General features: G+C 43.4%; 1 protein-coding gene across 2 annotated transcripts; it reads right to left on the bottom strand.

Moving 5' to 3' along the window:
* Positions 1 to 36,072: 36,072 nt before the first annotated feature.
* On the bottom strand, positions 36,073 to 111,297 carry LOC134352785 (carbohydrate sulfotransferase 9-like). Of its 2 annotated transcripts, XM_063060255.1 has the most exons (5): positions 111,096 to 111,297; positions 102,355 to 102,428; positions 90,272 to 90,459; positions 40,218 to 40,249; positions 36,073 to 39,254 (listed from the first exon to the last, which is right to left on the bottom strand). In XM_063060255.1, the coding sequence occupies exons 3-5, from the start codon at positions 90,414 to 90,416 to the stop codon at positions 38,184 to 38,186; spliced, it is 1,248 nt and encodes a 415-aa protein (XP_062916325.1). In that variant the 5' UTR covers positions 90,417 to 90,459; positions 102,355 to 102,428; positions 111,096 to 111,297; the 3' UTR covers positions 36,073 to 38,183. The 2 variants fall into 2 exon arrangements, with proteins under 2 accessions (XP_062916325.1, XP_062916315.1); XM_063060245.1 differs by lacking the exon at positions 102,355 to 102,428.
* Between the last annotated feature and the right edge of the window lie 14,374 nt (positions 111,298 to 125,671).

The following is a 125,671-nucleotide window of genomic DNA, read 5'->3' as shown; positions in this document are numbered from 1 at the left end:
CTATCAGGGAGCAGGTTACATAGCATCCACATCAGGATCACCAAACTCAAAAACAGTTATATTCCCCAAACTTCAAGGGTGATCAGCACCTCCAACTCCACCCACTAACTCACCCTTCCACGACATCCCCCCCAACCACTACTACTTTATCATTTCCTGTCAGTCACCTTATATACAAATACTCCTGTGCCGAACATCACTTCATGAACATACAATCAGCCCGTGTATATAAGCTATCTGATGTATCCTATTTCTTGTGTATTTTTAAATCTTGTGGGTTTTTAATCTTATTGTGCTTTTTAGTGCTGCATTGGATCCAGATTAACAATTATTTCTTTCTCCTTTACACTTGTGTACTGCAAATGACACTAAACAATCTTGAGTCTGAAGAGGTTCTTAGGCAGGTGAACGTGTGGAGAATGAAGCGATATGGACCGTGTGTAGGCAGACGGGATTGGTTTAATTAGGTATCATTAGCTTGACTTGTTTGTCACAATGTTGTAAGTTTAAGGGCTTGTTCCTGTGTATACTATGCTGGTTGAACTCAGCAAGTCAGGCAGCATCTGTGGAGATAGAGGGATAGTCAATGTTTCAGGTCGAAACCCATTATCAGGTCTGTCATTTTGGTTCAGTGGGTTTTTTTCTGTACCTGTAGGGTGGTGAGCATTCTGACTGGTTTCATCACTGTTTGGTAGGGAGGCTCCAGTTCACAGGAGGCTGCTGAAGGTTGTAGTCTCAGTCAGCTCCATCATGGGCATGACCCTCATCACCATTGAGGGCATCTTCAAGAGGCGGTGCCTCAAAAAGGTGACGTCCATCATTAAGGACGTTTGCTATCCTCTTCCCAATACTACCACTGAGGGGGTGGTACAGGAGCTGGAAGATCCACACTCAGTAAATCTGGAACAGCTTTCTCCTTCCACCATGAGATTTCTGAACAGTCCTGAATCCATCAATAGTATCTTGTTATTCCTTTTTTTAAGCACTATTTATTTAGAGTCGTAGAACACCACAGCACAGCCTCTTCAGCCATCTAGTACATGCAAAACCATTAATCTGCTTTGTCACATCAACGCACCCTAGACCATAGCCCCCATACCACTCCCATCCATGTACCTATTCAAATTTCTCTTAAATATTGAGATTGAACCCATATCCATCACTTGCACTGGCAGATCATTCCACCCTCTGAGTGAAGATCCCCCTCATGTAGCCCTGAAGCATTCTACCTTTCATCCTTAACCCATGACCTCTAGTTGTAGTCCCACCCAACCTCAGTGGGAAAAGCCTGCTTGCATTTACTCTATCATTCCTCTCATAATTTTGTGCGCCTCCATCAAATCTCCCCTCAATCTTCCATGTTCTAGGGAATAAAGTCTTAACCTAGTCAATCTTTTCTTATAACTCAGGACCTCTAGTCTAAGCAATAACCTTGTAAATTTTCTATGTACTCTTTCAACCTTGTTTATATTTTTAACTGTAGGTAGGTGGCCAAAACTGCATACAGTACTCCAAACTAGACTTCACCAATGTCTTATACAATTTCAACATATCGTCCCAACTCCTATACTCAATACATTGATAATGAAAGTGAATGTGATCTAACTGTGTCGTCACTTCCTAAGATTTATGTATCCGCATTCCCAGATAATACAGATGTAATACCGCACTTGTCAGTGCCACATGCTCACCGTGTAAGACCCACCCTAGCTGCTTCCTACCGAAGTGCATTGCAACACCTCACACTTGTCTGCACTAGATTCCATCTGCCATTTTTCAGCCCATTTTTCCAGCTGGTCCAGATTTCACTGCAAGCTCTGATAGTTTTCCTCATTGTCATCCACAAACTTGCTGATCCAGTTTACCACGTTATCATCCAGATCATTGATATAGATGACAAATAACAATGGACCCAGCACCGATCCCTGTGGCACACCGCTAGTCACAGGCCTCCAGTCAGAGGGGCAACCTTCTACTATCGGTCTCTGGCTTCTCCCACAAAGGCAATGTCTAATCCAATTTACTACCTCATCTTTAATGCCAAGCGACTGAACATTCCTGAATAACCTCCCATGAGGCACCTTGTAAAAATCCATATTGAGAACTTCCACTGCTTTGCCTTCATCAACTTTCCTGGCAACTTCATCAAATAACTCTATAAGATTGGTTAGACATGACCTACCACACACAAACCCATATTGACTATCCCTAATCAGTACCTGTCTATTCAAATACTCATATATCCGGTCCTTTAGAATACTTTCCAATAACTTTCTCACTATTGATGTTAGACTCACTGGCCTATAATTTCCTGGCTTATTATTAGAGCTTTTCTTAAACAACAGAACAATATTAGCTATCCTCTGATCCTCCAGCACCTCACCAATAGTTAAGGATGATTTAAATATCTCTGCTAGGACCCCTACAGCTTCTGCAGTAGCCTCCCACAGGGTCCAAGGGAACACCTTGTCAGGCACTGGGGATTTATCCATCCTAATTTGCTTTAAGACAGCAAACACCTCCTCCTCTGAAATCTGCATAGGGCTCATGACTGTTTTGCCTCACTTTTATGGAGTCTGTGACCATATCCTGAATAAATACAGACACAAAAAAATCCATTTAAGATCTCCCCCACCTCTTTTGGCTCCAGTTCCAACTCCTACTCCTTAAGACATTCTGTTAAAAGCTGCAGCAGGATGCTTTTCATGCAAGTGTAGTCGTCAGGGACATTGGAAGTCTCTCTGCCTTCCCACATCCCACTAGAGGAGCATTTCCTATCCTGCCTGGCATCTCCACTGCTCTACAGGTGCAATAAGAAAGAAGGAAAGAATAAATAACAAAAAAAAACTGCCTAAGGCCTACACCTTTCCTCAACCACCACTCAAACACTGGACCACACACATTATGGCCGCTCTGCTTAAACCTAATTTAGAAAATAGACAACAGACAACAGACAATAGGTGCAGGAGTAAGCCGTTCGGCCCTTCGAACCAGTACCGCCATTCACTGTGTCCGGAATCCAAAAAGAAGCGGAGAGCTTTGAGATCTTCCTGATGGGGATGGAAGTATACAGGGACTGGACATCCATGGTGAAAATAAAGCGGTGGGGGCCAGGGAACTTAAAATCATCAAAAAATCATTCTCACGCTCTTAAACTTTTCGATGATTTTAAGTTCCCTGGCCCCCACCGTTTACAGTTCCTTACACATGCCCTTACACTTCCTCCCTTACCACCATTCAGGGCCCCAAACAGTCCTTCCAGGTGAGGCAACACTTCACCTGTGAATCGGCTGGGGTGATATACTGCGTCCAGTGCTCCCGATGTGGCCTTCTATATATTGGCGAGACCCGACGCAGACTGGGAGACCGCTTTGCTGAACACCTACGCTCTGTCCGCCAGAGAAAGCAGGATCTCCCAGTGGCCACACATTTTAATTCCACATCCCATTCCCATTCTGACATGTCTATCCACGGCCTCCTCTACTATAAAGATGAAGCCACACTCAGGTTGGAGGAACAACACCTTATATTCCATCTGGGTAGCCTCCAACCTGATGGCATGAATATTGACTTCTCTAACTTCTGCTAATGCCCCACCTCCCCCTCCTACCCCATCCGTTATTTATTTTTATACACACATTCTTTCTCTCACCCTCCTTTTTCTCCGTCTGACTATACCTCTTGCCCATCCTCTGGGTTTTCCCCCCTCCCCCTTTTCCTTTTCCCTGGGCCTCCAGTCCCATGATCCTCTCATATCCCTTTGGCCAATCACCTGTCCAGCTCTTGGTTCCATCCCTCCCCCTCCTGTCTCCTCCTATCATTTTGGATCTCCCCCTCCCCCTCCCACTTTCAAATCTCTTACTAACTCTTCCTTCAGTTAGTCCTGACGAAGGGTCTCGGCCTGAAATGTCGACTGCACCTCTTCCTAGAGATGCTGCCTGGCCTGCTGCATTCACCAGCAACTTTGATGTGTGTTGCTTGAATTTCCAGCATCTGCAGAATTCCTGTTGTTTGCCCCTTAATAATCTTATATGTGTCGATAAGATCCCCTCTCAGCCTTCTAAATTCCAGAGTATACAAGCCCAGTCGCTCCAATCTTTCGACATATGACAGTCCTGCCATCCCAGGAATTAACCTTGTGAACCTACGCTGCACTCCCTCAATAGCAAGAATATCCTTCCTCAAATTTGGAGACCAAAACTGTGCACAGTACTCCAGGTGTGGTCTCACCAGGGCCCTGTACAGCTGCAGAAGGACCTCTTTGCTCTTATACTCAATTCCCCTTGTTATGAAGGCCAGCATGCCATTAGCTTTCTTCACTGCCCGCTGTACTTGCATGCTTGCTTTCAATGACTGATGTACAAGAATATCCAGATCTTGTTGTACTTCCCCTTTTCATTTAGATAATAATCTGCCTTCCTGTTCTTACCACCAAAGTGGATAACCTAACATTTGTCCACATTAAACTGCATCTGCCATGCATCTTCCCACTCACCCAGCCTGTCCAAGTCACCCTGCATTCTCACAACATCTTCCTCACATTTCACACTGCCACCCAGCTTTGTGTCATCGGCAGATTTGCTATTGTTACTTTTAATTCCCTCATCTAAATCATTAATGTATATTGTAAACAGCTGCGGTCCCAGCACTGAACCCGGCAGTACCCCACTGGTCACCGCCTGCCATTCCAAAAGGGACCTGTTAATCGCTACTGTTTGTTTTCTGTCAGCCAGCCAATTTTCAATCCATGTCAGTACTCTGCCCCCAATACCATGTGCCCTAATTTTGCCCACTAATTTCCTATGTGGGCAAAATTATAGACCCTTAAAATCTTAGAATTTACATTTAAGAGAGTGGAACAATTATAATAGAAGTAATGAATAGAACTGCAGAAAGCAGGTTGCAAAGAGTTGTTGTGCTCCAGACATCTCTTTTGCCTGTATATGATCCACATCCTTCCTTTCACTGTTCATTCACAAGTCTTTTAAATGTCATTATTGGATCTACATTCATCACTACCCTAGGAAGCCTGTATCAGGTGCCCACCACACTGTGTTTTAAAAAAAACTTGCCCTGCAAATCTCCTTTAAACTTCCCCTGTCTCACCTTAATTGCATGTCCTCTAGTGTATGACGTTTCTAAGCTACAGAAAAGATCTGGCTGTCAACCCTATGTATGTCTCTAATCATTTTAGAAACTTCTGTCAGATCTCCCCTCAGCCCTCAATGCTTCAGAGAAAACAACCTAAGTTTTTGTTGAATAATGGGTAACACTGTAGATGGGAACTTATTCATCAGTTCTATTTATACCAACTGCTCCTGAAATCGTGCTAATGGGCAAGTCTTACTTGACATAGCATCACGGGAACAGTTGGTTATATGCAATTAATGATACTGAGCGGAAAAAGTAAACAGATTTCAAAACATGTTATTGACGTCCTGGAGGAGATCCAGAGAAGATCTGTTAAAGCACAAGGGAATTTGGATCATGTGCAAGCAGAAGGGATTAGTTCAGTTTGACATCCTGTTCAGTACTGATATCATGGACCAAAGGACCTGTTCCTGTTTCTTACTGTTCAATGTTTTAAAATCACCCCTTTGTTGAAAACCATAGCTGGTAAATATAGTTTTAGTGAGGTCAGTTTTGAATGACAAATGTTGAATGGCTCTAGTCAACTAGTAGATAGCGTAGCTCTAAGGTGAGAAGGCAAAGTTTAAAGAACTACACATCAAAGTTGCTGGTGAACGCAGCAGGCCAGGCAGCATCTCTAGGAAGAGGTACAGTTGACGTTTCAGGCCGAGACCCTTTGTCAGGACGGTCTCGGCCTGAAACGTTGACTGTACCTCTTCCTAGAGATGCTGCTTGGCCTGCTGCGTTCACCAGCAACTTTGATGTGTGTTGCTTGAATTTCCAGCATCTGCAGAATTCCTGTTAAAGTTTAAAGAACATTTTTTTTAGACACAAGAGGGTGGCAGGTGCATGGAATGCACTGTCAGGCTAGGGGTAAAAGCAAATAGAGGCATTTAAGAGACATCAAGATAACATATGAACAGATAAGGAGTAAGGGGATATGGACAGGATACGATCATAGTCAGAACATACATGGTGGGTTGAAGGGCTTGTTTCTGTGCTGGAAGGGTTAATGTTTTATATTTCATGTTACTGAAAATAGTGTTTGTGGGGACAGTGTTGATGAGGGGACAGCATCAATGTGGACAGTGTTATGATGATACCAACAAGTTTTGAAACAACCTAGTAGTTTAATACAATCTAGTAGCTAAGTAGCAAATAATCAAATGACATTCAACATTCAATACTGCCCTTACCAATACTGTCCTTTGATGAATAAATTGCTCCTCCGTGCCTTGAATATTAATTACCAATACTTGGATGAGAACGTACGGCATAGTTAGTAAGTTTTCAGACAACACTAAAATAGGTGGTGCCATAGACAGTGAAGATGGTTATCAGGATCTGCAGTGGGAGCTTGATCAGCTGTGTAAGTGGGCCAAGAAAAGGGAAATGGAATTTTATTCAGTGTTGCAGTTTGGGAAGACAAATGATGGTAGAAATTTTGCAATGAATGGTTGAGCCCCAGGGGGTGTTGTAGAACAGAGGGATTTAGAAGTACAATACGTTAAATAGGGGCCGTGGACAATTCTGATTTGATGGAGACGGACGTGAAAGCACAGAACATCCGGAGAAATTTCTAAAACACTCGTTCGCTGCTGTCATTACTGCACGGTTGGGACTCTTCCGGAGGGAAGGCCTCAAAATTCCTGGCTTTGCCTACTGTTGGCGACCGAGATTGAGGTTGAATCGTTCGGACAGAAATGGCACTCAGTACTCGGTGTCGGAGAGCTGAATCGGAGGCTTGAAGTTTTCGGATGACTCAGAGTCAGACTGTGATCAGCATGGCAGGGAGAGTTTTTTCTTCCTTCTCCCGTCTGCGTGAGATGTGGGACATTTGAGAGACTTTGAACTTTTTACTGTGCTCATGGACTTCTTCATCAAGTTATGGTATTGTTGCACTGTTGTAACTATATGTTATAATTATGTGATCTTGTTAGTTTTTTCAGTCTTGGTCTGTCCTGTGTTTTGTGATATCACGCCAGAGGAAATATTGTATCATTTCTTAATGCATGCATTACTAAATGACAATAAAAGAGGACTGTGTGTCTTCATAATCTAATTCCCTGAAAGCGGCAGCACAGGTACACAGGTTGGTGAAGAGGGGTTTTGGCATGCTGGCCTTCATCAGTTGGGGTGTTGAGTATAGGAACTGGGAGGTTATCTTGTACTTGTACAAGACAGGTACAAGTCAAGAATCAGCATACAGGAGGGGGATTGAAAACCTGGCTGAGAAGTGCCATAACAACAACCTCTTGCTCAATGTCAGCAAGACCAAGTAGCTGATTGGAGGAGGAAACCAGAGGTCAATGAGCCATACCTCATCAGAAGAGCACAGATAGAGAGGGTCAGCAACTTTAAGTTCCTTGGTATTATTGTATCAGAGGACCTGTCCTGGGCCCAGCACGTAAGTGCAATTACGAAGAAAGCATGGCAGCACCTCCACTTCCTTAAGAATTTGTATACATTCAGCATGACATCTAAAACTTTGACTAACTTCTGTAAAGATGTGGTGGAGAGTTGACTGGTTGCATCACAGTCTGGTATGGAAACACCAATGCCTTTGAATGGAAAATCCTACAAAAAGTAGTGGATACAGTCCAGTTTATCAAGAGTAACAATGTCCCCACCATTGAGCACATCTACACTAAACTTAGTTGCAGAAAAGCAACATCCATCATCAGGGACCTCCACTGCCCAGGACATCTTCTCGCTGCTGCCATCAAGAAGGTGGTACAGGACTCACACCACCAAGTTCAGGAACAGTTATTACTCCTCAACCATCAGGCTCTTGAACCAAAGGGATAACTTCACTAGCCCCATCATTGAAATGTTCCCACAACTTATGGACTCTCTTTCAAGGACTCTTCATCTCATATTCTTGATATTTATTGCTTATTTATTATTTTTTTTTCTTTTTGTGTTTTCATGCTTTGCTGTGTTTTGCACAATGGTTGAATGCACAAGTTTGTGCAGTCTTTCATGGGTTCCATTATGGTTATTATTCAATGGGTTTATTGAATATGCCAATGAATCTCAGAGCTGTATATCGTAATTATGTACTTTGATAATAAATTTACTTTGAATATTGAGTTCAGTTTTGGTCAACTTGCTATAGGAAAGATGTCACTGAGCTGAAATGGTGCAGAGATTTTTGAGGTTGTTGCCAGGACTCAGGCTACTGACTGAGTTTTGGAGAGAAGTTGATCAGTTTGGGATTTTATTCAATGGAGCATAGGAGAATGAGGTGGTGATTTTATAGAAGTGTATGTATTAATCAGGGAGAATGTGCAGTCACCTGATGGAAGGACTTGTTTCTGTGCTGTACGACCCTGTGACTGAAATATGTTTATTATTTACATTCTGATATGAATGTTTAACCAAGGTTTATTTAACACTTGAACTTAACTGCATTGGTGATTTTGTAACTCATGGATTCGAAGCACTTTGTGCAGGCTAATCAGCTGGTCTACGTTTCCACTGTACCCTTGCACAGCTCATTTTCTGTTCCTGTCTGATAATCAGCCATGGGATTCATGGAGACTGTGCAGTTGTGGCTGCTGTTAGGATTTTTATCTGGAGATCAATTCATTTTAATAGAAAAGAGAGTCGTGCATTTCTGTAGCACCTACCTTTATGAAGTCCCAATGTGCTTTATGACTATGGTGCATGCCGTTAAATGGGAAATACAGTGGCCAGTTGTGCACAGCAAACTCCTACAGATCTAGCAATATAATTAACAACCAGACGGTGTACATATCCAAAGATATGCAAAACTACCATCAGATCTTTTACAGGGAACAGACAGAACTTCAGTTAAGTAAATTACCCATAAAAACATGGATAGCCAGCGCCTCTTCCCCAGGGCACCACTGCTCAATACAAGAGGACATGGCTTTAAGGTAAGGGGTGGGAAGTTCAAGGGGGATATTAGAGGAAGTTTTTTTTACTCAGAGAGTGGTTGGTGCGTGGAATGCACTGCCTGAGTCAGTGGTGGAAGCAGGTACATTAGTGAAAATTAAGATTCTACTAGACAGGAATATGGAGGAATTTAAGGTGGGGGGTTATATGGGAGGCAGGGTTTAAGGGTCAGCACAACATTGTGGGCCAAAGGGCCTGTACTGTGTTGTACTATTCTATGTTCTATCTCCCAGAGTGCAGCAACCCTCTGTACTGCATTGGGGTCCGGTAGAGATCTGTGGGTGCCTCTGGGACATGGAACTACAATCTCTAACTGCTTTGCTCCCCGGTAAGGCATTCCAAACTCTTCATGTTTCATTAAGTGCTTTCCAACCACAACCTCAAGCTAAGATCTTCACAAGCAACCAAAAGAAAAGAGTCTATCGTTGGTAAACATAAACATTTCTGGAAATTAAAATTACAGACTTTTCAAATCCATAAAATGTTAGAAATATCAATATTTTTGCATGACTTATTTGCATTATCTTGCACTACTTTAACTTTACTCCTTACTGTAATTTATAGCTTTTATTATGCTACCACAAAGCAACAAATTTCAAGACATATGTCAGTGATGGTAAACATGATTCTGATGCAGCATATACAGAGAGACAGGGTGAAGGTTCTATTTCTCTCTCTACAAACGCTGCCAGACTTGCTGAGTATCCCCAGCATTTTATCTTTTCAATATCACATTTCCAACATCTGCAGATTTTTAAAATTTCCATTTCAAATCCAAGTTCTGGTTAAATTCATTGTGAGCTACTGAATAAAGTTTAGCTATGAACTTTACATAAACAAATATATATAAACACCCGAGTGTGAGGAAAAAAACGACTGAAAAACCCGTGCTTTAACACAACCTGCCCGCTGGAATTTAAATACAATTGATTTTACCCCGGTGTAGTATTGGTGCCTCCCTCCCGGGTCTGTAACAGTTCTGTGATTTGCAATCCCCACGTCCGGCTTCTGAATTTACAACTGCTCGTTTTACTTTCCCTCCTTTGCACAGAAACCGTTTATCAAATGCAAGGAACACACAAAAAATGCTGGTGAACGCAGCAGACCAGGCAGCATCTATAGGAAGAGGTACAGTCAACGTTTCGGGCCGAGACCCTTCATCAGGACTAACTGAAAGAAGAGCTAGCAAAAGATTTTAAAGTGGGAAGGGGAGGGGGAGATCCGAAATGATAGGAGAAAACAGGAGGGGAAGGGATAGAGCTAAGAGCTGGAAAGTAGATTGGCAAAAGGGACAAGGCTGGAGAAGGGAGAAGATTATGGGACGGAAGACCAAGGGAGAAAGAAAGGGGGAGGGGAGGCCAGAGGAAGATAGAGTGATTGTGAGATTGACAAAGAGATAAAGAGAGAGAGAAAAAAAGGAAAAAAAATAAGGGGTGGGGTAAGAACGGGAGGAGGGGCATTAACGGAAGTTAGCGAAGTCAATACAAGGACTGACCCTAACTCAAACTGCGTAAATACCTTGATGTTGGTGAAAGTGAGGAAGAATCTGGCGAGACGACGGACAGTGAGTGGAAAGAGAGCTCGCGTCGTTGTGCCGAGTACTGCATTGTCGCAAACTCTCTCTTTAATAAGGTGAGAGAGAGAGAACGGTCTCCAACCGCCCCCCGAGCAAGCTCTGAATAAATAAGGCGGATCACAATTAGACCCGCCCTTGGGAAGCACGCTTCCCGCATCAGGAGCTATGAACACAAAGTAACGGAGACGCACATGCACCACACATGTAGATAATTTCTCCCCTCCCCTCACCTTAATACTAATGCAGATGTGGTTCAAATTTACGTACACACTTACACATACACACACAATCTCGAGCACGAACTGGCAACTCTCCCTCACACACATAATCACTGTCAAAAGCACACACACGAACATGCACAGTCACACACATCTTCCTCGCATTCTCACACATTCTCTTGCACACTCCTACATGCACTTCCACACACAAGCACACGCACACACACAGTTACGGGTACACACACAAGAGCAAACACATACTCACAGCAAGGTCTGTTACCCGTCAAAGTCTGTGGGGAGAAGCTAGGAGAATGAGGATGAGAGGGAAACATTAATCGGCAATCATGGAATGGAAGTGCACACTGTATAGACTGAATGTCCTAACTCTGCTATTGTCTTATGGTCTTACGCAGACACACACACAAATGTTAGAGCTCAATGATACTGTGTACTGCTGGTCTCTTTAATTTAGGATGTTCATGTGTAGGAAACAGCACAGAGAAGGTTCACTGGAGTGACAACTGGAATAAGTTTCTTTTGAAGGAAGGTAGGACAGGTCAGGCTTGTATCCACCACAGTTTGGAGAAGGAAGGGCAGAATTCAATAAAGCAGATCCGCAGGGATCTGCTCAGGCTGGGTGTAGAAAGTGTGTACCATCCTGACGAAGAATCACACACCCCACCACTGAGGACATTTTCAAGGGGCAGTACCTCAAAAAAGGCAACATCCATCACCAAGGAATGTCGCTATTTGGGATATGCCCTCGCTTCATTGTTAACACTGGGCAGAAGGCACAGGAGCCTGAAGACCCACCTACACTCAACAATTCAGGAACAGTTTCCTCCCCTCTACCATGGGATTTCTGAAGTGTCTTATTCTGGTTTCTGTCTCTTTCTTTCCTGTTCTAGTGAGTGTCTTGGCCCAAAATATTAACTGTTCATTCTCCTCCATAGATGCTGCCTGACCTGCTGAGTTCCTCCAGCATTTTATGTGCTACCCAAGATTACCAGTACCTGCAAAATCTCCTGTGTTTATCATGACATCCTTATTCCTTTTTTGTGCTATTTATTTCCCTTTCTAACTTGGAGCAATCTTATGCCTCACACTCTTCTGCTGTCATAAAACAACAAATTTCATTACAGTCGATGATAATAAATCGGATTTTGATTCTGCAGTTGGGCAGATCCAGCAAAGAAGGGAACCTATAATCTGACAAATCTGTCTGAGTGTTTTTTTTTGTGGGGGGTCTGATTAACAGAACAGACTGCCGGAGGATGTGATGTAATTGAACTGTCAAAAGTTACTTAAATTAACACACATTACATGGGGCAGCACAGTAGCACAGTTAGCACAATGCTTTATGTCACAGGCATTGTGGGTTCAATTCCCGCTGCTGTCTGTAAGGAGTTCATACGTTCTCCCTATGACTGCGTGGGTTTCCTCCGAGTGCTCCAGTTTCCTCCCACACTCCAAAAACCTACCAGTTGATGGGTTCATTGGTCACTGTAAATTGTCTCATGATTAGGCTAGAATTAAATCGGGGCAGTGTGGCTTGAAGGGCCAGAAGCCCTTATCTCAATAAATAGATAAAAATTATGCGTGTGGAGGTCATCTCTGAGCACCATTTGAGGGTTGGTAAACTTTAATTTAACCCCCAACTTTACAGCCTTTACTGGTTGAGCAAAGGTGTCAATACTTTGGTTAAAAATTTGTATAACTTTTCTCTGCTAATGCCTTTTTATAATTTGCCTTCCACTCCACTGATGGACATGAGTTGTAAAAGGCATGGGTTATAGCTCAGTTCTGCTTGACATTATAGTCGACCAAGAATCGACGAATGTTCAGGGCGTTTTCCAAATAGACATTCACTCTTTTCAGTCTTGGATGAAAGCTGATACTTCCTCACAGGGAGGTGAGACAAGTGAAACTTGCGGAGTTGTGTTTGAGGAATTATGTGAAATTACTCAAATTGTATGATCAGAAATCGGCTATTATCAAGCTGCAATAGGTGCAAGCTGTTATTGCTTCACTTACTTCCACAGATGGAAACTGGAAATTATCTGTGGGAGATATTTTCTGGCTTACTTAGGTTTCAAACATGACCTTTCAGTTAAATGATTTCACTGTGTTAATATAGACCAGCAAGCTGATCAGGACATTATATTCTGTTCAGTTCCATAGCCTGTGACCTTCAATTCAGAGATGGGCAAGGGCAAGCGTTGCTTGGTAGCTCCACCACTTTCAGGTTCCCCACCAAGACACACACGCTCAAGATCTGGAAATATGTTGCCATTCCTTCGTTGTTGCTGGGTCCAAATTGTTCTTTTTACCTGAGGAAGGATGTACTCACTCTAGGAGGAAGGAAACAAAGGGATCACCAGGTTAACTCCTGAGATGACTCCTGGACAGGGTCAAGAGGAGGTTCACAAGAATGATCTCAGGAATGAAAGTATGAGGAACATTGCATGTCTCTGGGCCCGTACTCGATGGAGTTCAGAAGGGTTGGGGGGTGGGGTGGATCTCATTTCAGCCTACCAGAGTCATACATAGCATAGAAACAGGCCCTTCAGCCCAACAGCTTCACATCGACCGTGTTGCCGAGTGAGCTAGCCACATTTGTCCACATTTAGCCCTCAGCCCTCTAAACCTCACCTATATCTTATGGTTTTATCTAGGAATTGTCCATTAAGAAGAGGGTAAACAGGCAGGGCCCTATCTTAGGCAGCACAATGGCACAGCTGGTAGAGCTGCTGCCTTGCAACTAGAACAGCCTGAGTTCGATCCTGACCCTGGCACTGTCTGTGTGGAGTTTGCACGTTCTGTGAATGAGTGCTCTGGTTTCCTCCCACATCACAAAGGCCTGTGGGTTGAACATTAACTGGTGCTTGTAAACCATGCCTGGTGTGTAGGGAGGTGGGAGAATCCGGGGGTAGTTGGTTAGATGAAGAGTGAATGGATGGTTAATGCCCAACATGGACTCAGTTGGGTGAAGGTCTGGTTTAGAACTGTGATCAGTAACTCCCTATCCAGTAGAGTCTATACTAATCAGAGATGATCTCATTGAATTATCACAAGGCTTGACAGGGAAGGTGTTTGCCCTGGCTGGAGGGCTGTAGAAACATGAGTCTTGTGATAAGGGATCAGTGAGCATTTGAAACCCTTGCCCCAAGAGCTGTGCAGCTTCGGCTACTGTGTGTATTCAAGGCAGATTTTTGAGCATTGAGTGATATGAGGGAAGTGATGAGAACTGCAGAGCATTGTGGACACGGCTCGGTTAATCACACAAAACAGCATACCCTCCGTGGACTCTGTCTATACATGCTGCCTCGGTAAAGCTGCCAACATAATTAAAGACCCCATCCACCTCGAACATTCTCTCTTCTCATCCCTCCCAGTGAGCTGAAGATGCCAATACCTAAAAGCACATACCAGCAGCCTCAAGGACAGCGTCCCTCCTGATGTTACAGAACTATTGAAAGGTCCTCCAGTACAATAACATGACCTTTTAACCACACAATCTAACTCATCATGGCCTTGTACCTTATTGTCTGCCTGCACTTTCTCTGTAACGGTAACACTAGATTCTATATTTTGTTGCTGCTTTTTCCTTCTACCACCTCGAGGTGCATTTTTTTAATGATATCTATAGATTGCTTGTAAAACTAAATTTTTCCACTGTATCTTGGTACACATGACAATAGTAAACCTATTACAAAGGGACACTGAGAAAAGATAGAGCCATAATCGTAAAGGGCCAAATAGCCTGCTCCTGCTCCTGACATTCTTGCATCCTTACTCCCTGTCCAACAGCATGATGGTAGCACCTTCACTAGATGCCAACACAAGTGGATGGGGCGGTAACTAAGGCATATGGCACACTTGTCTTCATCTGGCGGGGCACTGAATATAACGGACAGGAACACCAAGGAGAAGATGGCATCAGCTATTAATGCTTCCAAAGGTGACATCCTCAAGATGGGTCATGAAGCAATTCCTTTCACTTCTTCTACATCTTTTTATTTCAGATATGGTTCTGTTACTGTTAGAGCCTGTCATCTACATCCTATAGTCTACAGCGTGACTTCGGGCCAATTGGGCGATCTGGCGCTTTGCCATCTCTGAGGGTGCTCCAGCAGGCTGCGACCAAAGCATAGGGCATGGAGGCCAGGAAGCCAGTAGGTGGGGCGTGAGCCCGTGATCGATTCCATCTCTCGCCGGTCAAAGCGCCGAGGAGACTGAAATCACCGAGGCAAGTGCGGAAGGCGAGAGAGTGTTGTGCCATCTTCCGGCCCCCCACTTGCTGCCGGAGGAGGTGTCTGCGTGTGGTGGTCTATTACACTCTCTCTGTCGCTGCTCTTGAAGGAAGCTCCTTGTGTTTGAGTGATCTCTCTCTCCCTCAGTACTGTCAGCAGGTGGTGCCGGAGCAAGGTTTAATGGACACGGATTGTAGATTTGGACTCTAACTCTGGTTTATGGTGTGTTCTAGCTCTGGTCACTCACTTTTGCTACTACTTCTGGGCGATTTTTTAAACTCAGGCTTGCGCGGCCTGCAGATAATGAACACTGAGCTGAATTGGACAGAAATATCCCTTTTGATTTTGTGATTTTCGCCTGTTGTTTTTATTGCTGCTTGCACCACTTTTTTTGCAAGTGGGGGGCCGGGTTTGATGCTGATGTTTTCGTTGAACGGGTTGGTTCCATGGTTCTTCGTTTTGGGACTGTCTGAGGAGAGGATGAATTTCAGGGTTGTGTACTGCATACATACGTTGATAGTAAATGTACTTTGCATCTTGAATCTTGGGGCTGTATAAAACTTTAAATCAGAATCACGTTTAATATGACTGGCATGTGCTGTGAAATTGGATGTTTTGCAGCAGCAGTACAATAACTATAAATTACAATATAAGCTGAGGGGCCTGTTCCTATCCTGTACTCTTCTATGTTCTAGAACTTCAGTGGCTTATGCACGACCTCTACCTAAAGGCATACCTGCTCAAAGTGACCACATCACCAGTGATGTTGTGGGGATGGAACTGGAGTCTCTCACGGTGGTGTCTGAAAAGAGGATGCTGTCTAAGTTGCATGCCATCTTGGTCAATGTCTCCCATCCACTACATAATGACATAATGTACTGGGTGGGCACAGGAGTACATTCAGCCAGAGACTCATTCCACCGAGATGCAACACAGAGCGTCATAGGAAGTCATTCCTGCCTGTGGCCATCAAACTTTACAACTCCTCCCTTGGAGGGTCAGACACCCTGAGCCAATAGGCTGGTCCTGGACTTATTTCCTGGCATAATTTACATATTACTATTTAATTGTTTATGGTTTTATTACTAATTAATTTATGGTGCAACTGTAACGAAAACCAATTTCCCCCGGGATCAATAAAGTATGACTATGACTATGAATATCACGAGGAAATTTTGAAAAATATTACCAGATTTTTGGATTCTTTGGACTTAATTTCACAGAGAGATCGAGACTTCCTTTAATTAAAAATTAAATGTTTTGAGTTAAATCTGACCTTGAAGTGGTTACTTCATCAGGATCGGTTTGAAGGATATTAATGCAGAGACAATGAAAAGGTAGTTAGATGTGAAGTGATGGCTGTGCTCCCTGGAGACCAAAGATGTAGCAGTTTGAAGCTTTGCATTCCTAGTGCTCTGGTGGGGGCTAAATGCGATTTCCTTCTCCCTTGTGATCTGTTGCTATGATCTCAGGACATCCTGAAGGACTGTATTGACACTGAACACATTTACAAGTGGAGTCTCTATTGTGATAGTAAGATGCAGCAGCCAACAGCAAAGCAACAATCACCGTAATTAAAGCGTGACACACACACAAAATTCTGGAGGAACTCAGCAGGCCAGGTAGCATCTAGGAAAAGAGTACAGTCGACATTTCGGGCCGAACCCTGTGGCAGGATTAGAGTAGAAAAGCTGAGGGGTAGATTTAAAAGGTGGGGAAGGAGGGGAAAAAGAATACCTACAGCAATGGAGGTCACTTGCTCCTTCCAAGAAAAGCCCATTTGGTCCCACTCACCATTCTTTTCTTTCGGGTGCTGACCCATCCCCTCTTTCCAGAGCTTGGGCAATTAAAATGTCAGGGCAGAAATGGAAGAACACAGATCTCGGAAAGCATCAGGAAGAGGTTGGAGTGAAAGTGAAAGGGTGAGGCCACAAAGGGATGTAAAACAAGGAGGAGGATTGTAAAGAGGTTTTAAAACTAAGGCGCAACAAGGAGTCGCTGTAGGTCAGTGAGCACAGGTGAGAACCAGTAAATGGTCTTAATTTGTGTGTGGTAGAAGATGGAAGTCATTCAAGTCCAAAAATAACCAGGACATGGACCTTCTTCTGATACAGGACACAAAAGAGTTGGAGGAATTCAGCAGGTCAGGAAACATTGGAAATAAACAGTCGACCTTTCAGATCAAAACCTTCATTTGTGGTGCCTTTGATTATGTTGACTGCTTTCCCAAGGCGGTGAAAAGTGTAGGCAAAGCCCATGGAAGGGCGTTCGTTTCTGGGATATGTCAAACTGAATTCACAACTCTGTATGGTTTCGAGCAGAGTAGTTGCCACTATGATGCACCAGGATAGGATGGTGAATCTGTAAACATTGCATAGAAATACCACAGAAAATTAGTTAGTTAATCGTCCTGTGATTAGGTTAGGTTTAAATCAGTGAATTGCTGGTGGTGTGGTTCAAAGGTTTGGAAAGGCCTATTTTGTGCTGTATCTCTAATTAAAATACATTTTAAAATGTGTGTGTTATGCATAATTTATGTTAATTTAAGTTAATGTGAACATGGAAGATATGCCTCATGATCTGGTGCTGGTGACGTCCAGATATTGCTCACCAGACCTGGATCACATCGCAATTAATAGCCGGCAATTTTACCTGCCTACAGGGGATTTCAGCGATCATTTTGGTAGCGGCGTACATTCCACCTCAGGGTAATGTCAAACAGGCTCTAGGCGTACTGAGCAATGTCAACAACATTGTGATCTCAATGGCTCTTCCACACAGCCTTGGATCACCTGGACAATGCAAATACCTATGTCTGGATGCTGTTTATTGACTATAGCTCAGCATTTAGCACCATCATTTCTACAGTCCTGATCGAAAAACTATAAAATTTAGCCCTCTTTACCTCCCTCTGCAGCTGGTTCCTTGAGCTCCTAACTGGAAGACCACAATCTAAGCGGATTGGAAATAACATTCCCACCTTGCTGACAATTATCCACAGGGATATGTGCTTAACCCACTGCTCTACTGTCTCTAAACCCATGACTATGTGGCCATCTATAAATTTGCTGATGATACAACTATTGTTGGCAGAGTTTCAGCTGGTGACGAAAAGCCGTACGGGAGCAAGATATGCCAGTTAGTTGAGTGGTGTTGCAGCAACAACCTGGCACTCAACGTCAGCAAGACCAAAGAGCTGATTGTGGACTTCAGGAAGGATAAGACGAGAGAACACAAACCAATCCCCCTGGAGGGATCAGAAGTGGAGAGAGCGAGCAATTTCAAGTTCCTGGGTGTCAGGATCTTGAGGATCCAACCTGGACACAACATATCGATGCAGCAATAAAGAAGGCAAGACAGCGGCTATATTTTATTAGAAGTTTGAGGAGATTTGGTTTGTCAACTAAAACAGTCGAAAACTTCTACATATCTACTGAGGAGAGCATTCTGACTGGCTACATCACTGTCTGGTAAGGGGGGTTGGGGGAGGCTACTGCAAAAGATTGAAGTAAGTTTCAGAAACTTGCAAATATTAGTCAGCTCTCCATCGTATCCAAGACATCTTCAAGGAGCGGTGCCTTAGGAATCGCTATCTGTTATGGTCGGGAAGGAAACACATGTGCCTGAAGGCACATACTCAGCAATTCAGGAACAGCTTTTCCCCCTCTGCCATTCAATTTCTAAACAGATACTACCTCATTACTTTTTACTTCTGTCATTTTGCACTACTTACTTTTACTTAGCTATTTAATGAACATACGTATACTTAATGTAACTCAGTTTTTTCCTCTATTTATCATGGATTTCATTGTATTACTACTGTAAAGTTACAGATTTCACTACACATGCCGGTGTTATTAAACCTGATTCTGATTCTAACATAGAAACCGTGGATGAACCACGAGATATACTCCCTACTGAAGTCCAGGACTGCGGTGTTCAAATAAGCTAACCATCACATATTAAAAAATACTTAGATACAACCTCCATTGAGTTTTCACAGATGTCAAGAGACGCTAGCAGTCCAAAATCAAGTCGCAGAGCAGCATCCGGTTGCGGCAGGGCTTACACATGCTATAAAAGGCTACAAAACAAAATCGGGCAACATTGTCGACAAATGAAAATCCAATTCTGATGAGCGTAACACATACTATGCACGTTTTGAACATAAGTGGAATGGAATGCCATCACCCCACCACCTTCCAATGCACCTGAACCCACCACGGTACGTGTGTCAATAATAAACCAATTTACCAATTCAATTTTACTTTCTGCACGTGGGAATTTTTAAAATTAAATAAATCTAGAATGAAAAAACTTTTTTTTAATGGTGACAATCTGAAAATGATCTAGTTCCCGTTCAGGAAGTCTAACTTGTATGTGACTCCTGGCCCAGAACAATTCTGCAGTGATACGGCAGGCCGCTCACTTCAAGGACAATTAGTGATGGGTCAATAAATATCTACCTTGTCAATGATACTCCCATCCCATGAATAGCTCACAGTTTCATGTTTGGATTTCTTGTTTCGGTACTTGAAGAATCCAAGAAGGTCACAGTTTTGGTTTATTTGAACTTTGAATTTCTCGGTAACTTATCGATGTTCACAACATTAGCGACATTCATTGCGAGCGACTTTGGGGCCCCTATTTAAGGAGGATGTGCTTTTGGAAATGGTCCAGAGGAGGTTCACAATGACAATCATGGAAATGAAAGGCTTTACGTATGAGGAGCGTTTTATGTCGCTGGACTGATATTCGACGGAGTTCAGAATGATAACAGGGCAATCTCCTGTCAGATAATGTAAAGCTTGGATAGAGTGGATGTGGAGAGGTAGTTTCCAGTCGAAGGAGTGTCTAAGATCTGAGGACCCAGCCTTAGAATAAAGAGACATTCCTTTAAAACTAAGATGGTGAGGAATTACTTCAGCCAGAGAAAAGGGAATCTATGATATAGGTATATCATAGATATAGATATAGGACCGATAGAAAATGATGCCGGAGAAATTGTAATGGGAGATGAGGAGATGGCAGAGGAACTGAATGAGTATTTTGCATCAGTCTTCACTGAGGAAGACATCAGCAGTATACCGGACACTCAAGGGTGGCAGGGAAGAGAAGTGTGCGCAGTCACAATTATGACAGAGAAAGTACTCAGGAAGCTGAATAGGCTAAAGGTAGATAAATCTCCTGGACCAGATGGAATGCACCCTCGTGTTCTGAAGGAAGTAGCTGTGGAGATTGCGGAGGCATTAGCAATGATCTTTCAAAAGTCGACAGATTCTGGCATGGTTCCGGAAGACTGGAAGATTGCAAATGTCACTCCGCTATTTAAGAAGGGGGCAAGGAAGCAAAAAGGAAATTATAGACCTGTTAGCTTGACATCGGTGGTTGGGAAGTTGTTGGAGTCGATTGTCAAGGATGAGGTTACAGAGTACCTGGAGGCATATGACAAGATAGGCAGAACTCAGCATGGATTCCTTAAAGGAAAATCTTGCCTGACAAACCTATTACAATTTTTTGAGGAAATTACCAGTAGGCTAGACAAGGGAGATGCAGTGGATGTTGTATATTTGGATTTTCAGAAGGCCTTTGACAAGGTGCCACACATGAGGCTACTTAACAAGATAAGAGCCCATGGAATTACGGGAAAGTTACATACGTGGATAGAGCGTTGGCTGATTGGCAGGAAACAGGGAGAGGGAATAAAGGGATCCTATTCTGGTTGGCTGCTGGTTACCAGTGGTGTTCCACAGGGATCAGTGTGGGGGCCGCTTCTTTTTACATTGTACATCAACGATTTGGATTATGGAATAGATGGCTTTGTGGCTAAGTTTGCTGACGATACGAAGATAGGTGGAGGGGCCGGTAGTGCTGAGGAAATGGAGAGTCTGCAGAGAGACTTGGATAGATTGGAAGAATGGGCAGAGAAGTGGCAAATGAAGTACAATGTTGGAAAGTGTATGGTTATGCACTTTGGCAGAAAAAATAAATGGGCAGACTATTATTTAAATGGGGAAAGAATTCAAAGTTCTGAGATGCAACGGGACTTGGGAGTCCTCGTACAGGATACCCTTAAAGTTAACCTCCAGGTTGAGTCAGTAGTGAAGAAGGCGAATGCAATGTTGGCATTCATTTCTAGAGGAATAGAGTATAGGAGCAGGGATGTGATGTTGAGGCTCTATAAGGCGCTGGTGAGACCTCACCTGGAGTACTGTGGGTAGATTTGGTCTCCTTATTTAAGAAAGGATGTGCTGACGTTGGAGAGGGTACAGAGAAGATTCACTAGAATGATTCCGGGAATGAGAGGGTTAACATATGAGGAACGTTTGTCCGCTCTTGGACTGTATTCCTTGGAGTTTAGAAGAATGAGGGGAGACCTTATAGAAACATTTCGAATGTTGAAAGGCACAGACAGAGTGGATGTGGCAAAGTTGTTTCCCATGATGGGGGAGTCTAGTACAAGAGGGCATGACTTAAGGATTGAAGGGCGCCCATTCAGAACAGAAATGCGAAGAAATTTTTTTAGTCAGAGGGTGGTGAATCTATGGAATTTGTTGCCATGGGCAGCAGTGGAGGCCAAGTCATTGGGTGTATTTAAGGCAGAGATCGATAGGTATCTGAGTAGCCAGGGCATCAAAGGTTATGGTGAGAAGGCGGGGGAGTGGGACTAAATAGGAGAAAATGGATCAGCTCATGATAAAATGGCGGAGCAGACTCGATGGGCTGAATGGCCTACTTCTGCTCCTTTGTCTTATGGTCTTATGGTCTATGGAATTATTTGCCACGGAGGGCTGTGGAGGCCAAATCGTTGGGTGTAATTAAGACATAGATTGATAGACACTTGATTGGTAAGGGGGTTAATCATTAGAATGAGAAAGTGGGAGAATGGGGTTGAGAAAAATAGCAGCTATGTTTGAATAATGCGGCAGACTCAATAGGCTGCATGGTCTAATTTTGCTTCTATTTCTTATGGTCATCATGTCAATTTGAGTTCAAGCTTGAGCATTCTGTGAGTCTTTGACAAGATACTAGCAATCTTAAGCAGCCCATCAGTTTTCAAGGCTTCCCTCTGTTCTTCTAATAACTCTGATGTAACTTCTGGATTGGAAGGAGTCCAAGACTTTTTGGATTTAATTATATAATGCTTGTTGTCAAGGTCCATGATTCCTTGCTACCTGCTGTCCCACGACTGGGTTGATATCAGCACAGTCTCCCGCGACAGGTTGTTTGGTGTAGCAGTCATGCATTAGTTTTACCGAGTTTGACCTGAGTGGACGGAGCACTCATCATGTAGGTACTAATGAGGCCCATGAGAGCGAGCCCAGCCAGTAACGAACACATTCCGTGCTATGCACTGACTGTGCAAATTGGTCAAATTCATATGCAGACACGTCACGTTTAAATCAGTGTTGTATTAAACTCAACATCTGCCATCTGGAGACTCACAGTATTTTTCCAGACAACTAATCTGTCATCTGTCAAGTGAACTCCCATGCCCTTTCAAAAACCTTTAATTCCTGCGCTTTGTTTGATCATAAGATCACAAAATATACCAGCAGAATTAGGCCATCTGATCCATCAAGTCTTTTCCATCATTCATTCATGGCTGTTAGTTTTATAATCGCATTCCCTGCCTTCTCCTCACATCTCTTAAGCCCCCTTACCGGTAGCAATCTCTACCTTATGTACACTCAATGACTTAGCCCCAACAGCCAACAACAAATCTCATAAATTCACCACCCTCTAGCTGAAGAAATTCCTCCTCATCTTAGTTCTAAAGAGATGTCCCCTTATTCTGATGCTGTACTCTGAAATCCTAGACTCTCCTGCTGAAGTAAATTACTCCCATGTCCATTCTATCCAGGCCTTTAGATATTCTGTACGTTTCAATGAGATCCCCACCACCCACTGGTCCAAACTCAGGGGGTCACAGAGTTGATACTCAAATTTGTTTTACCATTCCACATCGTAGAAAGAGATAATTCAGTCCATTGTGCCTCTACCTGATCAGTGGAACTTCCAACCAGTTAATCCTGTATCCCCCATGCTCTTAATAGTGAACTCTGAAAAATATGAACTATGTCTGTTTTAAAATTTTGTAGCAGACAGCTCCACCCAAGGCTCCAATTATAGGTACCTGCTGGGATTGAAAGTCATTAATAATTTATATATTTTGGGGATACCTGTTTTGTCAACAAATAATGTCCCTAACTGGTGGGACTGAAGATTGAGAAGGAATAATTGGTAATGGATCATTATCATATGTAACAAGATACAGTGGAAAGCTTGCCTTGCATGTTGTTCATACAGATCAAGTCACTACATAGTGTATTGAGCTATATGACCATATATAACCATATAAGAAGCTAGAGTAAGGTAAAACAATAGCAATGTAGAATAAAGTGCAAAAGCTACCGAAAGTGTGCAGTACAGGTAAATGATGAAGTGCAAGATCATAACAAGGTAGACTGTGAGGCCAAGAGTCCATCTTATCGTACAAGGTCAGTTCAAGAATCTGACAACAGTGGGATAGAAGTGGTTCTTGAGTCTGGTGGTATGAGCTTTTAGATTTCTGTATCTTCAGCCCAATGGGAGAGAGGAGAAGGGAGAATGTCCAGGGTGCGTACAGTCTTTAATAATGCTGGCTGCTTTACTATGGCAGGAAGAACCCTAAACTGGGTCCATAGAGGTGAGGCTGGTTCCTATGATGTGTTCAGCCCTATCAACCACTCTCTGTAGTTTCTTGTGGTCACGTGCAGAGCAGTTGCCATATGCATCCAGACAGAATGTTTTCTCTGGTGCCTCAATAGGAATTGATGAGTCAATTTTAAGAGACAAGCCAAATTTCTTTAGCCTTCTGATGAAATAGAGGTGTGGGTGAGCTTTCTTGGCTGTGACATCAATGTGGTTGGGTCAGGTCAGGCTATTGGGGTTGTTCACACCTAGGAACCCACTCAACCATGGCACTGTCGAAGTAGACAGGAGCATGCACATTCGGAATCAGACCATCGCAAGGACAGACTGCTTCATTAGCAGTTGCTTCAAAGATCTGGTAGCAGTAGAGAGGGTGCAGAAAAGATTCAGCAGGACGTTGCCTGGAGGGCTGTAGTTAATAAGGGAATGTTGGAGAGGCTGTGTCTATTCTCACTGAAATGTAGGAGGCTGATGGATGACTTTATGGAGCCTTATAAAATCATAAAGGCACAGATAGGAGAGATAGTCAAAGCCCCTTTCTCAGGGCAAGGGAGTCTAGTTTTGAGCTCAGAATTAAAGTGAGGGGGACTTCGTATTTCAAACTTAGTGGTGGCTATTGCATAAAGACGTAGAGCCCTTCGGCCCAACTCGTCCATGCTGACTAAGGTGCCAAGCTGCACTAGCTCCATTTGCCCACATTTGGTCCATTCCATTTGTGTCTTTTATACATTGTAATTGTATTCAACTCTGCCACTTCCTCTGATAGCTTGTTCCATATATGGACCACTCTCCATGACATATGATTTTATGACTGGGTGACAGAAAAATGGAAAAATGAGAAGGAAAGCATTTCTTCAATAGTTAGGGACTGGCTAGGAGCTGGAATTCACTGCCTATAGTAATTAACCAGAGCTTTGCAAAGGGAATTGGGATCTACATTACAAGGGAGAAAGAGTGGAGGAATGGGACTGAATGGATTGTGCTCGAGATGACATGATGGGCCGAATGTGGTGTGACCATTCTGTGATTCCAGGAATGAGGAGCAAGGAAATCAGTTGAATTAGGACATAGGAAGAGGATTACAGAGTGAAAGAAACTGATTTAAAATAAATTAAAGAAAATATACACTCAGAAAAATTTTTGAAAAAAAAATCTCATATTTCACATTTTTAAAATTGCTACCCTACAGGAATTGGATTAAGGTATATAATGCAAGACTGGCAATGCATTAATTACTGTACTTACATAATAACCCGTGGACTGATTTGTGGCATTTCACCTTGATATACATTTTGGCAGATAGTCTTAAATCACTTTTTTAAAAAAAATCTGACACATCAGTTGATTATCCACCAAATACTGGGGACTGAGAGATGTGGTGGGAATGTTGTGCAACCCCACAATTTGCTGGCTGATTTGCACTATATCACAATTAACTTTGCAAAGATGCCTCATCCTCAACCTTCCCATTCTTTTTTCGTGAACTCACTGCATATCCACATTAATTGTTCATAAAACATAACAACAAATTTTATTTCTGGTGATTAAACAGCATGTTTTTTTATGCTGTTCCCAGGATTTGTTGGATAATCAACTGATGTATCAGATTTTAAAAAAAAGTTATTTAAGACTATCTGCCAAAATGTATATCAAGGTGAAATGCCAGAACTCAGTCCACAGGTTATTATGTAAGTAACTGATTCTGCTACCCAGTGGATTAAACACTGACCTTTAGCCAATGCAACCTGAGTTCAGATACAGTCCAGAAGGATGGAATAACATTTCTGGCCTCTTGATAATCCCTGTACATGTATCTCCATCGGCTGTGGCCGTGCGTTCAATTACCATTACCCGTGAGATTTAGATTACAATTTTAAGCTTCTGATCTCTGTAAATCACTTACCCCTCCCTTCATGATCCAGGGGCATGGGTTCCAGTTCTGGTATGTAGCTAGAGAATTTAAATTCAGGTAATTGAACCTGGATCTTTTTGTTTAAAGTAACAAACTCAGTGACTGACATGGTAGGACGGCGGTAAAGATACTTCTCGTTCACTATAGGAAAGTAATCTGCCTAGTCTGGCCTCAAAGTGAATCCAAAGATTCAGGAGTCTGGATGGCATTAAGACTGCTTGCATCACAGTCTGGTGTGAAGCCTCCAATGTACAAGATTGCAAGAGGCTGCAGAGGGCTGTAGACTCAGCCAGACTGATCACAAGCACAACCCTCCCCACCATCAAGAACATCTTCAAAAGGCAGTGCTTCAAGAAGACAGTATCCATCATGAAAGACCCTCGCCACCGAGGACATGCCCTCTTTGCTTTGGGGAAGAGGTGTGTTTGTCCATCGTCGACGTCGATGAGGACTCGACACCATGACTAGTGCATGATTTGAATTTAAGTGAGGGAGAGTTGCGCAGCATCAGCCTCACCCTCTCTTCCCAATTCCCATCTGGATCCAGTGGCAAGATAAGAGTCGAGTTGGCTGGAGATGGGACTAGGCGCAGTGGATGACCAGGATGTCTTCTGTGTCTTGTCCTGCTCTACATGTTCCGCAACACTTGCAGAGACCGCCTTCTTGACCGTTGGACCTTCCATTGGTCTCATCCGCTCAATCCGTCAGAGTCTGTCTTCACATGCTGGGATAGACAGCTCCCTATCACACTGAGGGTTTGGGACCCGTCGGCTACCCTCACCTGGTTTAGCTGGCTTGTCGAAGCTGTTGACCGGGGTGTGGCCGCTGTCACATGCAAATAGCTACGGGGAGCCACAGGTGAGAGCTGAGTGCCAGGTGGGGACCAGAGGTGGACTAACCGCTCTGAAAAGGACGCAACATGTTCCCCCACCAGAAGTGCTACCCCTCCCTGATGCCCCATACACCCCAAAGAGGTGAAGATGTACAGGAGCCTAAAGACCCATTCTCAATGATTCAGGAACAGCTTCTTCCCCTCCACTATTGGGTTTCTGAATGGTCCATGAACCCAAGACGTTATCTTGTACTTTTTCTCGCACTTTTCATTAATGTTTATAACTATGGTAATTTTGTATCTGCCACAAAACAACAAATTTCACGTCATACATTTGTGACTATTAACCTGATTCTGACCTACAAAAATGGTTGATTATTATCTGCCTCCTCAGTTCAGAGGTGGATTAGGGATGGATAATAAGTACTAATGTTGCCATTGACAGTCAGTCTCACAGTCATAGAGATTTACTGGCACTCAACGTCAGTAAGATGAAAGTGCTGATTGTGGACTTCAGGAAGGGTAAGATGAAGGAACACATACCAATCCTCATGAGGGATCAGAAGTGGAGAGAGTGAGCAGCTTCAAGTTCCTGGGTGTCAAGATCTCTGAGGATCTAACCTGGTCCCAACATATCGATGTAGCTATAAAGAAGGCAAGACAGTGACCATACTTTATTAGGAGTTTGAAGCGATTTGGCATGTCAACAAATACACTCAAAATCTTCTAACCGTGGAGAGCATTCTGACAGGCTGCATCACTGTCTGGTATGGGGGGGGGGCTATTGCACAGGAGCGAAAGAAGCTGCAGAAGGTTGTAAATCTAGTCAGCTCCATCTTGGGCACTAGTCTACAAAGTACCCAGGACATCTTCAGGGAGTGGTGTCTCAGAAAGGTAGCGTCCATTATTAAGGACCTCCAGCACCCAGGGCATGCCCTTTTCTCACTGTTACCATCAGGTAGGAGGTACAGAAGCCTGAAGGCACACAGCAACTCAGGAACAGCTTCTCTGCCATCTGATTCCTAAATGGACATTGAACCCTTGGACACCACACTTTTTTTAATATACAGTATTTCTGTTCTTACACATTTTTAAAATCTATTCAATATACGTAATTGATTTACTTGTTTATTTATTATTATTGTTACTTATTATTATTATATATTTCTTCCCTGCTAGATTATGTATTACATTGAACTGCTGCTGCTAAGTTAACAAATTTCACGTCACATTCCAGTGATAATAATTCTGATTTAACAGGATGGACACAGACTTTTTGTACATCCACACTGACAGTTTTGTCAATTTAGACTAACTGTCCTTCATTAAGTCCATATCTTACTACACCTTGCCTACTTAAGTAACCATCCAAATGTCCCATTAAAAACAATGATTCCACATCTTCCCTGGAGGTAAGTGTCAGATATCAACCACCCTCTATGTAAAAAAAAAACTTGCCCTTTTAAATTCTTTTCTCTCACCTCATACCCGTGCTCTTTTGTTTTTGATATCCTGACTACAGGAAAAAGGTCTTGACTATACCATGCCTTTCATAATCTTTTGCACCTCCTTTAGGGCACCTTCAACCTCCTTTTCTCCAAGAAAAACAAGCCCAGCCTATCCAGAGTTGCTCCATAACTAAAATCCTCAAGTCTGGTATCATCCTGGTGAATCTTATCTGCACTCTCTTCAGCACAACCATATCCTTCCTATAGTGTGGTGACCAAAACTGCACTGAGTACCCCCAAGTAAGGTCAAAGCAGTGTTTTGTAAAGCTTCAACATAACAAAGCAACTCATATTCTATGCCTCCAATCCCTGCCATTTGCCTGAAATGATGAAAACATCTGCTCCCCAACACCCACTCCATTGACCAGCTGTAATATTGCTCCAGACTAAATTATGTTTGACAGTATTTCTAGGAACTACCTTGAAACATTAGGGATGCTTTCCACTGTTCTGTCGTTTCGCACTTGTTGCTGTATTTATTGTTATTACCATGTACACTGTTTACTTTGAGAGTTTCACGTGAATGAGCTATTTCATTTCATCCTGGTTTATACTGAGCGAATCTGATCTAAATCTTTCTCAACAGGACAGGTTATTAGAGAAACTATAGTGGCTTCTAATAGAAGTAAAATAGCTGAATTATGAAATTTTAAATAATTGGTTTATTAAACTTTTGCAGAAAAGACTAGTGGCAGAAATCAGATGAAATTAACAAAACACAACCTGGTGTATTTCATATAATTCTTCCACATAAAGACTGGCCATTCTGCCTATTGAATCCATGTCATATCTCAGGACAATCACGTTCATCAACAACGTACTGGAGACACAAGACTGCAGATGATGGAAGTCTGGAGCAACACACAAAGGAGCTGGAGGAATACAATGGGTCAAGCAGGATCTAAAAAGGGAAAATGGAGCATTGACATTTTAGGTTGAGACCTTTCATCAGGACTGGAACGGGGGTGGGGGGGGGTACAGGGAAGGAGATTGCCATTATAAAAAGGTGGGGGAGAGGAGAGATACAAGTAATGGGGATGTAGGTGATGGAGGGGACAATAGGGGGTGGGGCATGTAGGTAAAATGGGACTAGAGCTGGCGAACTCTTCTCTTTCTTTCCAGTCCTGATAAAGGGTGTCAGCCTAAAATGTCAACTGTTCACTTTGCTCTGTAGATACTGCCTGATCTGCAGAATTCCTTCAGCTTCTTAGTGTGTCCACTCAAAACTTACCTCTTTGCACACGCCAATTTGCTCAGTAAATAAAACTAGCTTAGATAGTAATCTTGGTCAGCATCGTTAAGTTGGGTGGAAGGGTCTGCATCTGACTTGTATGACTCTACTCCATCCTATTAAGCAGGCCATCTTTGGGATTGTCGGATTAGCATCCAAAACGGTATCTTCTTGTAGCTTAACTTTCTTTATGCTTGCTTATATGTTTGTAGATCACCCATTTGTAAATGTTCAGTGAAATTTCAGTAATTTGTAGTATAGCTGGTTCTATACTTAAGTAGTTTCTTTGTGAGTCTGAGATGTCATAGCAGTGTAAATCCAGATATTGTCATGCACACTCTTCGTGTCAGAGAAAACTCACACTGGTTTTCAGAATAAAGAGGGACCCTGAAGTCTCAAGTCTTTAGTTCATTGTTCTTTTCTTTCCTCTTTTTTTGGCTTGCTGGTGCTGGCCAGCTGTATGTGGCCTCTACTATGAAGAACATTTAATGAAGTGCGTGTGACCAGAAGATTTGTGCCTCTTCATTGACTTCTGAAGAACATTCTGGACAATATCATCTGCAGATCAAACAGGTTGCAGGTGGAAAAGCAGTCACAGGGAGAGCCCACAAACTGCACACTGACTACATACAGTGTACAACATTGACGAGCTGGCATTGGAGAAGGTCCGGGAGGTTCCTGAGAATGATCCCGGGAATGAAAGGATTAACATTTGGGGTCTTATCAGGATCTTTGACCCACAGTGACACTCAAAAGCTACGGTCCTGCACAACGGTATGTTCCCATTCGTGGAGCTCGTCGTAGGGTCTGAAGTTGGGTGACTTTGGGGCCTGTGCAGTACTGTGAATATGAATTCTGACTGGTGTCATGTACTGAAATGTAGCAGGAGCTGGAACATTGAAGACATGAGTCGAGGCTGAACGAAGGCCATAGCTGCGAGCTTAATGTCAAAGGATATATTTTCTATCGAAAGGACAGGCAGGAAGGCATAGGCAATGGTGTGGCTCTGTCGGTATGATATGGAACTACATCTTTAGAAAGAGGTGACATAGGGTCAGAGAATGTTGAATCTTTGTGGGTGGAGTTAAGAAACTGCAAGGGTAGAAAAAACCATTATGGGAATCAAATGGGAATCAAATAATAGCCAAAATATGGGGTTGAGATTGCAAAGGGAGCTGGAAAATGCATGCAATAAGGGTAATGACACAATTGTAATGGGGGATTTCAATATGCAAGGGGATTGGGAAAATCGGGTTGGTGTTGGATCACAAGTGAGGGAATTTGTTGAATGCCAGTGAGATAGCTTTTTAGAGCAGCTTGTGCTTGAGCCTACTTGGGGAAAGGCCATCTTCGATTGGGTGTTGTTTCATAATCCAGGTCTAATTAGAGAGCTTAATGTAAAGGAATCCTTAGGAGACAGTGATTATAATATGATTGAATTCAATTTGAGAGGGAGAAGCACAAGTCACATGCATCAGCATCGCATGAGAGAGGAGCTTGCCCAGGTAGATTGGAGGAGGATACTGGCGGGGATGATGACAGAACAGAGATGGCTGAAGTTTCTGGGGAAAAGCTCACAAGGCGCAGGATGGATACGTCCCACTGAAGTAGTTGTTCTAAATAACAGAGGTAGGCAACTATGGCTGACAAGGGAAGTTAAGGACTGAATAAAAGCCAGGGAAAGGACAAATAAGGTAGCAAAGGTGAGCAGAAAGATGGATCATTGGGAAGCTTTTAAAATCCTGCAAAAGGCAACTAAAAAAGCTATAACAAGGGAAACGGTGAAATATAAGGGCAAACTAGCCAATAATATAAAACAGGATACCAGAAGGTTTTTTAGTTATATAAAGAGCAAAAGGGAGGTGAGAGTTGATATTGGACCATTGGAAAATCATACTGATGAGGTAGTAATGGGGGTCAAAGAAATGGCAGATCAACTTAGTGGGTACTTTGCACCAGTCTTCACTGTGGAAGACACTAGCAGTGTGCCAGAGGACCATGAGTGCCACAGAGCAACAGGGAGTGCCATTGCTATTACAAAGGAAAAAGTGCTTGGCGAAGTCACCTGGACCAGGTGGACAACATTCCAGAGTCCTGAGAGAGGTTGCTGAAGAGATGATGGTTGTATTGGTCATGATCTTTCAAGGTTCATGTGGTTCTGGCATGGTCCCTGCGGACTGGAAGATTGCAAATGTCACTCCACTCTTTAAGGGAGGAAGGCAAAAGAAAGGGAAATTTCTATTATTAAGGATGAGGTTTTAGAGGTACTTGTAGACTAATGATAAAATAAGTCAAAGTCAGCATGGTTTCTGTAAAGGGAAATCTTGCCTGTTAAATCTGTTAAGACCACAAGACAAAGGAGCAGAAGTCGGCCATTCGGCCCATCGAGTCTGCTCCGCCATTTTATCATGAGCTGATCTATTCTCCCATTTAGTCCCACTCCCCCGCCTTCCCACTATAACCTTTGATGCCCTGGCTACTCAGATACCTATCAATCTCTGCCTTAAATACACCCAATGACTTGGCCTCCACTACTGCCCGTGGCAACAAATTCCATAGATTCACCACCCTCTGACTAAAAAAATTTCTTTACATTTCTGTTCTGAATGGGCGCCCTTCAATCCTTAAGTCATGCCCTCTCGTACTAGACTCCCCCATCATGGGAAACAACTTTGCCACATCCACTCTGTCTATGCCTTTCAACATTCAAAATGTTTCTATGAGGTCTCCCCTCATTCTTCTAAACTCCAAGGAATACAGTCCAAGAGCGGACAAACGTTCCTCATATGTTAACCCTCTCATTCCCGGAATCATTCTAGTGAATCTTCTCTGTACCCTCTCCAACGTCAGCACATCCTTTCTTAAATAAGGAGACCAAATCTGCCCACAGTACTCCAGGTGAGGTCTCACCAGCGCCTTATAGAGCCTCAACATCACATCCCTGCTCCAATACTCTATTCCTCTAGAAATGAATGCCAACATTGCATTTGCCTTCTTCACTACTGACTCAACCTGAAGGTTAACTTTAAGGGTATCCTGTACGAGGACTCCCAAGTCCCGTTGCATCTCAGAACTTTGAATTCTTTCCCCATTTAAATAATAGTCTGCCCGTTTATTTTTTCTGCCAAAGTGCATAACCATACACTTTCCAACATTGTACTTCATTTGCCACTTCTCTGCCCATTCTTCCAATCTATCCAAGTCTCTCTGCAGACTCTCCGTTTCCTCAGCACTACCGGCCCCTCCACCTATCTTCGTATCGTCAGCAAACTTAGCCACAAAGCCATCTGTTCCATAATCCAAATCGTTGATGTACAATGTAAAAAGAAGCGGCCCCAACACGGACCCCTGTGGAACACCATTGGTTAAGAGTTCTTTGAGGAAGTAACAAGCAGCGTGGACAAAGGAGAGGCAGTGGATGTCATTTACTTGGATTTTCAGAAGACATTTGATGAGGTGCCACACATGAGGCTGCTTAACAAGATAAAATCCTGTGGTGTTACAGGAAAGATACCGGCATGGATAGCAGAATGGCTGAAAGGCAGGAAGCAGCAAATGGGAATTAAGGGGGCCTTTTCTGGGTGACTAGTGGTGTTCCTCAGGGGTCAGTATTGAGACTGCTACTTTTCACATTGCTTGTCAATGATTTGGATAATGGAAATGATGGTTTTGTGGCAAAGTTTGTGGATGATACAAAGATGGGTGGGGGAGGGGTAGATATGCTGAGGAAGCAATGCGATTGCAGCAGGACTTAAGACAAATTGGAAGAATGGGCAAAAAAGTGGCAAATAGAATAGTATTGGAAATGTATGATAATGCATTTTGGGAAAAGGACAATAGTGCAGACTATCATCAAAATGGGGAGAAGGTTCAAACATCAGAGGTGCAAGACTCCCAGAAGGTTAATTTACAGGTTGATTCTGTGGCAATGAAGGCAAATGCAATGTTGGCATTCATTTCGAAGGAATAGAATATAAAATTAAGAAGACAATGCTGAGTCGTTATAAGACACTAGTCAGGTTGCACTTTGAGTATTCTCAATGATTTTGGGCTCTTTATTTCAGAAAGGATGTATTACCATTGGAGAGAGTCCAGAGGAGGTTCATGAGGATGATTCTGGTAATGAAGGGGTTAACTTACGAGGAGCATTTGGCAGCTTTGGGCCTGTACTCACTGGAATTTAGAAGAATATGTGGGGATCTCATTGAAACCTACTGAATATTGAAAAGACTAGATAGGGTGGATGTGGAGAGGATGTTTCCTATGTTGGGGGTTCCAGAACTAAAGGGGACAGCTTCAAAACTGAGGGTCAACCTTTTAGAACAGCGGTAAGGGCGATTTTTTTTTAAAAGGTAGAGGGTAGTGAATCTGTTGTATACTCTGCCACAGATTGCAGTGGAGGCCAAGTCTGTGGGTATACTTAAGGCGGAAGTTGATGGTTTCCTGATTGGCCAGGGCATCAATGGATATGGCAGGAAGGCAGCTGTATGGGATTGAGTGGGATCCAGGATTAGCCATGATGGAACGGCACAGCAGACTGGATGGGCTGAGTGGACTAATTCTGCTCCTATGCCTTACGGGCTTATGGACAGTGAGAGTTGCTGATTCTCACTCGAAATAAGAAGCAGCACTTCAGATTGAAGGAGTGATATAGAGAGGGGAGGAGGAGGGGGAGATGTGGGGTGAGGTGGGAGGTAGGGGCAGAGGGTGTGAGGGCGAGTGAGAGGGGGGAGGGAGGAGAGGGATAGGGAGGGGGAGAGGGGTAGGGTGAGGGGGATGGGGATGGGGAGGGGTAAGAGGGTGGGGAGGGAGAGCCAGCCTGTTGGATGTCGAAAATGGTGGTGTGAACAGTTAGTCTTTGATGTACTGTAGACCATGGTCTCTCTTTGGAGGACTTTGCTGTTACTATCATGGTGGGTGGTGGGATAGCTGATGCTCTATGCTAGAATTTGTGGGGGTGAGGGGCAAGAGAGGGTTGATGCTGTTTGTGCCTGGGGTGGCAGGGGGCTTTGGGGTTATTGTATCTTTTTACTGTCATTTATTCTTTGGGCTTTTTTGTTTCAAGGTTGTCTGCCCAGAGTAAGGATTTCAGGTCATATATTGTATACATTCTCTGGTATTAAATGGATCTATTGAAGTATTGAACATGTGTACCTATTTTCTATGTTTCTGTGAGGAGTGTTTTATGGCTCTGGGCCTGTACACACTGGAGTTTAGAAAAATGAAGGGGAAATCTCATTGGAACCTACTGAATATTGAAATGCCTAGATTGAATGGGCAGGAAGAGCACGTTTTTAATGGTGGGAGAGTCTAGGACCAGAGGGCACAGCCTTAGAATAGCTGTTCCTTCAGACAGATGAGAAGGAATATCTCTACCAAAGCGATGGGCAAGTTTGTGCTATTCTTTGCCACAGATGGCTGTGGCCATGTCATTGGGTATATGTACAGCTAAAGCTGATAGGTTCTTGATTAATCAGGGCATCGTAAGTGGTAGAATGGGGTTGAGAGTGAAAATAAATCAGCCGTGATTGAATGACAGAGCAGACACGATGGACTTGATGGCTTAACTCTGCTCATATTTCTTTGTTGTGGTGAGCCAAAACGATCAGCACCTAGTGGTCAGCTGAATCCAATCCCAGGCTGACTGGTTGTTATCCCAATCAAATATTCAATTTTTCTGGGGTAAACCTTTTAAATAGTCGTAATGGCCGGTGTGAGATTGGACTGAGTTTTAAGACTGGTGTAGTTTACCAAATAAAGGGTACTTCAAATTCCACCTCATTCTATTGTCTGGCTTTGGGTCTCATCAGTAGTTATAGGCAAGTGAACACAACAGTCTTATGAGCAGCACTGATATGAACTGTTATGTCTACTTGAGAAGTCAGAAGTGCCTGAGCCTGTGATGCTGCTGCAGCTGAAGTTTTTCATTGCACCTGTGCATATGTGTACTTGTGCAAGTGACGATAAACGTGACCGTAACATCTCATCTGAAAGCCCACATCCCCTCCATCTCGGCCTTTCGCCACCACATTAATCTGGGTCTGAGCTGCCATTGTCTCACAGCTCCAGAGATTGTGTTCCATCCTCATGCGTTGAGTTTGCAGGTTCTCCCTGTTACTGTGAGTTAATAGGGTGCTGTAAATTACTCCTAGTATGTGGTTGAGTGGTAGAATCTAGAGAGAGAAGATGAGAAGGTGGGGAGAATAAAATGGGATTAATGTGAATGGACAGTTCATGGTCAAAATAGATTCAGCCCGTTCTATCACTTCCCTCTCCAGGTCAATTGATCTTCAGATCTAACCATAACTGGCCTCAGCTCTCCCGGGGCTTGTTGCCAAGCATTGGTGTTAAGGATCCAGCTCTAGTCACTCCATATATAGTTCAATCAAACAAGTGGCCTTCTTGAACTGGTGCCAGTTTTTCCAGATTTGGTTACCTGTGGTTTGGGGTGGGGTGGGGTGGGGTTGTGATGGCATCTGGCAGTCTGAGGTGGTGTTCATCCTCACTGTGACTCCAACTTTCTGTGATAGCAACTCTGTTGCATTCGTGTGATGTTTTCATTTGGTTGTTTCCAGTTGTCCTACCCTCCTTGTTACACTGGAGACACAAGGAACTGCAGATGCTGGGATCTTGAGCAATATACAATCTGCTGGAGAACTGAAAGGCTTGAGCAGCATTTATGGGGGGGGGGGGTGATGAAATGTCATCTTGAAACCCTGCATCAAGATTCATGATTGGACTCCACAATCAGCAAAAGAAATACTGCTGGAAAAAGAGGTATAAAGAGTGTAGGACAATCAACATAGGTATTTTATTAATGAGAATGCATACAGATTGTCAACATTTCTACCACCATTTCCTTCCAGACATACTGCTTGCTGGTACTTTCTCCACCAAACGCTACAGTCACTTAAAGCACAGTCACATGAAATGATTCTTAAATGCTTAACAGTAATTAGGGAACAATTAAGATCTTTGACTAGAAGCATTGGCTGTTTTGTTCCTGCAGATGCTCCCAGACTTGTTGAGAGTTTCCAGCATTTTCTGGTTTTACATCAGGTTTATAGCACCTGCAGTTTTTGAATTTTTAATGCTTCAGTCAGTTTGTAAACAATGTCTAAATGCTACAATCTCATGTTGCATCACGCGTGATCACCCAAGTGAAATTGCCCAACCCTACCCAACAATACTATCAAGGTGGATGGAGGTTCTTCATTTTCCAGCCAAGGAAAGGGTCAGAAAACCCAAATGCTGAAAAGTCTTCAGCAGCTAATGAAAGGCCACTGACCTAAAACCCATCTCTGCTGCTCCTTTCACAAATGCTCCCTGACCAGCTAAATATTTCCCAAATTTCTGGACCAACACCTCCCACAACCTGTGTGCCACCACAACAGGTCTAATGGACATAATCTCACTGGCTCTCCATTGACTTTGGAGCATCTGGACAACAGCATACATACGTCAAGCCACTGTTTATCAATTATAGTTTGAGGTTCAACACCATCATCCCCTCAGCACTCATCAACAGGCTTCAAAACATAGGCTTCTGTACCTCTCTCTGAAAATGGCACCTTGACTTCATCGGGAGACCACAGTCTTTGTGGATCAGTAATATTATCTCCTCCTCGCTGACAATCAACACAGGTGTACCTCAAGGATGCATGTTTAGCCAACTACTCTACTCCTACAGTAAATTCTGTCACTGTCTGCTGCTATAAAACAAGTTTCACTATGTCAGTGATAATAAATGTGAATCCAATTCTGATTCCACATTCCTTCTTAAAAGAGTAAGAAAATTCAGGTATGTTTTGTGGACTAAATCTCAACACTACTCCCATACAACAGGAGAAAATCTCAAAACTTATTCACATTTTGCATTCACATGGATCATGTGCAGACAGAAGAGATTTAGTTTAATATGGCATTGTTTTCAGCAAGGACATTTTGAGCCAAAGCGACCATTCTTGTGCTGTATTGTTCTACATTATGCTGGTGAACTTTATGCATTTTTTATCTCTATAATAGAACAAGACGCTTTGGCCCACAATGGTGTCGATTCCATTTCACTCAGCCAAGCTAAAGTGTATTAAAAACCAAGAGAAATGAATCAAGTTATTCAAAAGAAATCGCCCACCCCTTCACATACATCCCATCTTGCCCAAAGCCCAAAGGAGACAAGATTATGCAGAGTGTGTTCTTTATTCTGTAATTTCAAGTAGAATTATGTCAAGATTCCTACAATGACCTTAGGTGCACTGTAGAGTTAACTTAAGAAATACCATTAAAAGCCTTGCACAACACCTACTCTCAGAAGTATGTCCACCTCCTGAAAAACATTAAAAACTTTCAGTAGCAGTATTGTGGGAGAATACAGTAAGGTTTTGATTCCCAGTCAACCCTTCTGGTCCCCTCAATTTTCTCTACTTTGTTCTACTTTTCAGAGTCTGATGAGAGGCCCCCATCACCTCCTTGGAATGGATATGCTTCAGCTTCAGCCACTGATTGTTCAGAAGTCACTTAACTACCAAAGGCGTCGACGTCTTAAAGTTGTTACTTGTGACGAATGGTGATGAATATTCTCACCCCAGATCTGGGAGAATCAATACCAAAACTGGATGGTCCAACTTAGTTGGGACCAGGCTTCAAGAAAACCAAAGTAGCAGATGATTCAATCATCTTCCTCCACAGCCCCAAACTTGTTTAGCTTTGCTACGTAACGCCAATGTTCATGAATCAGCTGAGGAAATTGACCATTTCTTTTATGTCAAAGATTAACTGCTGGGATCAAGAAGAGTCAAAATGACTGAATGTTATACCAAACCAATAGAAAAGTATTAAAATAACTTTTGTGTCACAAAATATATTAAAGATTTTTGTTGATAAATTACTCTTTCAATCCAAAGCCATGCTAAAGATATGGCTTGGAATAGTTGAACATGAGGTAATCCAGATAATAGAAGTTATAAATCTGCTGTCTCTCTGAGGGGGTTATTTGGGCAAGATACTGTTCCACCACAGCAGAGGTAGTTCTCTCATCTGAGGAGTGCCTATCTTTGAAACTTGGGAATTGTAACCCCTCAGGGGCACCTATAAGCTTCAGGAGGTAGTTAGCATCCTGCTCCAAACTCTCAAACTTTCCAATAAAGTCATAGTTGATCAGACAAGGAGAGCAGAGCTTACTAATTTGTTCCCAGTGGATGTCCATGCCAATGGGCTTATGTGGATCCAAGAGATATTGAACAAACTCCCTGAAAGTCACACCCGAGCCTGTTCTGAGAGCTTCAGCACTGGCGTTGGCTCTGTACTTTTTTAAGATCTCCCTGCCAAACACTGGGTGATAGTAGCTGTTGGGGTGTTCGAACTTGTCACGGAAAGCAGACACCAGCCTTTCCATGGGGTCCCTGACAAACAAGACCTTGATGAAGCTGTTGAGTAGTTCGTAGGACTCCCTGAGACTGTAGCTGTCGAGGCGCCGCAGCTGCTTGCTGTAGTGCACAAAGTCATGTGAGATGTTGCCTGGTGACTTGGCGAGGCCACTCAGCACCATCAGAATGCGTTTCCAGTTCGAACAGCCCGCTTTGGGCACCTCACAATATAGCAGCTTGTGCTTCTCTTCCACATAAACCTGAGATACCAGTCGGCTCAGAGAGCGCCTGCGCCTGCTGATGTAAAGCTTCTTGCAAAAGCTGGCCAGGAATCTCTTCCTTTCCTCATGAACTGCATCTGTAACCAGAGTCCGGTTTGATAGCTGGAAAGATGCCAGGTTCATCGGCTTCAGGTACTTTTTCAGCAGAAGGTTCCTCATCTTCGTTTGTTGAAGCAACCTCTGCTTTGCAGAATCCCTGTTTGGGTTAAAAATGGACTGCCAAGGCTCTGAGGCACCCTCTTTGCTGGCCTTGTCAACTCTGTAACCTGTAACCCTTCCACTCTTGAAAACTGTCCAATTCTTCTCTGGGATCTTGATTTGCCTATTCCAAGACTACAAAGAAAAGAAAATTAGATAACTAAATAGAAACTTGGTAATTGGCAATTAATTCATTATTGTCACATCTACTGAGAAACATTGATAAGCTTTTTGTTTTGTTTTACATTTTATCCACACAGATCATTCCAAAACACAAGTATATTACAGTAGTGCACGGAACAGTAATAATAAAATACAGAATATAGTGTTCAGTTACAGAGAAAGTGCAGTGCAGGTAGACAAATAAGGAGAAAAGACCATGATGAAGAAGATTGAGAGATTAAGAGTTCATCTATGTTGGATGAGAGGGCCATTCAAAAATCTTTTAACAGCTGTTCTTGGGCCCAGTGGAGCATGCTGGTAAATCTACCAGATTGGAGAGGGGAGAATAGCGGATGTCTGGGTTAAGTGGGGTCTTTGATTATGTCAGTTGCTTTACTGAGACAGTGTAGACTAAGTAAATAGAGGGGAGGCTGCTTTTCATGATAGACTGGACTGCATTTGCAATTCTCTGCAATTTCTTATTATCCTGGCCAGAGCAGTTACGATTACAAACTGCAATGCATCTGGATAGGACTTTCTGCAGTGCATCAGTAAAATTGGTGAGAGTCAAGGGACAGTTAACAGAATAATTATAGTAACTCAGAGAGGCGGTAGTTGGATTGCCAACATCAAAACCTGACCAACAGACTGAAAACAATGTGTAAAATTCAATGGAGACACAAGAGCCTGCATATACTGGACAGTTGATGGGAGGAAATCTCCAGAAATGGATCGGGCCACAATCGACAGCACAGTTCGAGTCCCAAGCTTGATGTTATAAGCCAATGGAGTACATGTATAATACAGTTGCACCAAAGAGATGTGACAATACTGTACATCAGAGAAAGAGCAAGGATTAGATGTTTACATGGCCAGTTTCTGATTGCCTAATCCTTACAGTTACAGAATGTTGTATCAGCCAATGGATTCAATTACCTTTGTCATTTGGTCCTGATGGATCCTCAGCCCTGGAAAACAGGCAGATATTCGGTGTTAACGGTAGAGAAGAGCAATAAAGCCTTAAAGAACAGAGTGAATTCACCAAACTGGTGAAAAGTTAACAACAACAGCTTTCAATGTTATTCCCCACCCCCCAACAGTGTGACAACACCCTCAGAGTCATAAAGTTATACAAGCAGGGAAACAGGTCCTTCAGCTAACTAGTCCATGAAATCTTGAGCTAGTCCCATTTGCATACATTTGATTCATATCCGTCTAAATGTCTCCTGAACATTGTAACTGCACCCATCTCTACCACTTCCTCTGGCAGTTCATTCCATATACCCAGCAATCTCTACCTCTCCAGTCCACTAGGAATTTTCCCCCTCATCTTAAACCAGAAGACACAAGAGAAGAGTTAGGCTATTCAGCCCATCAAGTATGATCTGTCATTTGATCATGGCTGATTTATTTTAAATCTCAGCCCCATCTCCCACATTCTCCTCATATCCTTTGATGCCCTTAATAATCAAGAAAGTATTAACTTCTGCTTTAAAGCTACTTAATAATTTGGACTATACAGCTGTCTGTGGGAATGAATTCCAGAGATTCACCACCAATCAGTGAAAGAAATTCCTCATGTCTGTTCTTCTGGTTTAAGATGGCACTGGTGAAGCCCAGTGAATACATACTGGTGGCAAACAAAACAAAGAATACAACTAAGTACTTCATTAATAACACTTACTCTTGTAAAATTTATGAAAACCATCACTGCAAACAATGGAGAGGCAAGGCCGAGTCGAGAGTTGAAGCACGTGGGTGCAAGGCAAAGTTGAGGCATATTTGATGCAAAGTCAGGGCTCGTGGAGTGGAGCAAATTTGGAGCAGAGAGGCAGATTCGTCCACCTAAACTGAGTGCCAGGTTTGATTAACCTAAGTGCGAGGCTGATTTGGAAAGTTTGGGTATGGGCCAAACCGTGGTGGAGGGGTCTAGGTCCACAGCACATCAGTGTGACACGGCCTGGGTCCTAACATGAAGAATGACCCAATGTTTAGACAATTTAAAAACCAGGCCAGATGGATTGAAAAGGCAGGGTGTTGGGGCAAGAGGCAAAGGTCGGGCCAGTTCTACTTGCTGCTCCACTATGTTTCCTCAGCTCTAGGCTGAACTGAGGATGAGGCCTGCTCTGGACTCCATCCCTAAGGGTATCATGATGATTATTTAGCTCCGTGCTGAACTGAGGCTGAGGCCTGCTCTGAGTTTTGGACCTGTGGACTTACTTTTGTCACGAATGCTATTTGCTTACTTTCATTGTTTGCGTAATTTGTATTTTTTTTCTCTCTGCACATTGGGTGTTTGACAGTCTTTTTCTTTTTTTTGGGTTTCTTTGTTTTGTGGCTTCCTGTAAGGAGATGAATTTCAAGGTTGTATAATATACACATACTGAAATGTACTTTGAACTAAAGGATCTATTGGAACTTTGAACTATTCTGCATGTGCCCTCTTGTCCTAGACTCTCCACATTTTGGAAACATCTCTCCACATTCAGTCCATCTCAGCCTTTCAATATTTGGTAAGTTTCAATGGGACCTTTTCTTCTAGACTCTGGCTTGTACAAGCCCAGAGCATCTACAGAGCAATATGGACAATCCCCCTCACCCCCTCCATAACACACTGGACAAACAGAGGAGCACCTTTACTAACAGACCGATTCCACCGAGGTGACCACTGAACGCCACAGGAGATCCTTTCTCCCTGTGGCTGTAAGACTCTACAACTCCTCCTGCTTAAGTATAGAAGTATGTGGTTTCACTGTCATGTCCGTATTTTGCTTAATTACTTTTTAATGCACGTTTTGGATTCTTCTTCATACCTCACTGCTTACATTTTGTATTTTAAAGTATATTTTCTGACTGAACAACCCTGTAACAATAATTTCCTTTGGGATAAATGAAGTTTTATCTTATCTAATCAAAGGCTCATCACATGTTAACCCTTTCATTCCCAGGATAATTCTTGCAAACCTCTAATGCCAGCACATCCTTTCTTGGATCACGGGCCCAAAACTGCTCACAATGCTCCTGAAGTGGTCTTACCAATGCCTTATAAGGCCTCAGCATTACATCCTTGTTTTTATATCCTGCTCCTCTTAAAGAGAATGCTAACATTACACTTGCCTTTCTTACTACTGACTCCAAGTGCAAGCTAACCTTTAGGGAATCCTGTATAGACTCAGGGCACCACAGCAGTGAAACAAGCTCCTCAGCCCATCTAGTCTGTGCCAAACTGTTAGTCCGCGTAGTCCTATCTACCCGCACCATCCATACCCCTCCCATCCATGTCCTTATCCAAATTTCTCTTAAGTATTACAATCGAACTTTCATCCACCATTCGCACCACCCTGAGTGAAGGAGCTTCCATTCAGGTTCTCCTTAAATATTTTACCTTTCGCTCTTAACCCCTGAACCTCTAGTCCTAGCTTCACTCAACCACAGTGGAAAAATCTGACTGCATTTACCCTATCTATCCCCTTCATAATTTTGTATACCTCTGTCAAATCTCCCCCCATTCACATACGTTCCAGAGAAAAAAAGTCATCCTAACCTATTCAGCCTTTCCCTGTAACACAGGTCCTCAAGTTCCAGCAACATCCTTACAAATTTTATTGTCCTCTTTCAATCTTATTGATATCCTTTTGTAGGCAGGTGACCAGAACTACAGGCAATACTCCAAATTAGGCTTCACCAATGTCTTAAACAACCTCAACATAACATCCCAACTCCATTTGGTCCATGTGACAAAAGCTCTCTTCATGACTCGATAAGATCACGGCTGATCTGTCCATAGATTCAGCTCCATCTACCTCTCATTTCCCTATAACCTTTAATTCCTCTATTATGGAAAAAAACTGTGCTTTTAATATATGTAATGAAGTTACCTCTATATCTTCCCAGGGCCAGGGAATTCCACAGATTCATTATTTCCTAAGAAAAGTAGTTCCTCCTCATCTCCATCCTAAATCTACTCCCCAGAATCCTGAGGCTAATGCCCCCCAAGGGCACTATGCCCATGTAGTGGTTAGCACGACGCTATTACAGTTTAGGGCGTTGAAGTTCAATTCCAGTGTCCCCTGTAAGAAAGTTTGTAAGTTCTTCCCATGCACGTGTGGGTTTCCTCCAAGTGCTCCAGTTTCCCCCCACAGTCCAAAGATTACTGGTTGGTAGGTTCATTAATCATTGTAAGTTGTCCTGTGGTTAGGTTAGGGTTGAATCAGTGGGATGCTTGGCAACAAGGCTCGGAGGACCAGAAAGGCACATTCTGCGTTAGCTCTCTAAATAAATAAATAAAACCTTAGTCTTATCTACCAGTGGAAACAACTTTCCCACCTGTCTTATCTACTCTTTTCATAATTTTATATATTTATGTAAGTTCAAAATTCACAGTAAATTTATTATCAAAGTACTACTTGCAATTCACTTACTTGCAGGCATTTATGTGAAATAAAGAAATACAATAGAATTTATGAAGAACTATACATGAGACAGACAAACAACAAATGTGCAAATAAACATTAACACTGAGAACTCGAGTTATAAGAAGTCCTTGAAAATGACTCCACGAGTGATCGAAAATAACATCTCCTCCTTGCTGACAATCAACACTGGTGCACCTCAAGGATGTACACTTAGCCCACTGCTCTACTCTTTCTACACCCATGACTGTGTGGTTACGCACAGTTTAAGCACCATCTATAAAGTTGCCGATAACGCACCTGTTGTTGGCAAAATCCCAGATGAGATACGCTGGTTGAATGGTATCACAACAACAACCTTGCACTCAATGTCAGCAAGAGCAAGGATTGTGGACTTCAGGAAGGGGAATGAAGATGACAAGGATCCAGTTACAGAGGGAGGTACAGAGGCCCAGGTTTGGAAGCATGTTGTTTAGTACTGAGATGATGATGGTGTTAAACGCTGAACTGTAATTAATAAGCAGCATCCTGACACAACTACTGCTTTTGTCCAGGTGGCCCGAGGCCGAGTGGAGCGCCAATGAGATTGTGCCTGCTGTAGACCTTTTGTGCTGGTAGGAAAATTAACTGTAGCCGTGATCAACTCTTGAAAACACTTCAACACAATAGATGTGAGTACTGCTGGGCAATAGTCACTGATGCAGTTCATCCTGCCGTTCTTGGTCAATGGCATGATTGATATCCCTTTGAAGAGGTGGGGATCTCTGACTGTAATAGTGAAAGATTGAAGATGTTGTTGAACACTCCAGCCATTTGGTTTCCTAAGGTTTTCAGTGACATTTCAGGTACACTGTCCGGGGCTGATACCTTGCAAGGTTTCGTCCTCTTGAAGGACGTTCTGATGTCGGCCTCTGTGACAGAGATCAAAGGGCCACCAGATGCTGAAGTGATTTGCAAAGGTGTAGTTTTATTCTGCCTTTCAAAGTGTGCACACAAGGCGTTGAGCACATCTAAGAATGATGCATCAATGATGGACCTGCGAGCTTGGACAATGATGCACCCAGGGGAATGGACAATACAGCTAAGAGAGCCACTGCTTCACAGTGCCAGAGACTGCAGTTGAAACCTGACTTTGGACATTGTCTGTGTGCAGAGTTTGCATACTCTCCCTGTGACCCTGTGGGTTACCCCCACTCCCCGGGTGCTCTGGCTTCCTATCACATCCCAAAGACGTGGGTCAGTAGTTTCGTTGCCTGCTGTAAGTTGCCCCTTTTATAAGGGTGAGAGGTAGAAGCTGGGGGAATTGAGGGGAACATGGAGAGGAAATGAGAATAATGCAGTTGGGTCAGTGCGATATGATGATGGGTTGAAGGGCTGTTTCTATACTCCGCGACTATAATAGGGGAATGTGAAGTATTGTTTTTGCCTGGCCTCAAGGGTAACTGCTCAGCTGTATTTAACCCTTGGCTTTCTGGGGTAGAGGATTTCTGAAGACCAACAACAGACATCATTCTTAGGCTATTATAGGTTTTAAGTTCCAGCTTCCTAGAACCAGAGAAATTGAAGGAGTTGGGGAAGAACATATTCCTTCATCTTCTCAACCCCTCATTGTGCAATAACTGCAATGTGTCTTTTCCAGGGAAAGACAGAGGATTTGAGATGAGAGGTACTGATTGTACTGAAAACAGCTTTTTTTTTACAGTTTATATATGAATTTTGTATATAATCACCTTGTCAGTACCAAGTATGAGCAGCTAAATAATCAAAGCAAAGAGATGCACTTTAACCACATCTCCCATTAAAGGAGCAGAGGTCTTGAAGACCAGTGTGAATACCACTAAAATTGGAGGACGCAAGTTTGGTATAAGAGGGGAAAATTTAAAAAGGAACTGAGGAGCAACTTTTTCACCTGGAGGGTGGAAAGTATATGGGACTTGCTGCCAGAGGAAGTGCTTGAGGCAAATATAGTCATATTATTTTTGGAATAGTGGAGCTTAGAGGGATTTGGGCCAAATGCAGGGAATTGGGAGTACCTGGGTAGGCACCGTGATCAGTATAGACTAGTTGGGCTGAAGGGCCTGCATCTGTGCTGTCTTTTCTATGACTACCATTTTGTTAATCCAGAAGTTGAGACTTCATATTTAGCATAGTGCTGCTCAAAGCTTCAGAGACCTGGGTTCAATCCCAACCTCTGTGCCTCATGCTGCAGTTTGCACATCGCCCGTGTAACCTGTGTGGGTTCCCCCTGGGTGCTCCGATTTCCTCCTGCATCCCAAAGATGAGAGGGTGCATGGACTCTGCACACTGCCCTTCCTATGTACCATTGGATGGGGGAAGGGATGCTTATGGGGAGAGGTCGGTAAATACAGTGTCAACCAATCAGTTGTGTTATCCCAGATACCATCAAGTCCCTTCACAGGTAGGACCTGCACACATTCAAGACTTACTGCACATCTTATCAAAAGTGCAAAGGCTTGGGATGCCCAGACTTTAACCTGCTCTTGTAGCCTTTGGCAAAACTTTAAACACTACAGCTTAGCAACACTATGATCACTTTGCATTAAGATGGATTTTCTTTTTGCTCTAATTATGTCCTTTCATTGGGTACAATATGTTCAATTTATGTTTTTCTTAAGAATGTTGCTTACACGATGCTAGGTGCCTGTGATGCTGCTGAAAGTGGTTCTTCGTTGTACCTGTGTGTGAAGGTACTTGTGCAGATGAAAATAAACTTGACTTTGACTTTTATCTGGCTGGTCCAGCTGAGTTTTTGATCAATGGTGACTCGCAGGATGTTACTGATAAAGGACATTGACGGATATCGGACAAAAGCAAGCAAATAGCTCAGGAAGGCAGCTTGGTTGGTATGGGCTGAATAGACTCTGTACTGAATAATCTGACTCATTGATAATGTTGCCATTGAATGTCAAGGGAAGGTGTTTAGACTCTCGTCTTGGTCATTGCGTGGAACCTTTGTGGTCTAGGCGTTGCCTAGATGCAAGCGTGGCTGCTTCACTTGGATGGGGTATGGAGCTCTAATCCCCACCTTTGAGGACATCTCCAAGAGGGAGTACCTCAAGATGGTAGCAATCATCACTAAGGACACTCACTACCTGGGACATGACTTTTCTTGTTACTACCATCAGGGAGGAGGTACAGAAGCCTGAAGACTTATACGCAACAATTCAGACAAAGCGTCTTCTCCTCTCCCATCAGACTTCTAAATGGACCGTGAACACTACCTCAGTATTCCTCATTTTCCGCACCACTTTGTGACTTATAGTAATTTTTATGTCTTTGCACTGTTGTTCTGCCGTAGCTTTCACACCATCTAAGACAATGATAGTAAACCTGATTCTGAATGGAATTGAGTATTGTGTAATCATCAGCCTGCATTCTTACTTGTGAGCTGCCACTGAGAGTCAATCCCATTTAGTATGCTTACAAGGCTACACAAACACATTGACAGTTGGCCTCAGTGTGAAAGCACAACTTTACCTCCACTAGGACAGTACAGTGGGTTCTTCACACTTGAAGGGTTAGCATAGCCTATGGCATCTGCCTCAAGCAGACTGATGCAGAAGAGGTTAAGTGAATTTGTCCTGTGTTGGTTCACCCACTACAGCCCTGGCACCGGCTTGATCAGTGGTGCTGCTCCCAAGCTGGTGACGATACCACACTTAGTGACTGAAGGCCCCAGTCAGAGGACATCCTTGCTACTCTCAGTACTTCTTCTAAGGTTTGTTCAATATGGAGGGAAACTAATTCATCATTTGAGGGAGGACATTGGATGGTAACCAGAGTTTGAATCAAAATGAGATAGTACAAGGGAAAGTGATAACAGAATAAAGTGTTACAGTTACTGAGGAAGTTCAGTGCAGACTGTAAGGTGCAAGGTCAAAATGAGGTAGATTGTGAGGACAAGAACCCATCATATTGTACTGGGGAACATTATGTGGACCCTAGTATCCAAATGTTTCTGAGAAGGACCTAGGCTGATGTTAGGTGGTCTATCCATTTTCAGTTTTTCTTTGTTTCAACATAACTGGTAATGGTGCAGAATTAAACCTGGCCAATTGAAAGGGCAGGTAAGCATCAGCCACAGTGCTGGTTCTGGAGGTCCACATAGATCAGACTAGGAAAGGGCAGCAGATCTCCTTCCCGGAAAGCTAGTACAGTTTTGCATCTTAAATACTACACTTTATAACTTGAATCCACAGCCAGTATGAACATCACCTTAGCAAACTTATTAGGAGTTTACTTGGAATGGAAATTTCCATGACGTAGTTTGTATTGCTGCCAACCAGCCTCTCCCTATTTGCAGTTGTTGTGTTGCCAACTATGTTTTAATCTGCTTGAGGGCAACGTTTCCCATAGGTGAACAAGCTGGACTCAGTACGGTATTAACACAATTTCTTCCTCAGGATTCTGCCAACTGTTTGGTCCCCCCTTGGCAATCCGGAACATAAAAGAGAAACCTCATGTTGATACTGATTGAACAAAATTAACCAAAGCCAGTTACAGCATCGTGTTCCAATTCTCTCAGTGTGAAGCAACTAATATTTAGCAATTAGACATGTTATTGAAACAAAACTGTAATTGTTAGGGGCTATTAATGTTGTTAATAAAGATGCACAGTGAACTTCAATTGATCCTGGGAAACTTCATATTTGGCATGATAATACAATGCCTGTTTGATTGTTCATTAGCTTTCCTTACACATTCCCATAAAACCCCCCATTATTCACCCGACTACTGACACAAGGACAAATGATACAGAATGAGAGGCGATTTATCCCGTTGTTTGTGTTGCACCTCTTTGAACAAGCAATCTGACATGCCACCACTTAAATAACTCTAGATAAAATAAACTGTTGCTTCTGGCCACAAACTACAAATTACACACATTACAAATCGATCCATTCTCTATGTACATTATTACTACAGCAGTGGGACTTAAATTCTAAACGAGTTGGTGCATAGAGCCATACAGCATGGGAACAGGCCCTTCAGCCCAACTGGGCCATGCCTACCAAGATGCCCATCTAAGCTAGTCCCATTTCGCTGAGTTTGGCTTATATCCCCCCACGCCTTTCCTGTCCATGTACCTGTCCAAGTGCCTTTTAGATGTCGTTAATGTACCTGCCTCAACCACTTCTCTGGCAGCTAATTTCATATTAGTATCACATGTACCAAGGTACAGTGAAAAACTGTATTTTGCATGCCATCTATACAAATCATTTCATCCCATCAATATTTCAAGTTAGTACAAGGTGAAACAATAAAAGAATGCAGAATAAAGTGTTACTGTTACAGAAGAAATTCAGCGCAGGTGAACAGCAAGGCGCAAGGCCATAACAAGGACGATTGTGACATCAAGGACCCATTTTATCATACTAGGGGACTATTCAGTAGCTTTATAACAGTGGGATAGAAGCTGTCCTTCAGCCTGGTAGTTGTGCTTTCAGGCTTCTGTAGCTTCTGCTCGTTGGGAGAGGTCACAAGAGGCAGCAGCTATGGCCCTACACTGCCCATGAATATGTATAGAATGTACTGAAATTGGATGGATGGGTTGAACCAACTCACAGCTGTCGGCTCACTTTCGGGGAACCTGCAGCTCATGTTCCATGCATTATTTATTTATTTCTTTATTTTACTACTTGCACGATTTGCCCTCTTTTGCACATTGGATGTTTGCTGGTCTTTCTGGTGTGGGATTCTTCATGGATTCTGTTACACCTCGTTGTTTTGTGGCTACCTGCAAGAAGGTGGATCACAAGGTTGTATATGTTACACGTGCTTTGTTAATAAATGTGAACTTTGAGAAAGTGGTTATAAGAACATGCAAGATCTGGGCTTTATCACAGAGGATGAATTAAAAATAGAAATAGGGTGGGGGCATGGTGGGGGGGGGGGAGACTAAGCCATGGTATTTTCCTTAGCAGAGCGGTCAAAACCCAGTAGAATTTGGATTGGAGGATTTAAAGTCATTAGCAGTGAGATGAGGAACTGTTTTCGACCCAAGAGTCTGGAATGCACTGCGTGTAAAGGTGAGGCAAGCCTCCCCCACTCCCAAGTACACAATACTGGGATGAGGATTTGAAAGGCCATGGTCTACAGACTTAATGACCCATGGCTGGAGGCTGGGGTTCGACTACAGAGCTCCTTTTTGACTACATCAAACATAGAACAGTACATCACAGGAAGAGACTCTTCGGCCCACAGTGTTGTACCAACCTAATCAAGCAGGTAACTAAACACTTAAATAAATTAATCCTTTCTGTCTACACCATGTCCATATCCCTCCATTCTCTGCACATTCATGTGATGATCTAAGACATGATTGACCACCACTGCTGCATTTGCCCCCACCACCACCCGTGACATCAGATTCCAGGCACCTACCACTGTGTGTGGAAAAACTGCCCCTGCATATCCTCTTTGAATTTACCCCTCTCACTTTAAATGCATGCCTTCTGATATTAGACTAGCATGAGGAGATGAGCCTGACTAGGTGTTCCCTCAGCCTTTGTGGGAGGTTAGTGCAGAAATTGCAGGGGCCCAAGCAGAGGTAGTTAAAATGTCCTAAGCCATGGCTGAGGTGCTAGAAGATTGGAGGGTAGCTAATTCTGCTGCTTAAGAAAGGCTCTAAAAATAAACCAAGAAATTACAGGCCACCGATCCTGACATCAGTGGTGGTAAAGTTATTGGAAGGTATTCTAAGAGACTGGATATATAGATATTTGGATAGACAGGGACTGATTAGAGATAGTCAGCATGGCTTTGTGCATGATAGGTCGTGTCTAACCAATCTTATAGAGGTTTTAAAGGAAGTTACCTGGAAAGTTGATGAAGGCAAGGTAGAAGATGTTATCTACAAGGACTTTAGCAAGGCCTCTGACAAGGTCCCACATGGGAAGTTGATCAGAAGGTTCAGTTGCTTGCACTGGGGTTGACATAGTAAACTGGATTTGACATTGGCTTCACAGGAGAAAGTAGAGAGTGGTCGTAGATGGCTGCCTCTCTGACTGAAGGCCTGTGACTAGTGGTGTGCCAAAGGGATCAGCACTGTGCCAGTTGTTGTTTGTTATCTGTATCAATGATCTGGATGATAATGTGGTAGAGTGGATCAGCAGATTTGTGGATGACACCAAGACTAGGGGTGTACTGGACAGCGAGGAAGGATATCAAAGTATGCAGCGGGATTTGAACCAGATGGAAAAACGGGCTGAAAAGTGGCAGACAGAATTTAACGCAGACAAATGTGAGGAGTTACTCTTTGGATGACAAACCAGGGTAGGACTTGCGCAGTGAGCAATAGGCATTGATATGAGTGTAGAAAAGAGAGAGCTTGGAATACAGATACATAATTCTTTGAATGTGGTGTCACATGTAGATAGTGTCATGAAGTGAGCTTCTGGCACATTAGCCAATATACACCAAAGTACTGATCCAGGTGTTGGGATGTTTTAGAAGACTTTGGTGAGGTTGAATTTGGAGTATTGTGTGCAGCTCTGGTTACCTATCTACAGGAGAGGTATCAATAAGATTGAATGAGTGCAGAGAAATTTTACAAGGGGTTTGCTGGGACTTGAGGAACTGAGCTATAAGGAAAAGTTGAATAGGTTACGATTTTATCCCCTAGAGTGTAGCAGAATGAGGGAAGATTTGATACAAGTGTACAAAATTATGAATAGATAGGGTAAATGCAAGCAGGCTTTTTCCACTGAGGTTGGGGGAGACTAGAACTGGAGGTCATGGGTTAAAGGTGAAATGTTTAAGGGGAACATGAGAAGGGACTTCTTCACTCAGATGGTGACAAGAATGTGGAATGAGCTGCCAAAGGAAGTGGTAAATGTGGGTTTGATTTCAACATTTAAGACAAATTTCGATAGGTATGTGCATGGGAGCAGAATGAAGAGCTATGGTCCAGGCACAAATGGAATAATAGTTTGGTATGGATTAGGTGGGCTGAAGGGCCTGTTTCTGCACTGTAGTGTTTCATCACTCTGACCGTACGAACATTGAGCTTAACCGTCCCCTGTGAAATTATTTTCTATGAGTCTATAATTGATGCTGAACTGAGCTCACTCAGCCAGCACAGTGTGGTGGTTATTCAGTGACTGGGATTCAGTTCCTGCCACTGTCTGTTAGGAGTTTGTGTGGTCTCCCTCTTACTGCACAGGCTTCCTGTGGATGCTCCAGTGTCCTCCCACACTCCAAAGAAATACAGGCTAGAACTAGTACGTTGTGGGCATGCATGGCGACATTTGTGGGCTGCCTCCAGCACATCTTCAAACTCTTGGTTGTTGACACAAATGATGCATTTCACTGCATGTGTCAATTTTCCACGTACATCTGACAAATAAAGACAATCTTCATCTTTATTTATTAAATGCATAGTGGAGGCAATTCAGTCTATCTGCAGTATCCACTGCAGGAACTCATTATGGCTCGCTAGCTGCCAGAGAAAGTAGGTACAATAACAATATATAAAAAAAGCACTTGGACAGGTACACGGAATGGAAAGGTTTAAAGGGAGATGAGCCAAATGCAGGCAAATGGGACTAACAAAGAGACACCATGGTTGGCATGGACCATTTCGCCAGAAGGGATTTGTTTCTATGCTGTATCAATCTATGACTCATTAAGGCAAACAGCACTTTCCAAACCCACCAGGACAAGGGCAACAAAAGCAGAGGGACACCCTACCTGGATGTTGCCCTCCAAGCCACACACCACCCTGACTTGGAACTGTATTGCTGTTTTCTTCTGTCACCGAGTCAAAATAACAGAACTCCTCCCTAACAGCACTGAGGTATACACACACCTCAAGGGTTGCAGCAATTCGAGAAGGCCTCAGAATCCTCTCCAGTAACTTACCTACCACAGGTGTTAGTCTTACCTTGTCTATAGTTATCGGTTCTTTTTCTTTACAGCCCTTCTCAACTACAGGCTGGACATAAGGATAGGTTGAGCAAGCTAGGGCTTTTCTCTTTGGAGTGAAGGGGGATGAGAGATGACTAGATAGAGGTGTATAAGATGATAAGAGGCATAAACAGAGTGGACAGCCAGAGACGTTTTCCCCAGAGTTGCAATGACTAGTAGGAGCAGGCATAATTTTAAACTGATTGGATGAAATTTCAGGGAGATGTCAGAGGTAGTGTTTTTTTCATACCAAGAGGTAAGTGCATGAAACACAATGCCAGGGGCAGTAGCAGAGGCAAATAGATTTATAAAGACATTTAAGATACTTAGATAGGCACATGGATGAAAGAAAAATGGAGGGCTACGTGGGAGGGAAGGGTTAGATTGACCATGGAGTAGATTAAAAGGTCAGCATTACACCGTGGGCTGAGAGGCCTTTACTGTGCTGTGTTCAAAGGCCCAACTAAACCAATCCATTCAAAAGGCTCAACATTAACCAGCCTCCAGTCTTCCAGCAGTTGTGTTCACCCTGTCATAGGAAAGATGCCATTCAGCTGCAGAGACTTATGAAGATTTTGCCAGGTCTTAAGGGCTTGGGTTACAGACAGAACAGGCTTGGACTTCATTCAATGGCTCATAGGTACACGATGGGTGATATTACAAAGGTGTACAAAATCATGCGGGGGCATAGACAGGGGAATTCACAGTCTTTTTCCCAGTGTTGAGGAATCAAGAACTACATGACATAGGTTTAGGAGCTTTAATGGGAACCGAGGAGCAACATTTTCACCCAGAGCGTGGTCAGTATACAGAACAAGCTAACAAAAGTGGCGGCTGAAACAGGTACATTTAAGATACTTTGGCAGGTACACAGATAGGGAAGGTTTAGAAAGGCAACCAAGGATGGGCTATTAAATGCTGGGCCAGCCTGTGAAGCCTATTCTGCTGAATGAATACATGAAAAAAATGTGTCACTTTCCAGAAATTGTCAGAGAACCAGCAGTGTGTAATATATTATACCAGCAGAGGGGGCACCAACACCAATATTCTCTTCCTTCAAAGGAAACAGCATAAAATATACTAGAAGATTTTAGGGAGATGTATTTATTAGTCCCCAGGCTGCGAGACAAATGCATACCCTTCCAGCACCGAGTTCTCATCACTAGGACAGGGAGCTGTTTACTGTACTGTTTACCTGTGCACTTTGAAATATATTCTATTAATTTATTAGTGTTCACATTTTATTTTATGTGCTGTGCGTGATATACGTATTGTGGGTACACCATAGTCTGGAGGAACATTGCTTCATTTAGTTGTATATGTACTGTTAGATGACAATAAAATTGAACAAAGGTAGAGAAGTTTAGAGAAGGAATTACAGAACTTAGGTCATTGGTATCTAAAGACACAGTTCTCAATAGCCAAGTGGTTAAAATCGGTGAAGTGCGAGAGGCCAGAATTGAAGGAAGGGGATGAAGGAGGAGATTACTTTCTAGGAAGGCAATCAGTCCTATACCCTCTGCTATTTCGTAGTGGCTCTGTAACTCTGTCAAACATGCTCATCAAACCTCCTCCAACCCCTTTTGGTTCTTTTGCCACTTGCCCAGACTAGGGGTAATTTACGGTCTCCATTTCACCTTTCCTTCACACTTGCAATCCTAACAGTGTCTCAACCTAAAACATCGACCAAATCCTTCCCTCCACAGATACTGCTTGAGCAGCTGAGATCCCCCGCTACCAGCTTGTTTTCTTTCCCTGGATTTCAGCATCTGCGGTCTCATATCCGCAAGGGATTGATCACAACACCAGTAGGAACAGATGAGTGGTTACAGGATGAGACATAGAAAGTGGTGTTTCAGTGAACCAAAAGTCAAGAGGGGCAGCAGATATTGGAATCTGGAATTACAATGGAGACACTCAATGGGTTAGCAGCATTAGTGGGGGGAGGGGGAGTTAAATGGACAGTTGATGTCTCGGATGTCGAGTCCAGATGAAAGTCTTGAAATGCCGATTGTCCATTCCCTCTACAGGTGCTACTGAGAAGCTCACAAGATGACCATCACCAGTTTTTATTGAAAATATTCTATCTGGATGTATCACAGTTTGGTACGGCAACTGCTCTGCACATGACCACAAGAAAGTGCAGGGAGCTGTGGATAAAGCTGAATACACCACAGGAAACAGCCTCCCCTTCACGGACTTTACCTATATTTTCTGTTGCCTCAGTAGAGCAGCGAACATATTCAAAGGCTCCACCGACCCCAGATATTCTCGTTTCTACTTCATCCCAACAGGCAGTAGATACAAAAGCCTGAAAGCACGTACCACCAGGCTCAAGGACAGCTTCTATTCTGCTGTTAAAAATACTAAATGACCCCCTCGTAAGAAATGATGGACTCTTGACCTCACCATCCATCTTGGCATGGTCTTGCACCTTACTGCACCGCACTGTACTTTCCCTGTATCTGTAACACTTTATTCTGCATTCTGCTGTTGCCTTTTCTTTGTACAACCTTCCAGTGATAAAACGATTTGCATGCAAAACAAAGTTATTTTGCTGTGCCTCAGTATATGTGACAACAGTAAACCTTATGTACTGAGTTCCTCCAGAACTGTTTGTTGCTCGAAAGCCGTAGTTGTTTGTCTATTATCCATCAGTTGAAGCAACCCCCCAGGCAGTGCTTATTTCCACAGGTTTCTCTAGAGTAGAACTTTGAAATCTAAACAGGGCTTATGCCAGTGAAACCAAATTGCCTCACCTCTGCCAGTAGCAACACACTGACTAAGGGCACACCAGATAAGCATCTGCAGACTATTATTACATTAAGCATGCTATTTTTAAATATCTCAATGGGATAGCACATCAGAGATCATGTAGCAGAGGATATAGAACAGTATGGCATAGGCCATTCAATAAGAACTTGTTTAATTAGCCCTTCAAAGACGCTCAGGCAAACAATGAGAATGGTTTGATGGGAACATAAGAGATTGGAGATGCTGGGTTCTGCAGCAACCTCGGCTGGTCAAGCAGCATCTGTTGGGGGGGGGGCGGGGGGAGAGAGGGAGTAGAAAGGCACTGTCAATGTTTTGGGCTGAGACCCTGAACAAGGAAACTTGGCTTAGAAGATTCTACCTCTGAATCACCACCAGATGGAGCCTTGAAGTCAAAAGTCACCCTTTCGGTTGGGCTTCTTTGTTGTCTAGCCACCAAAATATTTACAGCACAGCGACAGGACACTGACTTGTTCTGGTCCTCACCCTGTTATCCAGTCTCACTATTCCTCTTTCGTTCCCATTTATTCCCTTGAAATATTTTGGGAGGATGTACACAGTGAATGGCAAGGCCCCTCTCTTACACTCACACACACAGACCTGACGCATGACTGACAGAGATATATGAGATTATGGGAGGTAATAGAACAAATTGTCAAAGTTTTTTTCCCCCCCTGGATTAGCTACTAACATTGACTTAAGGTGAAAGGTACTAGTTTTAAAGGGGGAACTGAGGGAAAAGTTTTCCCCACACAAAGTGGTTGATATTTTGAAATCACTGCCAGAACATTTAAAAGACTTTTCGACAGTTACATAGATACTAAAGGTTTACAGCAGTGTTTCCCAACCTTTTCTTTTTTAGCTCAATACCCTCCTAAAGTGATTTCATACTTGCCAATGCCCCTCTTAGGCACAATATACTTTCTGGTGCCCCCATAGTGTAAAAACATGTCTACCATATGCTAACATGAGAAAAAAGATTCCACTTTAAATTTTTATCTTTAAATCTAGCTTACACAGTACCTGTGCATTGTACAGCAGCTTCAATATCAATGTGATCCTTGAGCTTGATGGTTTCTAGCAAGAGTTGAAATATCTGATCAATTTGTGAGAGCAAAAGCCCAAGTGCCCAAATGTAACGATGTCCCAGCAGATTCTATTTTTTGTGAGTATGTGGTTCACTGCACTGAAGCCTCTTTCAACAAGGTAGGAGGATCGAAATGCAAATAAAGAGCTGCTTGACTCTTTGCCAAAGACCAGGAAACTGCATATGACAGTGTAGCCACATACCACAAAACCAATATTTTTGAAAAGCATACTTGCTTCTTCATCACTCTGAATTTCAATAATTTTGATAATGAATTGCAAAAAGACTTGGAATTTCTTTTTTCATAAATGCCACTAAACCAGCATGGTGATCTGTCATATATGGTGCTCCATCTATTGCACAAGAAATCATGCTCCTAATTGGAATACTTTTATCCTCAATGTACATTTCGAGCTCATCGTAGATTGATTCACCATTGATATTTGTTTTAACTTTTTACAAAAGAGAATCTCTTCATAAACTATTCAATTTTTTGATAAACTGTACATATGCTATTAGCAATGCCTTGTTGCCTTGCACATTTGACTCATCCAGTTGTATCCCAAATTCTGATTTTGTAGCTCTGTACATAGTAGATACAAAATGTCTTCAATCATTTTGTCAATACGACGAGCTACAGAGTTATTACTCAATGGAATCAATTTTAAAATACTGTATCCATTTTGAGAACAGTGGTGAGCACTTCTGATACAGCAGGCATTACCAATCTTTCACCAATTGTATGAGATTTTCCACACTTTGCTATCATTTTGGAAATGTTATAAAAAGCAATGAGACCACTATGAAGGTCATTTTTAGCTTTCTTGACAAATGACTTGAGTGTACAACTCTTTTCAAAAGCTTCTTTCATCTTCAGGAACTGAGTAATACCATAAGTAGTTTTTTTTTCAGGGTGTCTTTTATGGAAGTGTTCCTGCAACCTTGATGGTTTCATGGCTTCATTAGACAGCACAGTATTACAAATAAGACACATGTGTGATCACTGATCTGACAGGAAAGGTATAAAACCATACTCCAGGTGTGTAACATTGCATTGACACACTTTCTGAATTTTCCCTCGAATTGAATTGACTTTGTTGCTTATATCCTTCATATACGAGTAAAAATCTTTACATTGTGTCTCCGTTTATATGTGCAATGTGCAATTTATAGCAATTTATAACAGCAGTCCCCAACCACCAGGCTGCGGGGAAACGAAATGAGTTAGCTGCACCTTTCCTCATTCCCTGTCACGTACTGTTGAACTTGAATATAGGGTTGCCAACTGTCCCGTATTAGCCGGGACATCCCGTATATTGGGCTAAATTGGTTTGTCCTATACTGGACTACCCTTGTCCTGTACTTCCCCCACTAAGGTAGAGTGTTCCTATGAAACCTTTTGTGCCGAAATGGCGTAAAGCGCAGAAGCAATTACCATTAATTTATATGGGAAAAATTTTTGAGCATTCCCAGACCCAAAAAATAACCTACCAAATCATTCCAGATAACACATAAAACCTAAAATAACACTAACATATAGTAAAAGCAGGAATGATATGATAAATACACAGCCCATATAAAGTAGAAATAATGTATGTACAGTGTAGTCGGGAAGATTAAGTCAAAACCGATTTGACTTAATTCAAAAGATTAAGTCAAAAAAAAAAAAAATCGGCACGTGCACGCATGCACACACAAGCGCCCGCGCAAGGCTTCATGGTCATGGTAGTCTTTCTCGGGGTGAACACTGTCCCGTATTTGACTGCTACTTTTGTCCCTTATTTGGGAGTGGAGAAGTTGGCAACCCTAACTGTAAAAGACATGCGAGGTGAGTTTAACCCTACTTGAACAGCCCTCCGGTCGGCCGGTCCGCAAGAATATTGTCAATATTAAACCGGTCCGCAGTGCAAAAAAGGTTGGGGACCCCTGATTTATAATAAAAAGTGTGTACAACAGGACTGTCAATATAACATAGAAGTACAGTTGTTTCAGCATGAATTAATCAGTCTGATGTCCTGCTAGAAGAAGCTGTCCCAGAGCCTGTTGGTTCTGGCTTTTGTGCTGTGGTACAGTTTACCAAATGGTACCTTCTGAAACAGTTTGTGGTTGGGGTGACTCAGGTCCCCAATGATCCTTCGGGTCCTTTTTACACACCTGTCTTTGTAACTGTCCTGAATAGTGGGGAGTTCACAGCTACACTGGGCTGTTCGCACCACTCTCTGCAGAGTCCTGCTATTGAGGGAAGTACAGTTCCCATACCAGGCAGTGCTGTAGCCAGTCAGAATGCTCTCAGTTGTGCCTCAGTAGAAAGTTCTTAGGATTTGGCGGCCTGTACCAAACTTCCTCAACCGTCTGAGGTGAAAGAGACACTGTTGTGCCTTTTTCACCACACAGCTAGTATGCACAGACCACGAGATCCTCGGTGATGTTTATGCTGAAGAACTTAAAGCTGTTCATCCTCTCAACCCCAGATCCATTGATGTCAATAGAAGTTAGCCTGTCTCCATTACTCCTGTAGTCCACAACCAGCTCTTTTTATTTTTGTGGCAAAGGAGGATTAGAATTCAAGGCTTCACTGCCTTCAGACACAGATCGCGCCATACGTACTTATCCAACATTAATGGGGCTAAATTAAATTTAAAAAATTAAAACAAACTGGGAATGCCTATCAGATGTTGACAATAGCACTGAGTTGACACAGATGGAACGATGGTGGCGGCATGTAAAGGAACGGCGAGGTGAAGATGAAGATGATCACAACAGCGAAAATTACATTAACAAGTGTAAGGGGGTTTCGATTTTTATGTTACTGTGGAGGCTAATTAAAATGGCGTCTTTGTTATGTTAATCTGGGGAATGCGGCTTTGTTGTCTTAAACGCTGAGAAAGTTTGCGCTAGCAGCTTGTTGTGGTTTAGAAGGTGATAAGAAATACGTTATTAACCAATTGGGATAGTTGTTATGTTTTTGGTGTATTTGAAGATACTGTTTGTGAGGGGGTTTTGGGGCAGAAGGCGGGAGAGTGAGACAGAGGATGGACGAGGTGCTGTTTGTCCGCTAATGGGGTCGGACCCCGAGCGGGACGTTCGGCGAGGAGACGGAGACGGACTTGTGTGGAGTGTCTGGTTGACCACCGTTGTTGGTCCCAGGCGGCCGGTCAAGGTGGTCCGAGGGGGGTCGCAGGGTGAAGAAGAAGGTCCTTGAGCTCCAACGGTTTTTGTGCACAAAGAGATTGAACTTTGATAAGTGTGGTGCCTTTTATTTTCCTTTTATATTTTATTCTCTTTTAATTATATAGTTCCAGTAATATCTATAATCTGTAAATCATTTAATTGCATCTGGTGTATTGTCTGTTATTTGGGCGGGGTGGGGCACCTCACACAGCATCCACACAAACTAATTACCCAGTTTGGCGGGGCCGAGGCTGTTTCCCCAGACGACAGCAAGTCGAGCGACCCTGAGGGTGGCCGGGGGGGCTACATTGTGTGGGCTTTGTCTGGGATTGAGTCTGCTGGTATGCTGTGTGGGTGCCCTGTTTAAATCTGTAACATGTGTCTCTGTGGGTTATTTGCTGGTTATTGCTGTATGCGTGGTGGGTGAGGTCTTTGTTCGAGTTTAGACTAGCATTGATGAGTTGGAGGTGGCACTAGGGGCTGTCCATGCGGTTGGGAGAGAGAGGAAAGAGTGGTCTGATTTGGAGGTAGAGTCTGCGAATAAATGTTCTAGCTCTGGCAGGCTCCGCCTGGCACTTGGGATAGTGTCCACCCCAAGAGGGGCGGAGGCGTGCGAGACGTGGGTGGAGCAGATCTCTCAGTTGTTAGATGAGTGGCAGTGCTCGGTTGAGGGAGAGCGACAGGGATTGGTTGAAAGTTTGAGTAGGCGGGCTGGTGACGGTGTTAGAGTTGTCAGGTTCACTTACACCATAGTGACAGCTGTCAGTTATTTGAAAGAGGGGGGAAAGTTTTCAGTGTGTCTTCCCTGGCTAGGAGGGCGGCTAAATTGCTTGTAGTGCCAGGGGGATCATTTCAGGGGATCAGCCCCTCCCTCAGTTGTTCAGCTGATCAGAGAGGGATCGAGAAACTTAGTGGAGGCCCAGTGGGGGAAAGGCTTGGGGTCTCTGGGGAAGCACGTTCCCAGCAATGTACCACTGAACTTCCGCAAGGAAAAGACCCTATTCCTGAAGGCTTAGAGGGACCACGCCCCAGGGTGTCGTTATGAATAGAGGGAAGCAATGCTAAAGCTATCCTCGACCCCGGGGCACAGATCAAGTTGTTGTACAGTTCGTTTTACAACCGGTGTCTGAAGCATTTATCCTTGACAACCGCAAGGGCACCGGAGACTTTGGGTACTAGTGGCAGTAGTTATCCAGAAGACGATGATTGGTTAATGACCCTGGAGTTCATGGAGGCATTTTCTGGGCACCCAGCGTGTTGAGTTGCTTCTGAGGATGTGTGTAGCAGCCTTGAGCCGGTACTGAATTTAAACGAGACCCAGCGGTGGTACGGCCTGGGGAAAGTAGCTGAGGGTGAGACCCTCTTAGTAGATGCTCCGAACTACCACGAGGGAGGGGAGTTGACCGCTGAAGACACCTTAGTGAGAGAGGAGTTGGCAAGCAGGCCCAAGGTATCCCTAGTAGTGTCTGAGCCTTTTGGGTTTAGGTGAGGGGGTACGGAGGTCTCAGAGGGTTAAGAAGCTCCCAGATAGGTTGGCCTATTTAGCGCCCGTGGGACGGGAGTAAGGTCCACTGTTTGGGGAGCACTGTCACTGTGTGTATCTGTGTATGTGTGTGTTGTGTGTCTGTAGGACTGGGTGGCGAGTTATTTAGAAGTCATGAGGACATGACTTTATTTGGTGGGGGGAGAGTGTAAGGGCGTTTCGATTTTTATGTTACTGTGGAGGCTAATTAAAATGGCGTCTTTGTTATGTTAATCTGGGGAATGCGGCTTTGTTGTGTTAAACGCTGAGCAAGTTGCGCTAGCAGCTTGTTGTGGTTTAGAGGGTGATAAAAAATACGTTATTAACCAATTGGGATAATTGTTATGGTTTTGGTGTATTTGAAGATAGTGTTTGAGAGGGGGTTTTGGGGCAGAAGGCGGGAGAGCGAGACAGAGGATGGACGAGGTGCTGTGAGTCCGCTAATGGAGTCGGACCCCGAGCGGGACGTTCGGCGAGGAGACGGAGACGGACTTGTGTGGAGCATCTGGTCGACCACCATTGTTGGTCCCAGGCGGCCGGTCGAGGTGGTCCGAGGGGGTCGCAGGGTGAAGAAGAAGGTCCTTGAGCTCCAACAGTTTTTGTGCACGAAGAGATTGAACTTTGATAAGTGTGGCGCCTTTTATTTTCCTTTTATATTTTATTCTCTTTTAATTATATAGTTCCAGTAATATCTATAAACTGTAAAACTTTAATTGCATCTGGTGTATTGTCTGTTATTTGGGTGGGGTGGGGTACCTCACACAGCATCCACACAAACGAATTACCCAGATTGGTGGGGCCGAGGCTGTTTCCCCAGACGACAGCGAGCCGAGCGACCCTGAGGGTGGCCAGGGGGGCTACACAAGGATTCAGAATGGAATTTGAATGTTAGTCGTCATAGTGCTGGTGTTCAGCAAACTATCCCAGTTAGCATGATTGACTAATCATACAAGGTCTCATCATCCCCAAAGATGCTTCTTGACAGCACATATGAAGCTGAGGTCGCTTTGAACACCTCAAGAGGAATCTTCAGGGTTGGCAGGCACACTGATTAACTCCTTCTCACCAGCTGCAGAGCTATGATTCTTCCTGTGTTCCAGCGCCTTGTACTTTTTTTTGGAAGTGCCTGCTCTACTAACGTTTGGTCAGGTCTCATGCCTCAAGTTCAGATGCCGCTTGCCGCGCACCGCAAGAATCTTGAACGCACCCCAACGACTTCCATTTCCCCCAACGCCCCCTTAGGACACATAGCTGCCACCCTTTGGGGAGCTATCCCACCCCCATTGGGAATCACTGGTTTAGAGTGATACAAGTCAAATGTGGGTAAATGGGTTTTGCTCAGGCAGGCACCTTGGTAAGTATTGCTCACGATTTGCTCATATCCCTCTAACCTTCCATATCCATGAAACTGCCGAAATTGCATCAGGCAGTTCCATATACCCACCACCCTCTATGTGAAAAAGTTGGCCCTCAGGTCCCATTTTAATCCTTCTCCTCGCACCTTAAAGCCATGCCCTCTAATATTTAACATTTCCCTTATAGGAAAAAGACTATCTACGCTCCGCATAATTACCCTCGATCAGGTCTCCCCTCAGGCTCTACTGCTCTAGAGAAAACAATCTGAGTTTGTTCATCATCCTCTTATAGCTAATATTCTCCAATCCAGGCAACAGCCTAGAGAACAACTAATACACCCTCTCCAAAACTTTCAGTAAAGCAGTGACCAAAACTGCAAACGATAGTCCAAATGTAGCCTAACCCAAGTTTCATGCAGCTGCAACATGACTTGCCAATTTTTATGCTCAATAATCTGACCAATGAATGCAAGAATGCTGCACATGGAGGTAATTGTACCATTGCCTTATTTACCAACCTTTCCACTTGTGCGGTACTTTTAGGGAGTTATAGACTTGCACCCAAAGATCCGTCTGTACATCAGTGCTGCTAAACGCCCTCTCATTTACTGACATACAAAGGGATCAGCTAATTGGTCACTGCAAACTGCAAATGAGTAGAAGAATCTAGAGGGAGTTGATGGGAATGTGGTGGGGGAGGGGGAGGAATGTTGTGGGGGGGGAATGTGGGGAGGCTTCATACAAGATCCCTTCTCCCTAATCCCTGTGCGCTCTCTCTCACACTGCCTCCAATGCCCCGGGTACAAGGGTCAGGAATCCCTTTTTTCTCCTTGTCTCTCTCAACTCCTCCTCTCAAAGTTGACCTACAATAAGGCCAAACACCACCTAATCGGTCTCAGTGGCTTTACGACGTAGACTTCAGGTGGGGAAATCAGGGGGAACATAAACCAGTCCTCAATGATGGATCAGCAATGGAAAGGGTGAGAAGCTTCAAGTTCCTGTGCGTCAACACCTCACAAGATATATCTCGGACCCATTAAGGGAGTTCAGTGAAACCCTCTCTTACTGCTCCCCGTGATCTCTGCTGCTCTCCCACCACGTGCTTACCCAGACCCGCTACTAAAACCATGTATCCTTCCTGGGGACATGTCTTTGCCGCCAGATTTGTTTTCAAGCTTCTCGATTTGGACGCTCTTGCCCTTCGACCAGGATCCCACTAGGGAGCACCAGGCCATTGTCTCCCACACCATCACTGACCTTATTAGCTCTGGGGATCTCCCATCCACTGCCACCAACCTCAGTTCCCGCACCTCTCTTTCCTACCTCCTACCCAAGATCCACAAACCTGCTTGTCCAGGTAGACCCATTGTTTCAGCTTGCTCCTGCCCCACTGAACTCATATCTGCATACCTCGACTCTGTTTTATCCCCCCTAGTTCAGTCCCTTCCAACCTACATCTGTGACACCTCACACACTCTGGATCTTTTCAATGATTCCAAATTCAACTGGCCCCCTTCATCTTATTTTTGCTATGGATGTCCAGTCCCTATAGACCTCCATCCCCCACCAGGAAGGCCTCAAAGCTCTCCGATTCTTTCTGGCACCAGAACCAACCAGTTCTCCTCCAACACCACTCTCCTCTGTCTAGTGGAACTTGTCCTCACTCCTAATAATTTCCCCTTTCTCCGCTCCCACTTCCTTGAAAACAAAAGGTGTAGCTATGGCTGCTTCCCCCACCATTTAATTCTACTCAGCTTTTTTTCTCCAGTCCTGCCGAAGGATCTCGGCCCAAAACATTGACTGTACCCTTTTCCATAGATGCTGCCTGGCCTGCTGAGCTCCTCCAGCATTTCATGTGTGTTGCTTGGATTTCCAACATCTGCAGATTGTCTCTTGTTTGTGAAGAAATTTCACATATTGTAAATCAGTGATTCTGATTTTTATAGATGCCTCATACATACAAGTTGTCATTGTATTTTTAAGCAGCAAGATTCTGAGAAGCTGTTAGTCACTGCATTATCAGTGCATTTCTTGTGTTTTTGACATACGTGCGCACATACAACCTTCCTCGGTGTGTATCATTATTGTGTACACAGCCTGGGCAGCTGGATCAAGCAGCTACCTCAACTGGTTATACATTAATGGGGGCCATCACATGTTCTGCAGAGTTTCAGAGCCCCGGCGGTGTATAATTCACGACAGATGTTCAACAGGTTTGGAACTGGATGTCTGTGTGCAGCATAATAAAACCAACAATGGCCTCTGGCTGTAAGGAGTACAGAAGGTTGGAACAATCAGCCCAGGTCTGTCAGAGCGGCTCCCCTAGGTCTCCCTGCTGCAGGAAGGCCTAGACTGTGTGGCTGTGAAGGCGATTCAAAGGTTATTTATTATCAAAGTATGTATGCAGTTTACAACTCTGAGATTAGTCTTCACCAGATAGCTACAAAGCAAAGAAACCATTCAAAGAAAAACAATTCACTTACTCAAAAAAAATGGTAACATGATTATCAACCCTCAAACCCCGACCCCTCATTTAAAAAATTAAAATGCGCCAACGACAAAGAATGGGCGAAAACACAGAATAAAAACCACAAGACTGAAGAAATCCACAATCCATAGTCCAATCCATAAATGCAGAATCTCCGTAACGTCCTCCGACAGCATCGAAGAGATCAGATGCCTACCTCCAGCAACAGTGAGCGATAGGGCCTACATAGACTCCTTCTCCGGCAGCAGAGAGACCCGTCCTATCAGCAATCAAAAGCTGGCAGCCAGTGCTGAACTCCCGCTCACCTCGACGCTTTAATCAGTGAAACGGAATCGATCATCAACTTGCACCCAATCTCCAAGTTTCTTCGCCTGGATGCGGCCCAAACTTGCCTCCTGGAATCTTTTCTAAGACAATGTGCCAGATGACTCAGTTGACCTCAAAACTGTAAATTACAGGCTCTAACAGTTCAGGAAATACATTTAAGATGAAAAGCAGACATAAAAGAAGTGAAAAAAAGTTTTGTGGACTATCTGGAAGATGTCAACCGAAGGAGTGCTGAACCAGAGGGCAAAGCCTAAGAATAAAAGTCTGTCCCTGAAGAACAGAGATGAAGAGGAATTTCTTTAACCAGAGGGTGGTGAATCTGTGGAATTCATCGTCACATATGGCTGGGGAGTGCAAGTCAATTGTACCGGGCTGCTGTGCTGCTCCAAGGTAACATTGCAGGAACTACACGGAAATGCAGTTACAACACCAGCGACCTCTGTTCAGTTCCATCACTGTCAGAAAGGAATTGGTACCTTCTCTATGTCCACAAGCGTTTTCTCCAGGTGCTCTGCTTTCCTCCCATATTCCAAAGATGTATAGGTTTGTACATTAATTGGTCACGTGGGTGTAATTAGGTGGGGAGGGCTCTTGGGCCTGAAGGGCCTGTCACCATGCTACATCGCTAAATAAACAAAATACCTAAAGAGGAGGTTGACGGGTTCATGATTAGTAAAAGCTAATCAGCCATGATATAATGGTGGAGCAGAATGGATGAGCTGAACAGCCTTAATTCTGCTCCCATGTCTTATGAAGTAAGGCAAAGCAAGCACATCGTCTCCAGATTTCCTCTCCAGCAACACATCACTGTGACACAGAACTAAATCACCATCATCATGGCTGTCACTCCCTCCCCAACTACACATCAGTCTTCCATCTCTAGAAGACTTAAATGAACCCAATAGGTTTTTACAACAATCCAGTAATTTTAGAGGCTATTACTGAGATCACTATCTGAAGATTCATATTTAGTTCAAACTAATTTCTCCCTTGCCTTAGTAGGATTTGAACTTACTTCTCCAAGTCTTCCAATACCACTGGGTTATTGATCTGGAAACATGGCCACTGGGCTATCTTAGCAAACTAACCTGAAATGCTGTTGCTATGGATTTTCAGACTAAACAACAATAAAGAGGACACCCTCTCTGACTTGTAAAAGTACTCATGATAAATGAGTATTTAATCCAGGAGGAGGAGAAGAGCTGCTATGTTACCTCCTAACCACTAATTTTCAGGCTGCGAAGATATGATACCTCTGCATACAAAGACATTTCTCTTCTGTTTCTCGCAACACACATAAAAGTTGCTGGTGAACGCAGCAGGCCAGGCAGCACCTCTAGGAAGAGGACTGTACCTCTTCCTAGAGATGCTGCCTGGCCTGCTGCGTTCACCAGCAACTTTTATGTGTGCTGCTTGAAATTCCAGCATCTGCAGATTTCATCGTGTCTTCTGTTTCTCGTTAGTTTCCAGCTCCTTTGTTTGTCTATAGCCTCTGAGTGTAGACAATAAGCTCAGGGACCAATTGATTACCATTGATAACACTGAATGCAGAGAAATCAACCACCCGAAGTACATTCAGGGCTCCTGGGAACAACTGAGCCTTAAACCAAACACAGACTAATAGAGCTCTCATGGAGCAACAAAACACACAAAATGCACGAGGAACTCAGCAGGTCAGGTAGCATCTACAGAGAGAAATGCAGTCGACATTTTGGGCCAAGATCAGAAAGGGGTCAGAGGAATGCAGGGGGTGGTAGGGGCACAGGGAGGCAGTTGATAGGTGAGACCAAGTGGGATGATGTGAGAAGCTGGGAGGTGATAGGTGGAAGGGGTAAAGGGCTGAAGAAGAAAGAATCTGAGAGCAATGGGAAGTGGGGAAAAAGGGAAGAGGGTGGGGAATTATGGGGAGGTAATGTTGCCTGACCCAAGTTCCGCTAGCATTTTGGGTTGCTCCAGATTTTTAAGCATCTGCAGATTCCTGGACTCTCTAATGGATCAACAGCTTTGTTCTTCCAGATATTTCAATCAATCATTGTTAATACCCAGTTTGCTGAATACTGTAACATTAAAAGTTGGAAACTGCTGTTTATGGCTATTAAATAGCAGCTCTTAAATAGTTCATGGAAAATGATCTAAGCCTTTCTCACCAAACAGTACTCTGATTTCCCTGTGAAACAATTAAATGATTCTAAGAACCCACTCTCTGAAGGGGTGGAGGAGGCAGGCAATGAGCACTTCATCTCTCAGAACGGAGAATGTTATGGTCAAAGTGCCAGTAATGGCATTAGTACAGATAGGCATTTGATGTTAGCTTGGACACGGGCTTGCTTCATGTTGTTAGAACTTGTCACTCCAAAAAGGAAACTAATGCTCAATCCACTTCTTTGCTATCTCCTTTAGGCAGTAAACCGCAGAAGTAGTAATGAAAGAGGCACATGCACTGCAGATGCCAGAAGCATCTCGCAGGGTGAGCAGCACCTGAGGGATGAAAGGGAACTTGACATGTTGGTGGAAACCCTGCATCTGGGACTGAGAGTGGAGAGGGGAGATGACCAGTATAAAGAGAAGAGAGATGTAGCGAGAAAGGGTTCTGAGGTGATTGCTGGGCTGAAGAGGGGTGGAAGGTGACAGGCAGGTAATGCCAGGTAGGGGAGGGAGTGAGGGTGAATTTGGAGAGAGTGGCAGGTGAATGATGAAAGGAGATAAAGATGGAGGGGAATGAAAAAGGAGATTCTGCAGGCGATGGAAATGTTGAGCAATGCACACAAAATGCTGGAGGAACTCAGTGAGTTAGGCAGCATCTATGAAGGGAGATCAAACGGCCATTTTTGGGCTAAGCCCTTTCATCAGAACTGGGGGGAAAGGAGTTTGGAGGTTGGAGACAGATGCTGGAGGGAGATATGAAGGAACACAGTGCTACCAGTGCTGATAAATAAAGGAGCTGAGACTGCAAACCATTAGAGGACAGGTGAATGACAGTTAACATCAAATTCGGGTGGTACCTATGAAGAGGTGATAAAAGATTTAGCACGAAACTCAGTGCAACAAACAAATCACTGAGGATCTCAACTGGTCAGGTAGCATTTGTGGAACAGTAGACATTTCAGGCCAAGATGCATCATCTGGACTGAAGGATGGGGGGAGATAGTGTGAAGAGATAATGGGTGATGGATGGATCCTGGTGTGGTGGAGGGGGTGACAGGTAGATGATGGAGGGGACAGTTGGATCATGACAGAGGCTGGGGGTGATCCCAGGGTGGAGACGACAAAGCTGCAGAAGATGGAGGAGGGGTATGGATCACACTTGGCTGCCGTGGTGAGTGGGTGAGAGTGCGGTTGAAGAGCAGCAAAGTGCAGAGATCGGGGAGGGGTTGCAGCAGTGAAAGAGGGTCTCACAAGACTCCTCTCAGAGGGAGGAGGGAACCTTCTTTAAAGTGGGCATTTGTATTGGCTGTTGCTTTAATCAGAGATGGAAATTATCACATCGTCACCTCTTCACCACCCCATCCACAACGCAGGGTGGAATGTAATGTTTTCTAAGTTAAACTGCTCCACTCCAGAAATGCCTCTAGTTTTTAGTTCCCCTTTCCTGGGAAAAAAAGATCACATTGCATTCACCTTTTCTATGCCTTTCATAATCTTGTACATCTCTATAAACTCAACTCTCAATCTCCTGTGCTCTAAGAATAATGTTCTACCCTGTCCAACCTCTCCCTATAACTCAGTGCCTTGAGTCCTGGCAGCATTCTCGTAAATCTTCTTTGCAGTCATTCCGGCTTAATGATGTCTTTCCAAAGTCAAAGCCAAGGTAAAATTTATTATCAAGATATGTACACATTATCACATACTACCTTGAGATTCATTTCCTTACAGACATTTACAGGAAAATAAAGAAATACAGCAGAAGTTAGGAATAACTATACATAAACAAAGACTGACAAACAACCAATGCATAAAATAAGACAAACTGTGCAAATAAAAAATAAATAAAACTGAGAACAAGTTATAAGAAGTCCTTGGAAGTGAGTCTATTGGTTGTAAAATCAGACAGGAGTTGAGGTGGGTGAAGTTATCCAAACCAGTTCAGAAGCCCAGTGGTTGTACGGTAATAACCATTCCTGAACCTGGTGGTGTGGGACTTAAGGCTTCCGTACGTGTTGACTGATGGTAGCAGTGAGAGGAGGGCATCGCCTGGACAGTGGGGTCTTTGATGATGGATGTTGCTTTTTGGGGCAGCACTCCATGTAAATGTGCTCAACGGTGGGGAGTATAACAGGGTGACCAAAACTGTACACAATACTCCAAGAGCAGTCTCGCCAGCTGATGGGTCAGTTTAACACAGCGGGCCAAAGGGCCTGTCCGTGTGTCGTATGACTCTTCAAGCTCCTGTTGAGAAACTTGTTCAGGGGAGCACAGGATACAGGCAGGATAGAATTCCAGTGGATGTACTGGGCACAGGGGATGGGGCTGCTTCACAGTTTAAACAAGTCACCACAGAACAGTCAGAATCAGGTTTATTAGCACTAGCATATGTTGCGAACTTTGTTAACTTAGTGGCAGAAGTACAATGCAATACTGTATATGACAATATAGAAAAAAACTGAATTACAGTTAAAAAATATTTTTATATTTATAAGTAATGCAAAATCAGAAATAATTAACAAAAGGTAGTGAGGTAGTGTTCATGGGTTCAATGTTCATTCAGAAATTAGATGGTGGAGGGGAAGAGCCGTTCCTGAATCACTGTGTATGTGCCTTCAGGTTTCTGTACCCGCTTCCTGATGGTAACAATGAAAAGAGAGCATGTCTTGGGAGGTGGCAGTCCTCAACAATGGACACCGCCTTTTTGAGGCACTGCTCCTTGAAGAGTGTGGCAGCAGGCTAATCATCATGACTCTGCCATTTTGTAAAAAATACATATGGTTACTGAGATGGGAAATCAAACAAGCTTTGTCCTTGTTTGCAGAGGAACAGACCAGCAGTGCTGTCCAGATATTGATCACAAACTGTTCATTAGAAAGCAACCCCATGTGGATTTGTCAAGATGACAGGAAATGCTCACACAGACGAACACTGTTGGTTCCTCAGTATAAACACTGCTGCACATGTTGAGACCATGGTAAAATACAGTGCAGCTTCTCCTGTTAATGTATGAACTCCATATTGTCAGTACTCAAATTAAACCTGCTTTTAAAAAAAAGCATCAAGGTGTTGCACATTGGCAAGCGGATAGGAAAATATATAGTTAACAGCAGGTCCCTTACTTCCTTATTAAAGCAGCTAACATAATCAAAGACCCCAACCACACATACCAGACATCCTCTTTTCTCCCCTCCCATCGGCTCGAAGATACAAAAGTCTTACAGCATGAACCACCAGGCTCAAACATTGCTGCTATCCCATTCTTATAAGACTACTGAATGGTCCCCTAATTTGATAAAAATTACCTCACAATCTACCCATTGTGACCTTGCACCTTATTGTCTACCTGCACTGCAATCTCTCTGAAACGGTAACACATTTTCTCCACTTTGTTCTTTTCTTCTGAATTACCTAAGTGTGCTGATGTGATGAAATGATGGGATGCAAAAGGTTTTTCCACTCCAGCTCAGTACCTGTGACAAAAATAAATTTGTCCATAGCTCCTTAAAGGTAGCCAGACAAGTTGATAGGGTGATAAAAGTGTATAACAACTGTGCTCTGTGTTCTATGGCATGCTTGCTTTCATTGGCTGAGGCATGGGGTGCAAGACTCAAGAAGACATATTGCAACTATACAAAACCTTGGTTAGGCTACACAGAGCACTGCACACAAGTCTCGATGCCCCATTACGGGAAGGATGTGGACTCTTTGGGAAGGGAGCAGAAGAGGTTCACTAGGATGATGCCCAAATTTGAGGATATAAGCTACACAGAAAAACTTGGATTGTTTTCTCTGGAGCATTGGAGGCTGAGGGGAGACCTGAGAAAATTTTATAAAATTATGAGAGACATAAATATAATGCCTCTATAAATATAAAGCCAGTATAAAAATGACAAAAACTAGAGGATAAGAACATATGGTGATGAGAGTTGGAAAGGTTAAAGGAGATTAGTGTTGTCTCAGGTTTTGGTCACCCAGTTATAAGACAGACATTGTCAAGGTGGAAATGGGGGAGAAAAGATTTGAGGATGTTGCCTGGACTAGGAGGGCCTACGTTATATGGAGAGGTTGTCCATGTTGGATAATTATTCCTTGGAGCACCGGAAAATAAAGGGTGACCTTATACAAGTTCACAAAATCATGAGTGGTATGGATATGGTGGACAGTAATAGGCTTTCCCCCAGGATTAGGGGGTCCAAACTAATGGGCACAGATACAAGAGCGGAGACATTTAAAAGAGACCTGAGAGGTAACTTCTTTACACAGAGGCTAGTGAGTACCTGGAATGAGCTGCCAGAATAAGTGGTTGAAGTATAATTGCAACATTTAAGAGTGATTTTGTTAGGTACATGGAGAGAAGGGGATTGGAGGGTTATGGGCTAAATGTGGGCATGTGGGACTAGTAAGGAAGATTCAGTTGTCAGCATGGACCATTTGGGCTGAAGGACTTATTTCTGTGCTATATTACTCTATGACTATAAAATGTGTAAGAACTATCCACAGCTCCATCAATCTGTGTGTCATTTGCTACTAATCTTTTCCAAGGTGGAGGCAAGTCAATGAAACTCAGTAGAACAACTGTGTGGCATTCACCTGCTCTCACAAGTAGCGAAGGGAAGCAGTTCCTCACTTTTACTACTGATTTCGTCCCATTGAGTTTCAGCACATCACCAAGGACTCTGACAAATTTCTACGGTTGTATGGTGATTGGTTACATCACCACCTGACATGGAGGCTCCAGTGCACAGAATCACAAGAGGCTGCCGACAGTTGTACACTCAGCCAGCTCAGTCACAGGCACAACAGTTCCTGTCACTGAGGTGTCACCTCATGAAGATGTCCTCAAAAAAACAGCATCCATCACTAAGGACCCTCACCATCCAGGATGTCTTCTCATTACTGCCAGTGGGGAAGGAGGAACAGCAGCCTAAAGACACCCACACTCAGGAACAACCTTCCGCTATCAGATTTCTGAGCAGAACATTATTCCTTTTTCTTTGCACTATATATTTATTTTGTAATTTAATGTCATTTTATATCTGCACTGTAATGTTGCCACAAAACAACAAATTTCACACCAGTGAGAATAAACTTGATTCTGAGTGCAGCAAGTCTAAGCCTGACCACATGGCAGCAGTCCACATCCCAGTCAATATCCTGCTAAACACAAGCAAATTGAGAGTGTGAATCCAACCTCTCAACTCAAAGTACAGGCACAGTTACCACTTAGCACAACTGTGGGTGATAACAGTTGAGCTAATTGCAGGTTTCCTGACAAAAACACTCTGCCATACATTAATAATGACAGGCTTACTGTATAGTCCAAGTGATGTAACTGAATAACACACCAGGATGATTACAGATTGAACACTGCATGAGAGATGTGGGCTTCTGAACCTTTGACAAGCCACTGGCCCTTGAAAACGTACTCAATGTGAGTGCGGCGGGCCGGGCCAGGCCACTGAAGGAACTGGCAGAGTCTACAGCCCTCTGCAGTCTCTTGCAATCATGCGCATTTGAGCCCCACACCACACCAGGCGGTGATGCAACCAGTCAGAATGCTTGCCACCAAACATCTATAGGAACTTGCCAGTCTTTGGTGACATACCAGATGTCCTCAGAGTATTTTCTCAGCCAATCTTGAACTGCTTACAGCCAAATGTGAATTATGTGGAATTTATGCTTTCAGAAGTAAATCCCTTAATGACAAATCCAATCTGACTTCACAGACTCGACAGTTTGCTAATTACTGCTGTTCCATGTATCGCTCTCAATAGTAAACCTTTCCCAAGCCTCTAAATCTGGGGTGGGGGGGAGGGGGAGAGATTAGAAATGGTGAGCAGGAAGGAAGAGGGTATGCCTTGTCCTCGGTGTGTGAAATACATGAACTGGAGGAAGGAATTGTGCTCAACTTGGATAGAAGCATTACATTATTGACAGCAGGACTTGTCTGAAAATAAACTTAGATGGATTCAGTTCCCTTTAAACATTAAAAGGGTGTTAACAGAATCCAAGCCTAAAACAAGAGGTAATATATTGGATTTCCCTTACTTTACTGACTGACAACCAGAATTTCTTGCCCCAACTTCTCCCCTTCTGGCACATTTGTTTGATTCCAGTTTCATACAGCATGGAAATAGGCCTTCTGAATGCATACCATCTTCTTCCCAGGGAAAAGGAATCAAAAACTAGAGGCCATAGGTTTAAGGTGAGAGTGGAAAGATTTATAACAGACTTAAGGGTACTGCATATATTGAACAAGGTGCCAGAGGAGGTGGCTAATGCAGGGACATTAACAATGTTTAAAAGATACTTGGATAGATAGGGATTGGAAAGGTTTAGAGGGATACAGGCCAAACATGGACAAATGGAACTAGCAAACTGGGCAATGCATCTTTGTAGGCATTGACAAATTGGGCTGAGGGCCTGCTTCAATGCTATATGTCTCTACATAAAAAGTAAAATGGATAATGGAAGGCATGAAGTATGTTTTTTGCAGTACTTGTTTGGCAATAGTCTTTCCCATTTACCCAGCACCAGATTTGTCAGCTATGTTTTTATCTGTCCTTAAACCCACTCCTTCCACCCTACAATACTCTGAGACATCCAAGTCAATTCGGAGACTCCTGACTATCTTGTCCATTCCCTCCCCAAACCTTCCACCACCTTTCCTTCCAAGGTCTACCTCTTTAGAGTCAGAGAATCAGAAAGCAGTACAGCATAGAAACAAACCCTTTGGCCCACCATTTCTATACTACCCTTTCTGCTTATGGACACCAACTACATTTGCCTGCATTCAGTCCATGTCCCTCTCTGCCTGCCTATTTAAGTGTCTATCTAGGTGCTCCTTCTTGAACTTGATGGCATGTGCTTTCAAGCTTCTGTATCTTTTGCCGAATGGGAGAGGGGAGAAGAAAGAACGCCTAGGGTGGGTAGGATCTTTGATTACATTGGCTGCTTTACCAAAGCAGCAAGAAGTAGAGATGGAGTCATAAGAACATAAGAAATAGGAGCAGGAGTAGACCACCTTGCCCATTGAGCCTGCTCTGCCATTTAATAAGATCATGGCTGATTTGGCCATGGACTCATCTCAACCTACCTGCCTTTTCCCTGTAACCCTCGTCCCCTATTATGCAAAAATCTATCCAACCTTGTCTTAAGTATATTTACTCAGGTAGCCTCCACTACTTCATTGGGCAGAGAATTCCACATATTCACCACTCTCTGGGAAAAGCAGTTCCTCCTCATCTCCATCCTAAATTTACTCCCCCGAGTCTTGAGGCTATGTCCCCTAGTTCTAGTGTCATCTACCAGTGGAAACAACTTTCCTGCCTCTATCTTATCTATCCCTTTCATAATTTTATGTTTCTACAAGATGTCCTCTCATTCTTCTGAATTCCAGTGAGTACAGTCCCAGGCGACTCAATCTCTCCTCATAGTCTAACCCCCTCATCTTTGGAATCAACCTGGTGAACGTCCTCTGCACCATCTCCAAAGCCAGTATATCCTTCCTCAAGTAATGACTCCATGGGGAGGAGGCTGTTTCTGTGATGTCTGAGCTCTCCCTAACTCCCTGCACTTTCTTGTGGTCTTGAGAACAGTTGCAGTACCAAGGATAGGGGATGTGCAGAGCAATTCATTTATTTATTTACCTGTTTTTAACATACAAAGGTAGGTGTCAGTAATGCACAGCCGGGAAGTGTGATAGAGTAGAGGGATAGGTAAATACCAAGAACAGTGATTAGCTAATGATCAATCACTTTATGGGCACCTTAGCTTACTGTTGTTGAACAAGTCAGCAAGAAACCTTACCCAGCAACAGGTGACCTACGATCCATTGCTCTCTGAAAATGCTAGATAAAGGTTCAAATAAGGAATTATCTGGTCATACCAAAGCATTTTGAGGCATAACTAAATATGGGAAGGATAGCACAGGGGGGCAGAATGTTCGAGAGAAAGGGGGAGGTGTCAATATAAGGAACTGATGTTGTATCCAGGCTGGGTTTGGCAGAAAATAATTCTAACTAACCAATGATGATTTTACATCTAATAGTATCTTAGCATGTGACTGAAATTATTCGAATATTGTCTTAACTTGTAATCATAAGATTTCCTGATATGACGGTGGCGTTTAACAGCTCTTAAACAAATATAAAAGGAATGGAGGGATATGGATCATGGGCAGGCAGAAGGATTACTTTAATTGGGCATCTTGCTCTGCACACATATTGTGGGCTGAAGAGCCTGTGTTCCAGTATGAAATATACTCCCCATTACTTTCCAGGCAGTGGGATTTTCTCTAGAAAAAAAACACATCTAGGAGGGTTCAGTAAGCATCACTTCAGAAACAGCTGCCAGGATGGGGTATGAACAAGGACTGATACACAGCACCATCTGAATGAGCTGTCCCAATGGATAAGTGCTCAAGCTGAGACTGACGCCACAGCACTACTCCAGTGAGGTGGAGGGGGGCAGAGACAGGATGCACAGCCCCTCTGGCAGGAGGCTATACAAACACAGAACAAAGCAGGATGCACTCGAAATGAATGTTACCCAGCACTCCACCAGAACTGGAAAGGCACTGTTTGCTTTTGGTGCGCATGTAGAAGGGTGGAATTGCTTTAAAAGTAGGAGCTGTGCACAACGAAAGACTAGAATAACCTCCTTGAACTGTACATGCATGACATAGTAAATCAGGGAAGGGGGAAAGACCAGTTCTGGATGATTTAACTTGCATTTTCCATAGCAACAAAAATATGTTTCTAGAACAGCAGGCAGCTTAGTTTGTTCCTGTTCCTCAGGAGGTGGATTTCACCAACAAAGCCCTTGAGAAGGTCAGGCAGACACAAGGAGCATGAAAACAGGACCACATCAGAAAGCTGATTGAACTACTATTTAATTAATACATTTCAGAGTTGTACAGCACAGTCAGAGGCCTTTCAGACTATGCTAAGAAATACGCCCTCTGCTGTCCATGATTTTTTGTTCCATTTTGTGTACAGTCACAGTCAGACGGCACAGAAACAGACCCCTTTAGCCCTACTGGTCCATGCCGATCTTTGCTAATCCCACTTGACAAAGGTTGGCCCATATTCTATCCATATTTCTGTCCAAGTACCTTCTGAGCATTGCTAACTTGACTCAGTCACTTCCTCTGGCAGCTCATTCCATAAACGGCCCAACCACCCTCTGCATAAAAACGTTAACTACCTTATAACTAATTGGACACCAATCTCATCTAATCTGATTCCCCTCAATTCTCCTCACATTCTAACCCTCACCTACACACTGGAGGTAATTTACAGTGGTTACAACACTGTCTCGCACGTCTTCATGGGTGCAGAAACTGGAACACACAAGGGAAATCCACTTGGTCACAAGGAATGCATGCAAACTCCACACAGTATCCAAAGTCCCCCCCCCCCCACCCTTCTCACTTTCCATTCCAGTTCACCTCTTACCCCTTTTTTTCCCCTCCTCACTTGCAATCGCCTCCCTCTAGTGCTACTCATCCTTCCCTTTCTCCCCAGTCCATTCTCTTTTCCTATCAGGTTCCTTCTTTTTCGACCCTTTACTTTTTCCACTTATCACCTCACAAGCTTCTCACTTCAACCCACTGTTATCCCCCCTCACCTGGCTTTATCTAGCACCTATCACCTTCCTCTCTCTTCCTTTCCAATCCTGATGAAGCGTCTTGACCAGAAACGCCAACTGCTTATTCCTTTCCATGGATGCTAGCGGACCTGCTGAGTTCCTCCAGTCTTTTGTGTGTTTTAGTCTGGTTTTCCAATATATGCAGAATCTCTCATGTTAAAAATTATACAGCAGGGAAACAAGCCATTCTGCCCAACTAATTCATGCTGATCCCAGGGTTTCACTTTCTTTCTGTCCCACATGATTTTATACACCTGTAAATATACAACTATATACAGTGAGTGCATTCTAACTAGCAACAGTTACATGCACTTGTTGAGCATTAGACACCACAGTGCTCAGAGCAAACAGTTTTTAAAATAGTGATATTGACATGTGTTTGTGTTCAAAAAAGCAGTGTTTTAGTCACTTATATTTGGCGAGAAATAAGCAGCAGGACAAATCCAGACTGCTTTGCTCACTGTGGTTTCAAGCATTCGGGCTTGGATATGCCAGAAACGGCCGGGTGTGAAAATGGAACAATTTCACTACTTCAACAAGTTAGGAACTACGGTACGCAGAATTAAGGTTTTGACGATAATCTTGAATTTTACAATGAAAAAGAAGATTCAGAGGATGCAATTATTGTAAATATTGTTTGAAGGCAGTCCATGATCTTTACTCGATTAATTGTGCTGATTTTGCTCATTTAAAATTAATCAAAAGAACACAACAACATACTCTGGACGATTTCCCCTGTCTATAACCATTAGGAACTAATAGAGTTTTATAGTACTGTAGTAGTATTGATAGTGCTCTAATTTGTTGTGCATTTCATTTAAATACATTATTTGTTACTCAGTTAAGTGCTAGTTTGTTGTTTTTATACCTTTATAAATTTTTCCATGAAACTTTGGCTAATTGGGGCAACCATTTAATTAGGTCAAAATGTGTCCCAATTAACCAGAATCCACTGTATATCAACACAAATGCTGCCCAATCTGCTGAGTTTTCCCAGCATTTTCTGTTTTTATTTCAGATAGTCAGTAGTTGCAGAATTTTTTTTGATTTCTATAAATGATTCATTATATCCTTGCTCACTCCCCATAATTCTCAACTCCCCCATAGTATAAAAATCAAAGGCACAACCTGAAACATATTCGATGATCTGCCTCAGTTCTGTGGGGAGAGGATACTCAGACTTAAGACTCTGTGAGAGAAGTTCTTCTACTTTTACATCTGGAAATGACCACCCTTGTTTTAGAGAGAAGTTGTGAAGACAGGCTGAACTTTGGTGCTAATGCCATGGGTGTGAATGCACATTGTGATCTTGACAGAACTTTTGAACTCAGAATGATTTCCTAAAGCCCAATCCTTCTGTATACTTATAATTTTAACTCAGACATTTTTGCAGGAGTAGGGTCTTTTCAGGTTGATGAAACACAAACCTCTGGATGTAGCCCATGGTGAGGCATTAACTTGCTAGATCCTCTGAACTCAGACCATTTCATAGGCTTTGCATTAGGTTAGATCTGCATGGGAGTCATCAGACGACATACTTTATTGGGGCTTTTTTTTTTACAGAGGAAGGGGATGGGGATGGGGAAGAGGAAAGGTAGGGGGGAGAAAAGACCCAAAATATGCTTGTTACATTCTCTTTAACTTCTTTGCAGGTGCTGTACTGTTTTTAATTACTTAAAATATTAATGGGGATTATGATGTAGGAGCCATTTGACCTATTGAGCCTATTTCGGCTAACAGAGAAATCCTATTCCACCGCAGTTTCCTTTGATCAATTCACTCCACATTCCCACCAACCCTCCCTCAAGATTCTAACCTTTACTTGCTCACTAGAGACAGTTAACCTACCAACCCAGCTTTACAATGTGGGAGGAAAGCTGAGCGAATAGGGGAACCCACATGGCCTCAGGGAGAATGTGCAAAGTCCACACAGACAACACCCGAGCTCAGGGTTGAACCTCGGTCTAGGGAGCAGTGAGGCAGCAGCATCACCATGCCATGCTCTGTGGAGTGACTGTCCTTTAAACAATTTTAAATATATAATGATCTCTTAATTGTATTGTTTCTGAATAGTAACAACATTCAGAAACATTTCAAAAGCAATCCTTAGCTTTGATTCACAGCCAAGCTCATGGGTAGAGCTTTGTCATTGTTCAAAGGTGAATCTAGTTTGCACCAACCCAACCCATTTGTGTTTTCCAATTATAGATTAGATTCAACTTTATTGTCATTGGGCCGAGTACAGATACGAAGCCAATGAAATGCAGTTAGCATCTAACCAGAAATGCAAAGAATAGTGTTATTTACAAAATAGCTGTGAATAAAAAGGAAGTGCTATAGCACACAAATATAAAAGTACTGAGACAGTACAATACAGATGCAATACTGCTTAGCGCTGTGATGTGAGGTTCAGCAGGGTCACAGCCTCAGGGAAGAAGCTCTTCCTGTGCCTGTTGGTGCAGGAGTGGAGGCTCCTGTAGCACCTACCGGATGGGAGGAGAGTAAAAAGTCCATGGTTAGGGTGAGATGCATCCATGATAATGCTTTTCGCCCTGCCCAGGCAGCGTTTATGGTAGATGTTCTCAATGGTGGGCAATTGGGTGCTGAGAATCCGCTGGGCAGTCTTCACCACACGCTGGAGTGCTTTGCGGTCTGATACAGGACAATTGCCATACCACACTGAAATGCAGTTGGTGAGTATGCTCTCAATGGTACAGCGGTAAAAGTCCGTCAGTATCCTGGGACAGAGGTGAGCTTTCTTCATGCTCTGCAGGAAATAAAGATGCTATTGCGCCTTTTTGATCAGGATGAAGGAGTTCAGGGACCCGGTGAGATCCTCGGAAATGTGGACACCAAGGAATTTGAAGCTTGATACACGCTCTACTACAGCTCCGTTGATGTAGATGGGGACGTGAGTGTGGCTCCTAGCATGCCTGAAGTCCACAATGATCTCCTTGGTCTTCTGGGTGTTAAGGGCCAGGTTGTTGTCGACACACCACGCAGCCAGGTGCTGGACCTCGTCCCTGTAGGCCGTCTCATCATCCCCTCTGATCAGGCCAACCACCATGGTGTCATCTGCAAACTTGATTATGGAGTTAGAACCACATGCAGGAACACAGTCATAGGTGAAAAGGGAGTACAGAAGAGGGCTCAGCATACAGCCTTGAGGCACGCCGGTGTTCAGGGTGAGAGTGGAGGATGAGAGGTTGTCTAACTTAACTGATTGGAGTCTGTTAGTCAGAAAGTCCAAGGTCCAATTGCAGAGGGATGAGCTGATACCAAGCTGGCGAAGTTTGGCGATCAGCTTGGAGGGAATCACAGTATTGAATGCTGAACTAAAGTCAATGAACAGCACTCTGACGTAAGAGTTGTGACTGTTCAGGTGGGTCAGGGCAGAGTGAAGTGCTGTGGAGATGGCGTCCTCTGTTGACCTGTTGGTGCGATAGGCAAATTGATGGGGGTCCAGGGTAGTGGGCAGAAGGATTTCAGATGTGATAGAACCAGTCTCTCAAAGCACTTTGCAATGACTTTGCACTTTATATCATACAACATAGAACAACATTGCACAGCACAGGCCCTTTGACCCACGATGTTTTGCCGACCCTTTAGCCTACTCTAAGACCAATCTAACCCTTCCTTCCCACATAGCCCTCCATTTTTCTTTCATCCATTTTGATTCTATTAAACATCCCTAATATTTCTGTCTCTGCCATCACCCCTGGCAGCGCACTCCATGCACCCACAACTCTCCATGAAAAAAAACCTACCTCTGACATTCTTTTAAAAGAATGCCCTCTCATAGTAGCCATTTCCACCCTGAGAAAAAGACGCTGGCTGTCCACTCTATCTATGCCTCTTAACACTTTGCACACATCTGCTAAGTTACTCCTCATCCTCCTTTGTTCAGGAGGGAAAAGTCCCATCTTGCTCAACACATCCTCATACAACATGCTGTCTAATCCAGACAGCTTCCTGGTACCTTCCTTTGCACCCTCTCTTGTGAGAGGTTGGGGCAGGATATTGGGTCTTGAAAGTCTTGTCTTGGCTAGAAAGCCCGGCCAAGTGATTGTGCAGAAATAGAGAAAGTGAGTGTGGTCAGTAAACTCCAAGCCTTAAATAATACCACGGAAGATTTGCATTGGTTATTGTTCCGTAAGACTCGACAAGAAAATATTCCAAACTAATAGGGTAAATGATCATTCTGACCAATATACACAACTGACTGTACAGGAATTCAGGGATAGGGAGGTCTTGATGCATCACGGTTTGGTATGACAACTGCTCAGCTCAAGACCTCAAGAAGTTTCAGAGTTGTTGGTACATCCCCAGCTATCACACAAAACTAGCCTCCTCTCAGTTAATTCCATATACACTTGCCATGTGTTGCTCCAGATTTGCAGCATCTCTTGTGTCTAATCATTCTGTATTTTCCATTTTACAGTCAGGAAGATGAAACAACGGCTTGAGAACATGTATCACCAGGCTCAGGGACAGCTTCTATGCTGTTTTCAGACTCTTGAAAAGGGCCTTTCATATGATAAAGATGCACTCTTGATCTCTGAATTTACTTCACTGAAAGCCATACACCACCAGGCAGAGAGGTGGTGGGGTGTGAGAATGGGGGAAATTACATCTTTTCATTCATGGTGAGGTGAGCTTTACATCAGACAGGGGCTGCTTTGGGGGTGCCTCAATGGAAAACCGTTGACTTGACTGACCAGCCCCTTACCTCACCTTTCCCTCTCCCCTCTTTAAACTGACTCTCTTCTTAAAACACTCAGTCCTGATCCAGAGTTTCAACCCAAAACATCCACCATCCCTTTGCCTCAGATTCTTCCTGACCCAGAGTTCACTGATTGCCTCAGATACATCCTGATCCACTGAGTCCAGCAGCAGCAGTCTCAAGTCTCTCTTTTAAACCTCTTACGTTTTATCTTAAATCCACACTTATGGTTTTAGACTTCTGTCCTGAGGGTTTCCTACTATCTAAAGATAAAGATAAGCTTTATTTGTCACTTGTACATCAAACCACACAGTAAAATGTGTTGCTTGTGTCAATGACCAACACAGTCCAAGAATGTGCAGGGGTCACCATACAAGTGCTTATGGCTCCAACAGATCATGCCCACAACTCACTACCTGTACATCTCTGGAATTATGTGGGAGGAAACCAGAGCACCTGAAGGAAATCCACACTCACAGGAAGAACATACAAACTGCTTACAGACTGCAGAGGGAACTGAACCCTGATCACTGGCACTGTGAAGCATTACTGTCACCCAGTGATTCCCAACGGGGGCAGTTATGGCGTCCAAAGTAAGTGGCATCTTAACTCGAGGCACAAGGCCTGGCTGACCGTTAGTACCTTCCAAATCAAAGGCTGAGGCATGAGGCACTAGAACACTGGAAGAACCGTAGCCCTGCAGGTGGTAAACACTCGTCATCACATGTCTGAAACTTGGCAATCTCATCTGACCTTACAAATCAAACAAACATTATTGGGAATGCATAAATTGGCAACCAGCGTACCCAACCGTTCCCTTTGACTCGCAGCACTGAACAAGTTCACGCCATTTAAAGTTGGCAAGTCAAGTATACCCTCTCAACTTTCTCTACAGACCTACGGAAAATGGGTCACACAACAATACAGCGATGGCTGGAACCAAGTGGTGAAATAGAGCCAATCAGTGAACCTATGACCCAGAGGATTCCTCTTGAGGTGTTCAGAGCGACCTTGGCTTCACATGGATGGTCAAGAACCACTTTTGGGGATTATGAGACCTTAAATGATTGGTCAATGCAGTAACTGGAACACTATAAAGTTAGCTTGTCAAACACCAGTTCTATCCCGACTAACGTTCAGATTCCAATCCAAATCCTTGTTAATGTAATTTTTGCTGTTATGATAATCATCTTCACCTCTCTGTTCCTTTGCATGCGGTTACCGTCGCTCCATCTGTGTCAACTCACTGCCATTGTCAATAACTGATAGGCATTCCCCACCATTAGTGATAGATAAATATGTACATCAACCTCTTGCAGCCAAAAACCTCAGCCAGCAACTTTTTCCAAACATGACTCGTAATATATGTTATCAACAAAATAACAGCTTGTCCATTAAATAGCAGAATGTTTTGCCAGTTATGCCAAGATAATGATGAAGAGTCTGAATGCTTGCTTCATCAGACTGAAGTGCACTGGCTATCAAAAGGCTGCAGCTTAAAACGTTTCTTTGATCTTTTTGGCAATGGTTAAATTTTTGCTCAAAGTTGACAAGAGCTTGAGAAACATGATTGAACTTCTATGTGGAGATATGGCATACCTTGCCAAACTGTCTGACGCACTAAAAACTATAAATATTAAACTGCAGGATGAGAATTTCAATTTAATCCAGGCAAAAAATGCAGTATGCACTTTTATCGGAAAATTGGAAATATACAAGCAGAACATTGGGAGAAGAATGCAGTCACTGTTTCGCTGTACGGACAGTATGGCATCCTCTTTCATGGATGGTGATTTGCAAGTGTACTGCTGACACCTGCAATCACTGAAGAAAGGTTTTCAGAAGCGATTCGAGGATTTGAACAACCTGGAAATTCTGGACTGGGTAACTAACTCATTTCTTTGCAAGGGGAAGAATAGGAAGAAAGCTTGCAAGAAATTATCAAAATTCAGAATGATGAAGCAAAAATGCTTTTTTAAAAAAGTCAGCTTTTGTGGTATGGAGCTACAATGTCATACAGTTTCCTGGTCTTCGGAGAAGAGAGAATCCGCTGTTCATCACATTTCCATCTTCCTACCTTGTTGCAAGAGACTTCAGTGCAGTGAATCACGTACTCAGAAGAAAACAGACACCAATGAGACACTAGCGTGGAGACTTAAAAGTTTTTGCTGTCACAACTTGAACCAGATATTTCAACTCTTGCTAAAGAACCATCAAGCTCAAGGACCACATTGATATTGAAGCTGCTGTACAGTACACAGATACTGCGTATGCTAGGTTTAAAGACAAATAAAAAATTAAAGCAGAATCTTTTTTCTTATGTTAGCATATTGTAGACATGTTTTTATACTATGGGGGCGATGGAAAGTATATTGTGCCTAGGAGGGGCGCTGGACAGTATGAAGGTGCTTTGGGGGGGGGGGGTGTTAGCAAGTATGAAAGTGCTTTGGGGATGGGTTTGGGCTAAAAAAGGTTAGGAAACACTGCTCTAACCACTACTCTATACTTCATACATTCTACCTCTGCAAAGGAGTAATATGGATCACCTCTTGTGTTAAAATAGGCTTGTCTCTGATTGGTGTCTGTTTTTGCACTGAGGACCAGTTTGTGCATATTCTTTTGCTTCTCTCTTGGTTTGGTTTATTACTGTCACATGTACCAAGGTACAGTGAAGATCCTTGCTTGACATGCCATCCATACAGATGATTTCATCACAACTGTGCACTGAGGTAGTACAAGGTAAAACAATAACAGAATTCAGAATAAAGTGCTACAATTACAGAGAAAGTGCAGTGCAGGCGAACAATAAGGTGGAAGGATACATCAAGATAGATTGTGAAGTCAAGGGTTCACCTTGTCGTACTAGGGGACGATTCAAAAGTCATATAACAGAAGGCTACAAGCTGCCCTTGAGCCCGGTGGTATGTTTTTAGGCTTTTGCTCTCTTCTGTCTCATGGAAATGGGGAAAAGAGAGAATGCCTGGAGTGGGTGGGGTCTTCAATTACATTGTGTGATCTTCATAATTTATGTATAATTTATATTTGTGTGTTGTCTGTACCCATGTGCCCGTGATGCTGCTGCAAGTTTTTCACTCTACTTGTGCACGTGACAATAAGCTTGATTTGAACTTGAATCTATGGCTCTCATTGTTTAGTACACCTCCACTGGATGCCTCGTCAGATTCCTCTGCTCCAGCCACTCCTCGCAGATAACCAAATAAATGCTTGAAATTCATGGTATTATCATCAATTTACAGTTTTCAATGTCCACTGGAGTTCCATATGGATGATACTACAGCATTGAATGTAGGGAGAACATTAACTTTATCCTCAATGGGCAAATTAATTCTTCAAAATAGTTGCATTGAGGTCAAAGTAGTTGTTTTCCACAGGACAGAGAAACTGGCAAGTAATAAAAGTCATATGTTCTCATCAAAAATATTATTTCCTTGGCTGTAAAGTCGTCTATTGCCGATGAAATAATGCCTTAACACACATAAAAATGAACATGTCAAGGCTATTTAAATGCCATTATTTGCATGGAATGACTGCCAATATTTTGAGGACATTTATTTAATATTAGTTGCATCGATTCAATCACATTTCTTGCTGGTCTGGGCTCTGACAGAGGAATCTTTGCTTTAAAGAATATCTGAGTCAGTCATATAAGCTTCTCTGCATGCCAAGGCATAGGAGCAGAGATCAGCCATTCAGCCCATCGAGTCTGCTCCACCACTCGATCATGGCTGATTTATTTTTCCCTCTCAACCACATTTTCCTGCCTTTTTCCATTATCCTTGACACACTTACCAATCAAGAACCCATCATCTTCCACTTTAAATATACTCAATGACTTGGTCTCTATGGCCATCTGTGGCAATGAATTCCAGATTCACCAACCTCTGGCTGAACAAATTCCTCTTCATGTATATTCTAAAGAGATGTCCTTTTATTCCAAGGTTGTGCTCTCTGATCCTAGACTCTACCGCTACTGGAAACATCTGCTCCACATCCACTCCAGCCAGGAGTTTTAGAATCTCTTAGGCAAGTGATGTGGGCTCCAAACCCTTCCCGTCATGGACCTATCCAAACTTCTCATAAATACTACAATTGAATCTGCATCCAGCACTTCTGCTGGCAACTTGTTGCACTCTTACACCATCCTCTGAGTGAATAAATTTTCCCTCAGATTCCTCTTAAATATTTTATCCTTCATCCTAAGCCTATGACCTCTAGTTCTAATCTCACCCAACCTGAGGGGCCTACAAGCATTCACAGTATCTATACCCCTCATTTACTTGTATACCTCCATAAGACCTCCCTTAATTCTTCTGCAATCTGGAGAATAAAATTCTAACCTATTCAACCTTTCCCTGTAACTCAGGTTCTCAAGTCCCAGCAATGTCCTTGTAAATTCTCTTCGCACTCTTTTGAGCTTATTGATATCTGACCAATACTATACACAATACTCCAAATTCACCCTCACCAGCTTCTTGTGCAATTTCACTATAACTTCCCAACTCTAGTACTCAGTGCCCTGATTTGTGAAGGCCACTGTGCTAAAGCTCCTCTGGTGGCGCAGTGACATCAGTGCTGGACTCCGGAGCGAAGGTTCCCGAGTTCGAATCCAGTCGGGCCGCTCCCGGGCACGCTGTCCATCTGTGCCCGGTTGAGTGTCGAGCTCGCAACTCGGCCTCGTAAAAAAAAACTGCTCTGTGAGAAGGACGTGGGGGACCACTCGTAGAATCTTTCCTCCACTCTGGCTTATCCTCCCAAAATGCAACACCTCATACTTATCTGTATTAAATTCAGGGGAATGGGCAAAGAAGTGGCAAATGAAATACAATGTTGGAAAGTGTATGGTCATGCACTTTGGTGGTAGAAATAAACGGGCAGACTATTATTTAGATGGGGAGAGAATTCAAAATGCAGAGATGCAAAGGAACTTGGGAGTCCTTGTGCAGGATACCCTAAAGGTTAACTTCCAGGTTGAGTTGGTGGTGAAGAAGGCAAATGCAATGTTGGCATTCATTTCTAGAGGCATAAAATATCAGAGCAGGGATGTGATGTTAAGGCTCTATGACGCACTCGTGAGACCACATGGAGTATTGTGTGCAGTTTTGAGCTCCTTATTTTAGAAAGGATATACTGACATTGGAGAGGGTTTAGAGAAGTTTCACGAGAATGATTCCAGGAATGAAAGGGTTACTGTATGAGGAACCTCTGGCAGCTCTTGGGCTGTATTGTCCAGTTCTGGTCACCTCACTATAGGAAGGATGTGGAAGCAATGGAAAGGGTACAGAGGAGATTTACCAGGATGCTGCCTGGTTTAGAGAGTATGGATTATGATCAGAAATTAAGGGAGCTAGGGCTTTACTCTTTGGAGAGAAGGAGGATGAGAGGAGACATGATAGAGGTGTACAAGATATTAAGAAGAATAGATAGAGTGGACAGCCAGCGCCTCTTCCCCAGGGCACCACTGCTCAATACAAGGAGACATGGCTTTAAGGTAAGGGGTGGGAAGTTCAAGAGGGATATTAGAGGAAGGTTTTTCACTCAGAGTGGTTGGCACGTAGAATGCACTGCCTGAGTCAGTGGTGGAGGCAGATACACTGGTGAAATTTAAGAGACTACTGGACAGGTACATGGAGGAATTTAAGGTGGGGGGTTATATGGGAGGCAGGGTTTGAAGGTCGGCACAACATTGTGGGCTGAAGGGCCTGTACTGTGCTGTACTATTCTATGTTCCATGTATTCTCTGGAGTTCAGGAGAATGAGGGGGGATCTCATTAAAACATTCTGAATGTTAAAAGGCCTGAGCAGATTAGATATGGCAAAGTTATTTGCCATGGTAGGGGAGTCTAGAACTAGAGGGCACAACTTCAGGATTGAAGGACGTCCTTTTAGAACTGAGATGCGGATAAATTACTTTAGTCAGAGGGTGGTAAATCTGGAATTTGTTGCCATGAGCAGCTGTGGAGGCCAAGTCATTGCGTGTACTTAAGGCAGAGATAGATATGTTCTTGATTAGCCAGGGCATCAAAGGGTATGGGGGGAAGGCAGGGGAGTGGGGATGACTGGAAGAATTGGATCAGCCCATGACTGAATGGCGGAGCAGACTCGATGGCCTACTTCTGCTCCTATATCTTATGGTCTTAAATTCCATTTGTCCTTTTGCAGCCCATTTTCCCTGCTGGTCAAGATCGTGCTGAAAGCTTTGTCTTGGCACTTTCAATGAAGGAATTCACAATTTCTTGTGGTCTTCTGTAGAGCAGTTACCATAACAAGTGGTAATGCATCCATACAGGATACTTTCTATGGTGCATCTGTAAAAATTCGTGAGGGAAATTAAAGAAATTAGGAAAAGGGTTTCACTCAGTGACTACAACCTGCAGCTCACTGCCTGAAAGGGTGGTGGAGTTGAAACCCTCTCATTATTTAAAATGCAATAGGATCCGGCACCAGATGTCCCCTAACCCACAAGACCATGGATTGCCCAACTAATTAATAGCTAACAGGCAGGGACATAATGTGCCAAATAGTCTCTTCCTGATGGTCTGCTTTCCCCTTCATAAATGAAGCATGCACTATTAAAAAATTCAATGCTGGAAGAACTCTCTGAGTCAGACAGCATCTGTGGAGGAAAAGAGTACAAGTGCACATTTCTGGTCAAGCTGCTACCTTGAGCCAAGACTGAGAGGGAAGAGGAATGATTGGTCGTGTATAGCAGTAAGAAAGTTTACAGTGAGGTGACCAGGTGTATCCCTATACCTAACAAACACCAGTACTTTCCAGAGCTACCTTAACCCACTGACCCGGTGGTTCAGGCATTTTAACTCACTAACTCTTCCCCACAACACAATGGCTGTAGTGTTCACTGGTTATGCATTCTGTATTATATAGAACCTCTCCTACTGTTATCATAAAGTACAATATAACATCAACCAGCAGCATTTCTCCTTCTGTCTGGGCAGCTTCCATTCATCGGGAATTAATATCATATTCAGCAGTTTCAGGTAACTCACTTTCCCTGTGTACCAGAACCTGCTGATTCTGCTGTTGATAACCAGGGACTTGTAAGTGGTTCGATAATACTGACTCTTCGAACAGTACAGGCGACGTAGTACTGAAGGGGTTAATGTAATGCTATCACAGCCCCAGCAATCCAGGTTCAGTTCAGCCATTGTCTGCAAGTAGATTGAACGTTCTCCCTGTGACTGCATGGGATTTCTCCTACATCACATAGACGTACAGGTTAGTAGGATAATTGGCCACATGGGTGTAATTGAGCGGCCCGGTCTCATTGGGCCAGAAGGTCCTGTTACTGCGCTGTATCTCTAAATAAAAAATAAATAAACAAGTAGAGTAAGGAACTGACCTTTTAGCTCACAAAGGCTGCGCCAAACATTATACTGAATTAAACCAAATCTCTTCTGCGTACACATAGTCCATATCCCAAGACCTGCATACTCACGAAGCTATCTGAAAATCTCTTAAACACAACTATCATATCTGCCTCCACTATGATCCCGGGCAGCCATTCCAAGCTCCCACTACTCTGTGCAAAAAAAATACTTGCCCTACATATCTTCTTTAAGCTTCTCATTTGCATCTTAAATGCAAGTACTTGACATTTCTATGGTAGGACAAAGATTCTGACCATCTACCCTATTTATGCACCTCATAATTTTACAAACTTCTATCAGATTTTCCCTCAGCCTCCAACACTCCAGAGAAAAACACACAAGCTTAACCAACCTCTCCTTCCCTCGAATCCACACAGCATCTGGCAGAACTCCTGAGCACCTCTATATCCCTCTTATAATGGAGTGACCAGAAAGGCACACAAGTTTTTTGAATTGCACTCTTTGGTTTTACCCGCCTGACCTACTGGGAATTTCCTGCAGATCTGAATTTCACAGATTTTATATTTTTTTGTAGTTTTCCCTCTCGCATACACAAACAGACACACTCTCATAGTCTCTCACTCTTTTATTTCACACACACTCCCTCTCTCGCACTCACTGCTCTCAATAATCATCTGACCATCAGTTTACCACCATAGCAATCCCAGCTTAACCCTTTGCACTATCCATCCCTCCTCCACCCTCTTAAGACCACCTTTTTTCGCCCTCTTTTTCCAGTTCTGATCAAGGGCCTCCAACCTGAAATATTAGCTCTGCTTCTCTCTCCACAGATACTGCCAAGTGCTCCTACCATTTGCTGATCTTTAAAACATTGATGAACATGAAGCAGTTAACTCCATTGCCAGCCATTCTAAGATCCATGCATGTGAGATGTTAGGCATGGACTGGGTGGACCATAAGATCTGTTTCTGTGTGGTCCGACTCAATGCAGCTAGCTTGAAATTATAGCCCAGTTTCTTGCAAGCAAACCCCAGTGACTAACCTGGAGACTGCTCTTCAATCTGTGCTTGAAGGTACACGAAGAATAGCAGACCCACGCATCCAAAAAACAGGACAGACAGGAAGATATGTCTCAGTTTCATGTCTTTAGCCAAGTCCTTAGTGTAGCATCGTCTTCTTCGCATCATGGCACCTCATCTTCAGTCTCTCATTCCCCTCTCTGGGTGAGTTCTGGTAACACAGGACACAAAGCTTACTAACCAAACACAGCATGCAAAGGTTTGGAAGCATGTTAAGAAGCAAAACAATTAGCCTGGGTATCTCACTGGGTTCCATAACAATTAATTACAAGATAGTATTGTAGTTTACTTGGTGACTCATTTGAACACAGCAAGCTCCCACTATATGATAAGCTGCCATGTAATTTATGCTACTGTGGCCAACCCTTGGATTGATGCCTCTTCAGTCACCTTCTATGTCTAGATGATTTAAGTGCCCATCTAGACACTTAATCAGTGTCAGTGACTCTGCTTCCATCCCCCTCTCAGCCGGTGTATTTCAGTTACTCACCTCTCAGGGTGAAAAAAAGTCACCTTAAAATCTCTTTCCTCTTATTCTGTATCCTCTAGTTTTATCTACCTCTGGATATTGCTATGCTTGTGGGAATTGTCGGTATGCTATACTGCACCAATGTACAATTTTTGGCTAAAATAATGACGTAAAATCATGCATTTTTGCAGCACATTTTGTGACAATAGAAGTTCCAAAGCACATCCAAAGTTGGATCGGCACTGTCATTTTGAAAACACCAGTGGCCGATTAGGTCTCACAAACACCAATCAGGCAGTGACCAGGTAATATTCACGATTTTCCGGAGAAATGCCAGTGGTTCCACAGGGAACTGCTGACATTTCTGTCCATAAGCATGAAGAAATTCAGAATATTTCATTGAGGTTTCCCCTCAGCTATAGTTGACAGAGCCTTTAACTGTGACTGCTCTAATTTCTGGATTCCTGCTCTTGTTGGGCTGAAGGGCCCGTTTCTGTACTGAATGAATCTCACTCTCCTCTCTAATTGGCATTCTGAATGGTCTACTCCCTTCCTGGTTTGCTTTATCATCTCTACCCTACTGCACCCCTCAGGGCACCTTCCGAATCAGCCAAGGTCAAAGGACATTGACAATCAGTGGCAAGAGACGTGACTTCTTCTATTTTCCATCTTCCCTCCCTACCATGCAGTCACCTACATAGGCCTTCCAACCGAAACAACGGCTCACTTGCACCTCAGTTTAGCACACTGCATTTGGTTCTCACAATGTGGCCTCCTTTACACTGACAAAAGCAAAGGAAGACTGAGTTATTGATCTTCAGATCACTTCAACTCAATCCAGCGTTCTAGCCATATTCTCAAACCTTTCATTCTACCTCTTACATTGTTATTTTAGCATTTCTTTTCACACTACTTCAATTTGTGTTTTTGTACTTGTCGCTGTATTTATTGGTAGATTTATTGTTGTTTTCATGTACACTGTTCACTCTGTGAGTTTCATGTGAGCAAGGAATTTCGCTGCACCCTGGTGCGTGATGATAAACTGATCTCAGAGCCTGTATCTGACAAGGTTCCAGTCCCCAGTTCTCCTCCTCAGTGGAGTGTGGAAGCTGGTTGAATATTTTTAAGGCAGGGATAGTTGGATTGTAGATAAGCAAGTGGATGAAAGATTACCAGGATCAATCAATAGGAATGCAGAGATGAGATACAATCTTACTTGCACTGGTCTCTGTGACAGTAACACCATATTCTGCATTGTTTTCCTACAGATGAGATACAATCTATCTGCACTGCACCTTGTGACAGTAACACCATATTCTGCATCGTTTTCCTTTACTATCTCAATCCTCTTACGTATGGAATGATCTGTCTGGATGGCATGCAGACAAAAGTATTTTTAAAACTATATCACAGCACGTAACAATCATAAGACACTTTCAATCAGATCGTCCACAATCTTACCGAATTGGGAAGCAAAATTGAAAGGCCGAATTGAATCTCCAAATTGCATATATATTCATTTAAATTCAAGGATCACATTACTGGAAACTTCAATACCATACAATATCAATGCTGATGCTTTATCTAAAAGCAGCCAGGAGCTATATTATTACCCACTATGTTAAGAGTTAATTTCTTTTCCATTTTAATTTTCTTCTTCAGACTCGCATGTGTAAAGAAAAAGGTATGGATTACTGTCGGACGTCACCCTGAATGCGTGGCACGCTGTTTTCTCCTTTTCAATATGTGTTTTTAATCTGATCATCTGGACGGCATATTCAGGAGGCATGCTTGCTTCTAGAATAATGCAAATGCTTCGCAGATGTTCAACTGGTTCGCTAAACATTTCAGCATGCCTCAACATGTAAATAGGAAAGGTAATGTCTTGAAAATAAACAGTACCTCTGTGTCCATAGTTGGCAGTGTTCAAGGCACTATGGAGGCAATGTCAGCTGGTGCTTTCCTTATCTGGAATTCATCATCCCACGCCCACGCTCCCCCCCCAATCCTGAAACATCGACAATACTGTCCCCATCCCACAGGTCCCTCCAGTGTACCTCACCAATACCTTTCAGCGCCATTTCACAAGAAGAATGGTAGCGTTGTTGCTATGTTATAGCACAGAATCTGGAAATTCACTGGGTCCACGGACACAGGAATAAAAGTCTGTTTGGTCAGACTGTCACAATGTATCCTCCTTCAATGAGTTACCATTTTTTTATTATTTAGTATTGTTGTGTGTACCAAGGTAAAGTGAAAAAACTTTGTTTTGCATGCCATCAAAACAGATCACTTCATCAGTACAGATCAATACACTGAGGTAGTACAAGGGAACCAATGACAAAGTGCAGAATAAAGTGTTACAGTTACAGAAAGTGCAGTGCAGGGAGACAAGAATGTGTACGATCAGGAGTCTACCTCATCGTACAAGGGGACCATACAGTAGTCTTATAGCAGCAGGATAGAAGCTGTCCTTCTGCCTGGTGGTAGTGGGGGGAGGAAGACAGAGAACGTCTGGGATGGGTAGGGTTATTTCACTTGCTTTGCTGAGCCAGTGGGAAGTGCAGACAGAATGGAGGTTGGGTTCCATGATCTATTGAACTCGACAACTCACTGTAGTTTCTTTTGGTCACAGGCAGAGCAGCTGCATACCAAGCTATGATGCAGGCAGTTAGGATGCTCTCAATGTGCATCGTTAAAAATTGGTGGGAGTCGGAGGGGTCATGCCAAATTGCTCAAGCATCCTGAGGCAATAGAGATGCTGGTGTGCTTTCTTAGCCATGAAGCTCTGTGGTTTGACGCCGATTAGTGACGTTTACATCCGGGAACATAATGCTCTGCTTATATCCTTTTCTCTTTGCTACTGTCAGGCAGAAGGCCTGAAGCTCTACAGCATGAGGTTCAGAAACAACTACTTTCCCACAACCATCAGGTGCTTGAACCTCCCTGCACAACCCAAACGTTCGCTCAACAACAGAACAATACAGACCACTTCTTCCACTTGTATTCAATTGAGTCTTCTTTTCTGAACTAAAGTCTTGCTATTGAACAAGTGTATTCCACCCCCCGCCCCCCTGCTCACAGTATGGGATAATTGTACAAGTTATGTTCTGCATGTTGTCTGTGTTCATATTGCTGCTACAGGCAAGTTCTCCATTGTACCTGTACTTCACCAGACTTGTGCCAATGACAATGGGTTCAGCTTGGATTACAAATTGAGTCATTCTTTGAACATCATGCAGTGTTGGTCTCTCCCACCCTGCAGTCACTCAGGATCTTTGTGCTGCTCCAGTTCCAACATTCCTGCATTAGCAGCTGTACCTCCAGCTGCACGGGGCCTCGAGCTCTGGAAGTCTCCCCTGTAATTCTCTGCCTCTCCTTGACGACCACCCCCTGCTCAAGGTTTGGTTCCTCATCTCAGAGCAGATATTGTGGCTGAACGTCAGTTTTGTTTGACGATGGCATCTGCCAGAATGATTTGAGATATATTACTTTAAGTACAACATTGAGTAGAGGTCGACAAGCTGGAAATATTGCTGCCTCAATGAGGCAGAATTTTCCAGTGTTAGGGAACTGAACAATTAGCAAGGTGAAGAAGAAAATCACAGATGGGAACGTAATCCCATATCAAAATATATCTCCAGTAACTGATCTTAAGTATGACTCAACACTAATTAGGCTGCATAAGACTGTGATGTTAGCAAGTGAGAAAACTGCACACTTATAGCTGCCAGTGATACTCAGCATATCAATGCAGTCACGAGGAAGTCACACTGGCAGCTTTGCTTCACTAGGAGTGAGGGAAGATTCAGTATTTCAACGAAGTTTCTCTAGACGTGCAGCGAAGAGCATTCTGACTGGTTGCATCACAAGCCGGTACAGAGGCTCCAGATAACAGGATCGCAAGAGGCTGCAGAGTGTTGTAGACACGGTCAGCTCCATTGTGGACATGATCCTCCCACCACCGAGGGCATGGCCCTCCCCCCACCACCGAGGGCACGATCCCCCCACCACCACCGTGGGCACGATCCAACCACCACCAATGTGGGCACGATCCCCCCCCACCACCACCAGGGGCACAATCCTCCCACCACCGAGGACAAGAAGGTGGCATCCATCACCAGGACCCTTACCATTTGGAACATGCCTTCTTCTCGTTGGGGAGAAGGTACAGGAGCCTGAAGACCCCAGAGAAGAAGAACAGCTTCTTCCCCTCCGCCTTCAGATTTCTGAATGGTCCATAAACATTTCCTTTTTTTTTTGCACTACTTATTTTGGAATTTATAGTAATATTATGTCTTTGCACTGTACCGCTGCTGCAAAACAACAAATTTCCCATCACCGAAGTCAGTAAGAAACTGGATTCAGATTCAGTATTGGAATTAAATCAAATCATCCCTTCCTTTTAAATTTCATTACAAGATTGCTCCTCATAAGGACATTCAAAGCAGCAAAGGTAAGAGAGGAATCAGAGGAGACCTCTTTCCCTGAAAAGTTGTGATCCCATTGGCTCAGAGCTCCAAAGGCACAGGTTCAAACCTGACCTCGGATGCTCCCTGGGTGGAGTTTGCACGTTTTCCCAATGATCACATGGGTTTTCCCAGGATGCTCTGGTTTTCTCCCACATCCCAAAACCTTGTGTGTTGATAGGTTAATTGGGTCCTATAAATTGCCCCTGGAGATTAGGTGAAGGACAGGAAACTGGAGAATGGTTGGTGTGAGTGTAGTAGATTAAAGGGACACGAATGAGGTAGCGGATGTTCTGAGTGTCCAGTGGGCCAAAAGCCTTCCTTCAATGTCATAAGGAAGTAAGCAATACAGGTATCCAGAATGTGGAGCTTTTTTCCCCCACATGGAATGATCAAGGTGAAAAGTTGAAGGGAGTCTGTGGAATAAAGGACTGAGACAACAGCATCACACAAACCAGCCTCCTCTCCATTGGATCTGTCCATACTTCTTACTGCCTTGGGAAAACAGCCAGCATAATCAAAGACTGCTCCCTCCCGTGTCAATCCTTCCTTCTCCCCTTCCCATCGAGCAAAAGACACAATATCCTGAGAACACATTATCCAGCTCCAGGACAGCTTCTGTCCCACTGCTATCAGACCCTTGAACGGACCTTGCAAACTCTGACCATGAATTCTTCATCTCCCAATCTACTGTACCTCATTATCATCTTGCATCTTATTGTCTACCTGCACTGCACTTTCTCTGCAACTGTAACACTATATTCTGCATTGTTTTCCTTTTATTACCTCAATGTATTTACAGTACGTATGGAATGGTCAATCCAGATGGCAAGTCAGCAAAAGCTTTTCGCATGCAACATAATAAAATGGATACTGAAAGACCTGGGTGGAATGGACATGGAGAGGATATTACCATTGTGGAGAGTCTAGCAGCTGAGGGCACAGCTGCAGAATAAAGGGACGCCCCTTTAGAACTAAGATCAGGAGGAGTTTCTTCAACCAGGAGGTGGTGAGTGTGGAATTTGTAGCCACAGAGGACTGTGGAGGTCATCAGAGACTACTTAAGGACTCGTGATTGGCAAGGGGATTATCTGGTAAGGGGAGAATTCAAGAGAATGGGGTTGGAAAGAATAAAATTTGCCAAGATGGCAGAGCCTAATTCTATTCCTGTATCTTGGCAATTTAGGGACTAAAGCAATTACCAATTTATGGTGCTCCAAAGTTTAATATCCCATTGGTGTCAGAGGCTGTATCTCAGAACATGTGACAATAGTAAAAGTAAAACAGCATATGCTGGATGGGGATTGATACAGACCAGACAGACGAATGGCTTGTTAATTTGACATCAACAAGAAAACCTAACTAGGATATAGTTCAAGAAGGATTGATGTAACATTTACAGCTAGTTCTCAGTTAGCACAGAGAGTTAGGGAGAACACAAGAAGGTGCCAAGCTACTTGCTATTACCTTCACCTGGAGGATTTAGGTCACTGCTGGTCAGCAGATCCTCCTATATTGGCCTACTGTCCAGCTAGTTTCAAGAAACGTTCAAGCCAATTGTCAGAATCAGAATCTGAATTAGTTTAATTATCACAAAGACGAGAAAATCTGCAGATGCTGGAAATCTAAAACAACACACAAAATGCTGCAGGAATTTGCCAGGCCAGGCAGCATCTACGGATAAGAGTATAGACTGTGTTCTTTCAATGTACATGTGACAAATGTTAGGATCTTTTTTTAAAAAAAAACACCAGGCTGCCATTTATTGATTATAGCTTGGCATTTGACACCATCATCCTGAGTATTAATCAACAAGCTTCTAAACCCGTACCTACTTCTGCAACTGGATCCTCAATTCCTCACCAAGAGACCACAGTCAGTAAACATCAGCGATGACACCTCCTCCTCACTGATAATCAATGCATACATACTTCAAGGTAGGTGCTTAGCCACTACGTTATTCTCTCTACACTCATGACTGTGTGGAAAAGCACTACTCAAAAGCCATCCTTTGTTGGTAGAATCTCAGTTGATGACAAGGAGACATACAGGAGGGAGATAGATCAGATGATTGAATGGTGTTGCAACACTAATCTCTCACTCAACATCAACAAGACAAAGGATTTGACCGTGAACTTCAGGAAGGAGAGGTTGCGAGAACATGTACCAGTCCTCAATGAGGGATCAGCAGTGGAAAAGGTGAGCAACTTCAAGTTCCTGGATGTCAGTATCTCTGAGGATCTATCTTGGGCCCAACCCATGACTGTATTCATGAAGAAGGCAATGTCAGCACCTCCATTTCATTAGGAGATTGAGAAGCTTTGGTATCTCACCAAAGACTTTTGTAACTTTCTATAGAGATACACTGGAGTGTATTCAGACTGGTTACATCACCGCCTGGTGTGGAGGCTTTAAAGCACAGGACCATGGAAGGTTGTAGACTCAGCCCAGCTCCATCACAAGCACAACCCTCCCCACCAATGAGGTGCTGCCTCGAGAAGGTGTCATCCATCACTTTGGACCCTCGTCACCTGGAACATGCCCTTTTCTCATTACTACCATCAGGGAGGAGGTGCAGGAGATAAAAGACACGTAATGATTCAGGAACAACTTCTTCCCCTCCAATCACCATTATTTCTGAGTAGTGCACTGTTATTCAAGAAAAGAAGATCAGCTTTATTTGTCGCATGTACATCAAAGAACTCAGAGAATGCATTTGTGTCAAATCAAGTCAGTGAGGATTGTGCTGAGCAGCCCACAAGTTTCATCACATTTCCGGCACCAACTCAACGTGCCCACAACTCACCAAATCTAACTGCACTTCTTTAGAATATGGGAGGAAACCAGAGCACCTGGAGGAAACCTGCGGGGTCACATGGAGAACTTACAAACACCTTCCAGACAGTGACAGGAATGAAACCCTGATTGGTGATTGCTGATACTGTAATAGTGTTCTCTATCATTCTACCATTCTTTATTGTGCACTATTTCAACTCTTTGCACTGCACTTCAGCAAAACAACACATTTCACTCCATGCTAACAAATCTGATTCTGATTCCGCTTCACTATGTCCTGAGAACTCCCCTCCTCCAACTCCTGAATTTCCATTGCTCCAGCTCAAGCTTTGCCTTCAGCTCCGCAGGCCCAATCATCCCCAATTCCTTTCTAAAACACCTCCAGCTCCTTCTCATTTCCTTTAAGATACTTCTGTTGCTTGGTTGTGACTATCTGACCTCACTCACATGATGGATCCTTAAGATCTTTCACCATGGTAATGGCAATCTACTTAGTACAACTCTTGTTCAGTATGAAATCCTAGAAGTTATTTGGCTCAAGAGGACTTGCTGGTTATTAAGGGAATTAATCCACATTACAAATTAAGCAGCTGCATCTGGGGTTACCGAACACTTCCAGTGATGATGTAGGTTGGTGCAGATACTCCAGCTGCTACTTCACAGTTCCAGTGATCCACACTCAACCATGCCAAAGGCAAGTTTGCTTATTCTCCTGTGACTGTGTGGGTTTCTCACAACCTCCCACATCCCAAGTCTGGTGGAATATAAACAGCACAGCACAGGAACAGGCCCCTCAGCACACAATTTCTGCACCGAACACAATGCTGAATTAAACAAAGGCATTTCTTCCGCCTGTACATAATTCACACCCCTCCATTCCCTTCATCTCATCTGTCTGTCTAACAGTCTCTTAAGCATTACCATCGTATCTGCCTCCTTTAAACTTCCACCCATCCAACACATTAAATCCAAGTCCTCTAGTATTTGACATTTCTACCCTTGGAGAAAGATTCTGACGGTCTACCCTATCTATGCCTCTTATAATTTTATAAACTTCCATCGGGTCTTTCCTTAGCCTCCAGCACTTCAGAGAAAACAATACAAGTTTGCCCAACTGCTTAATGTTCATTAATAGTGTGAAAGACATTTTATAAATTCCAATCTTTATTCTTTTTATATTTCCACTTTGAGGGATCTTTATATTCACTTAAAACCTTATACTTAGTAGGGACCCAAAGTTTTTATACTCAACCATGCAGCTTTACATATCTTGCAATACCTACAGTAACCTACAGGGGGCTTCAGTGACTGGAGGGCTTGGGTTATAAGGAGGGACTGGACAAGCTGGGATGGCTTTCCCTGCAGTGTAGGCAGGTGAGGAGTTACTTTATTGAGGTTTATGAAATCATGAGGGCCATAGATACTGTACATGGTCACAGACTTATTTTTTCTCAGGGAAGAGACGTGGATCTAAGACGAGACTGGAAAGGTTTAAGGGGCAAGTTTTTCCACACAGAAGGTGGCGGGTATATGGAATGAATTGCCAAAGGAAGTGGTAGAGACGGTACAGTTACTGTATTTAAAAGATATTTGGGCAGATTTACAAATAGGAAAGTATCCTGACTGGATGCATCATTGACCAGAATGGCAATTCCAATGCACCAACACAAGAGGCTGTAGAGAGTAGATGGACACAGCATGCTCCAACATGGGCAGAGCCCTCCTCACCAGTGACAGCATCTGCAGAAAGCACTGCCTCAAGAAGGTTGCATCTATCAGCATGGGCCCCTCCCATCCAGGTCATGCCTTCTCCTCATTGCTTCTGTCAGAAGCCTCAAGTCCCACACCACCAGGTTCAGGAACAGGAAACTTCCTACAACAATCAGGTTATTGAACCAACCTGCACAACTCTAAACCTACCTCAGTAATGGAACACTACCGACCAACTCTTGCATTACCGACCAATCTTGCACTACAGTGGACTTGTCTCTGATTGTGTTTTCTCTTTGCTGTCTTGCACTGTATAATTGATGTAGTGTTGTCTATATCATGTGTCTGTGATTCCAGTGTAAGACAGCTTCTCACTGTAGCTATACCTCATTGAACTCATGCATACAACAGAAACTTGACTATCCGCAGTTGAGAAGTAATCCTTTTCTTCACCTTTGATAGGGTGTCACACAGCCTGGGTCGCGACAGGGTGGCACACCGCCCCCCCGGCCTGGGTTAATTCGGAACCCAAAGTGCTCTCTGTGGGGCATTTACATGCTCTTCCTGTTGGCCACTATGGATTAATCTTTGGCGTAGGTGAGTGGGAGCGGAGGGAGAGGGGATGGGAATGTTAGGCGAAATGGGTTACAGGAAAAGTAAGTGTGTAACTGGCAGGCTCTGTGACTTGAGGGGCTGAACAGCTCCTGCAGTGATTGTGTGGTAGTAATAAATTCTCTGTATAGACAAAAAACAACAGAGAAGCAGACTACTGAATTTGTGCCTCTCATGAGCCCTCTCCCACATCTCACCAAAACACCTCTGTCCCCCACGTTTCTCCAGCTTCTCCTCAAACGAATCTCTGACGTTCACCTCAACATCTCCCTGCGGCTTCAAACTCCATATTTCTAAGTAGTTTTTAGGCAAATTCCTAACTGGATTATTCAGATACTGACTGTCTTGTGCTGCTGAGCTCAACATTTTATCTGTCCTGGCATGCCAGAACATCATCTTTACCTCATGTCAGTATATTCCAGTTACCACAATCCTGGAAACATCCTCTTCAACTAAAAATAAGCAAAGTACTAACATCACGACCCTTAAATTCATCAGTGATCTTAATGCTGAAACCAGTTACTAAGCGAATCACGATTATTAATTTCCTTCAAAACAGTTCAACATTTGTATTATTTCAAATCAGTCCCTTGATTAGTATAAAGCCCTCGTAGCTAGGCCATACACTCTACAATGCAGCAACGGATAACAGTCTAAGGATAAGCAATGAATAAGGATTTAATAGAAAGAGAGGTGACCTCATTTCAACTGATATCTTCTGGGGTTTGACAGACCAGATGTGGGGATGATATTTCACTAGTCTAAGATCACAAGACACAGACTCAAAATACGGTGGCTGGTCATTTAGGGCTAAGATGAAGTAATTTCTTCATCCAATGACTGGTAAACCGTTTGAATTCCCTCCTCAAGAGGACTGTGGAGGCTCTATCACTGCATACAATCAAGAGAGAGATTGGTAAGATTTTTAGGTATGAAGGTGATCAAGGGATGCGTGGTTAATACAGGGAAGTGATGCCAAGGTAAGTGATCAGCCATGATCACATTGATTGGTAGGACTGGCACGATGGGCCAAGTTGCCAGCTGCTGCTTCTGCTTCTATGTCCTCTTGAGTTACAAAAGACAACATAGAAAGTTCAAATGACACTGCACCCTGTGAGTCTGTTATTGAATAAAGAAATTTAGCACAGGAACAGACTCTTTAGCCCACAGTGCCTATGCTAAACTGAATGTCTTCTGCCTGCATATGACTCAGACCGTTACATTCCTATATATGCATGTGTCAATCTAAAAGCTCTTAAACACCATTATCAGGGCTACCCTTAGCAAAGCTTTCTAGATAATTCACCATTAAGTTAGAAATTTGAAAATTTAAAAACTTGAACTTTAATCTCTCCCCCTCACCTTAAGTACATGCCCTCTAGCATTTGAGATTTCTGCCCTGGGAAAGAGTTTCTGACTGTCTACCCTATGTATGCCTTTCATAATTTTATAAAGTTTGATCAGGTTTCCACTGAGCCTCTGATGCTCCAGAGAAAACAAACCAGGTTTATCTAACCTGTCCTTATAACTTGTACCCTCTAATACAGACAGCATCCTGGTGAACCTCTTCTGCACCCCCTTTAAGCCTCCACCATCCTTCCCTTAATGGGCTGACCAGAACTGCATATAATACTCAAGAACCACCCTCTGGGTAAAAATAATTGGGAAATCATGTTGTAGCTGCATAAAACTTTTTGGTTATTTGGAGGACAGTGGTTTGTTCTTGTCACTGTACTAAGGGAAAGATGTGGAGGCTTTGGAAGGAGTGCAGATGTAGTTCACCTGGGTTGGAATGTATTAACTAGGTGAGTTTAAACAAACTTGGATTGTTTTATCTCAAGCAAAGGCTGAGCAGAGACATGATAGAAGTATATCAGAGGCAAAGACAAGGTAGGTGGTAGGAGACTTTTCCGAGGGTAGGAATGTCAAATACTGGGGGCATACTGTAACTTTTAGGTGAGAGGAGGAAAGTTCAAAGGAGATCCTGTACCTGTTGAAGGGCACATTTCATGCAGTACTTCCTTATGAGAACAATAGGACAAAATATTAGGTTCTTCACTTTTCCTAAAAAAAACAGACAGCATGGTAGGTACTTGGACCAGACTGTTGGGGCAGTGATAGAACAAATATGATAGAGACATTTAGACAGATGAACAGGCTGTGAAGGGAGGGATGTGGATCATGCACAGGCAAATGATATTAGGTTAAAATGGTTTGTAGTAGTACAGACATTGTGGACTGTAGGGCTTTTCCCTGTGCTGTATTGTTCCATGTCTAACTCCTTTAACCTCTCCGTCCCCTCCCCCCCCACTTACCTCAAGGAGTTTCAGAAGGTATGGGATTTGCCTTTCAGAAGCAACTGGGGCACAGGAAGCAGGGCTATTCTATAGTTAATTGGTTTTAAGCCGAGGAAACTGATGTCCCGGCAACTGTTTCACCCATAGAATCAGGTTGGAGATCAGAGTTTATTTTTTGCCACCCTAGCTCATATTGCTTTAATGCTTTATTGCAGATGCTGTGACCCCCATCCCCTGTACCCTACGAATTACCTTAGAGTGCCTGTTTCTCTGCACACAAACAGACACTTTGGCCCACCTAGTCTGTGCTAACCATCATAAAGATACAAGAGAACGCAGATGCTCAAACTGGAGTAACAAACAATCTGCTGGAAGAACTCAGTGCGTCAGTCAGCAGCTGTGGGGGTGGGGGTTATGGAAGGGACTGTTGAGCTTTTGGGCTGAAACACAAAGTTAGGGTTTCAGTCTGGAACATCGACAATTCCTTTCCTCCCACAGATGTTGCCCGATCTACTAAGTTCCTTCAGCAGATTTTCATTCATTCATTTACCATCATTCTACAAAAATCCTGTTTTCTATTCTTCCCCACAACTCTCCAGATGGCACCCTTCACCCACATAATGGGGAAAATTTACAGCAGTCAACAAACCCAGCATCCCACACACCTGCCAGAGGAAACAGGTATACCAAAGGTAAACTCGCGAGGTTATAGGGAGAATGAACAACTCCACACAGATAGCACCCAAGTTATGGACTGTCGCCGGGTGTTTTTGGAACTGTGAGATATCTAGAAATTGGTTATAGAACATAGAATCAGAGAGAAGTACAGCACAGAAGCAGGTTCTTCATCTAGTTCTTGCTGAACCATTTAAACCGCCTACTCCCATCGAACTGCACCAGGACCATAGCCTTCCACACACAACGTACCTATCCAAATTCCACTTAAATGCTGAAATCGAGCACACGTGCACTTATGCTGGCAGTTCATTCCACATTCTCTCAACCCTGTGAGTGAAGCTTCCCGTCATGTTCCCCTTAAAATTTTCACCTTTCACCCTTAACCCATGACTGCCAGTTGTAGTTCCATTCAGTGGAAAAAGCCTGCTTGCATTCACCTTACAGTGGCATGGAAAAGTTTGGGCACCCCTGGTCAAAATTTCTGTTACTGTGAATAGCTAAGCAAATAAAAGATGACCTGATTTCCAAAAGGCATAAAGTTAATGATGACACATTTCTTTAATATTTTAAGCAAGATAACTTTTTTATTTCTATCTTTTACAGTTTCAAAATAACAAAAAAGGGGCCAGGAGCAAAAGTTTGGGTACCCTGGATGGTCAGTACTTAGTAACACCAGCTTTGGCAAGTATCATAGCTTGTAAATGCTTTCTGTAGCCAGCTAAGAGTCTTTCAATTCTTGTTTGGGGGGATTTTCGCCTATTCTTCCTTGCAAAAGGCTTCTAGTTCTGTGAGATTCTTGGGCCGTCTTGCACGCACTGCTCTTTTGAGGTCTATCCACAGATTTTCGATGATGTTTAGGTTGGGGGACTGCGAGGGCCATGGCAAAACCTTCAGCTTGCGCCTCTTGAGGTAGTCCACTGTGGATTTTGAGGTGTGTTTAGGATCATTATCCTGTTGTAGAAGCCATCCTCTTCTCATCTTCAGCTTTTTTACAGACAGTGTGATGTTTGCATCCAGAACTTGCTGGTATTTAATTGAATTAATTCTTCCCTCTACCAGTGAAATGTTCCCCGTGCCACTGGCTGCAACTCAAGCCCAAAGTATGATCGATCCACCCCCATACTTAACAGTTGGAAAGGTGTCCTTTTCATGAAACTCTGCACACTTTTTTCTCCAAACATATCTTTGCTCATCGTGGCCAAAAAGTTCTATTTTAACTTCATCAGTCCACAGGACTTGTTTCCAAAATGCATCAGGTTTGTTTAGATGTTCCTTTGCAAACTTCTGATGCTGAATTTTGTGGTGAGGACGCAGGAAAGATTTTCTTCTGATGACTCTTCCATGAAGGTCGTATTTCTGCAAGTGTTGCTACACAGTAGAACAGTGCACCACCACTCCAGAGTCTGCTAAATCTTCCTGAAGGTCTTTTGCAGTCAAACGGGGGTTTTGATTTGCCTTTGTAGCAATCCTACAAGCAGTTCTCTCGGAAAGTTTTCTTAGTCTTCCAGACCTCAACTTGACCTCCACTGTTCCTGTTAACTGCCGTTTCTTAATTACAACACAGACTGAGGAAACGGCTACCTGAAAACGCTTTGCTATCTTCTTATAGCCTTCTCCTGCTTTGTGGGCATCATTTATTTTAATTTTCAGAGTGCTAGGCAGCTGCTTAGAGGAGCCCATGGCTGCTGATTGTTGGGACAAGGTTTGAGGAGTTAGGGTATTTCTAAAGCTTTGAAATTTGCATCACCTGGCCTTTCGCAATGATGACTGTGAACAAGTCACAGCCCTAACAAGCTAATTAAAGTCTGAGACCTTGGTAAAAGTTATCTGAGAGCTCAAATCTCTTGGGGTGCCCAAACTTTTGCATTGTGCTCCTTTCCTTTTTTTTCACTCTAAGGTTGTACAAAACAGAAATAATACACAAATCTTGCTTAAAATGTTGAAAAGAATGTTTCATCTTTAACTTTATGATTTTTGGAGATCAGTTCATCTTCTACTCACTTAACTATTCACAGTAACAGAAATTTTGACGTATCAATATTGCTCACCAGACCTAGAATACCTCGCAATTAAGTGCCGGCCATTTTACCAGTGGCAGGATTTTTCAGCGATCATTTTGGTAGCAGTGTACATTCTAACTCAGACCAATGTCAAACAGGCTCTAGATTAGTGATTCCCAACGGGGGTCCTTACGTGTCCCAAGGGGGCATTAGTGGAAGTAGAAAATGTTGTGTGGGGGGGAGGAGGAGAAAAGCAGAGAGAAAAAAAATTGGTAAGCAGCAACCCTGACTTGAAGCACAAGACCTGACCAACTGTTAGTAGAGCAGGCACTTCCAAAAAAAAAAGATAAGGCACTGTAACACAGGAAGAACCATAGCTCTGCAGGCAGTCAGTACTCATCGTCACAATATGTCGGAAAATTGGCACTTTCTTCTGATCTTACCAACCAGACATTATTGGGAATGCACCAAATTAGCAACAGTTCCCCTTGACTCGCAGTATGGAACAAGTTCATGCAATTTGAAAGTTGGCAAGTCAAACCCTCTACCTTGGCTTCATATGTGCAGTCAAGAGCCAATTTGGGATGAAAGACGGTTAGTCAATCACGCCAACACTAGCTCTATCCTGACTACCATTCAGATTCCAATCTGAATCCTTGTTAATGTAATTTCCCCTCACTGTTCCTTTGTGTGCCACTACCATTTTTCCATCCATGTCAACTTGATGCCGTCGTCAACATCCAATAGGCATTCCAAGTTTTGATTAAATTTTTATTTTAATTTAGCCCCATTAATTATAATGTACAGATAATTATGGATAAATATGTACAGCATGCTCTCTACGAGTCTGAAGGTGGTGAAGCCTTGAATTCTAATCCTGCTAAGAAACGGAACTACAGAAAGTGCATCAATTCAATGTGTTGCATATCTAGAGTATGGTTTTATTCTGTTCCTGTCAGATCAGTGAAGCCCATGTGTCTTATCTGTAATACTGTACTATCTAATGAAGCCATGAAACCATTAAGACTGCAGGAACACTTCCGTAAAAGGTACCCTGAGAAGGCTACTTATGGTATTACAGGTGGCCCCCTTTTTCCAAATGTTTGCTTTACGACACCTCGCTGTTACGAAAGACCTACATCAGTTACCCATTTTCGCTAACAGAAGGTGTTTTCACTGTTACGATAAAAGGCAGTGCACGCCCGAACAGCCAAGCTCCTCCCCCGGAACTGCATTCTAGGCGGCACTGCTTAAATACATGCTTTATCTCTATTTATTTTGTGCATCCATTAGCAAGATGAGTTCTAAGGTATCAGAAAAGCCTAAAAGAGCTCATAAGGGTGTTAGCGTAAAACTAGACATAACTAAGCGTTTCGATCGTGGTGAACGAAGTAACGACATTGTCTGCACGTTGAACTTGCCTGTGTCCACCATCCGTACTATTTATACACAGAGAGAAAGAATTCTGAAAGCTGCTGATGTTACTGTTGGTTCTGCTCATAGCAAATTGGTCTCTCTTAGTCGGCATCCAGTAATGGATAGAATGGAAAGTCTACTGCTTGAGTGGATTGATGGGTGTACAAAGCGTGGTGTTCTGTTAAGTTTTCTTATACTTAAGGAGAAATCAGTCAGTCTTTTTAATAAGCCGAAACAGGAAGCACTGGACGATGATGATGAAAGTGTTGCAAAAGCAGAATTTAAAGGTAGCCATGGGAGGTTTAGTCAGTTTCTGAGGCGAGGGCAGCTTCATAGTTTAACGTTTACCGGACAGAGTGCTTTGGCTGATACTGAAGCTGTCAAAAAGTTCCCAGCAGAACTGAAGAAAATAATTACAGAAGGTGGTTATTCGTATAAGTGTTTAACTGTAATGAAACTGCAATTTATTGGAAAAAATTGCCGAGCAAGGTATTCATTTCAATAGAAGAAAAGCAGGCTAAGGGACACAAGGACAGGTTTACCCTAATGGCTATTATTAACGCCACTGGTGATGCTGTCCTTAAGCCTCTACTAGTGTACCATTCAGAAAATCCAAGGGCACTTAAAGGTGTTGATAAGAAAACACTTCCCGTTGTGTTCCATTCACATCCAAGTGGTTGGAATACCCAAGTGCTTTTTTCTGAGTACACGAGTGGATACGTTAGTCCTTTTGTTGAAAAATACTGTAGAGAAAATAACCTCCATAGTAGGTGTCTTGTGATTGTCGATAATTGTGCTGCTCATCTGCCTGCCATTACCGAGTATGGCGGTAACATTGCTGTTGCGTCCTTACCGCCGAATACGACATCGTTGCTGCAGCCTTGTGACCAAGGCCTAATAGCCACAATTAAGGCTTACTATATTCAAAATGTGATGCGTTTTATTGTAAGTACCATTGACAGAGGGGGCAACTCCAAAGCTTCTTTGCGAGAGATCTGGAAAGACTACAATATAAAATTGGCAATTGCCAACATTGGAGATGCTCTCGATAGGCTAACAGTCTCGATGAGAAATGGAATTTAGAGGAAACTGTGTCCTGAAGCAGTGAATGATTTTAAAGGCTTCGAACAATAAATACGACAATAGTGAGTTTGGCTACTGTACATACATTATTTCTACTTTATATAGGCTGTGTATTTTTATGTGTTATTTGGTATGATTTGGCAGCTTCATAGCTTAAAGGTTACTGGAGAGAGTGTTTCTGCCGAGAGCCCTTGCGCCAAGAGTGCTGCCGTGAGATTTTCACTGCGCTAGACAGCAAGGAAAAGTATTTCTACTTTATATAGCTTGTTTATTTATCGTATCATTCCTGCTTTTACTATATGTTACTGTCATTTTAGGTTTTATGTGTTATTTGGCATGATTTTGTAGGTTTTTTTTGGGTCTGGGAACGCTCAAAATTTTTTCCCATATTAATAAATGGTAATTGCTTATTCACTTTACGACATTCTGGCTTACGAACCCCATTTCATAGGAACGCTCTACCTTCAGATAGTGGGGGAAACCTGTACTCAGTTCCAGAAGATGAAAGAAGCATTTGAAAAGTGTTGCACACTCAAGTCATTTGCCAAGAAAGCTAAAAATGACCTTGATCATGTTCTCATTGCTTCTTATAACATTTCCAAAATGATAGCAAAGTGGAAAATCTCATACAATTGGTGAAAGATTGGTAATGCCTGCTGTATCAGAAGTGCTCACCACTGTTCTCAAAATGGATACAGTATTTTAAAATCAATTCCTCTGAGTAATAACTCCATAGCTCATCATATTGACAAAATGAGTGAAGACATTTGGTATCAACTATGCACAGAGCTACAAAAAACTGAATTTGGGATACAACTGGATGAGTCAATTGGGTGAGACAATGAGGCATTGCTAATGGCATATGTACGGTTTATCAAAAATGGAAAGGTTTATGAATAGATTCTTTTTTGCAAAAAGAGAAAATCAAATCAACGGAAAATCAATCACTGGTGAGCTCAAAATGTATATAGAGGATAAAAGTATTCAGATTAGGAACATGATTCCTTTTGCAACAGACGGAGAACCATACATGAAAGGATGTCATGCTGGTTTAGTGGCACTTATGAAAAATTAATTTCCAAGTCTGTTTGCAATCCATTGTTTAATTCATTGTCAACATCTTGCAGCCAAAACCCTTAGCCATGACATTTTTCAAGCATGACTCTTGTAATATCTGCTATCAACAAGATTAAAAGCTCATCCATTAAATAGCAGAATATTTTGCCAGTTATACCAAAATAACAATGAAGAGTTTGAATGCTTGCTTCTTCACACTGAAGTGTACTGGCTGCTGCTTAAAATGTTTCTTTGATCTTTTTGACACTGTGGTTGAATTTTTGCTCAGTCGACAAAAGCTTGAGAAACAAGATTGAACCTATGCGGAGATGTGGCATACCTGGCCAATATGACAAAATGAACATTCTAAATATGAAACTGCAAGATGAGAATTTCAATTTAATCCAGACAAAAAGAGCAGTGTCCACTTTTATCTGAAAATTGGAAATACATAAGCAAAACATTGAGAAAATATGTTCTCACAGTATCCCTGCACAGAAAATATGGCACTCTCTTTCACAAACAGTGATCTGCAAGAGTATTGCTTACACCTGAAGTCACTGAAGAAAAATTTTCAGAATCGATTCAAGGATTTGAATGATCTGGAAATTCTGGACTCTGTAATTAAGCCATTTCTTTGCAAGGTGGAAGAACAGGAAGGGAGCTTGCAAGAAGAAATTATCAAAATTCAGAATGATGAAGCAGCAAAAATGCTGTTCAAAAATGTTGGTTTTTGTGGTATGTGGCAACACTGTCACACAAAGTTCCTGGTCTTTGACAAGCAAACTGCTCTTCATTGCATTTCCATCCTCCTACCTTGTTGAAAGAGGCTTCAGTGCAGTGAACCACATACTCAAAACAGAAACCGCTTGGACATTGTTATGTCCTCAGATTACAACCCTGGAGGTTCTGCCTTTTAACTTAGCACCTAACTCCCCAAACTCCTTTTGCAGAACCTCCACACTCATCCTACCAATGTTACTGGTACCTGCATGGATCACATCCTTTGGCTGTTCACCCTTCCACTTGAGAATGCTGAGGACTCGAGCCAAGATGTCCTGGCCCCTGGCACCCAGGAAGCCACATACCAACCAGGAATCTTGTTTTCACCCACAGTACCTCCTGTCCCTTCTACTAACAAACGAATGATCTATCACCACCGTTCACCTCTTCTCCACCCCTTCCCTTGAGTCACAGAGCCAGAGACCTGACCCCAGTGACGTTCCTCTGCTAGGTCATCCTCCCCCCCCCCACCAACAGTGTCCAAAGTGACATACCTGTTGTTGAGGGGGCTGGCCACAGGGGTATTTTGCACTGACACCTTAACCTCTTCTGCCTTCCCGACTGTCACCCGGTTTCCTGTACCTTGGGTGTAACTACCTCTCTCTATGATCTTCTCTCACGCCCTCATCCAGTTCCAGCTGCAACTCCCTAGCACCGAACGACGCTGTGCCAACCTTTTAACCTACTGTGATCAATCTAATACAGTAATTACCTCCTACACAGCCGCTTTTCTTTCATCCTTGTGCCTACCGAAGAAACTTTTAAATGTCCTTATTGTATCAGCCTCTACCGCTATCCCTAGCAGTGCGTTTCAGGAACGCAGCACGCCAAGTTAAAAAAAAGTCTGATATCTCCCCTAAACTTTCTTCTACTCCCCCTAAAAGGATGTCCTTTTTTTAAAAATCACTCATTGTCGTCCTGAGAAAAAAGGCGCTGGCTGTCTCCACTCTACGCCTATAATCTTATACTGTACACCTCTATCAAGTCATCTCCATATGGTACCATGGGGATTAAGCAGGGACAGAGGGGAAGTGAAGTTGAGGACTGGCATGGGGGAGGGGTGCGATGGGAGAGGGATGGTGGTTGGTGTTTGGGGTTTGGGGGGAGAGAAGCGGAAGCAGTGGTTGGGAAGGAAAGAAGTAATAGTAAGCAGAGGAAACCCCGGTTGAACGGTCCCACACTGCACACACAGCTGAGGTCCAAGCACCGTCTTGTGTCATTGGGTCAGAATTACAGAGCTCCTCGGGTAAATTCCGGCGAGCAAAGGAGCAGCCCCCCGCCCTCCTCCTGACACCGACAGCTCTCCACACAACCCAACCGGGAAGGGAGAGCGTCTGTTCATACAGTCTCCACGTCGCTAAGAGGAGCCGGGCAGAAAAGATAAGCTGCTTTGTTAGAAACTGATTGCAAATACTCACCAGAACAGGGGTCTTTAAAAGGCACGAAATCCTGGAGCAGCTTCTCTTCGTAAATACATGAATGTCTAAAACACCTTCCCACTTCTCTTTCTTCTCCTTCCACTTTTTTTCCCCCAGAAACTGAAACTTCGGTTGTTCAGGGGGTGGGGGATATATCACCTCCAGTGTGGCTGCTGTATAGCAGCTCGTCGCTCCGACAAAGGCGAGCAGATCCCGGCCACACATCTGCTGCAGGCCAATCAGCACCATAGGCCTCTCCCACGTTCGAGTCTATCCAGTCACGGCCTGGAAAACGGAGAGGAGGCAGCGCCTCACACTAACTAACCACCCGCCTCTTGCGCGCTTTGTTCCGAGAGATGAAACGTTATAATGGCAGAAGGTACAAACGCAAAGCTTCAGAGGATAAGGTTTCAGCGAACACTGGATTAAAAACAAATTTCATTATAGCTGGATTAAGGCAATTTAAGCTCTCAGATGTGACCCTTTTAATATCCCAAAAGCTATCCTCTCGCAAATTAATGTTAAGTGCTCCGATTTTGACATGTCACACAGAGTTAATGAGTTGCCTGCAACTGATACGGTCTAAATATGATGTTATATGAGGCATGAAGCTGCAGAAGATAATTGGTAATCACACGCTCTAGATCTTTTCAATGGTTTCAGGTTCCCTGCCCTCCCCCTATTATCTTACTTCTACCATGGATGTCCAGTCCCCATACACTTCCATCCCCACCATCAGGAAGACCTCAAAGCTCTCCATTTCTTTCCGGACAGCAGACCTAACCTATTCCCCTCCACCAAGTGAAACTTGTCCTCACTCTAAATAATTTCTCCTTTAGCTCCCCCCACTTCATTCAAACAAAAGGTATAGCCATGGGCACTCACATGGGTCCCAGCGATGCCTGCCTGTTTGTTGGCTACATGGAACAGTCTATATTCCAAGCCTACACTGGTGACCATCCCACACTTTTCCTACGCTACATCAACGACTGCATTGATGCTGCTTCCTGCACCCATGCTGAACTCGTCAACTTCACCCACTTCGGCTCCAACTTCCACCCTGTACTCAAATTGTCCTAGTCCATGTCCAACACCTCCCTCCCCTTTCTTGGTCTCTCTGTCTCTATCTCTGGAGACAGCTTATCTACTGATGTCTATTACAAACCCACAGACTCTCACAGCGACCTGGACTCCCACCCTGTTACTTGTAAAAAATGCCATCCCCTTCTCTCATTCCTCTGTCGCTACCACATCTGCTCTCATGATGAGGCTTTTCATTCCTGAACGAAGGAGCTGTCCTTTTTCTTCAAAGAAACTGGCTTCTCTTCCTCCACCATCAATGCTGCCTTCAACTACATGTCCTCCATTTCACGCACATCTGCTCTCACCCCATCCTCCTGCCACCCTACCAGGGACAGGGTTCCTTTTGTCCTCACCTACCACTCCACCAGCTGCTGCATCCAGCACATAATTCTCCACAACTCCCGCCATCTCCAATGGGATCCCACCACCGAGAACATCTTTCCCTCCCCCCCAACCTCAACTTTCTGCTTTCCACAGGGATCACTCCCTACTCGACTCCCTTGTCCATTCATCCCTCCTCACTGATCTCCTTCCTGTCACTTATCCTTGCAAGTGGAACAAGTGCTACACTTGTCCCTACACTTCCTCCCTCATTACCATTCAGGGCCCCAAACAGTCCTTCCAGGTGAGGTGACACTTCACCTGTGAGTCTGTTGGGGTCATATACTGTGTTTGGTGTTCTTGGTGTGGCCTCCTGTATGTTGGTGAGACCCAACGTAGATTGGGAAACCGCTTCGCCGGGCATCTACGCTCCATGCGCCAGAAAAAGCAGAATCACCCAGTGGGTGCCCATTTTAATCCATTTCCCATTCCCATTCCTATATGTATATCCATGGCCTTCTTCACTGTTGTGATGAGGCCACCCTTAGGTTGAAGGAACACCTTATAATCCATCTGTGTAGCCTCCAACCTGACCGTCAATTTCTCAAACTTCTGGTAATGCCCCCCCCCCTTCACCATTTCCCATACCCCTTTCTTTCTCACTCCTTATCTCCTTGCCTGCCTGTCACCTCTCTCTGGTGCTCCTCCCCCCTTTTCTTTCTTCTGTGGCCTTCTGTCCTCTTCTATCAGACTCCCCCTTCTCCAGTCCTGTGTCTCTTTCACCAATCAACTTCCCGGTTCTTTGCTTCATCCACACCCCCCCCCCCACTTCAGGTTTCACCTGTCACTTTGTGTTCCTCCCTCTCTCCTTCCCCCACCTTTTAAATCTACTCCTCAGCTTTCTTTCTCCAGTTCTGCCGAAGGGTCTCTGCCTGAAACGGCAACTGTATTCTTTCCCATAGATGCTGACTGGCCTACTGAGTTCCTCCAGCATTTTGTGTGTGTTGCTCGGAATTCCAGTATCTACAGTTTTTCTCTTGTTTGTGAAACTAAATAATTTGATAACTTTCATGAAATACTTGCATCTCGGCAGGGCCTTACAACACCTCTGGGTGCAGCTGTTATTTTCTTCCTGTTTTGGCACTCTTTCCCGGGGTAGAAATGTCAAATATTAGGGGGAATGGCTGTAAGGTGTGAAGGAATAAGTTTTTTTATATATATACACAGAGTAGTGGGTGCCTGGAATTCTTTGCCAGGGGTCGTGGTGGAAGCAAATAGGGTGGGCATTTAGACGGTCACCCAAACATGAAGGGTATGGAGGGAGAAGCATCAGGAGCAGTTGAGAGAGGTTTTGCATCATGGTCAGCACGGCATTTGACCACTTGATAAAGGTAACCAAATTTATGACGGGATAGATAGAATGAGTGCAAGCAGGCTTTTTCCTCTGAGGTCGGGTCAGCTTCGAGCTAAAGGTCATAGGTTAAGAGTGAAAGATGAAATAGCTAAGGGGAACTTCACTCAGAGGGAGGTGTGAGTGTGGAACGAGTGATTGATATGGGCTTGACTGCAACACTTGAGAGAGATTTGGATAAATACATGGATGGGAGGGGCGTGGAGGTCTGTGGTGCAGATGTAGGTCAATGGGTCTGGGCAGAATGATAGTTTGGCATGGACTAGATGGGCCTGGTTCTGTGTTATACTGTTCTATATTCTATTAACTTGCAGAGAGGGAGGCGTGGAACGAACAGAGGGAGAATATGTTTGATAGGGTGGATGTTAAAATTGTCATGGTAAGTTAGAGACAGAAGAAAAACAAAGACAGGCAGAAAGTTACAGCCACACCTGCCTTACTTACAATTATTAAATCGAGAATTTAATTCCAGATGTAGCTGCAAGGGCTACAACATCCCCAGACTGAGGATGAACAATCGTTCTTCAAGCTTTATGTTGGAATGATGTAAGAGATCTACACCAGAGGAGGTGGAGAATTAAAGTGAGAGGTGACATTTTCTGTCATTATTTCAAAGTCAAGGTCAAATTTTCATATGCACAACCATTGCACATGTCTGACCAGGTGACATTTTTTTAAAAACATTCTTTCAGCAGCATCACAGGCACACAGCATCATATTCACCAAGAAAACATAAATTAAACATATATTAGACAGAATATTTACAAGAAAGAACTCAACGAGAAGAAAACTAAGCTGTTCATTTTAGTGCAGAGTGGTTAGTGTTCATAGTGTTGTTAAACTGTAGTGATTAGACTTGTGCTGGTTGGTTCAAGAACTGATTGACTGAAAGGAAGTAGCTGTTCTTAAAGCTGGTGGTGTGCGATGTCAGGCTTCTGAACTTCCTGCCTGATGGTAGCTGCGAGAAGATAGCATGTCCCGGATGGAGGGGACCTTTGATAGTGGCTGTTACCTTCCTGAGGCAGTACCTCCTGAAGGTGGTGGGGAGAGAATAGACCATGATGGATCGGGCTGATTTCACTACTCTGTGCATTCAAATGTCATTCAAAGTCGAAGCCTTTCATTAGCAGTAACCCCTCAGGAGGATTCTGCCTGGCTGTTGGAGAATTAGGAATTTGCGCACACGCCACACACACATTTTTAAACTGGCACTTCCACTGAAAACAGACCTGCTTCAGCCTCAGTTAAAGCTGGCATCTGTTTGCTACTGCTAGTCTTAGACCAGAACAATTATTGACAGGGCAATTGTCAGCAAACATAACTGGTTTTCAGGGAAATACTTAGCACTTTATCTGGCTCAGTATGAGATTTGATATCACAGTAATGTGATTGGAGTAAGGGTGGTCATTTAAAGGAACATTACATGAAACTCCTCTCAGATCACAGGAATAAGGCTGCTCAGCTTGCTGAGCTCTCCCTGGGTAGTTTTCAGCCTGACAGTATGAAACACTGAATTCTCCAATTTCAGATAACCTGCTCCTCGTCTGTCTCTTTTCTCCACTCCACTGTTCCCATCTGCCCACGTCATCTCCCTTATTCAGTTCCATGCAGTACCTTCCTCTTCTATCAGGGTTCACCGTCTGCAGCCCTTTGTCAGTTCCATCTCTCACCTCCCAGCTTCTGTCACTATTCCCACTCTCCCCTCCTCCATTTGCCTGTAACTAGAACAATAGAGTCACAGAGTGATACAGCACAGAAGCGTACTCTTCAGCCCGACTTGTAAGTTCATCCCATTTGCCTGCATTTGACCCATATCCCTGTAAACCTTTCCTGTTCCTAATAGAGGTATCATGGTGAAAGCACATATTCTATCCCCCCTCCCCAGGAGGGGGTGATGTAAACAAGACAGCATAGGTTTAAGATCAGAGACAGGAAATTCAGAAGGAACATAAGGGGCAGCATCTTTATGCACAGGGCGATGCATATTTGGAAAGTGTGGTTGAGGTGGCCGGGCACATTAGATAAGCACATGGAATGTGGGCCAAACACGGGCAGATAGGACGAGCTCGCTGGCCAACACAGTCAGCACGGATGAGTTGGGCCAAAGGGCCTGTTTCTGTGCTGTGATTCTGTGACGCTATCCATATACCTGACCAAATGCCTTTTCAGTGTCATTATTGTACCTGCCTCAGCCACTTCCCCTGGCAGCTTCAAAGGAAAAGTTGCCCTTCAGTCTTCTTTAATCTTTCCCTTCTGGTGTTAAGCCGACCGCCCCCTAATTTTAAATTCCCCTATCCTGGGAAAAAGGTCTGTTACCATAAAACATTAATGTTATCTCACAGTAACCTGGCAACGGTAATGCTTTACCAGACTTTTCTCTTAACTCGAACCTTTGGGACGGTGAGGAAATCCTGGAACGGCTCCAAAATGCTCCTGGCAGCAAGAACATTGATGAGCCATGTTGTGATTGAGAATGCACTGCCTGGAAGGAGATTCCATATGGGAATATTTGAGAAGGAATTAAGTATTATTTTTAATGGGAGACTTCTTAATAAAAGACAGAGGGGTGGATCCAGTTGGAGAACTCTTTCGAAGAAGACAAAGGTTGCAATCCAGAGGTCAAGGCTTGAAGGTCGAAGCCCCTGGGTCAGCTTGTCCGAAGGTCAGAGGCCTGATGTCAGTGAGTCTGCAGATCCGGGCCAGGGCCAGGGCCAGGGTCTGGAGGTCAGAGGCCCAGAGGCAATTCATCCTGGAGTGGGGGCCTGTCCGTGTGAGTGGGTGGGTGGGTGAAGGGGCTTATTTGCTATAGTTTTATTTTGCCATTGAGGTTGTTGCCCTCTGTTGTTCTGCTGAATGTAGCTGTGGACATGCTATGTTCGTGCTGGAATGTGTTGCAACACTTGTGGGCTGCGCCAGCATATACTTCGGTTGTGTTGGTTGTTAACACAAAAACACATTTCACTGTATGTTTAGATTTACAGTGAAATGTATTATTTGCAATATATATTCCACTATACTGATTCTGATATGGGTCTCTATTGTGGACTGAGAGTGGGAAGGGGGCAGGGTGAGGATAATCATAACTGGGAAAGGGGAAAGGGAGGGGGAGAGAATAGGAAGCTCCAAAGAGACATTCTGTAATAATCAATAAACCAATTGTTTGGAGTCAAATTACCTTGCTTGGCATCTCAGGGCTGTGTGTGTCTGCATCCGCGCCACCCCCGGCCCTGGCACTCCTTCTCTGCCACCTGTCCCACACCCCTCCCTTGGCACTCCACTCTTGCCATTCCCAACATCTTTTGTTCCCGCCAGATCTCCAAACTTGCTCTCCACTCCATATTGATAAATGTCTTACACATCCAAACTATTATATGTGCCAAAGATGTTTGCACAGTACTGTTAATATGATAAATAAATAAAACCTGAATTTGAATGAGCCAGATACAGGCACAAAGGGAAAAATAATCCCCTTTTGTGCTGCCTGAATACTTTAGACTCAAGGGTTAAGTCCAGGCACACTGAAGGTAACCTGAGAATATACCGTTTATCAGAACATCTGGACCCTGACAGCTCATTTGAGCTCCTAGTTCTCTTCTTGTGACCTCCGCAACAGAGATGCATTAATCAGTATGGGTCACTGACAAAGAGCTTCGGTTGTTCTGCGTAACAGGGAATGTAGCATTGTACAGCCACAGTATAGGCCTTTTGGTACAGAATATTATGCCATCCTTTGAACCTACTCCACGATCAATCCATCACTTCTCTCTGCATAACTCTCCATTTTTCTTTCATCCATGTGCCTATCTAAAACTCTCTTAAAATACTCTAATGTCTCTGCCTCTACCACCACCGCCCACAGTTCCACACACTCAACACTCTCTGTGAAAATACCCATCTCTGACATCCCCTATACCTTCCTCCGATCACTGTAACATTTTTTACATCTCATATTAGCTCCTTCCACCCTGGGAAAAAGACACTGCGTGTTCACTTCATCAGTGTCTCTTATAATCCCATACACCTCTATCAAGTCATCTCTGATCCTCCTTTGCTCCAAAGAGAAAAGCTCTAGCTTGCTCAACCTTTCGTCATGAAAAATTAAACTGCTCTCCAGTCCAGGCGGCATCCTGGTAACTCTCCTCCGCACCCTCTCTAAATCTTCCACATTCTTCTTATGTTGAAGCAACCAGAGCTGAACACAATGTTCCAAGTGTGGTCTCGCCAGAATTTTATAGAGCTGCAAACTGGGATTGACTGAACAAGAACAACCATTTGCGTTTACATAACACTTAATATTCCCAAATCAGGCGGGAGGAACAGAGGTCTGAGGTCCCACATCACCATGTTCCAGAACAGCTACCTCCCTTTAACCATTTGGTTCTTGAACCAACTGGCACAACTCTAATCACTCTAAAGACCACTTACATCAGTTTGTAAACCAAGTGGATCTTGTTAGTATATTTTTCTAATTATGTATTCTCTTGCAAAAATTGCACATAGTTTACGTTTAGAAACATAGAAACGTAGATATCTACAGGACATTACAGACCCTTCAGCTTACAATGTTGTGCTGACCATGTAACCTACTCTAGCAGCTGCCTAGAATTTCCCTGCTGCATAGCTATCTATTTTTCTAAGCTCTGTATACCCATCTAAGAGTCTCTTAAAAGACCCTATTGTACCTGCCTCTACCACCACTGCCGGCAGTGCATTCCATGCACCCACCACTCTGTATTAAAAGCTTATCTCTGACATCCCCCTTGTACCTACTTCCAAGCACCTTAAAACTATGCCCCCTCATATTCGCCATTTCAGCCCTGGGAAAAAGCCTCCGGCTATCCACACAAACAATGCCTCTCATCATCTTATACACCTCTATCAGGTCTCCTCTCATCCTCCATCGCTCCAAGGAGAAAAGGCAAAGTTCACTCAACTTATTCTCATAAAGCATGCTCTCAAATCCAGGAGACATCTTTGTAAATCTCCTCTGCACTTTCTCTATAGTGTCCACATCCTTTCTGTAGTGAGGTGACCAGAATTGAACACTACTTCAAGAGGGGTCTGACCATCGTCTTATATGACTGTAAATTATCTCATGGCTCTTGAACTCAATCCCACAGTCGATGAAGGTGAACACACCATATGCCTTCTTTACAACACTGTCAACCTGCGCAGCAGCTTTGAGTGTCCTATGGACACGGACCCCAAGAGCTCACTGATCCTCCACACTGCCAAAAGTCTTACCACTAATATTATATTCTGTTTTCAAATTTGACCTACCGAAATGAATCACTTCACACTTACCTGGGTTGAACACCGTCTGCCACTTCTCAGCCCAGTTCTGCATCCTATCGATGTCCCGCTGTAACCTATGACAACCCTCCAGACTATCCACAACACCCCCAACTTTTGTATCATCAGCAGACTTAGTAACCCGCCCTTCTACTTCCTCATCCAGGTCATTTATAAAAATCACAAAGAGGAGGGGTCCCAGAACAGATCTCTGCAGAACAGTACTGGTCACTGACCTCCATACAGAATACAAACCATCTACAACCACCCTTTGCCTTCTGTGGGCAAGCCAGTTCTGGATCCACAGAGCAAGGTCTCTTTGGATCCCATGCCTCTTTACTTTCTGAATGAGACTCACATGGGGAACCTTATCAAGTGCCTTACTGAAATTCATATACACTACATACACTGCTCTACCTTCATCAATGTGTGTCTTATTTGTGTTTTTTTTGTGAATGCTGCTTATATGGTGTCGTGTGTCTGTGATGCTGTTGCAAGTAAGTTATTCATTGCACCTGTACACACATGTGGATCAGAACGGTTTAGAGGGATATCTGCCTTATGTACTCGTGCATATGACAATAAGTTCAACTTTGACTTCATCTTTTTTGAAGGTTTATTAAAGAAAATTTCAAACTGCGTCTCTTGTTCTTCAGGACAAGATGAGCTTTAGGTGATTAAAAAGAAGGAAGAGAGGTTTAAGGAGATGGCACCTGAGGTACCTTTTCAAGGTCCCTGTTCTCCACTGATTCTGGCCTATCATCATTCCTGATTCCCTTTGCTCCATCACTGTTTTCCAGGTGGTTTGAATCTTAAAACTCATTTCCACTGGTACTTGTATAGGAAAGGTTTAGAGGGGAACATGGGTCAAACACAGACAAATGAGTTCAAAGGTTCATTTATTAACAAAGCATGTATCCATATACAACTCCGAAATTTGTCTTCTCTAGATAGCCACGAAACAAAGGAAGAACATGAAAGTTGTTCAGAGAGAAACATCATACCCACCCCCTCCTCAGATAAAAAAGAATGACGTCCTGATCATCAACCCCCAAAATCTCCCTCCCCTGCACAAAAAACTAACAGAACACAACAGAACATTAATCCCCAAACACCTCCCCCCCCCACAACAAAACAGAAAACATAGAAACATAGAAAATAGGTGCAGGAGTAGGCCATTCGGCCCTTCGAGCCTGCACCGCCATTTATTATGATCATGGCTGATCATCCAACTCAGAACCCTGCACCAGCCTTCCCTCCATACCCCCTGACCCCTGTAGCCACAAGGGCCATATCTAACTCCCTCTTAAATATAGCCAATGAACTGGCCTCAACAGTTTCCTGTGGCAGAGAATTCCACAGATTCACCACTCTCTGTGTGAAGAAGTAGGAACGGGTGATAAAAAACAAAATATAGAAACCATAAATATGAAAAAGTCCACAGTCCACAAACGCAGTTGTCCAATCTATAAAACACTGAACCACGATACCATCCTACAATATCACCAACATTCATTGGAGAAGAGGGACGCCACATGAGGCAGAGAGACCTACCCGCCTACCACAGCCAGCCACATGGTGATAGGCAGCTCTCAGATTCCTTCTCTGGCAGTGAGTAAAAGGCAGACAGCCAGCGCTGAACTCTCGCTCGCCTTCCGCTTTTGCCTCAATGTCTCAATCTTACTCAACACTTTAATCTGCGATCAGTGGATGCTTTAATTGGTGAGATGGAGTCGAACATCGGCTCGGGCCCCATCTCAAAGTTTCTTTGTATTGAGGCTGTCCGAGTATGCACTCGCTCCCCGGAATCTTCTCGGAGACTGCAAAGCGCTGGACCACTCAAACGATCTCCAAACTGTAAATCACGGGCTCTAACAGTCCCAGAAACACTCTTAAGGTGAAAAACAGACGTAAAAGAAGTAAAAAAGACATTTTTATGGGCTATCTGGAAGTATCAGAGTATCGTACTCTGATGCCATCTTGACTGGGAATAGCAGGAATAGCCATCTTGGCTAGTATAGGTCTTGGTTCCATGAAATGATCTGTATGGATACTCTCCAAGACTACGTTTCCCACTGTATCTCAAACTCAACCCACCGAGTCATAGATTGGTAAACTGGTTTATTATTGTCACATGTATAGAGATACAGATTAGGCAAAGAAGTGCCAGGTGGAGTATAGTGCAGGGAAGTGTATGGTCATGCATTTTAGCAGAAGGAATAAAAGCATAGACGATTTTCTAAACTGGGAGAAAGTTCAAAATTCAGAGGTGCAAAGGGACTTGTTCAGGATTTCCTAAAAGTTAACTTGCAGGTTGAGTCAGTGGTGAGGAAGGCACATGTAATGTTAGCATTCATTTCGAGAGGACTAGAATGTAAGAGCGAGGATGTGATGCTGATGTTTTATCAGGCATTGGGCAGACCGCGCTTGGAGTATTGTGAGCAGTTTGGGGCCCCTTATCTAAGAAAAGATGGCACTGGAGAGGATCCAGAGGAGGTTCAGGAGAAATATTCTGGGAATGAAAATGTTAATGTATGAGGAGTGTTTGATGGCTCTGGGTCTGTACTCACTGGAGTTTAGTAAAATGAGGGGGTGGAGGGGAGGGAGGTCTATTGAAACCTATTGAATATTGGAAAGGCCTGGCTTGAGTGGATGTGCAGATGATGTTTCCTATAGTGGGGGAGTCTAGTATCTGAAGGCATAACCTCAGAATAGAGGGAAGTCCATTTGGAACAGAGATGAGGAAGGGTTTATTTAGCCAGAATGTAGTGAATCTGTGGAATCCATTGCCACTGATGGCTGTGGACGCTAAGTCATTGGGTATGTTTAAAATGAAAGTTGATTGTTTCTTGGTTATTCAGGGTGTCAAAGGTTATGGGGAGAAGGCAAGAGAATGGCGTCGAGGGGGATAATAAATCAGCCATTATGGAATGGTGGAGCAAGCTCGATGGACTGAATGGCCTAATTCTGCTCCTATGTCTGATGGCTTTATGACTGTTTTCCCTGGAGATAGGAGGTTGAGAGTTGACCTTACAGAGATTTATAAAATCATAAGGAGAATTGATAAGATGGATGGACACAGTCTTTTTGCCAAGGCAGGGGAATCTAAAACTAGAGGGCACAGGTGAGAGGGAGAGAACTAAGTGAGACCTGAGGGGCAGGTTTCTGTACAGTATGACTCTAGAGAAATCCTTGGTACTACCTTGAAGAGCAGAACACTTTTCCTTCAGTCCTTGATATATATTCCTCAATAAATTGATTAAAGCAGAAGGTCTGGTCATTGTTACTCCTGAAATTAATGTATATCATTTAGTCGTTGACTGAGATGGCTTCAAGTGTTGCTGTTAGCTGTAAGTGCTTCAGGCTGTGCGGAGATTATGAAAGGTGCAGTAGAGATACTTCTGTTCTGGAGGCCCAAAATAAAACAGAGCAAGCATCTAAATTCTGCAATAAGCAGCTGCAGAGTTTAAATTTAGTTGCCAACAAAGACCAAATGGGACACTTGAATGACAGTTCACCTCCCACCCTAAACTCTCCCTCCCGCTACCACCACTGCACACTGGCTGCAGCATTCACCAGCCACAAAATACATTGCAGTTGCTCACCTAGGCTGCATCACCTCCCAACAATAACGAAGGACAAGTGTCAGAGGCTGAACACATCATCATGACCTGGTGATTCCCCACTATGAATCCAGGGAATTTAAAGTGCCCAGAGAAGTCTGGATTTTGAGAGGTGATTGTGGGAAGTCTATTAGCATTCAATACCATTCAATACTATCTTGTTTTGGAAATAATAGTATTCGCATTGGTTCATTATTATCATGTGTACCAAGATACAGTGAAAAGTCTGTCTTGCATTCTGTTTCTACAGATCAAATCATTACTTAGTGCATTGAGCTAGAATAAGGTAAAACAATAGCAATCCAGAATGAAGTGTAAAAGCTATTGAAAAAGTAATCAATAAAGTGGAAGATCATAACAAAGTAGATTATGAGGTTAAGAGTCCGTCTTATTTTACAAGAGTTTTGATCAAGAGTCTGATAACAATGGGACAGAAGCTGTCTTTGAGCCTGTTTTTCAGGCTTTTGTATCTTCTAACCAATGGGAGAGGGAGAAGATAGAATATCCAGGGTGGGTAGGGTCTGTGATTATGCTGTCTGCTTTACTGAGGTAGTGTGAAGACTTGACAGTTGGGAGGCTGGTTCCTATGATACGCAGAGCTGTGACCACAAATTTCTGCAGCTTCTTGCCGTTGCATGCAGAGCATTTTCTATACCAAGCTGTTTTACATCCAGATAAAATGCTTTCTATGGTACTTCATTATAAATTGGATGTTTGTGATTTGGGAATTAGGAATTTGAATTCATTTATTATTGTCACAAGCACAACTACAGTCACATGCTTTGGTTTTCCATGCCATGCAAACAGGGACAGCACAGTAGCGTAGTGGTTAGCATAATGCTATTGATCCAGGCTCAATTTCATCACTATCTTTAAGGAGATTGTACGTTGTCCCTGTGACTGTGTGGGTTTCTTCCGGGTGCTCCAGTTTCCTCCCATGTCCCAAAGCCGCATTGTTCAGCTGGTCACATGGGCGTAATTAGATGGGCCAGAAGAGCCTGGAACCGTGCTCTATCTCTAAACTAAACTTGTACTTACACAACAGCTTTTCTTTTGGCTTCTCCCAGTGGTTAGATCTTCATCTGTGTATATCTAATGTACCCGAATTGTGCTTTAACTTCAAAGGTGGCACGGTCTCATAGCAGTTACCGTAACACTATTCAATACTAGCGATCCAGGATCAATTCTGCTGCCGTCTGTAAGAAATTTGTACATTCTCCCTGAAGGGGAATAAACATTAGACATTTTGGGCTGAGGCCATTCATCAGGACTAGAAAGGAATGGGGCTGAAGCTAGAATAGACAGTGGGGTGATGGGAAGAAGTACAAATGATGGGTGATACCAGGTGATGGGGAAGGTGGGGCAACAACTCCACACAGTCTGGGGGATCACTTTGTTGAGCACCTTTGCTCTGTTGCCGCAAAAGGAAGGATCTCTAGTAACTACCCGTTTCAATTTGACTTCCCATTCCCATTCTGACATGTCTGTCCATGGCCTCCTCTACTGCCAAGATAAGTCCAAATTCAGGTTGGAGGAGTAACACCTCATATTCTGTCTGGGCAGCATCCAACCTAATGTCATGAACATTGATTTCTGCAACTTCCGATGATTTCTATTCTAACTCCTTTTCGCTTTTGCCATTCCCCTTCTGGTTACCTTCTTACCCCTTCTCCTCATCTGCCCATCACTTCCCTCTAGTTCTCCTCTTCCTTCCTTTCCTTCCATGTTCCACAATCCTATCCTATTAGATTCCTTCTTCTTCAGACCTTTATTTCTTCCACCTATTGCCTCTGAGCTTCTTAATTTATCCTCCCCTCCCCCACCTGCCCACCATTCCTCTCACCTGGTGTCACAATGTCTGATGACATCATGGGCCGAAGGTCCATACTGTTCCACTCTGTGTTCTCTGTTCTGTGCATCACTGGGCTCGAGATCAGCTTCTATCCTGCTGTTAGAGGACTGCTGAATGAACTTCTTGAACAATAAGATAGACCCTTGTCCTCATAATCTACCTTGTTATGACCCAATGCCTTATTGTCTGTCTGCACTGCACTTTCTCTGTAACTGCAACACTTTTTTTTTTGCTTATCCTTTCTACTGCCTCTATGTGCTGATGTAATGAAATGACCTGTATGGATGGCATGCAAAACAAAGTTTTTCTCTGTAGTGAAAATAATAAACCCATTACCAATCTGAAAAAAAGAAACCCTAAAGTGACAATGATAGACTAAACGAGAGAGGTAGGGTTGAGAGTCTGAGAATGTGGCAGCACGAGGAGATGTTATTCACACCCACCACCATTTTTGATGAGATTCTCTGTGTTTTATTTAAAGAGACTCAAATGAGCCAAGACCATCCTGGATACTTTTTCTCCGTTTTACTTGGTCACAAGCCAGGAGCTCCCATAAGTTGATGTGGATGCTGCATTTTTCAACATTGAAAAGACACTTGGACAGGTAAATGAATAGAAAGGTTTAGCAGGATATAGGCTGAATGCAGGCAAATGGGACTAGCTTAGAAGGGCTTCTTGGTCACATGGACTGGTTGGTGTGCTGTAAGACCACATGACTGTAAGGAGACAAGTTCATTAGCAAGGACGAGTTGGGCCAAAGTGTCGGTTTCTGTGCTGTGTAATTCTATGATTGGAAATAAACAAGTTGCTGCAGGGACCAATTGGGCAGAAAGGTCTGTCTCCTGTTTCCTTGCCGTATAACTAAACAACTCTGTGACTCTAGGGTAAACAAGTTGGTTTGCATGGACCAGTTGTCTGTTTCTGTGCTGTATTACTTGGTGACTCCAGGATTCTGATTTTGGTGAATGCTTCTTACTGACCGCAGACAATTATT

The sequence above is a fragment of the Mobula hypostoma genome, chromosome 1 (genome assembly GCF_963921235.1).
Source record: "Mobula hypostoma chromosome 1, sMobHyp1.1, whole genome shotgun sequence".
Taxonomy (NCBI): domain Eukaryota; kingdom Metazoa; phylum Chordata; class Chondrichthyes; order Myliobatiformes; family Myliobatidae; genus Mobula; species Mobula hypostoma.
This window is presented reverse-complemented; position numbering and strand designations above follow the sequence as displayed.

Excerpts from the sequence above, each read along its gene's own strand:
- LOC134352785 (XM_063060255.1), bottom strand. The coding sequence starts at position 90,416 with ATGATGCGAAGAAGACGATGCTACACTAAGGACTTGGCTAAAGACATG. Across the intron at positions 40,250-90,271 it reads GATTGAAGAGCAGTCTCCAG|GGCTGAGGATCCATCAGGAC; the intron begins GTTAGTCACTGG and ends CCTGTTTTCCAG. Across the intron at positions 39,255-40,217 it reads ATCAGGACCAAATGACAAAG|TCTTGGAATAGGCAAATCAA; the intron begins GTAATTGAATCC and ends TTTTCTTTGTAG.